General features: G+C 30.5%; 12 protein-coding genes and 1 non-coding gene across 22 annotated transcripts; 6 read left to right on the forward strand and 7 right to left on the reverse strand.

Annotated features, from left to right (window-relative positions):
* Positions 1 to 450: 450 nt before the first annotated feature.
* Positions 451 to 5,655, reverse strand: LOC137816481 (uncharacterized). Its single transcript, XM_068619630.2, has 7 exons — positions 5,069 to 5,655; positions 4,792 to 4,880; positions 4,544 to 4,703; positions 2,289 to 2,384; positions 2,031 to 2,153; positions 1,555 to 1,817; positions 451 to 1,063 (listed from the first exon to the last, which is right to left on the reverse strand). The coding sequence occupies exons 1-7, from the start codon at positions 5,472 to 5,474 to the stop codon at positions 953 to 955; spliced, it is 1,248 nt and encodes a 415-aa protein (XP_068475731.1). The 5' UTR covers positions 5,475 to 5,655; the 3' UTR covers positions 451 to 952.
* A 4,342-nt stretch (positions 5,656 to 9,997) lies between these two features.
* Positions 9,998 to 14,122, forward strand: ORC2 (origin recognition complex second largest subunit 2). Of its 2 annotated transcripts, XM_068619640.2 has the most exons (7): positions 10,000 to 10,262; positions 10,351 to 10,457; positions 10,555 to 10,687; positions 11,380 to 11,674; positions 12,574 to 12,798; positions 12,876 to 13,096; positions 13,518 to 14,122. In XM_068619640.2, exons 1-6 carry the CDS (start codon positions 10,122 to 10,124, stop codon positions 13,070 to 13,072), a joined length of 1,098 nt encoding a protein of 365 aa, XP_068475741.1. In that variant the 5' UTR covers positions 10,000 to 10,121; the 3' UTR covers positions 13,073 to 13,096; positions 13,518 to 14,122. The 2 variants fall into 2 exon arrangements, with proteins under 2 accessions (XP_068475740.1, XP_068475741.1); XM_068619639.2 differs by lacking the exon at positions 13,518 to 14,122 and having other exon boundaries at positions 9,998 to 10,262; positions 12,876 to 13,378.
* Positions 14,123 to 18,783: 4,661 nt separating this feature from the next.
* Positions 18,784 to 23,667, forward strand: LOC137816488 (Protein phosphatase 2C family protein). Its single transcript, XM_068619641.1, has 10 exons — positions 18,784 to 18,993; positions 19,367 to 19,711; positions 20,231 to 20,402; positions 21,068 to 21,221; positions 21,312 to 21,375; positions 21,810 to 21,917; positions 22,228 to 22,353; positions 22,552 to 22,784; positions 22,871 to 23,070; positions 23,157 to 23,667. Exons 2-10 carry the CDS (start codon positions 19,514 to 19,516, stop codon positions 23,183 to 23,185), a joined length of 1,284 nt encoding a protein of 427 aa, XP_068475742.1. The 5' UTR covers positions 18,784 to 18,993; positions 19,367 to 19,513; the 3' UTR covers positions 23,186 to 23,667.
* A 6,285-nt stretch (positions 23,668 to 29,952) lies between these two features.
* LOC137816490 (BRI1 kinase inhibitor 1) lies at positions 29,953 to 31,378 on the forward strand. The gene has a single exon (XM_068619642.2). The coding sequence runs from the start codon at positions 30,202 to 30,204 to the stop codon at positions 31,108 to 31,110; it is 909 nt and encodes a 302-aa protein (XP_068475743.1). The 5' UTR covers positions 29,953 to 30,201; the 3' UTR covers positions 31,111 to 31,378.
* A 5,642-nt stretch (positions 31,379 to 37,020) lies between these two features.
* Positions 37,021 to 42,957, forward strand: LOC137816491 (phosphatidate phosphatase PAH2). 6 transcript variants are annotated; one of them, XR_016518299.1, is made up of 12 exons: positions 37,417 to 37,519; positions 37,613 to 38,441; positions 38,979 to 39,275; positions 39,412 to 39,485; positions 40,547 to 40,631; positions 40,755 to 40,841; positions 40,950 to 41,022; positions 41,417 to 41,460; positions 41,552 to 41,680; positions 41,760 to 41,861; positions 42,011 to 42,146; positions 42,483 to 42,871. XR_016518299.1 is itself a non-coding variant. In XM_090297954.1 (10 exons), exons 1-10 carry the CDS (start codon positions 37,638 to 37,640, stop codon positions 42,065 to 42,067), a joined length of 1,752 nt encoding a protein of 583 aa, XP_090154080.1. In that variant the 5' UTR covers positions 37,046 to 37,637; the 3' UTR covers positions 42,068 to 42,200. The 6 variants fall into 6 exon arrangements, 1 of the variants encoding a protein (XP_090154080.1); XR_016518298.1 differs by having other exon boundaries at positions 37,021 to 38,441; positions 42,483 to 42,957; XR_016518301.1 differs by lacking the exon at positions 39,412 to 39,485 and having other exon boundaries at positions 37,046 to 38,441; positions 42,483 to 42,861.
* A 5,033-nt stretch (positions 42,958 to 47,990) lies between these two features.
* Positions 47,991 to 48,807, reverse strand: LOC150029456 (uncharacterized). Its single transcript, XM_090297957.1, has one exon. The coding sequence runs from the start codon at positions 48,744 to 48,746 to the stop codon at positions 48,339 to 48,341; it is 408 nt and encodes a 135-aa protein (XP_090154083.1). The 5' UTR covers positions 48,747 to 48,807; the 3' UTR covers positions 47,991 to 48,338.
* Positions 48,808 to 57,316: 8,509 nt separating this feature from the next.
* Positions 57,317 to 58,013, reverse strand: LOC150029457 (uncharacterized). Its single transcript, XM_090297088.1, has one exon. The coding sequence runs from the start codon at positions 57,942 to 57,944 to the stop codon at positions 57,654 to 57,656; it is 291 nt and encodes a 96-aa protein (XP_090153214.1). The 5' UTR covers positions 57,945 to 58,013; the 3' UTR covers positions 57,317 to 57,653.
* An 11,252-nt stretch (positions 58,014 to 69,265) lies between these two features.
* Positions 69,266 to 69,957, reverse strand: LOC137815340 (uncharacterized). The gene has a single exon (XM_068618485.2). The coding sequence runs from the start codon at positions 69,889 to 69,891 to the stop codon at positions 69,595 to 69,597; it is 297 nt and encodes a 98-aa protein (XP_068474586.2). The 5' UTR covers positions 69,892 to 69,957; the 3' UTR covers positions 69,266 to 69,594.
* Positions 69,958 to 101,852: 31,895 nt separating this feature from the next.
* On the forward strand, positions 101,853 to 106,483 carry LOC137816492 (UDP-glucuronate:xylan alpha-glucuronosyltransferase 2). Of its 2 annotated transcripts, none has more exons than XM_068619648.2 (5): positions 101,853 to 102,336; positions 102,597 to 102,988; positions 103,112 to 103,353; positions 104,537 to 105,059; positions 105,834 to 106,483. In XM_068619648.2, exons 1-5 carry the CDS (start codon positions 102,145 to 102,147, stop codon positions 106,267 to 106,269), a joined length of 1,785 nt encoding a protein of 594 aa, XP_068475749.1. In that variant the 5' UTR covers positions 101,853 to 102,144; the 3' UTR covers positions 106,270 to 106,483. The 2 variants fall into 2 exon arrangements, with proteins under 2 accessions (XP_068475749.1, XP_068475750.1); XM_068619649.2 differs by having other exon boundaries at positions 102,026 to 102,341.
* Positions 103,556 to 103,628, reverse strand: TRNAR-CCU (transfer RNA arginine (anticodon CCU)). Its single transcript has one exon. It is a non-coding gene; the product is annotated as a tRNA-Arg (tRNA).
* A 3,838-nt stretch (positions 106,484 to 110,321) lies between the features above and the next one.
* LOC137816493 (protein WEAK CHLOROPLAST MOVEMENT UNDER BLUE LIGHT 1) lies at positions 110,322 to 115,582 on the forward strand. 3 transcript variants are annotated; one of them, XM_068619651.2, is made up of 3 exons: positions 110,322 to 110,410; positions 111,380 to 112,674; positions 113,372 to 115,582. In XM_068619651.2, the coding sequence occupies exons 2-3, from the start codon at positions 111,412 to 111,414 to the stop codon at positions 115,241 to 115,243; spliced, it is 3,135 nt and encodes a 1,044-aa protein (XP_068475752.1). In that variant the 5' UTR covers positions 110,322 to 110,410; positions 111,380 to 111,411; the 3' UTR covers positions 115,244 to 115,582. The 3 variants fall into 3 exon arrangements, with proteins under 3 accessions (XP_068475752.1, XP_068475751.1, XP_068475753.1); XM_068619650.2 differs by having other exon boundaries at positions 110,385 to 110,569; XM_068619652.2 differs by having other exon boundaries at positions 110,388 to 110,994.
* A 2,271-nt stretch (positions 115,583 to 117,853) lies between these two features.
* Positions 117,854 to 119,928, reverse strand: SCP2 (sterol carrier protein 2). The gene is made up of 4 exons (XM_068619653.1): positions 119,619 to 119,928; positions 119,467 to 119,527; positions 118,359 to 118,461; positions 117,854 to 118,254 (listed from the first exon to the last, which is right to left on the reverse strand). Exons 1-4 carry the CDS (start codon positions 119,745 to 119,747, stop codon positions 118,173 to 118,175), a joined length of 375 nt encoding a protein of 124 aa, XP_068475754.1. The 5' UTR covers positions 119,748 to 119,928; the 3' UTR covers positions 117,854 to 118,172.
* Positions 119,929 to 122,634: 2,706 nt separating this feature from the next.
* On the reverse strand, positions 122,635 to 127,228 carry LOC137816495 (abscisic acid 8'-hydroxylase CYP707A1). Its single transcript, XM_068619654.2, has 9 exons — positions 126,910 to 127,228; positions 126,398 to 126,719; positions 126,005 to 126,154; positions 125,545 to 125,793; positions 125,338 to 125,424; positions 124,899 to 124,977; positions 124,602 to 124,708; positions 124,328 to 124,446; positions 122,635 to 122,938 (listed from the first exon to the last, which is right to left on the reverse strand). Exons 1-9 carry the CDS (start codon positions 127,110 to 127,112, stop codon positions 122,839 to 122,841), a joined length of 1,416 nt encoding a protein of 471 aa, XP_068475755.1. The 5' UTR covers positions 127,113 to 127,228; the 3' UTR covers positions 122,635 to 122,838.
* Between the last annotated feature and the right edge of the window lie 16,951 nt (positions 127,229 to 144,179).

The following is a 144,179-nucleotide window of genomic DNA, read 5'->3' on the forward strand; positions in this document are numbered from 1 at the left end:
TGAGAGTGTTAAATTAATTTCTTTATCGTTTTTAATAAATGTACAAATAGTTTGAGAATCTAATTAAAGATAACTAATTAAAAATAATTAAGATTATTTTAAACTATAATGGTCATACATATAAATAATTTTTTTCTAAAATTAAATAATAAAAAATAATTTATCAATCGTTTAGAAACATGTTCAAGAATTACGCTTGGTTTGAATAAATTTATCAATAAACCCCCTTTTTCAATGTTCTATTTTATTACTTTCTTTCTTCATAGAGCAAATATATGTGTGTAAACTATTTAAAGAGTAAAAGACAAATGAATATAATTGATACCAAAAAAAAGTAATTAACATGACTTGAAATTGGAACTGACAAATTAAAAAATAATCAGACAATGTTCTATTTATATATTCACATGCATGCACTATGATTATAATGGATCAAATGGAAGACAGAGAAGAGACAAAGGATTTTGATGATCACCATGAACATGAACATGAACAACATTATAAATCCCAGATACAAGTGAATTATGATTTCAGCTACCTCACAACAAAACAATTTCCTAATCAGTTAGTGCATGTTAGCTTCACCTTTTGGTGAAGACTTAACACGAAAACAACACTTCCCATAGCACTTTCAAAGGAACCAAATACTTGACCAATAATCTACAACTCATCATCCAACACTTTCCAACACACCCTTTTGTGGTTACAGATCTCATTACATAATCTAAGACTCTAATAATTGAAACAAACAAATCAAATTCACCCCACCTCAGTCTTAGACCGGTCTTGAGGGAAAAAATTTTGATCCCCATTTCAACCATTGATGATAAAGGCATAAACATGAAGAACAAACAGTACAATCCACAAAGCATGTCAAATCCAGCTTTGCTTGTCTGCAATCTACAAGGTAGGTCTGCACTCTATTTGATCATGTTATCTTTAATTGTTCATCTCATGTGCTGACAATTCCAGAGGCCCACGGGACGACCAATGGTGCGGAGGGGCGCAAATTTCGATACCATTCAGGATACTTATCCTTAAAGTTTAGTTTGGGTTTCTCTGCCTGTGTTCAAAATACCAAGTATGTAAACCAGAAGGGGTGAAAGGAAAAAAAAATATACACAACTAGATTAATCAATCAGAAGTCATCCTTAGAAAACTTTTAAGATAATTATCATAAAAGTTAACATACTTATCATATGAGAAAATTTACTGTGAAAAACTATTACAATATGAGTGCATTTTACTTAAATTATTTTTATTTGAAGACTAAATTGTCCAAGCACAGGTAGTAGAAAGCATTTTGTATACCCTCATTTAATCACAAATGCAATGTAAGGTGACTTTGTTGCCTTATACATCAACTACTTTAAAAGTTAAATTTATCATGGTTAACGACATAAAAGTTTACTCTGAGAGTGCATAGAAGTTAAACTTCTATTTGAAATTCAAGAGCATTTTGTAAGATCCCACTGAAAATAAAGTACCAAAGGCTATTAAGCATTATGTAAAGAGGAGAAAAGTAGTGAATCACATTCATATGTTGCAACTTACATATTTCAGCCAGCATTCCTGATATTTGTGCTGATAGATATCTGGTGAATGACACCCAAATTGTGATGGGCAATAAACCCAAATATTGCATTTCTTTTCGTCTTTTTTGGCATGTTTAGCATGGTCCAAGCAAGCCTGACAGCAATCAGCTGCACTATCTTTGTGATGAGTAAGACCCCATCTCACCGCAACGCCACCATAATCCGTATGAAGTTCGGCATTGCATTGAGGTGGAAGGGGCCTGCCAGGAAGAACTTCCTCCTCTGAAGAGAGTGTAGACTTAGTACATATAGAAATTAACTTTCTGCATGGAAAAATATGTACACATTTCCAGATTCTAACAAAGTGCACGCATGATAAGTTGTTAACAGAATCTAGTTAAACCACTTTAAGTGATGAATTATAACTGTATAAGGATTACGGCGAAACTGAAAAATTAGAAAAGATGGGGGGAAATTTTTTGACCAAACTATTACCTATCTCTGACTCGCCCTCAGGTTTGTCATTATGTTCTTCATTACCAACCTCAAATGGTATCCAAAGGCCAATTTCTTCAGAAACCACAGTCCAATCAGTCCCCAAAGCTCTTAGTAGCATTCCTGCGAAATTGAAAAAAAAATCGATACAAAGATATAAAAAGCATTCATTGGTAATGTGCAAAAAGACAAACTTCACCTAAATGTGTCAGCAACCCATTTAACTGGCAAAGCAGAGCATAATGTTTTTGTTCATACCTGCCTCTTCATGTGGAATGATTGAGTTGGAAGTCCCTTTGACAATAGCCAACTTGACTTCTTCCAATTTTTGTTTGCGCCAACTTTCAACTGCTTCTGTATAAGTTAATGTTAAAAATATATCAGCAATAAAATATCTTCCATTTTGGACAAAATTATCATTTACACAACAATTTGATTTGAAATGAACTTCAAATACAAAAGATGAACCCCATTCTAAGGCAGAATTTGACCATATGACAGTAAAAGAAATGATTAGTTATGCAATAAAATAATCAAAATACAAACATACACATATTTGGAAAAAATTATATAAAACATCTCAATACAACAAAATGAAAGATTTCCTTTTCTTATTTTTTTATTCTGGTCCAACACCAAACACTGTTGTCTATGGGTGGATACAGTAGGAAACCAAAAGGGGGGGTTTCACCTTCAACACCATGAACACAATAATTTATGAATGGATTCATCCGTACAAAATAGTATGGGAAAAGAAACAGTTATACAGGCCTCCTGCAATAAGCTATAAAATGTTTTATATCCTCCACTTCCCAAACCCCAAAAGAAATGATAGATCCAAATAGCCCAACAGTTCCAGATAAAAGCTTTGACTAAACATCCTAAAGCCAAAAACATTCACTATGTTAAGACTTAAGCACAAGAGGAAAGCTCAATCCAAAAACTAATCCATTAGGTGGAGAGTAGGCTAAAATACTACATCAAGTAGTTCATCTTACTCGATGTAAGACTAGACTACTAACATTGTCACCCCCTTTCAAAGGCTCCACTCTATCAACATTGACCTAGTGGTAACTCCCTTTTCTCTTTGACGAATTTACTCATCTACCAGTATTTAGTTTGCACCTTAATGCAGCCAACAAGTTACTCTTTCTATGACCAAACTCAACAAAAGTACAAATTATTAGGACTTAAGCACAAGAGGAGAGTCCAACCCAAAAGACTAGTCTTATTAGATGAGAGGGTCTCACGGCTTAAGTATCACATCAGGTAACTTATCCTACTCAATGTGAGTCTCCTAACATATTACCAACCTAAAAAATTTCACACCCTCCTTCACATTCTAACTACTTAGCTAATACACTTGTTCATCTCTCAACCTTTACCCGTGCATGGTGATCTTTAACTTTTGTTTCAACATTATTTCGTGGAAAGATTAAATTTAATTGAATAGCATGATCTAATCTGGTCCCAAAAAATCCCTGTTATTTACACACAACACAAGAAAACAAATTTTGAATAATTCAGTTCATCAATCATCATCATTTCTCTAAATAAAACATGAAACTACTGAATAATTTCGTTCTTTCAAAAATCAAATGCATAATGAAGTTTTTGGACATTCATTAGTGTTAAAGATGTCCCATACCAAATTATGTCCTTACCCCTTCAGCTAGATTTTAAGTTTGATATTGCATACTATCCAAATGAATAAATTCATTTTCTTAACAACTATTTTTAAAATTTTGCGTTGAGATTATCTAAACAGGTTTTCAAAGGGAGTAGAAGAGTAATTGCCAACTTCATACATTATGTTATCCTTACGTATTTGAAAAACTTTGAAAGCTATTGTCCCTTCAGGTCATAAGATGGGTCGAGCATGCAACAAATTGCCATGGCAATGTCATTTGTAACATAAGGTTAATAATTGCTTAATCATGAAACCCAATAAAATATCTAATAGTGTAGAACAACTAAATTCTCTCCCGTCCTACACAACCAATATTTGGATTAGGACCAAAATTAATAGAATCCAAATGGTCTCTTTCTAAGTTAAAGATTGAAAAAAGTAGGGGAAAAACGGATGGCGAATAATAAAATCAAAGCAATTTCCTAAGCAACGTTAAAACAGAACAAAAAATTGACAAGCATGTCTTCTAATTGTGACTTGAACCATGATTTAAAGAAAGAAATTTGTACAGTCCATCTTATATTTCAAACATCAAAATTCTAGTTTCCTCATTGAACAACAAAATACATACTATATGACTGACCAGCAAGAAACAAACATTTAAATAAAAGTAAACATCTATTAACGCATCATATCTAAGAAAATTCAAGTTTAGTCCAGAACTTTTAACATTGCAGCAGTTATACATGCAAGGGGCGATAAAAAAAACTCTATGTTTTAAGGACAGCAAAAGGACAAAACTAGTGTTTATGATCCTATTCCTCTTGCCTCACATAGCAACAACATTGATTCTAACAAGAATTTCTTATCAGCAAACGCTCACCTCGCTCCTTAGCCATGACCTGGGGGTGGGAGACATTTATGCTGCTTCCCTTCAAGCTACCTAGTTTCTGCATAACCTCATCAATTATTTTCTGTTTCAAATGCCGTGGCAACTTAACCACCACATCTTCTCTTGAAAACTCACCTTCAAATTCCTTCACCTATTTGCACAAGTTTCACAACATCAACTAGAGGTTAACTTCAGCAAAAAATGTTTGCTCAAGGCAAGGATAACAAAACGGTTCATACCAGTTTCATTAACTCAGCCGGTTTGTAATCCTTCCTGATTCGATTAGACTCTTCCATCTTTTGAATCTGATCTGGCTTATACACCACAACTGAAAACACAAACGAAATTAAGAACAAAAAGTGTTGAAAAAAGAAATTGAACATTTTCCTGTCTCGAACAAAAGACCCTTTTAGGGTGGTTCAAAATTTTCCATAAAGGATAAACTTTTTGCCACCCTTTTTTGTGTTATCAGGGAAACAGAAAGAAAAACATCCTGAAAAGATTGACATGACTTACTGTTTCGTGCAACGCTACCAGAGTAGATATAAAGAGAAGCATAGAGACAGCGAAGAGAGTAGAGAGCAACAACAATGTTGAAAAAGCAAACTAGAAGAGTTATTTTCTTGTAGGAACAATTCCAGTTCCCTCTGTTCAGAAGTTGAAGCCTCCACTCCCCTCTCGCCATTTCCCTCCCTTTCTCTTCTTTTCCCCCTCTATCCTCATCCCACCATTGCCCACTTTCTCTTTCCGAATCAAAACCAGAAAAAGGTTGCCCCTTTGGCAAGATTTCGCGACCCCAGAATCGAATTAGATCGTGAGTGCCTAGTTTTGTTGTGGGGGTTGAAGCATTGAGACAGAACCGGTCGGGTGCTAACTTACGCTTTGTGGTCAGGGAATGGTGGGAATTGGTCGGATCAGTCATTCATTTCGGTGGTTCCCCTCATCATTCATGGTGGACCTGCTGCTCCTGCTAAGGTGCACACCGATTCAAAGCACTGTGTAGTTCCTGTGCATGGCAGCTAACGTGCGCCTCTCTGTAAACATTGATGTAGTTCTGTTTCTTTCATGCTTTTCCATTTATTTTGAGCAAATCAGTTTTAATTATTATTAGATATAAAAAAAATTGTATTTGTGTTTATAGAACTGTTGTTATTGAATATAAACATCAATAAATAAAACAATTGACATCAATAGTTTATCAAAATTAATATATCCAGAAAAGTAAATAATATATTGGCTTAACTACTTGTTCTAGTTTAAATTTTTATGTGGTAATTTTTTATTTTTTAATAAATATTGTAAGCTACTTCATTTGTTTGCTTGGATGATTAATTACACATGCAGCCTAACTAAACATTAAGTAAATAATTTAAACAAAATATTAAGTGTATGTTTAATTGCCCCATCCATTTCATGGCTAATGTAATTTTCATTAACTCAAACGTTAAATTATAAAGATATACATGATTTCGGATTACTTTACAAATAATTAGTTTGAATATGTTTTTATCTGTATATGATTTCTCTGGTTTTAGTTCTTAAAATAGTTATTAGTTTTAAATATTTAACCTTTTGTAATTGTTTTCTTTTAGTCTTCATTACTAAGCTAACAAACAATAAATTAAATTTGGATATTTGGATATTTTATATGCACAATTTAATTAAGTAATATATTTATTATTTAACAAAAAATAATTAATTATATACATACATATATTAATTTTACTTTTTAAAATAATTTTTTTTTACAATTTTGTTTTATTAAAATAAACTCTTTCTTAACGAGTGTGCAATGGGCATTAAAACATGAAGAATTTAGTTACTTTCTATGTTCATCTTCATTTGATCTTGGTATTATGGTGGTAAGAAGTGACTCATTATAACTTTAAATTATATATATATATATATATATATATATTATATTTTAATTAAATATTTTATGTAATTATTGTTTTTAAGTTATACTTATATATTGGAGGATTTTTCAATATAACGGTTTTTTTTTGTTATAAACAAATTTGTTCTTATTTTATCCTTATATCAATATTTTATTTTAGTTATTTTGTTATTTTATAATTACTTAAATTTAAAAATAATAATAATAAATTTGAAAGAAACTGTTTGTTGTTCTACATTTATTTGAAAAGAATGAGTCAATTAAAATTTTGAATTGAAACGGAGTTTGATGGGTAGTTACTTTAACTCCAGGGAGGCACACTGCAAAAGAAATAAAATTTTGAGAGAAGTGTGAGAAAAAGAGATTCAAACAATCAACAAAATACATCAAAAAATGAATGTAAACCACAAAAAGGTATTTTTTATTGAACCAATGTCATTATGGTTTATTTTGTTCTCATCAATCAATACAGGTTGCATAAAGTCTTATGGTTTAATTGTTAATACTCTTCATTTTTATTTCTTGTACTCTTGTTTTTCATTCATTTTCATACAATAAGTGAAGACGAAAGAAAAAGAAGATAGAGAAGCATAATATCCCAAACTGTTACTTGAATACAAAGCATTCAGATTTTTGCACAAGTACAAAGTTATCTTGACGTCATTGTTGATGTGAGCATCAACGGGGATAATGGATGTGTTTCCAATACGATATTGTTGTAGAGAAGAAAGAAGAGATTAGAAAATACATATATTTCTTAGGATTTGTTAGTGTAGTTTCCCAAACTTATACTTTTTTTTTTCTTCATTATTATATTCATTTTTTTTAAGTTTTATATTAGTTACAATTCAAGATTAGTGATTTTTAACAACGAAGCAAATGATGTAATTGATTTAATATAATTATGTTCATTGTGTTATAAATTTAAATTTGTTTAATATATTTTTTACTTAAATTTGTATCTTATATATTTACATTATTTCATTAAGCAGGTAGCAGGTAGCAGGTAGCAGGTAGCAGGTAGCAGGTAGCAGGTAGCAGGTAGCAGGTAGCAGGTAGCAGGTAGCAGGTAGCAGGTAGCAGGTAGCAGGTAGCAGGTAGCAGGTAGCAGGTAGCAGGTAGCAGGTAGCAGGTAGCAGGTAGCAGGTAGCAGGTAGCAGGTAGCAGGTAGCAGGTAGCAGGTAGCAGGTAGCAGGTAGCAGGTAGCAGGTAGCAGGTAGCAGGTAGCAGGTAGCAGGTAGCAGGTAGCAGGTAGCAGGTAGCAGGTAGCAGGTAGCAGGTAGCAGGTAGCAGGTAGCAGGTAGCAGGTAGCAGGTAGCAGGTAGCAGGTAGCAGGTAGCAGGTAGCAGGTAGCAGGTAGCAGGTAGCAGGTAGCAGGTAGCAGGTAGCAGGTAGCAGGTAGCAGGTAGCAGGTAGCAGGTAGCAGGTAGCAGGTAGCAGGTAGCAGGTAGCAGGTAGCAGGTAGCAGGTAGCAGGTAGCAGGTAGCAGGTATGGCCAATAAAAGTGCAATATCAATTAGTATTTGCAAATAAGTGGTGGATGCTGAGGTAGAGTTGTTGCATTCACCTATGTGTGTTTATAACCAATTAGGAGATTCGTGTTTTGTCTAAACAAATTAATTGGACGATTATGTCACGGTACCTGAATTGCATACATATATTTTATTCATTAAATAAGAAAATCATATTTAAGTTCCTTGCATTCAATTGAAGATAATTTGACTATGATTCTTATTTGATGTTTCCCATATCTCTAATAATAATTTTTTTTCTCTTTACTACAATTCATTTTAATCTATACTTTTACATTCCATTTCATCCATTTTTAATTCATTTCAATTTGAGTTTACCTCAATTGTAATTTCAATTTTAACTACGCTCTATTTTTTATTATAAGTTCTTATAGCTTCAATGGTTATATTTAGATATACTTTCTCTTTACAATTTTATTGATTTTTACTTAAAAGAATTCTATTGTTCCCTTTTACAATTTTTGTCATTTATATTTTTTTGCAGTTTTACATTTATTTTATTTATAATTTCAACACTTTTACATTTTTGTCATTTATAATTTGATTAGACCCTAAATTTTTTATTGTCAAAACTACTAGATAGTCTAATAGATGATTGTCGGTTAGACAATCTGATAGTTACACTTGATTTTATAATTATTAAATTCATTTGTTTTAGTCACTGCTTTAAATTTTTAATTTGCTTTTACATTCATATTGTTGTTTAGGGTTTAAATTATAGTTTAAATTATGTTTTTACATTCATTGCTTTGTAATTTTTATTGTTTACAATTTCTGCATTTTTACTGTCATTTACTATTTATTAAATGTTAAAATTTTTATTATCAAAACTAGACAATCCATTTTTATATAATGTTATTTTTTTTATAAAACTTTTTAGATATCATTTAACTTGACATCTTCCAATAACAAAAATCTTAATCATATAAAAAAAAATATTATTAAAAAAAACTAAAATTTTGATTATCAAAACTACTAAAAAAATCCAATAAACAATTATCATTTAGAAAATATGTTAATTACATCTAATTTTTATAATTCTTCAACACATATATCAATAAATTTATATAATATTTAAATTTATTATAAAAAATTAAGCTCAATACACATCAATCAACTATTGTCACCAACCCAACAAATGAATAAATTTTTATGTGTAATTAATATGAGCTCGTAAGTTAACCAAACAAGTTAAAATACCTCAAATATTTTTTTTACTCTGTAGAAAAATGTTTTTTTTTGGATGTTTAAATTTTTTGTCGGTTTTACATTTGAAGTATTTTATAAAATACCTCAAATTTATTGTTGAATTATGAAAAAACATTTGTCAGTTATATCTAACTTTAATGGTTAAAATATGAAAAACAACATAAAAATACATATATGTGTTTTTCTATATAAAATATATCTGTTATTTTGTGGAAAAACTGCTTATTTGATGATGGTTGTTTTATACTATTTTTAATTTTGAAAAAGTGGGTATCTTATTAAAATTAAGAAAATATAACATAAAAGCAATAAAATCCGTTTGGATAAAAGGGACTTATATTAAACTAAAAAAGATTATGATAAGAGAATGAGAATAAAAACTTATAGATTTAAATACTGCATCGTAATATTATTAAAGCATTGTAAAATACGAAATAATCTCACAAATTAAATAGAGTGAGTAATTTATGCATTTACAAGTTGGTTGAGTTTTATAAAAATTATTTTAAAATGCATACTTGTGATTAATGTTTATTCTTACATAAATTTAGTCTAGTAAAAAAATACTTGTGATTAATGTTTATTCCAATTTTTAGTTATTATTCTTACAAAAACAAACATAAATATTTTAATAGTGTCGATGTAAAAGTATGAATTAAAATTACAGTTAATATATTTATTATAAAAATAATAAATTTATCATCAGTTAATTTTGATTAAAAAACCATGGATCGCTATTTTTTAAAATTAAAAAGTTTTGTCAAAACGCTAATCGGGTTATAGGAACCGTCAATGATTTAGGGAAACCCGACCCGGTGGGATCAGATGAAATATGGCGGGAAAATCGTCTAGGGCACAAGAGCATAGAGAAGAAAGAAACTGCATCATAAATTTTCGTCAACACTGTTCCCTTTACTTTGTTGATTGAAGAATGGATACCAATGACAATTGGGACGAGGACGAGGAGGAAGAGTTCGAGTTCTCAAGAAACTATTTTCTGGCGAAGGAACTTGCTTCCTCGGCCAAGAAATCGAAGCATAAGCTAACCGACATCGACGTCGTTGATGAACAGGTATTACTCCTAATTGTAATTCTTAAAGTGATGTTCCATTCCCCTGTATTTTATTCTCTCCAATCACTGCGATTTCGCAATTTACCAGGAGTTGAGGGAAGCCGCATCGCGAATTCAACCCAAGCATGAAGACGAGATCGCTCTCTTATTGGATTCCTATAAAACCATATACCCTGAATGGCTTTTGGCGCTAAGGTTCGTTTGGATGTGGTTTTATTTTATTTTTTCCAAAAGTGCATTTATTGCGCGAAGTTTGTTTTCTTATTTTCCGGTTGTTACATGGATGATTCAGGTGTGGTTTTGGGCTTCTAATGTATGGATTTGGATCTAAGAAAGCTCTGATTGAAGATTTCGCTTCGACGGCACTGACTGAGTATTCTGTAGTTGTCATTAATGGATATCTTCAATCCATTAACTTAAAACAGGTTTGGTTTTTTCTTTCCTAACTTTTTCCATTTCTATGATATGTATGATTAGAACTCTTTCTACTATGGCAAAAAAAAGGAGAAAAGTAAAAGACCGAACTTAGGCATTGTTTGTTTACTATAAAGCAGTTTTATGTGTTGTAAAAATTTTCTGTCTCTAGAGCATATTTGCAAGCGTTTTTCTCCTTAGCCGTTTTTGTTTATTTATTTCTAAATGTCTATCTCCTGAGCACTTGAGTAGAACATGTGAAGAAAACTGAAGAAGAGGATGAGGAAATATCTTCCAGTTCTGTTTTTGTTTTTTAAAATGATTTTCAAAACTTAATACATTTTGGATGGGAGATTGATTGTTAAGTAGTGTGAAATTGCTTTATATAACATTTTTTTTAAAGTGAGAATAGAATCAAACATGCCCTTAGATTTTGTTCCTCAAGCATATTCGGAACTGTTCTTCAATTATAATTTCAGTTTCACTTTGCACAATTAAAGTTTGCATTAAAAAATAAAATAGGTTACTAAGGTAAAACTCTAAATCAAATAGGAGAACAACACCAAAATCACACAAGGAACTGCATCCAAGTTTTGTCCAATAGTAAATGTTTTGTATGAAGATGATGATTGTGATGTGCTCTAAGCATGTTCTTCTCATCGTACATCACTAATCCAGTATATATTTTCTTAAAATATATTAGGCTGTGATAGCTTTAGCTGAACTTCTGTGGGACCAAATGAAAACCAAACGAAGGGTTTTATATCGGGAATCACCGAAGAGCCAGCAGCCACTGAATTCTCAATCGATGGAAGAACTTCTTACATTATTGGATCAAGCAGAAATAGATGATGTTGATTTTTTTGTTTGTGTTGTTATTCACAATATTGATGGACCTGGATTGAGGGACTCTGAAACCCAACAGTATCTTGCTCGACTAGCTGCCTGCGCACGTATTCGGATTGTTGCCACTATTGACCACATCAATGCACCACTGTGTAAGTATAATCTGCACTGTTTCTCTGTCTTTGCAGAATGTTTTATCTCTTGTAAATTGTATTTGTGATTGTTATCTTTGGATATGCCTTAAACAAATGTATAGTTATATTGTTATTTGAAGGTTTATTTTGTTCTGCTATATAATCTATTTGTGATTCATTTTGAGTGCTTGAATAGAACTTGAAGATGCAATATGAATTTGCAATTAAAGGTATAAATGGCTTTGTAAATGAAACACTATAACCTTTTTTTATCTATGCTGCACATTCTTAGAGGTCGTCTGAGTTTCTGATCATATGTATGTTTAACTGACAATAGGACTAAGTAATATCACCCTTTCATAAAGTTGAAGAATCCAAACACTTCTTGGTCATGGAACATAAAATTGAAACTACTAATAACATGCACTTCTTTGAAGTTGTTTGTAGGAAAAAGAAAACAAACAATAAATATACAACAGCATAATTACTTACAGAACAAGCATGGTCTTGTTGTGATGCTAGTGCTGATAAAAAAATAATCAGGTAAATCAAAGTAGGAGTTCACCGTATGAGGAAAAGACGGTGAAATAACTTATGGGTTTGGTCATGTGTGAAGAGACCTGCATAAATGCTAGTAAAAAGAGTTTTTTTTTTTATTGGCACTAGTAAGAAGAGTTGATCAAGTGGAGAGTAGTCCAAAATTTAGAATCAGAGGTAGTGAAGACCAAGCAAAACTCGGTAGAAACATTGAAAAGAACTTCTTAGATCTAAATGGCCTCTTTGAAGACCTGATTCTGACATAATACAAGGCTGTTGAAAGTTCTTTTTTGTTGCTTTAGCAATAGAAATGACGGATATGTGACTGAAAGGTTTTTTTGTAGTCTATGTCTATTAACAATTTCCTCTTCTGTTGGCAGTTTGGGACAAAAAGATGGCCCACACGCAGTTCAATTGGTCCTGGTATCACGTTCCTACTTTTGCCCCTTACAAGGTTGAAGGCATGTTTTATCCTCTGATTCTTGCTCATGGCAGTGCCAGCCAAACTGTCAAAACAGCCACAATAGTTTTGCTAAGTTTGACACGTAATGCTCAGAGTGTATTTAAAGTTCTTGCTGAACATCAACTCTCTCACCCAGACGAAGGCAAGTTTCTATCATCTACTTGGATTTGTTGTTCTTTTCAAATCTAAGTTGTGTTAAATATTTCATTTATTTTACAGGAATGCCAATAAGTGATCTCTACTCAGTCTGTCGAGAACGTTTCCTTGTTAGCAGTCAAGTTACGCTGAACTCTAATCTAACTGAATTTAAAGACCATGAGCTGGTCAAGATTAAAAAGCATTCTGATGGTCAAGATTGCTTGCACATCCCACTGACAGCAGAAGCACTTCAGAAAGTTGTGTTTGAGATCAATTAGTAAATTCAAAATGAAATTGGACGGGTAAGCAAACTACTTAAATGGAAAATTTCCACAATTGGATGATAAGGAAACTCTGTTTATGAATCAATGACAACCATGGAAATTTAGGTCAAATATGTCTGTGTTCTCAAATTGAGGGTTGTAGGATTCTTGACTATGACAAGTTTTAGGTGGAGAACAAAGGTGATACTCAGGATTTGTTCTTAACTACAAAGTGGGAAAATGTATAAAAGACAATGGGTTAAATAAGTTTTTTGTTATCTCCAAATCTGGTTATATTGAATGAAATTGGTACTTCCAAAAGTTTTAGTGTTTTTTATATTCATTGTTTAATAAATTGTTATTTTTAAATTAACAATATTGACATGTTAATTTTGATAATATCTCGTATATAAATAATACAGAATTTAGAGGCTAATTTAAATCCATATTAATTTTGTAGATATCATTGAAAAACAATAACAGACAATTACAGTGAAGCTATAGCCACGTTCTCTGATGTGGTGATAAGACGTGGAATTTCAAACATAACAAGAAAAAAGGAAGGGAAAAACAAGAAACGCGTCCCATTTGTCAACCATGTTGGATGGGGCAACATGTCAAGAGAATAGAGACCATGTGTTTTCCAATCCAAATCACACATAACGTGGGAGGATGTATTCATTAATGAATTATTAATTCATGTTTTTGACACGGTCCAACCAATACCCTGCATGCCAACATAATCACTGGATTTTCATGGAAGACATGGATTACCAAACTATAGTTTGCATATTAATAAGCACAAAAAACATCATTCAAGTCCTTGGTTTTGGCTTATGATGTCTCAAGGTAGCAAAAGCAATGAATGAGGTGTAGTGAGCTGTACCCAATACGCGTATTTGAAGTTTGATAGATATATTTGATGGCAACACTTGCTTGAGAAGGTGGAAGTTTACAGCTTCCAAAAAGCACGTTCAAGTCCAAGCCTTTCTGGCTTGACTAGTTGGTGGAGCATCTTATACGCCTAAAAGTAATAAAAAAGAAGAAGAATATCATAACTTTGTGCATGTATTGGGTCTACTCTCTTCTTCTCATCCTCACTATAATGCGTTACAGAAGGATGGAATCACAAAAAATAATGTTAGGAGACAATTTTATTGCATGGTAAGCAAAAAAACACTAACATTTTCTTGGTTAATAATACCTTTTCATGGATCCTATCCTAAGTTATCTGAGATGTCATTTGTATTGACAGTCTAACTGAAATGTCGATATATAAATTATGAGTATCGTCAGTTTATCTGAGATGGTTGCATTGACAGTCTAACTGAGATGTCGATATGTGAATTCTGATATGTTGGTTGATTTCATAGTGTAATATAAAATTTTATTAGAAAAATGTGAATTTTATCGGTATAAACAATAAATAATAAAAAATACTTCTTTTTATTAGAATGAAAAAAATTATAATTATTAAAATAATTTTTTATTAAATTTTATAAAAGAATGTTCAATTTCTATTAAACAATGGAAAATACTTCTTTTTATTAGGATGAAAAAAAATTATAATTATTAAAATGATTTTTTTATTGAATTTTATAAAAGAAATTAATTTTATTTACAATCAATTTAAAAACCCTACTTTTTGGGGGCACTGTCCCTCCTCTCTAAAAAGCATAGCCATGACTGTGTGAGATGAGCCATGAGAAGTTAGTTGGTAGGTATAAAATTCAGCATCAGCACCATAAACCACGACTCCCCAAAATTAGCACTATCAAAAGCATAAAGAAACTGTAATAAAAATTTAATTGGCATAAAGAATAATATTTACAAAGTTTTTTTTTAAATTATTTTGTTAAAACATGTTGTTCAGATAGAAAATTCTAAAAGTAAAATTTATAAAGTAATTTGATTATTTAAAACTAAATAAGTTTTAAAATTTTATTTGAAATTTGAAATCCTTAGTACTCCCCCTTACTTGTATTTGATAAGAGACTTAAACCATTTTAAAAATTTAAAATTGGTAACACTTAAATAACTTAGAATTGGTCTCTCTTTCTTTTTCAAATGTTTTATTCAGATAAAATAATTAAAATATCTTATTTTGATTTTTTTTTATTTAGATAAAGCAATTGAATTTTTTTAATATAAATTTAATATTAAAAATTTCTAAACAAATAAATATTAGTCTATTTAAAATACTCCAATAATATTTAGTAATTGATTTTTTAATATTAGAATATATTTAATAATTTGAAAATACAAATATTAATATTTGTTTACATTAATATTGATCATTTACAAAAGAACCACTTAGTTATACAAATCCCAATTATAAGAGGTAACATAAAAGCGAAAATAGTGGACTATAATTTAGTCCATAATTAAAATATAAATATGTTAATCAACCTTGTGGTAGATCTTTTATTCGTTTTTTATTCAATAAGTGTGTTTCATTTAATAAATTTTTAAACATCTTACTTTAATTATATATAACATGCAAGTGATACATGCACCAAAAACATATTATAATACCCATCCACTACAATAAAATCTCAATACAATTCAAAAAAATGGAATACATGCAAGTGATACATGTATTAATTTCCTCATTGATTTTTTTTGTCTTGTTTCTTTTCCCTTTCGTGTTTTCTTAACTTATTCCTAACAAAATTCACATATAACACATTAATAAATTTAATATCTATAACTACTAACTTGATTAATCTAATGCATAACTATAGATTACATGAGACTTTTATCCAAACAAGCTCATAATGACTACTAAAAGTCAACATTTCAATAGAAAAATACAAAGGGGTAACAAAACCAAATATATAAAACTATGCTTTCAGGAACAAATTACATAAAAAAACAAACAAAATAATTAACAAGTTCAACACCTTGTTAATAAATTATTTATTTTATTAAATTTATTTAAATAGTAAAATTTAGTTAAATTACGTAAATTATCTTAGTAGTTCAGTTTAAAATTTATTTGAATAATATATTTCCATTAATAATCAATAAATTAATTTTATAAAGTAAATTAATAATAATATAAAAACATATATTTTGATTTTTAAGAATAATAAATTTTAAAACATACTCAATTTCAAGAAAATTATATATATATATATATATATAAATATATATATATATATATTTAATAGAGCAGGTTTATCAATCTTTAATTTATCAAGTTAACATGTTAGGTGAAATATATTGCTGCGTTAAAACACCTAACCCAATCTTAAATGAGTTTGTCCTCTTACTTTCTTTCTTTTTTTTTACATTTATGTCACGTTTTTTTTTTATATTTTCTTAAACTTAATTTTAATCTTGACATTGTTAACTCTACTAAAATTAAGACGTCAGTTAATTGTTTTTTTTATTGATATAAATTAGAGTTTTTTTTAGATTGAGTTTGAACAATTTTTTTTTTCTTTAATCAACACATAATCTCAACTAATATCAACTAAAGTATATAACTTATGTTTTCAAATTATTAAATATTATTTAACATTAAAATATTTTTTAGCTGATGATAACTAAGATATTATATGAAAAAAATCAACAAATTTAAGCTGTCTTATTCAAATAAAATATTTCAAAGAAAAAAAATCAAATTTATTACATTCTAATTTCTTTCTAAAATTACTCACCCAAATACACTCTTACTTAATTTTTGTTAGACGTGACAGTGATTTTTCACAATAAATTATGATACTCAAGTTAAGTAATATTATCACAGGTAATAAAAGTAATGTAATTATATATTAAATATATGTTTACTTACAAGAAATCCTCTTTAAAATACAATCTAAAAGTCCAACCCGCAAATTCTGAGTTTAAACCACAACGATTAAGCTAGAACAATGCATCACTTAATTCATATTAAATTAATTTGATAAAAAATATGAAAGATGTATAAAAAAATATATAGAAACTGAAACTAATTATTTTTTATCTTATATAGTTATGCAGTCATGTTTTGCGATTTTCTACGAATAATTACTTGGTCCAAATAGTGTGACATATAACAGAAACACAAAAGCACTTGAGTCAACGCAACAACCGTGATTATTTGTGAAGAAACTTTTTTGTAATCCGGCCAAATAAACTTTTGATGTATCCATTAATACATACTTTTGGAAGAAGGTTGTGTCTTGCATGACACCCTATGCCAAATGGATTTCTGCCAAATAAGTCCTTAACTGGCGCCAATTCGGATAGAAAACCAACAAAACACAAAGCAATCAAAAGCACGTTTTCAACCCAATTTTTTTCATTTCACTTGATTATGACCAATCACGTCAGAACCGAATGTAGGACCAATTCACCGTTCAACTGTCCAAGAACTCAGTATTACAACTTACAACAATCTAAATATTTTTTTTCCTTCACTTTAATATACACATATATAAATATGTTATGTTTAGAATTAATTAAACCAAATAAGAGAGATAACAATATTTGTAAACTTAAGGACTGAATCAAAATTATGAATTTTGTAAGAATGTATATTTTTTAAAATATAAGAAAAACTAATATCACATTTATTTTCTACTGGTCGAGTCCATACAACAGTTGGAAGTTCAATACCCAGTCAGGACCGACTGACACAACTGAACTCATTATGCCTATACAAAAGATTAACAAGACTAACCAGTGGTCAAACATTAGGTAATATCCTCTTAATCATGGCCTAAAGCCTTAATTCGTTATAATAACAAATGGTTCATAATAATCATATAAATAAGCACATGTTTCGAGAATAATGTACGTTGTCATTCAGTACTAATAGTACCGAGTGTGTCGAATACCGATATCTTAATTGAGCTTTGAAATGCCTTCTGCAGGTGTCATCCAAGTTTGGAGTTTACGGGAACGAGAAGCAAAGGAGTGAAAAGAGAGTAAAGAGTCTGTTCCAAAAAAGGAGGGAGTAGTAGAAGACCAACTGAGAAAGGAGTTAATCCTTTGTTCCAACCCCGAGAACATATTTTTTTAAGAAAATGGTTAAAGACGATGTCAACTAAGGTCAATCACAAGACATGAACATAAGAAGTTTTTACTTTTTTTATTTTATTTCTACGTTACTATGTTCCACATTATAGGTATTGTCCACTTTAGAGGTCGGTGCTCCATCACGATTTTGTTATTAAAAGATGTCTCGTTGGATTGCAGGAGGAAGAAATATATATATTGTCATTGACTTAAATCTCGTTGGATTGCAGTGATGTAGGACTATATTGGTACAAAAAACAAGCATCGTCCAAGGGGAGGATTCTCCCTAATTGAGGGGCTAAGGAACCTTTTTGGCCCCACAGTGGACATCATTGTTCTGATCTCAAGGAGATAGCATCGTAAGGGTCAATCACTGCATCCGAAGTATTGTCCGTTTTAGAGGTCAGTGTTCTGTCCCGATTTTATCCTTAAAAAGCGTCTCCATGGGTTGGAGGAGAAATGAATATATAAAATGTCCTTAGTCTTAATTTTTCTGAGTAATGTAAGACTATATTAATATCGGAAACCCAAAATATATATATTAAAATTAAAATAATAAATAAAATAAATTGTTTTGAAGAATTAAAAATGATATTTGGCAAGTGCGGGGTGTGAAGGGTGGAGGAGAAAATGAATACTCCCTTATAGGCTAGCTGGCTGACAGAGCCGAGCCAAGTGAAAACGAAGCGTTTTTGCCACGTCATAGCATTATGCTTTCTGTAATTTTGATTTTCTTTAGAAATGAAATGGTTCATTTTTACGCTTTTATTTTCCCTTCTCTTCCTTTCTTTGTCTGTATCAACGAAAACCAACAATGGAATATTTGCAGGACGTTGGGATCCGTGTTTCTCGATCATACACAACAATCCAATTCAGCCTGCCTCCACATTTTCGCGCCTGAACCTCATCGCCATTTTTCCTTCTCCACTGTAAATTCTCGATTCCGATTCGCTATTCACCGATATCCTCCTTTTGCCAATTTATTTCTCCCTCATTGCCGTATTTCTATCGGCTTAATTGAATCTCTTGTTGCGTTTCTCTCTATTTGCTCCAACAACGACCAACGTTCGAAGTTATTTATTATTTATTTATGTTTTTTCATTCTTGGCGAGTGGTGTTGATATAATTGTTTTGTTACTCTCTTCGTTCTGTATGCATTGCGATCTTGATTGTAGCCACATAGGTTTTTCTGTTAATTTGCATGAAAATGTTGGATTAATTGTGATAATATGGAAATTTCCGTTAAGGTTTTGATTTAGTTGCTTATTAATTAACGCGCGTTTGTTTTGTTTCCATATTTAGGATTGCATTTAATTTCACAGAATGGAGGTTTAAAGTTGCAGGGAACGTGTTGTTGTTGTTGTTGCTGCTGCTCTTCTTCTTACAATTGTTGGTGTTGTGGTGCGGTAGAGGTATTTGGAATTTAAGGATTGAGCGGGAGCGAGAGAAATGGCTGCCAGGAGTGAACACCAAACGGTTCCTCTTTCGGTGCTCCTTAAGCGTGAATTGGCTCATGAGAAAATTGAGAATCCTGAGATTGTTCATGGTCAAGCTTGCCAAAGCAAGAAAGGGGAGGATTTAACACTGGTTAAAACAGAATGCCAAAGGATGGTGGGGGATGGGGTCTCTACATATTCAGTTTTTGGGGTATGTTTCTGACGGCTTTCCTTTCCAGATTGAATGAAATGTTTATTATATAGGATTTGAGGGTTGAAACTTGTCAGTAGATTTTAATGTGATATGTATTTTACGTTATCATTCTATGGACGGGGCATTATGAACGAGAGAGTCGTAAAAATTTCAGGCTTATGGACTGTGATTTCTTTTCGTAAATTTACTTAGAATCCAATCTGTTGTTTTTATTCTTATATTTGATCTACTTGAGTTCATGGCTAAATCAGACTGCGGAAAGACTTTAGCAAGTTACATATTATTGATTTTATTGCTATGTTGATGTGAATAGACTAATACATTTTCTAGGTGTTTTTGCCTCAGTTTTCTTTTTATTTTCAAGATTTGTTTTTGTGCAGTGATTTTAGTTTGATGACAGAAGGACTATAGCTACCCTCTGAACGCTTATAATTCTTTGAACTATCATTTATTTATTGTTATTGTTCTATTTTTTAGTTTTCCGTGGTTTCATTTTCTGATTTAGAGGTTTTACAGATGTTTGATGGACACAATGGATCTGCCGCTGCTATTTATACTAAGGAGAATCTTCTAAATAACGTTTTAAGCGCAATTCCTCCGGATCTTAACAGAGACGAGTGGATAGCAGCATTGCCCAGGGCTTTAGTTGCTGGCTTTGTAAAAACTGATAAAGATTTTCAAGAGAAAGGTATAAATTGTTAAATTCCTTTTAGTGTTTGTTTGGTCCTTTGTTAACTATTTGTTTAGGAGGGAATTCATGTACATCAACTTGAATATCAATTGTACTATCACTAAAAATATTTATACATATTTCTAACTTTTCTTTTTATCCTACATTTAAAGTTAAAATGTTAAACAATGATAAAGAAAAGCTTTGCAGATATGTACCGTGAACATGCTGACCTTATTTTGAAACCTTAGTATAAATTTCGTATTTCTAACCTTTATAAGAAGGTTTGCTATTGCTACTGGCTCTGTTTGAAACAAAGTTATCATAATCTAGCCCATGATAGGTGCAATTTGTGCAGTTTCATACTTTCTTGATTAAAGTTAGTTAAGTGTGTAGTTACCTTTCTAAAAAATATTTACATAATTCCCCATTTTGGAATTTATTTTAATGATTTTTGCTTAGTTTCAGCTTGAGATTCTAGAATTTAACATACTGGATTCATTTACTGCTTTTGTAACATATTTCCTAAGGGTTTTTTCACCTAGCTCTTGTTGGGGTGGGGGGTTTAATATTAGATTCTTGATAAAGAATATCAATTACTAATAAAAGTTATTAATATGATGAGGTCCTGAGCTTGACTGATGATAGTATTTATTTGTTTTTGCTATTTTTTGTTTTTTCAGGACAAAAATCTGGAACAACTGTCACCTTTGTGATTATAGAAGGTTGGGTTGTAACAGTGGCATCAGTTGGCGATTCCCGTTGTGTACTTGAATCTTCTGATGGTGAGATTTATTACTTGTCTGCAGATCACAGGCTAGACACGAATGAAGAGGAGTACGTTGTTAATTGAATGTCTTTTCCTTTTCAACAACGATTTGGAATTTCTGTTATAACACAGACTTACCCTTCTTTTACTTACATCAGAAGGGTGCGAATCACCTCTAGCGGTGGTGAAGTTGGTCGGCTAAATACAGGGGGAGGTGCAGAGGTACATTCCCTTTTAATCATGAGCCCTTTTAACTTAAGTGGTATTTACTTCGTAACAAGCTTCAACTACACTTCCTATGGCCACAAAATAAGATAGAGAACGGCGTGTTTTTTATGTGATTCCTTATAATACTTTTATTTTTGGTACCTATACTTTGCCCAATTACACTACATACACAGAGATTAAGAAGTAAACTAGACGAATCACATCATGGAGAACTGAGAGGCGAGGGTACTTTTGTTGATAACATTAGGTGATAAGACCATATCAACATAAAAGCATAGTGCACTTTGCATTTCATTAGAACTTTTACAATTAAAGGACACTGTTGTTTAGATTTTGTACTATACAGACCATATTTGTTGTCTACCAATATTCTTTGTAAAAAATGTTTGTCATACCAATATGCCTGACTAGATTAACTTATATTTTAGGTTGGTCCTTTGAGATGTTGGCCCGGTGGCTTGTGTCTCTCGCGATCTATTGGAGATATGGATGTTGGTGAATTTATTGTCCCTGTACCGCATGTAAAGCAAGTGAAGGTTAGTCACCACTCTACGTCACTTAAAGCCGTTTCTTTTGTTGATTAGTAACTTTTCTCTTGCACACTTTTTGCTTTACATAGTTCCTTTATCTTCCTCTGTTTGATTCTACACGGATTTTCACATCTCTTCTAAGCAAGTATTTCTGCCATCTGCATGATGGTTCAGGATATTGTGTGGATCAAATTATTAGATTCATTTGTTGTGAATTTATCTTTTGTGTCCATGTAATCCATTAGTCTCTCTTTTTTTAAATGAAGAATTTAATTTCTTCCTTTTTCTCTCCCATTTTTTTTTAATCTTTATTTAGTTGCCCACTGCTGGAGGCCGGCTTGTTATCTGCAGTGATGGTGTTTGGGATTCTCTACCTGCAGAAGTAGCCCTTGATTGTTGTCGTGGCATGTCACCTGATGCCGCAGCACCGCATATTGTTAAAGTGAGATTAATGTACAAATTTTGAATCATTTTGTTTCCTGGGGCTGTTTTCATGTTTGGTGTAATAGTAATCATCTGGACTCAAACATCATAAGATACATTGTTTGCAGATTTAGATTTTCTTAGCTTCTCTTGATAACTGTTATATGGTGCCAGTAGTTATGTTTTTGTGCCGTTTGTACCCTCTCTCTATCTTTAGGAAGCTGTACAAGCAAAGGGACTTAGAGATGATACAACCTGCATCGTTGTTGATATATTACATCTGGAGAAGCCATCTGTTTCTGCACAAACAAGGAGGCCGGTAAAAGGAATGCTCAAGTCCATGTTTCGTAAAAAGTCTTCTGAATCATCTTCTTGTCACGACAAAGAGTACGCTGAGCCAGATGTTGTGGAGGAATTGTATGAAGAAGGATCTGCCATGCTTTCTGAGAGGTCTACTTTTGTAACAACTCGTCTAAGTTTAACCACTTGCTCTCTAGTTTTTTCTCCTGACAGTAAAATGTTCGTCTAAATCGCAGGTTCGATACTAAATATCCAGTCTGCAACATGTTTAAGTTGTTTATGTGTGCAGTATGCCAAGTAGAGATAAAACCTGGAGAGGGCATTTCAATACATGAGGGTGCATCCAATTCTACAAAATTTCGTCCCTGGGACGGACCTTTCCTGTGCTCAAGTTGCCAAGAGAAGAAAGAAGCCATGGAAGGGAAAAGATCATTAGGTGTTTTGATAACCCTTCGTTGTTGGCCATCTTCCTTTGATAGATGTGTCCATAATATAACCCGATATTTTTTATTCTGATTTCAGGTAGACTTAGCAGTGGAAGTGACGACTGAACTCTCATGTATATTTGCATTTTGAGAGTGATAAAAATTGTGAATATGATGGCAAGGTCAAACATCCAAGCAACAAAGATTCCCTTCTATTAGCACAGGGGCTTTATGGATATAATTTGGAATTCCAAATGAAAATGCATATGAAAACCAATTGCATCCCCTTAGAAGATTCTTGACTTGGAAGTATGAAATAGCAACAACCAAGTGTTGTGAAGGGTTGTGTTAAATGTGGCAGTCACACCAAGCTGTCCGAGGTAATGCATTCTTTTTTATATCGTTTTTTTGGGATCCTTTCATTTGTATACGGGTCTATTGGAATCACTATTGACCTTTAATGAAAGTAGCCTTTGTTATTGTAATGTAATATAGGAAGTTTAATTAGAATTCATGGAATCAATTTACTGTAGGCTAGATGTGTGTTTAAGCCTATTGAATGATTTGTTCCTTCATCATTCTATTGACATTTCCTTTTGCCATACCAACATTAGGTCTTTTGTAACAGATTGTTAGCTAGAAGTATCCCTTACCTTCTTCAATCCCCCTACCCCTCTCCTAAAGTCTCCCAAAAAAAAGAGGGAACAAAAACACATTAGTACATTACACATTTACACCCCACCCAACTTTTTTTTTCTTTTTCTATTAGATGTATGAGCATCATTGCACGCATTTGAACACCCTATCCTTGAAAAATGTTTAACCGTTTCCCCAAAATAGATGCTATCATGTTTTTACTACTATTGTGTCTTTTACGACAATTCTTTTTTGGAGCATTAGACCCAAAAATAAGAGCAATTTGTTTACTATTATGCTCTAGTTTGTTTAAAATCTTACACATTTTCTTAGTTTTAAAAATATACTATCACATTTTTTTTACATTGCGTTGTCCATTTACTCATTTTAAGTTTTAAAACTACTACACTTATACACATAAGAGAAAGACAATTGTAAATGTAAAAAAGAAAGAAAGATGTAAGCATAATTTGAAATTTATTTAAGAAATACCATTGTAATTTACCCAATTATTAAGCAAAAGCTATGATCCAACAAGTAACTATACATACCTATATTAATTTTAAAGGTCTACATGATAAAGACTCACGAGTTTGAACATGATCATTCAGAAAGGCAACTAAAACACACCATCTATGAAGAATAGTGACTCCTAGCTATTGAGTTTTGCTATCTGTCAAAAAGACAATTATTTAGAAAAGCAATTGAGAATTTGATATTGATCTAAGAATCAATTTAACCTGTTAATTGTTATTGATTTGCAATAAGTCCAATGAATGAAGAAATGATAATTTCTTGATGATTTCTGACAATCAATCTTTCCACTGATTAGTCCCTGTAATTTTATCAATTTTTTTTAATTTAGTCCTTATAGTTTGAAACGTTTTAACAAAGATTTCAACTTTATCAATTATATCATTCAAAATTAACACAAGTGAGTATTAAGATATTTTTAAAAGTGAGTATTAAGATATTTTTTTTTCATGATTTAATGTTTATATTGATTTTTTATTTTATTTAAATATATTATATTTTTTCACTCACAAATTGAAAATATTTAAGGTTGCTAGTCCAAAAAAATCCCTAAATTATATTTGTTTTTGTTTGGATGAAATCTTAAAGTTAAATTTTCGTTCAAAACAATACTACAATAAAAAATTCTAAAATCTAAGACTAAACAATACAAAATAGTATTAAGAAAAGTGTGAATATAAAACCAAGAAAACCAAATAATAATTTAAAAAATGTGAAGAAAATCACCATTGAATTAATATAAGCAAATGAAGGAATGGTTTTCCATTTTAAAGTATTTAGGTTGAAGACATGAGGGTAAAGGACTATTATATTTGTCTTATGTTTCCATTTTTCTCACTCTTTAAATTTTTTAAATGACATAATATTTTGGCAAGAAGCAAATAATGGCCCCATGATTAAGATGCTCACCTAAAACCATTCATAATTTTTTTTTATATGTTTGCTTCAAGTGTGTCTAAGTCCACAATGCACACCTAAGTCGTCTTCTTCTTCTTCTTTCCTTTTCTTTTCTGCATTTTCATTTTTCATTATCTTTCTGTGTCCTTCCCAGTCAATGTAGGGCCATAGACACACGAGCACACACAAATTTCACCCTCATTCACATGCCCACTTTTTCATAAACTACACCCTTCATTAACAAAAAGCAAAACTACTAACAAAATTCAATATAATAATAATAAATTAAAGTTTTTAATATTAGTGTTGATGAACTAAGTAATCTTTATCCTATAAAAAAAAGTTACATTGTTCTAAAATTATCAGTTATTCTCCAAATATCTAAGAAGTCTAAAATTTTGACTATGGATAAAAATCAATTTCATATGAAAATACATAAAAGGAACAACTATGGTTCAAGAAAGTGTTTAGCGGGTTTGAAGAGAGTAGTTTTTTCGGATTTAGTTTGGTAATATTAGGAACAACTTTGTTTTGCTATTTGTTTCAATAAGATGTTATTTTGTTTTCTAGAAGACTCGCGTATTGAAATTAACATTTAGAGACTTGCACTTGTCATACTAGTCACTGTGAAATCCATACAACCATATGCATAATCATCTCAATATCTCATAATCTCATATGACAGGTAAATCCATTTGATCTGCTCTGATAAGTTCTTTCAACCTTCAAACTCAGCTAAATGAACCTACTTCAACTCTCATTAATTGAATAATTTCATCTATGTGATCCCATTATATCAGTAAAGTCATAATTGTCTTATTCACAAGATAGTTAAAACATCCCTTTAGTGCTCTTTGTTTATTATTTTTATTTTTTACCAAAAAAACATAAAAAATATATTTAACCTTTTAAATATCAATTCAATCATTTGTCTAAATAAATAATAATTTAGACTATTAACACCACTTTAAATCTAACTAGTAAAATTAATCTATAGTTTAAAACATTATTCCATTGGGATAAATATGTATGGCTAGTAATTGATAAACTGAATTTCAAAGTTTTTAGGTGGCATTGAGGATATAAAAAAAAGTGTGAAACTCAATGTGTTCACGTGGTGATGATCTCATTCTCGTTAGCAACAAATTACTTTCACTCTTCATATGATTGTACTACACTAATTATGGGGTCAACGTGTGTCTCTGCTTTTTACATTTCCAAGAACATCAATAGTAATCCACTATTGGGATATTATTTGCTCATTCTATGTAACTACACTGAAAAAAATGTAAGTAACAAGAGGTTATTTTAAGTGGTATAGTGCAAAAGTGAGAGATGAAAATGAAAGAAAATGAAAGGAATAGAATATTGAATAGCAAAGGAATAGGGTGATTCACTAGTTGACATAAAATGAAGATTAGAATTTGGAGAGTTGTATATGTTTGGTTACTCCTTTTTTGACTCTTTGTTAGGCTCTTGCTTTCTAAACACCAAACACCTTTGAGTGCACGTGGGGAACTCAATCACAAGGACCAAACTATACCACACACATAACCAATAAATATATATTTATTAAAATTATTTTTTTTATAAAAAATTTCATATTAAACATCATTATAAACCTACAAGAAAAAAATAAATATAAATCAATTTTAAAGACAAAAATAATTAGTTACTATAATAACTAAATTATAGATATTTTAAAAATAAAAAAATTGGTTTCTATATTAATTTCTATTATTATTAAATGGTTTCTAAATTAGTATTTAATTAGCGACCAATGTTTTTTTATCAAATTTAGAATTTAAATAATAGAAACTAATTTAGAAACTAAAATTATTTTTAGTCTTTAAAATGTGTCTAATTTAGTTACTATAGCAACTAATTATTTTAGTTTCTAAAATTAATTTTTATTTTATGATTTTTTTTAGTGAAAACTTAACATCTAAACTAGACTAACATCTCAAATAATAACAATTATTTGTTATTATATAAAAAATTATTATTAAAAAAAATACTAAAAAAAATGGAGAATTAAATCAAAACTCATATTTAACAAAAACGATATGTATATGATTTATACCTATTAATAAAGGAATAAAGAACCCTTAGAGAAAATTATATGAAAATCTATTATATCATTAAAAATATTTTAATAAAGTCTATTAGAATAAAGTGAAAGTTTTTAATCCAAAATAAATTAATAATCCCAAGCTTAAAAAAAAATATTCAAATGGATTCATGAAGATGAAGATAATGGAGTGATTTAGATCCTTAATCACTTATAATGTTTTTTTTATCCATTATAATTATTTTTGGTCCTATCTCTATCTCTCCACAAGAGTCCAAAAATAAATTTGCTATTTTCAAAGATTCCTTTTGAAGTAGTCGGTGCTATTTTCAAACTCTTGGTGTAAACGGACATCAAACTTTCTTTTTCAGGAGACTCAAACAATTATCTACAATACTTTAAAACCTTATGTGTTCATCCATACCAATGACTATAATAGGATCTTATTAGTTCTTTTTTATTTAGCTTTTTTACAACTAAAAACATACATTGTTAATTACAATATCTTATAAAACCATTAATTAGTAGTAGTGTCAAATGAGTTTACTTGATAGAGTTGGGTTTGAAACAAATCTTTTCACGTGGTTTGTTTTAGTGGGTTAGAAAATTTTCGAACTGATAAAGATAAAAAATAATTAGTTTTATATTTATTAAGTTAGATAATATTTTATAAATTAAATAACTATTGATATTATAAGTAATTTTTAAATTGGGATCTAAGTGACGCGTTATTATTCTAATATTGTCTGCTTTGAAGTTTTTGAGTTTCATTACAGTTTTGTCTTTATTAAGCATCTGGATGGATTAAGAGAGTAAAATGTATTAAAACTGTCTTTGACCTCAATTCTTAAGTGACGTGAGACTATATTTACCTTTAACCTCGACTGTTAAGTGGTGTGAGACTATATTAGTCGTATCAAAATACAACTTATTATAAATTGAATCGATCAACCTATTTATTATAAATAAATAGTTAAAAAATGTTATTGAGTCAATAAAGGAGGTTCTAAATTTATTTATACAGAAGTAGGTTACTTTACTGATCAGTCCACATTCAATTTAGCTCAAATTTATTTAACTTGTTAGTTAGTTAAGTAAGTTAAATTCATTTTAATCTGTATTAAGTATTTTTTTCCAGCTTAAAATGACGTACAAGTGTGAACTTATTTTAACACCTATAAAATATTATTGTAACATAGATATAGCATTTTTATTAAAAAGGATTAGGGAAGAGTAAGTTGAAATACTATATATTATTTTAATTTTTTTTTTATCTTATTAATTACAAAAGTTGATTAAACTTAAGAAACATTATTTTCAAAAAATTTATCATTAAAGTAAGTGATGTGCTGCTGCTATTGTAGAGTAAATCGAGTCAATTAAAAGTCACTCAAAATTAAATTAAATATTCATTTTAATAATTTTAATATTTGAGTGAATTTTTATACAGAATGAATAAATCTGTGATGTTGTAAGACCATACAATTAAATTAAATGCATGTGGATAAATAATGAAAAGAAATATTAAACATTTATTAATTATAGTTAATTGTTTACCCTATTTTTCTTCTTTGTGTTTGTTTTATAATATGTGATGATGGAGTGTTAAGCACAGAATGTTACAGGTGTGGAACTTATAATAAGCCAAAAAAGTTTCTCCTTTTCTTTCTTTTGATGGTTTATTTTTTATTTATTTTTTAAATATTACAATTTGACAACTAGACATCAAGTAAGAGTTTAATGGGAAGAAAATTTTAATAAATAAATTGTGATAGAAATTTGATAAAGTGGAAAATGTGTGATGTGAAATGAAGGTGGCCAATCCCACCCCATCATGTTCTGCTGCTAAATTTGGCTGTTTGTGACCTTATTTCCCAAACCCTTTCTATGCACACCACTCATCACTCATTCCATTCTTCCCACACCACACTCCAACACACAACAATATAATCACAATTCTAACTAATACCAAATTTTGTAGCACAAAACAAAATAATGACACTGATCCATCAACTCAACTAGGATTTTCAAGCCAAACTAAGATTTAAATCACTATTAAGAAAGATATTTGTATTTGATGTTGAGTGTAATTGTAAAAACTTTTCACAGGAGAGTGTCTTCAAGATCTATCCTTATTTTTCCTTTCTTGATTTTTTTTCTCCGTACATTCTTTCTCTCGATCATTTGTGTTTCTAAAAATATCTCTAAGTCTCTCTATAAAGTGTTGTATTTGTAAGAATCCTTCCAAACTTAAATCAGTATTTTGTAAAAAAACTAAACTACAGAACTAACTACTTTATCTATTTATACTACTCATTAATGGATCTATTCAACCTGTCACTTCATATTAAAACTTATATTTATCCTTTATTATTGATTTTTTATTTTATAATTTTGTCCCTAACTCATATATGTTTTTTTTTTTACGTAAGATTTCTACTAATATCTTTTGGTACTTTTTTTCTTTCAACTTCTCAACCTCTCAACTTTTTGACACGACTTTTCGACATGATCAGGATCAACAAAACCTTTAAAAAATACGTTGTATCTTGGAAGTATATGATCAATGTTGATAAGTTTTCTTATCTTTTGTATATGGGTTGGGACACTTCTAAGAGTGTAACTTTTTATTCATTAGATTCTTTACTGATTAAAAGAAGAAAAAAAAAGGTGTGGAGAAAAAATTACTCAAAAGACGTATGGTATGTAAGAACTCTGAGAATCAGTTTTACAAAACACAGGTAAATATCTGCTGTAAGAACTGTGAGAATTAGGATAGCATAGATGGTTAGTTTTTGTCAAAAGAAAGTTACTCAAAAGACCAAATGCAGTTTGACGAAGAGTCCCTCTCTTTCTTTTCCTCCTTTTTGATTCCTTTATACCCTTCTAAAGGTTTATTTGACACTCACACAAAAAGAAGATTACAAAGCATTTTTCAATTCTCTTGCCACCAAAAAGAAAAGACTAAACACCAAGAATTTTAGATATTGCATCAAATCTTGCTATGGAGACTCATCGGCACCAAAAGAACACAGAAAACTATGTGCCAAAGCAACAAATTGAAGCAGCACCACCACCCCAATTATCATGGCAACAAGAAAACAGAGAAGACCAAACTTCATCATCACCTCAATCTTCAACACCCTCTTCCCCTTCTCAAGAGTTCTCCTTCACAATCTCCCTCCACCACCACACATTCCCTGAAGATAACTCCAAAGCTCAACCATCTTCTATTGCACTTGATTTATCTCCTGCTGATGACATTTTCTTCCATGGTCACTTGCTCCCTCTACACCTCCCTTCATCACCCCGCTCTTCAACCAATTCCATGGACAGCTTCACCCTCCCCATCAGAGACTTATTACAAGATGAAAACCACCCCATTAAGGATAGTGGCAGCAACAGCACCACCTCAGACAGCAACAGCAGCAGCAAAAGAGACCAACACAACAACAGCAACAACATAGGAAAAAAGGTACAAGGTAAGTCCAAATTTAACTTTTCATTGTTTGGATTAGCCAAGGGGCAAAAAGGGTGCCAAGATAGTAAGGAGGATAAAGTGAAGCACAAGAAGAAGGCAAGGTTTGATGTGATCCATGCAATGAAAAAGTACTTGAAAATGGTTCATCCTAAGATGCTTTTCAAAGGACAAAGAGAGAAGATTAGAAGTGGACAGTGTTATTCTTATTCAGGAAATGTCACTCCGAGAAATTACAAACAGGGTTGGAGAGGACAATATTCAGCACCAGCATCAATGAGGACTTCTCCAACAAATAGTGGCCTCTTGATTGCAACCACACCTCTTCCTTCTTCTGCTAGGGACAGTACCATGGAAGAGTTGCAAGCAGCCATTCAAGCTGCAATTGCTCACTGCAAAAATTCAATTGCAAAAGAAGAGAAACTCAAATGCTGATTTTTGTGGTGTCTTGTTCAAACACAATCTGTTCCAGACATGTCAGACACAGAAACTTCTCTCAACATGAACTCGTAATCTATGTAATACAGACACTGAGATGAAAATTGATACTGATACGAGTTGAATAGAGAATTTTTGTTTCCTTAAGAGTGTTATTTCCTAAATTTTGATGTGATATTTGAATAATGATGCATATAAAATAATGTACCATAAAAAAACCTGAAATTATTCGATTAAGTTCTAGAATCTTGATCAACTTGTATTATATTATAGTATGTAGTGTATATATGTATGGATTTTTGGAAGCTTCAGGCATTGTCAGGTTCTGTTCCCAGTTAGATGAATGATAGAATAATTGATATGTATCCAGAAAACAAGGGTTGATAAGAGAGAGATATCCACACGAAACTATTTGTTATTTTGTTAAGAAAATGGTACTGATTCTCTCTGTGTGTGGCTATTTTGACATGAATGTGCACCACCCTAGAAGGCTGAGAAATGTAAGATTTTATCTTATTAAGGGCCAATATTTTCTCTTAGATTGTCCTTCTGTTCTTTTTCTTTCATTTTCCTTTGCGTTGGTATTTTGTTTTCTTTCAAAATCATATCCTATTGAGACGTGTTTGGACCAGATATACCTGATTGATTCAATTTCCTTGCCAAATAATCTGTTCTACCCTGTCACAATCATGTCAAGAAAAGTTATATGAATTTTTTCTGATATATATGCTGAAAGGGTGTGAACCAACTGGTTCCTGATATACCTAACAGTGACCAAAGCTAAGTCCACACACCAACCAATTTTTTTGCCTATAAACATAAGGAATATCATGATTGTGTGATTATAGTTTCAAACACAAACTAATTACAACACCTAATAATATTGGTTGGCACTCATAGTATGATATATCTTATTATTAGGACACAAGGAAGGAGAGAGAAACAACACATGTGAAAAGAGAAAGGGGTGTTCCATGGTGTTTGGATTCTTTGTTAAGAACTTGAAAGAGAGTTTCCTACTTCTTGATCCAAAGAGTCAAAACTAAACCTAACTCGTTGAATCTAAACAACCTTTTAACTCATTCAATTCATAGGATTGTGATTTAAGACAAGTTGGATTATTATTTTAGTGGGAGAATGCTAATTGTAGTAAATTTTTAGTAATTTTTTTAATGAAGATAACACTATTAAAAGAAAATAATCAAATGGTCAAAATAATTATTTTTTATTAATAATAGAAACTATTTTATATATTAATAATTTTTTAGTTAATATAGTGATTAATTATTTTTTTATCTCTAAATTTGATTAATATTTAATAAATTTCTTGTAGTGTAAATTATAATTATGTATTCTAGGTTCCTAGCATAATAAATTGATACAAAAAGAGTGGTGAATTTCTGAAAGAACCCGAAAATATAACAATTAATTGTTTTGTAAATAAGTAATTCAAAATTAATATAATTGTTTTTAGAGATTTTGTTTTATTCCAAAATAGCATTTGTAATGTTTTCTAGCGTTAACATTTTCAAAAGTGTAACATTAAACATGGGTATTTTAGTGAACAAATATACCAATTACTATTTGATATGAAATATTCAAGTTTATCTAAAAGAGGTTCATCAATATATTTAAATATTTTTATAACATTTTCCTTTATGTAGATAAAGAATGTTGAACTTTTTGATTGTTTTTCATGATGCACCTTGTTGTGTATTATATATATTTTTTGTCTTGTTTGTGATTGATTTTCTCCAACATTGAACCAAATCTTAACTTTGGTTGAGTTGATTCAACTATCAATAAAATTAAAAAAAGGTTCAATAATCTTAGTTATAGACCCCACCCATAATGGTATTGAAAAAGAACTAGAAAGTGGGGGATATATTTTAATCAAAATAATTATTAGTGAAATTAAAGGAAAGACATGATTGAAGAGGGATGGGATAGGTGAAGAACAATTAAGGGAAGTTAATAGAGAACCAAGCAATGATGATACCATATATATATATATATATATAAATGTTGACATTTGAAATGTGTGTAACTTTCATGATAGAGAAATGGTGGTGAAAGTCACAAAGATCATACTAATCATAAAGAATGAACATAATGATGAAGTCTATATATAGATGTGAGTAGGGATAATCACAAAGTCATTTCCTTTTTAAACAGGGTGAACTTAACAAAAAGCCCAATTGAAATAAAAGCCCATTTAAAGCAGGTGCATGTGTCATCTTGGTCAAGAGAAAGGTCACCAAGACAACAACCAAACCCTTCAATGGTTCATCACCAAAACATTTTATCAACACTTCTTGCATTATTAATATGTGAATTCTTTATTTACACGTTTCTATAAATATTTTTATATTTTTAAAAAATATGATAATTAATTAAAATAAAATTATTACATTAATTTTTTGTAGTCTCTAACATTTGGAGTGAAAACTCCATTCTTAGTCTCTTCAATTAAAAAATATTTTAATCTCTCAATTTTTTTTAAAAAAATTAAGCAAATATTTTAGATATTCTCAATGCATCGTAATATTCACTTGGAATGGTGGTGACTTCCAATTCTTAATTGTTCTCTCAAACTGTTAATCCTTTCCACAGTTTGTTTCGTTTGGTCAGCACCTTTAACTAATGTCAATGACTACTATTCTACCAATATATATATATATATATATATATATATATATATATATATATATAAAATGAAAATGACTTGTGTAGATAAAACCTTTGCTTTGTCCTTTTTCTTATATTCTTATAAGGACTTTAATTCCCTTAATAATGTAAATATTGTATAAGCTAATCATCATGCTTTTGAAATCACAACCCTCCATATTAACGGCACACAATTATAAAAAAGTATATTTATCAAGATTATTATTAATAATATGTTGTTAGAGAAAATCGAACACAAATTTTATGAGTAGATAAATTAACCATTATACTAAATAATCTCAATGATTATATTATAATTTTGTTTATTATTGTTATTATTATTATTAATATTATTAAAATAATTATGATAAGTAATATTATTATTAGGATTATGATTATTATTGTTAAGTAGTAGTTTGAGATTGGAAGATTGAGATTAAAACATTCTGGATGTTAATCTGGATGCGTTTGAGAGTCCAAATTGTCCTTTTTGAGAGTTGTAGTCTATTGGATAATTTTGTTATCCGTAAGGATTTGTTTTTGAGATAGTATTAAAGGTGGACATTTGAGCTTTCTTTTTCTTCATGTAGCCTTTGTGCACAAAAGGTACATATCACTAATGCCTTCTTTGTCAATGGTCTTCTTCCCTCTTCGATGTCCATTCATGGTGGTTGTTATCATTTTTCTCTGACCTTTTACACCTCTTCGACCTCAATTTGGGATGAGGCTTTATTACAAATTTCGATCATAGACTCAAACTTATTTTGATGGAGTGATTTACAAATTGTGACTCCTCATTTGGTTCATGAATCCGCATTGAGATATCATAAAAGTGATTCAAGTAGTTCTTCAACAACTCGTTTTCCTTAAAAAATGTCAGAAATAATGGGGAAACTTTAGTTTGCTAGCCGCAAACAGTTCCACAAACATTTGAGAGAAATTTTTGAAAGAGGTAATTGCCATCGAGAATCCCATTGAACAATTGCAAGACAATTCTTGTGAAGGTACCCACGAACATTTTGTATTGAACTACGTCTAAGCCCCTAAGATCAACATCTGAGCTAGGAAAGTTTTGAGGTAGCTCACAGGGTCTCCCGATCTAGAGAATGGTATGATCTAGGATACCAAGTAGTATGGTGGTACTAACTCATTCATGATTGCCTGGGAGAAAGGATGTGAGTTTGCTTGAGCTTGGATCAAATATGGGTCGACTTGTCCCTAATGAGTCATTTGTCTGCACATGACTTGTTGCAATTTCTCATTAGTTTTATGTAGCCCTTCATGTGCTCTCAAAGCCTCCTCCATTAAATGGCATGCAACTCTACTTCTTTGTGTTATCAGTTTTGTTTTGTTTGAGCCTCCTCTACTCTTCTTCTAGTCTTGTGTCTTATCCTGTTGCAACTCCCACATGGTATCTAGGATTTGTTGTAGGGTTGGAGCATGACGATCTTCTTTGATTGAATAATTCCTCTTTGATTTCTCATGATTTTGTATAGTGTTGTCCCGTGAAGGTAGGAAATTTTGTACCTAACCCCATGATGGGTTTGAGCCCTACGGTAGACGCCAATTTGTGTTGGTTGAAAGTAGTGACTTTAAGTTAATAAGTTCAAGTGTCTTTCTCAACCTGAAACATGTCATATTTATAGGATTTTTTTCTTCTTAGTGTTTGTTAGATAAATTTAAGTACAGTAAAAATGATTCAAAAGATAAGGGATGTAGAATACCAAAATTTGAGTTCAAAAAATACAAGAAATTTTTTCAAGCTTCTAAAATTCAGACAACAAAATCGTTATTCTCACTAATCTCTTTAGAATTGCCAAAAATAACATCTCATAACCAACACACTAATCATCTAAAGAACTATCATTATTGACAAACTTATTACGGAAAGGACTATCATTATCCACAAATTGTGTGACTTATTTTAAATATAATTGAAGTAGGTTGCTGGTTTGGTAAACATATATGAATATAATACTATTGAAGTTTTCCATTTAAGGTTCACTTCAAGATAGTGATTATTTGTGTATATTGTTCATTACATTGAATACTTGTTTACTCAACTTATGAAACATGGTGAATTATAAAATGGACAATGGTTGAATTAGAAGGCATCGGAAAAGTAGTATGTAACCCTTCTCTTATAATTGTACTTTTTTTATAAACCTATATAATTTTTTTATTAAGCTATATTATAATTGTACTTTTTATGTTTTAGTAATTATTTCTCATTGTAATAATAATTATATCAAATTTTTTAATTATATTAATTATTTTTACTATCATAAAAGTTGTACCACTTGATATCGGACAAACTATGTCACTCGACCTCGATGATCGACCGACCGCATTAATATACATTAAAGACACTCAATAAATGACAACAATGACAATTATGAAAATTCCCTATGAATCATGATCATCTTCCACATACCGGTGACATTCCCGAGAAATCAGCTAACACTAATTTAGTGAAAAATATTATTTATTAAAGATATTCTTCAAATATATCAATATACCACCCTATAAATATATACCAATATACCATCCTATAAATATATACCAATATATCACCATATAAATCAAGGATCATGCTAGAAATCAGTTAACACTGAAGTCTGATAGATTCAATCCATCACACCAAATGCCTGTGACTAAACATATAAATAAACCCTCTGCAGAGATGTAAGATATACTTTAATCAGTTTTCATTATACACCCTTTACACAGAGTACTCACTTGATTGTCGGAATACCTTTTTCATGTCAATTTGACCGCACACCAACAATTAAAGAAGAAAACTTGAAGAGAAAAATGGTAAAATAACCAACCCATTAACAATTTTACAACCAGTTTCAAATATTATATATATTTATTTTGTTCATACAAGTACAAAAATGTTCACTTATACACATCACAACACCTGAATTTCAAATTAGTTTATAAAAAAGTGAATAAGAGTTTTAATCAAAGAAAGGAATATAAAAAGGAATATAAAGATCATAAAATAAAACCTACAATGAAATTAATTTTAATTTTAAATATAACAATTTGATATAAATAAATATCAGCAATAATATTTGTATATATACATATAAAAAATGTGGAATGTAAACCTATTTAAACCACATACTAAACGAACAAAATAAAAAAAAATAATTCATCCAATTTTTTGATATGATAAAAAAAAATTTAGAATTTAATTTGATAAACGTTTGCTTTTGAATGATTACACTAATTATGATTAATGTATTGTTCATTTAGTATTGAGTGTTTGGAATGAGCGAAAGGTGGTGGTAGCAACACACATTCCCTGCAAATTCTGAATTTCCTTTGCGTTGCTATCACCTCCATTTTCAGAACTTTCAGCTTTCAATTCAAACACTCAATCAATTACTGCTATTTTTTTCATTGATTTAATGCGATTGGATTAGGATTATTAGATCTCCAGAATATTCTCAAAATCTCGGTACATTCCCCACTTTCCAACCGAATATTCTTCCGTTTGCATTTGGCGGTACCTTTTTATTTAAGTTTTCTAAGTCGGTGTCCTACACAACACAACATCATGTGTATTGTTTGTTTGACGTACGAGGTTAACCAGATCTCTAATTAACATTTATCTCCTTCTGCAAATATTGCTACACTTTTTGTCTGAATTTACAAAACAATACATACTTATATGGGTTGGGGAGAGAATCACCAAAAGATTGTGTAACAATTGGATCAACTTTTGTATGTGAGTTTTGCCATCTTAAATTTTCATACTCAGCAAAAGCAAGATCAGTGTTCTTATTGGGTTTCAGCAAGATTGTTTTTTTTTGAAGGATAGTGGTGGTTTCATATAAAATATTAGCATGCAAGCAGTGGGAAGGCTTGGCGGCTACATCAGCCGTGGCGTGTTCACTGTTTCAGGGCCGTTTCTTCCTTTTGGTGGGGCAGTGGACATTGTTGTGGTTCAGCAGAAAGATGGGAGCTTCAAATCCTCTCCTTGGTATGTTAGGTTTGGGAAATTCCACATGGGTTTGAAGGAAAAGGTGAAGGTTCATGTCAGTGTCAATGGTGTGGAGCCTGATTTCCATTTGTGTTTGAACCTTAAGGGGGAAGTTGTTTTCCGCCATGGAGACACACAAGACGAACAAGAAGGGGAATCAATAGTTGAGGGTGAAAGTGAAAGTGACAGTGATGGTATCATACCACAGGGTGGTTGTAGGCATTTCAAGTCCAGAAGTTGGAACTTTGATTCAGTGGACAAGTCAAATGAAGAGGCTAAGGTTGTTGGTAGAACTAGGTCTCGCCGCTCCCGAATTCTTGGGCTTGTGTCGAGGTCTTTGAGAGGGGAGGGTGAAGATGGTGATGTGAATTTCGTGGAGCGTGCTGAGATTGCAGCCAACTTGTTGGAGCTGAAGTGGTCCACCAATCTCAGTTTTGATCATCAACTACCTCGTACAGACAGGAAAAAGACAGAGGGTGAGGCCTTGTGCAATGGTTTACCTTTACCACCGTGTAAAATGAAGGAGGAGTCTTGTTCTTGCAGTGATCAAGAAGGTACCAGACCAAAGCATGTGTCCAATAAGATGTGCCCTGCAAGTGCAGGGTGTGGAGAAGTTCGTGTCATTGCTGAGGAGGTCTTGCAAGCTGCAACTCTAGTTCCACCTGAGGTAAATCATGTTCTTCTAGGTGAACTTGTTAGAGCTTTATTTTAGAACTCAATTTGAATTTTGAACCTAATAGTACTATAATATGTCAATCATAGTAGCTGTTGTCAAAAGTATCCATCACTGCAAATTTCATCTTCGAGATTTTTTGTCTTCAACATGGCAAGATAAGAGATTTCTTTCCCATTGATTAGTGATATGACCTACATAGTAGTATATAAGTGGAGTTAGCTTTTAGAGTTGAGTTTGACTCAAACCAAATTCTAGATTTATATATCAACATCAATCAAAGCTTCTTTGGATAAGCTTCTCATAAAAGACAATAAAGCGAACCAATTTTCTTTCATAAATTACATCAACTTATACACCTCATTTTTTTAAAAGCCTCCTCATTGGCTTCTTCATATGCACTTGTCTGGTTTCATAGTTGAAAATCTCTTATAACTTAGCGGCTAATTTTAAGTTTAAGTAAAACAGGCAGAAGGAGTGAAGAGTGCATTTCGTTTTGGTCGACACTGATATGCTTTAGTTCTTGTTTAGGTTAAACAAAGTGTGGAAGTTACTAAGGATTTTGACATTGAGAGAACACAAATGGAGGCCTCTGTGTTACAATCTCAGCAAATAGAATGTTCCCATAATTGTATGTGTGCTGTCAGGGATGTTGGAGACACACCAAAGTTTCGAAAATCTCATACTGTTAATATTGGTCGAAGAGATTGTTCGATTAAGAATGTTAGAGAAAATACTCCAACGTCTGAACAACTTGAGTCCTTGAATCTGAAGGAAGGAAGGAACACAATAACCTTCAGTTTCTCTACAGCTATGGGGAAGCAGGAGGTTAGTAATCAATAACATAGAAGAATTTTATTTCAAGTACAAGAGGCTTACTTCACCTTTTACTTTGTTTCTTCTATTGAAATCTCTCTTTTATTGTTATTTATTTTCTATTTTAAAATACTTTTTTGACTATCAGGTTGATGCTCAAATATATTTGTGGAAATGGAATACTCGTATAGTGATATCAGATGTAGACGGGACAATTACAAAGTGAGGATATATCTTATTGAAAAGGAAACAGTTTCCCAAATACATATTGTACTGTGACAGAATTATGGTTAACATTTATTCTTATAATAGTTTATTGCCTTTTCATTGCCATTTTCATATAGCAAATAAATCATATTTGGTATCTACCAAAAAATGCTCTTCTGCAATTTTGCTAAATCAATGACTCAACTTTAATCAACTGTGTCTTTCCTATACCAACAACAATAAGTCAGAACTATAATCTATTTCGAAAGAGCTTCCTGACATGTTTTCTTAAATCAATGAGAAAACACAGCACCAAACTCTTTCTTCTTATGAGTCAGCAAAGTAAACTTCTATCAAATTTTTGGTGCTGAACAAGATGCTCTGAGGATCCTGTTTCTTTTGAACAAAGCACGAAACATTTATGTGTCCTGTTATCACTTGAGCACTAGACTCAGGGTCTCTGTTTCACTGAAATGCATGTTTAGTTTATAGTACCAATGGGATACCAAGATCAAGGAAATGTGTTTGTTCAGTTGTTTGCTGCTGTGTTCAAGGGTCTTAAAAATATTATTCCACTTTTTTTCTTATTTGGTTGCCATTTTGTATCACGTTCTCTCCTCTATGACATTGTAAGGATTGGTATGTTCATATACAAGCATGAATACATTAAATTCGGTCATGTTATACTATCATGATGCTTTTTGAGAATTAGATTTGGTTGTAAACATAATTTACCAATCTGGTAAACATAATTTACCAAATACTTTAATGTTAGTATTAGTATTTATGACGTGTTATTATGGAAATTTCGTGGTTGCAGTAACAGCTTGGTTAAATTTTAGCTGAGTTGATATTATATGACATGTTGTTTTGCACGTTTAAGTGAGATTGATTTTGTTAGAATTCAAATTGCATAATGACAGTAAGTAAGAAAGCAAGGCAAGCATTTTTAACATCCAAATATATGCATCTGCCTTTTAGTGTCTTGTCTTTCTTGTCTCTTGTTTTTGTCTCGATTTTAATTATTTTCCATGGTGTGACAATGTTAAATTCCTTCTTTTATTTTACACTGACAGGTCAGATGTTCTAGGACAATTCATGCCATTAGTAGGAATCGACTGGTCACAAACAGGCGTTGCTCATTTATTCTCAGATATCAAGGTTTGTCTGTCTTGTCTGTGTTTAGGTGTTTTGAGATTACTACAACATGAAAATCCATCGATCCTATATATCAATGTCACTGTTGGGTGTTGAATCTTCTCTAGTCTAATACAAGTTCTACAGGAAAATGGCTACCAACTACTTTTTCTCAGTGCTCGTGCAATATCTCAGGCCTATCACACCAGACAATTTCTATACAACCTTAAGCAGGTGATGCACAAAGTTTCAAATCAATCTTGAATGTCAAGGATGGATAAAACAAGACCATGAAATAAAGAAAGCAGTTTACATCCTCATATTCCTTTTGTTATGATGCAGGATGGGAAAGTTTTACCAGATGGCCCTGTTGTCATATCCCCTGATGGACTTTTTCCTTCTCTATATCGAGAAGGTAACTAGTCTGCACATCTTTCTTTTCTTTTCTGTTTCTTCTTAGTGTTCCTCTTCTCACTTGTAGGAGTATGACCTTTTTCTCTTTTTAGTCCCTTAGGTTTTGAAAATCCTCTTTTATCCATTTTAATCCCTTTTTACTTTATTGTTTAATCTCGTTTTATTTAGGGACTGACCAACAAATTTAGTAAAATCTCGGGCATGATAATGTCAACTCGAACATCTTGTGAACTAATAAGAGGTTTAAACACACTTGTTTTGTTGGGAGTTATCTTAGGTGATTTATTAGCTTTTGTTTTAATATGTTGTCAAGGCTTTGAGTGTAGAATAGAACACCTCGATCATGATGCCTTTATAATATTGGGTCTATGACACATTTCTTCTCTTTTTTCCAGTTATCCGGAGGGCTCCTCATGAGTTTAAAATTGCATGTTTAGAGGTTAGGTTCCCACTATACTAAAATTGGCAAAAAAAATGTTTTTTCTGTATAGTCATGTTATTTAAGATAAGTGAAAATTGAATGCATGCAGGACATTAAGGCACTTTTTCCTCCAGATTGCAATCCATTCTATGCTGGTTTTGGCAATAGGGATACTGATGCAGTCAGCTACCTTAAGGTTGGAATCCCAAAAGGAAAAGTATTCATCATTAATCCAAGGGTACGCATTGTATTATACTAAAACTTCCTGAGTTGTTCATACTTTGCAAAACTTCCATTCTCATGTCTTAAGTTTTCAGGGAGAGATTGTTGTAAATAGTCGTTGCTTTGACACACAATCATACACCTCTCTGCATGCTCTTGTGAATGGAATGTTCCCCCCTACAAACTCATCTGAACAGGTTTAACTCTGAAGGGATTTTCTTTATTTTTTTTCCCTACAAACTCCTTTTGGGTCTTTCCAAAATTTAGTAGCAAGTTTGATGATATAAGGATTTGTTCTTGATGTACATTATTTGTTGGCCTTGTTCTTGCTGAATATTGGTTGCAGGAGGATTTTAATTCATGGAATTACTGGAAATTACCTGAGACTCCTTCTGCTATGTGAAAGGGTCTTTTGGCATTTATCTTGTTCTGCTGCAGATGGATGCAGGACTGCTTGATGTGCTGCTCCAAGAATTATATAGGTAAAAATTTAAGCATGTTTGGACTTAAGTAGAATTTTTAATTTGAGCATCTTTCCCATAGTTATTATCTTGAGTTCTTCCTTTTATTAATCAGATTTCTGAAGTTGTTTAGGGAGATTTCTTTAAGCTTATCTACACTAATTTGCTTGATATTTCTGTTTGGATTGCTTTGTGACTATTGTTAAATATGAATGCACAAATTTAGAACTTAGGCCTTAAGATGATTCAAGTCTCAGTATCAGTATGCACTATGCTTTAATTTGATATTAATATTGCTAGTATAAGTGATGTGTATTAGCTAAGCCTGATGAGATAAGCATCATTCTGTGGAATTAGATGGACAGAGGATTTATGACAGCACAGAATACAATTTTCTGCTTCAGAATTACAACTTCGGCTCAAAGCTGGAACATCAGCAGATATCATTGTTTTCTTCGCTGTACGGTGGTTTTTTGTAGTGGTTATTTATTTATCTGATTCAATTGTCATGGACATGGCAGCAATAATCCTATAATGAAAATCACATCAATTTAACATTGTCATCTTCTCATCATCAATGAGCAGCTTCACCTTGTATGTATGTAATCTTAAAGGGTTCTGTCTTCAGATTCATTTTCTCAACTTCTGAACAAATGAACACATGCTCATGCAAAAGTTCAGAAAAGGAACCAAGTTGTATGCTATTAAGCATTAATGAGAATATCTTTTTGTTCTGAAAATCAAACAATAATTTTATCATTGATGGTAAAGTATATAAGAATCAACTAAGTTGTATGCTATTATGCATTAATGACAGTATCCTTTTGTTCTGAAAATCAAACAATAATTTGAGTATTGATGGGTAAGTAAGTATATAAGAATCAACTAATCATACAAATTGATCTGAGATTCGAGATGGTGGCCCCAAGACCAAGATCCATTTATGCCTCTTATTTTATCAGCAGCACCACAAAGTCCATGAAACTAGAGAACTACAATAGCTAAAACAACTATAGACTTCTATATATATATATATATGATATGATATGATATGATATGATATGAATAATGTTATACATCATGATTTATTACCCATCTTCAACCTTATCTGTGTAGGCATCAGGGTATATTATATAAAAGCACAAACACAAACTATAGTATATGATTAACACATATTGATTATTTGATGAAATAATGATGGATCATTATTTTCCAAAGCCACAAGAATAAAGATACTCAAGGAGAGTGTCGATTTCGTGGCCGCTAATCTGACCGTCGTTGTTGGCATCAGCTTTTGCAAAAGCTCGAAAGGATCTCCAACCAGGGAAGAAGGCACCCAAGTCTTTGAGGGCTTGCTTCAGTTCATCCTTGTTGAAACTGTCATTTTTGTCTCTGTCTGCATTTTTCAATGCTACCATTATTTTCTGCAAAGTGAAACTCTCAGAAATGGTCTTCTCTTGTATACCTGACACCACTATTGTCTTCCCTGGTGTACTTGGGATTATTCTCACAGGCCTTCTGCTTTCATACACAAACTGTGACATTCTTTTTCTTCTTCTCAAAAGAGTGGTAGGGAAGGGATGAATAGCTATGGTCTCTCTCAAACATATATATATATATATATATGTATATATATATATGTATGTATGCATAACTTTCAAATATTAAAATGCATTGGCTAGTTTGTGAGAAGTTCTATACCCACACGCTATGTGTATATTAGTATTTTTCATATAGTAAGAAAAATTCTATGAATTTTCAAAAAGTTCTATGATTTTTTTATAAAAAATTGGAGGAAATGATTTAGTGTGTGTGAATTTTATGAAATTTCATCAAATATTTCTAGAAAATACAAAATGAAGAATTCTAATAGTGATATATTTACTCTCAACAATATTAATATTATATATATATATATATACACAATAAATTTTAATAAATTGAAAAATGATTTATTTATTCCTTTTCTTTTATTTAGAAGCCCAAGCATATTTTTTTAAAATGTTGTTAAAAATTAAATAACACTCATACAAAAATTTAAATGAGGTAGAGAAACTTTTTTAAAAATATTTTCCTTCTCTCATTAATTGCCTCCTCTCTTTTTTATTTATTTTTTCCTATCTTCTATTCACCCCTATCTCCTTTTCACTTGTTTTCTTTCTTTCATGTTCTACACTCTCTTGAATTATTTCTTTTAAATTAAAATAAAATTAATTAATGAAAGTATTTATATACTTTAATTTAAAAAATCATTTTATATTTTAATTTTAAATTGACAAGTAAAAAATTAAATCAAGACAAATATAGCATAATAAATATGTTTGTTTAGCTTCGAAATGTATTGAAATTCCCTATATAATATAAAATAAAGAAAAAATATTAGTAATACATACTCTTTCTAACAATTTTTTTTTATTATTAATTGAGAATTATTAAAATAAGTAAATTTTATAGATCTCACTTTTTATTTAATAATTTTAATATGATTTTGTAATTTTTTTTATAATTAACCAGTAATAAAAAAATTATAAAATATATATTAACTACCAACCTTACCTAACAAAATAAAATATAGGTTAAAATAGCTAAGTATTCTATTATTTATATATTTTTTTATTAAAAAATAAAAATTTTAAAATGGAATTGTAGGTGTAAACTTTTCAAGTTATCTAATTATTTAATATTTTTATTCTTCCAAATTGCCTTAATTACTCTCATCACCTTGTCCAAATAGGATGCTTGTGAAATGGCATATGATTCTTTAATGGGATGGGACACTCACCCCATTAATTGCATTAATATATTTGATTTTGTTCATAAATATTCAAAGTAACTTTGCCAAAAGCATTGAAGATAAGCAAGAATCTCTATAATATGGTATATCACACTGTAATCTCTATATATGCTTTTTGTCGGAAAAAAATGTTGAAATGTTTAATAATGATAATAATAATAATAATGTTACTTATCTACACAAAATATTGATAATAATGTTTACAAATAAATTTTAATAAGGTAATCATTGAAAACACATTCATGGAGATAATATACTAATCTTGAATAAAATTGTTTAATTCGAAAAACAGAAAAATTGAATAAACTATTATATTTTATAGAGATAAGAAATAAGTGGATTGAAGTCTTCTATTGTAACTACCTATATATTCGACACAAGGAAAATTCCAGAAAGCCTTTATAATAGTCATAAAGTGAGTAAAATTAATGATAAAGAAAAAAGAGTGGTTAGGTTCTAAATAAAATTATTCCTATATATGTGATTTGGAAAAAATAGGAAGTTTGAGTAATATATAGAAACTTCATTATTAAGACATTGAAATATATATATATATATATATATATATATATTTTTTTTTTTAATAGTAAAGTTTTATGATTCATAATAAATATGTAATTCCATAAATTAAGTTTTACAAATATAGAAAATGATACCTTTAAAACTAAAAAGATGAAGTTGAGGTTAACAATATACTCCAAATCCAATAATTTGAAATTGAATAAACCAATATATTACTATTTAAATTTTATAAAATGATTAAATTGCATAATCAACTCAAATTAAAACTACTATGTTCTAACACGTCAAGACATGATGTAACGCATATTTTGTCACAAATACTTACCTAAATTCCTTTTCATTTGGTCTAATTTTCAAGCACAAAAACATTTTGATTATTGCAAAGTAAAGTGGAAAGGGAATCATGCTCTACATTATAAAACGTTAAGTATTTCAAGGCTGTGGTGAGACGAGAGGCACGAAAACAAGTTGTAGTTTGACTTAAAGAAGGAATATATAATTAAAAAAATAATTATATAACTATTTAAATTATCTAATTATATAATACGTTTATTCTTCTAAAGTTGCCTCAATCACGTGAGAAATATGGTTATTTAATGAAAGTAACTTTGACAACGAGTGGTTAGATATTTTGCCGGTTGTCCTTCCTTTGTTTTTACTATATTTTTTGCAGTTCAGGTTGTGTAATATTCTTGAGTCGATCAACTTATGGCTGAGGAGTATTTGGATTGCGATGGTTAGTGAGAATTAGAGTCATAGGAACACTATTTTATTCAAAGGTGGAGTGTTGGACTACTCTGAGATATTTTTTCTTTGGCTCAATTGAAGGTTTAGTCTTGGATTACTTCTAAATTTCTCTGTGCTTGTTTTTCTTATTCTGATTGGTGTCTTGTTCCTCTGATTTGTCTTGTTTCACTTTAGCTTGTTTGCGGTTGTGATTTTTGGCAGGGTTAGTTTTGAGTAGTCAGCTAGAAGGTGTTGTGGTGTAAGGTCGTGTCAGGTTTTTTGTATATGAGTTGAATCACCCTAAAGTGATTCTTATGTATATATTGTTTCTTGTTGATAAAAAAAACTTTACCATAAAACATGGAAGATAAGGAAGAATCTCTATCATATGGTATACATGAAATTTTAGTATGTGAAAATAAATAATAATTACATTGAATATTGCCACAATAAGGAATTTACTTATTAAATACGAAAAAAATATTATGGCAAAATTTTTCATCCTCTTCCTCTTAAAATTCTTCATCCTTACCCTAAGAATTTCTTTCACCAGGTTGGGTTGAAATTAATACTGATAGTGTTGCTAGGGGTTCTCCTAGTCTTGCTGCTTGAGGTGATATTTTTCATGGGAGTATGAGAGAGTTTATTGGTGGTTTCTCTGCTTTCTTTGATATTCAAACTGCTTTGGTTATTGAGTTTTATGGAGTTATACATGTCATTAAAGAAGCTAAAAAGTTGGGTCTTACTAGTTTATGACTTGAATGTGATTTTGTCTTGATTTGTGCTATATTTACTGTTAGGACTAACATTCATTGGATTCTTCGTAATAGGTGAAACACTTGCCTTGATTACTGTGGAAAAATTAGGTTAAGAATTTCTCACATTTTTCGTAAAGGTAATGTATGTGCCGACATACTTGCTAATTTAAGGTTTCTTCATAGAAAACAATTTCATTGGTATAATAAACTTCCATCTAGTATTTTCTTTTAAAATTCTTTGTTAATAGGTATATATTACCTAAGTACCGCTTTTCTTAGTTTTTTTATATATGAATTTTAGTCTAGTTCTTCCATATTTGTTTGTATTTCCTTTTTTTTTCTTTTTTTTATTAATTTTTTCATCTGGTGACAGATAATTGTTGACACTTGAGGTGTTAGTATAACTGAGATGTCAAGTTGAGGTGTTAATTTAGTTGAGATGTCAAATTCCATTATAATACAAATACTCTAAAATATTTAAAATAAAAAAAAAGTTACGTTTGTGAAAAATTCATAATAATTCACAATTTTTTTTTAATGTTTATCTAATTTCATAATAATTCACAATTTTTTTTAATGTTTATCTAAAAGGTTTAGACAGAATTAACAATTTTAATAATATACCCAAATCTATTTCTTCTTTAACAATTTTAATAATATATCAAAATCTATTTCTTCTTAACTAAAAGAGATTCCTATATCACACACTAATAAAGTAAAGAGTATTAAAACAAGCATAGAAAATTGTATAGTCACAATCAGTTTTTTAGTGTCAAAATCAATAATAATAACAAAAAGACGTGATATATATAACCTTGTAAGACATTTAAGTCAATTCACCTCTTGTTTTTTTAAATGGCATTTCTCTCTCTCTCTCGTCAGTCATCAACAGCATAAGCCCCACTAAATTTCTCAAGAACAAAAACTAAAATGTTAAGTTATAGTAGAAGGTGGTGTTAGGGTTTATAAAAACACTGTTACGTTTTCTTCAAAGTTATTATCTGAATGAAAAGCCAAAATGTTTAACGAGCAAACAGTATTAAAATCACAATATAGAAGTGTAGATAAAGAGAGAAGAAAAGAAACTCTGATACACATATATTACAATTCTTCATACCAACAAACTGAGATCCATTCACACAAGTTTCGGAAGAAAACTCTGATTCAGATACTTGAAAAACAAAGTTATCCATAAATAATGAACCCATCTTCAACCTTAATACCATATTTTGTAATCCATCTTCAACCTTGTGTAGCCATGGATGATATTTTGCTGATAAAAAGAAAAAAAAGACATGGATGATATTTGAAAACACCAACACAAACTATCTTATGTATAACACATAATCTTAACAACACATATAGGGCTATATAGAGTATATATATATATATAGAGAGAGAGAGGATTATGACTCATTCTCCAAAGCCACAAGAAGTAAGATACTCAAGGAGAGTGTCGATTTCCTCGCCGCTAATTTCCCCGTCGTTGTTGGCATCAACTTTTCCAAAAGCACGGTGGGCTCTCCAGCCAGGCAAGATGGCATCTAAGTCTTTGAGGGCTTTGTTGAGATCACTCTTGTCGAAGCAACCATCTTTGTTTCTGGCTGCTTCTTTCAACTTTTCCATTATTTTCTGCAGATTCTTATGTTTGTTTTTTTTATGCATACCCGACGTTGCGGGTAATGCCTTTTGTGGTTTGTTACGAAGGAGGATCTCAGGCTTTTCGGTCTTCTCTGCTATACCTGACACCACTGTTGTCTTCTCTGCTGTAGTTGGGATTATTCTCACAGGCCTTCTGCTTTCATACACAAAATCTGACATTCTTTTCTTCTTCCACAAAGACTGGTAGGGAAGGGATCAATGGCTATGGTCTCACCAAATGTCTCAAACACACAAAATATATATATATATATATATATATATATATATATATATATATATATTTTGATAGAAAAACGTATGCGGAAGAAGCAACACACAATCACGAATTAAGTGTAGAAAAATAAATAACACAAGATTTAACGTGATTCGGTCGCCAACTGCAACCTACTGACAATTATTAGATTTTTATTAATGTTCTGTTGCACTCAATTACAATGATTTTTTCAAATAGAGATAATAAAGGAACAAAATGATTAAGCCTACTCACTAAAATATGATGGAACCTAATTGGTCATGACTTCATATACCATATATATGTGTATAACTTTGAAAAATTAAGATGCATTTGATAGTTTGAGAGAAGTTTTAGATCCACATGTGTATATTAGTATTTTTTCATATAGTAAGAAAAATTCTATGAATTTTCTAAAAGTACTATGAATTTTTTATAAAAGATTGGAGGAAATGATTTTGTGTGTGAATTTTATGAAATTTCGTCAAATATTTATACACAATACATTTTAATAAATTGAAAAATGATTTATTTATTCCTTTTCTTTTCTATAAAAGCCCTGGCATATTTTTTAAAATGTTGTTAAAAATTAAATAACACTCGTAAAAAAATTTAAATGAGGTAAAGAAACTTTTTTAAAAATATTTTTCCTTCTCACATTAATTGCTTCCTTTCTTTTTATTTATTTTTTTCCTATCTTCTATTCACCCCCTACGTCCTTTTCACTTGTTTTCTTTCTTTAATCTTCCACACTCTCTTGAATTATTTCTTTTAAATTAAAATAAAATTAATTAATGAAAGTATTTATATACTTTAATTTAAAAAATCATTTATATTTGAATTTTAAATTGACAAGTAAAAAATTAATTAGAGACAAATATATCATAATAAACATGTTTATTTACACTATAAGAAAATCATGAAATAGAAACCAATTTTTAGATACCAAAATAATTAGTTACAATAGTAACTAAAATAGAAACCATTTTAGAAACTAAAAAAAAATTGGTTTCTAAATTAGTTTCTATTATTGTTAAATAGTTTCTAAAATTGGTATCTAATTAGCAACTAAGGTTTTAACTACCAATTATTTAGTTTCTAAATTTGGTAGCCAAAACTTTTGTTGCTAATTAGATACCAATTTAGAAACTATTTAACAATAATAGAAAATAATAAAAACTAATTTAAAAATTAAATTTTTTTTTAGTTTCTAAAATGGTCTCTAATTTAGTTACTATTGCAACTAATTATTTTGGTTTCTACAAATTGGTTTCTATTTCATGATTTTCTTGTAGTATTAGCTTCGAAATGTATTGAAATTCCCTATATAATATAAAATAAAGAAAAAAATCTTAGTAATACATACTCTTTCTAACAATTTTTTTTATTAATTGAGAATTATTAAAATAATAAAATTTTATAGATCTCACTTTTTATTTAATAATTGTAATATGATTTTGTAATTTTTTTTAAATTAATGTATATTCAAATTTTTCTTATTCTGATTGGATTGGTGTATTAATGTTTATGAATGTTTAAAATCACTATATTGATGATTAATGTCTTTCCTCTACTTTTGGCTGGACTATCGGTTTGCATGAGTTGAATCTCTTGGGGTATAATTACAGTCATAATGGACAATGGATGCTTGGAAATTGCACTGGATAACAAGAAGACAAAGTCCTTCTTTTGAGCTGATATGCTTATATTCTGGATTAGGACTAAGGGCTGGATTCCTTGATAGATAATCTGATGTATGTATAGACATCCTAATGTGTTTAAAAAAGTGTAAGATCATCAGAATTATATCTGTAGAATATGGCTATGTTTAGGTACTTTATCTGTAAACCTCTTTTTCTAGCATAGGAAATTTCTGTACATTAGTATCGCAAGTACTTCTACTTATTAAATTTTTAAATTTTTATTGTTGATTAAAAAAAACCACTAATAAAAAATTATAAAATATATATTACTACCATCCTCACTAACAAAATAAAATATAGGTTAAAATAGTTAAGTATTCTATTATTTATATATTTTTTGTTGATTAAAAAAAATAAAAAATTTAAAAGGGAAATGTAGGTGTAAACTTTTCAAGTTATCTATTATTTAATATTTTTATTCTTCCAAAGTTGCCTTAATTACTCTCATCACCTGGATGTTTGTGAAATGGCATACGATTCTTTAATGGGATGGGACACTCACCCCATTAATTGCATTAATATATTTGATTTTGTTCATAAATATTCAAAGTAACTTTGCCAAAAGCATTGAAGATAAGGAAGAATCTCTATAATATGGTATATCACATTGTAATCTCTATATATGCTTTTTGTCGGAAAAAAATGTTGAAGTGTTTAATAATAATAATAATAATAATAGTGTTACTTATTTACATAGAATATTGATAATAATGTTTATAAGGAAATTTTAATATAGGTAATAATTGAAAACACATTCATGCAGATAATATACTAATCTTGAATAAAATTGTTTAATTCGAAAAACTGAAAAATTGAATAAACTATTATATTTTATAGAGATAAGAAATAAGTTGATTGAAGTCTTCTATTGTAACTGCCCATATATTGGACACAAGGAAAATTCTAGAAAGCATTTATAATAGTCATAAAGTGAGTAAAATTAATGATAAAGAAAAAATTGTTCTAAATAAAATTATTCCTATATATGTGATTTGGAAAGCATAAGAAGTTTGAGTAATATATAGAAGCTTCTTATTAAGACATTGAAACATATATATATTTTGAATAGTAAAGTTTTATGATTCATAATAAATATATAATTCCATAAATTAAGTTTTAAAAATATAGAATATGATACCTTTAAAACAAAAAAGATGAAGTTGAGGTTAAAAATAAACTCCAAATCCAATCATTTGAAAATGACTAAACCAAATATACTACTATTCAAATTTTATAAAAGGATTAAATTACATAATAATCAACTTAAATTAAGTATAGCACAAATGCAAAGTACTATGTTGTAACACGTCAAGACATGATGTGAGGCATATTTTGTCACAAATACTTACCTAAATTCTTTTCCACTTGGTCCAATTTTCAAGCACAAAAACATTAAATTATTGCAAAGTGGAAAGGGAATCATACTTTACATTATAAAAGGTTAAGTAGATGAGAGACACAAAAACACGTTGTAGTTTGATTTAAGAGGGAATAATTACAAAAACACATGTAACACCATTCATATTTGGTATGATAAAATTTGTGTTTTAATTTAACTATTGATTCAATTTCAATATCTCTCCCTAGTGGTAAACAAATATGTGTAACTCATACGTTCTCCTTATTTAACTCTCACTAATGTTTAGGATATTCCAACCTTTTCTATCAATCTTATTTTTATTTTAAAGATAACAACTAATTTAGGTTCTCTTCTTATTTTTAATAGTTCTAATTATATTATGATGCAAATAAAACTTTACAACTAATAAAATTAATGATCTTTACATTTTAAATTATACAAGTAGATTAGGTTCTCATTATCACCTTGTTTTTAACAGTTCTAATTGTATTCTTATGCAAGATTTCAGAAGATGATTCGTATACAACCACTACAAGAAAATCATAAAATAGAAATCAATTTTTAGAGATCAAAATAATTGGTTACAATAGTAATTAAATTAGACCATTTTAATAAATAAAAAATTGGTTTCTAAATTAGTTTCTATTATTGTTAAATAGTTTCTAAATTGGTATCTAATTAGCAACCAAGGTTTTAACTACCAATTATTTAGTTTCTAAATTTGGTCTCTAAAACATTGGTTGCTAATTAAATATCAATTTAGAAACTATTTAGTTTCTAAAATGGTCTCTAATTTAGTTACTATTACAACTAATTATTTTAGTTTCTAAAAATTGGTTTCTATTTCATGATTGTCTTGTAGTGAACTAATAAATCAATTATCTTTATATTTTAAATTATACAAGTAACTTGAGTCCTCATTCTTATCTTGTTCTATATTTTCCTACCTAAATTTTCTTTCTTACTTATAATATTCAAAAGACAAAACCTATTGGTTTTTGCCTCTTTATATTGGAACACTTGTCTCAAGACAAGCCTTTCTTATTGTCAAAACAATATTCTTATATTTCACATACTCATGTTTGACATCTTTGGAAAAAAAGAAAATTGCCCTATCCTATTAGCAATACTAAAAAACCAAATTTCTTTGAGAAATTACATGCTAACATATGAACCTTTGAATATTTACGATCATGATGCACATATACTCATTTAAATTTATATCAAGTGAACAAAATTATTTACTCACAATTAAATGACATGACAATAATTTTATTATAGATTTAAAAATTCTTAAAATATAAAACGAGAATAAATTTTCTTGTTTAATATCAAATTCATTATTATAAAAGTTTAACGTGTATGTTTGTTTTGACTGTAATAACTCAAATATTATTCATGAAAATAAACAATTTAAGTATTATAACATTAGATAACGTTTATTCTATCTCATCTTATTAAAATATTTCCATCAATCCTAACACGTGAGAATATAGAATTTCTTGTTATTAAAAATTATATATGTTATTCAGATTCTTTAATTTATTTGAGATGTCTTTCTTTGGCACGAAATATCTTGTTATAAAGAAAGGAATATATGTGGTATGGATGGATGATATGATTTGTTCCATAGGCCAAACCAAACACATTCATGTGAGTCTTTAAATTGACCAAGAATATGTGTGGGACACAACTAGTGAATTCACTTGAAAGTTAGCATTTGATTCATTCATGTTGGTTAGCCAAAAAAAAAGTATATTAAAAAGTTATTCAAAAGTAATATTCTTGATTAATAATAATTTTTTAATAAATAATAGTTTAACTATCATCTATCATTGTTTTTTATTAGTAAAAAGAATATATTAATATGGAACTACTTGGGGTCCTCTAAACAACACATTATGTATGTGGTTCCATGTGTACCTCATTAGTGTCATCCACGTAACCTTCCATGTTATCATTATTTTTCAACTCTCACATGTAAAGGTGATAGAAATTTTCATAGTTTTGTTATGAGCAACCAATGTTAATCCTGTCCATTTATTGCATAAGTATCATGTTAAGGTTGTCTTACATTCAAAATAAATTTTAAACCACTACAAGAAAAATCATCAAATAGAAACCAATTTTTAAAGATCAAAATAATTAGTTGCAATAGTAACTAAATTAAAGACCATTTTAGAAACTAAACAAAAAATTGGTTTCTAAATTAGTTTCTATTATTGTTAAATAATTTTTAAATTGGTATCTAATTAGCAACCAAGGTTTTAACTACCAATTATTTAGTTTCTAAATTTGGTCTCTAAAATCTTGGTTGCTAATTAGATACCAATTTAGAAACTATTTAACAATAATAAAAACTAATTTAGAAACCAAAATTTTATTTAGTTTCTAAAATGGTCTCTAATTTAGTTACTATTGAAGTGATTATTTTGGTATCTAAAAATTGGTTTCTATTTCATAATTTTCTTGTAGTGAACTGATTTTTCATTTTCTTTCCGTAACACACATAACTTACAAGATATATGTACACCTTTATGTTCAGATATTATCCTTAGTTGTCACACTATTCAAGCTCACTCTCTATACAAAGTGTTTTACCTTTGGAATTGAATTTATCATTCATATAAAGTGAAATAGGTCCTTATCTTTTGTACAAACATTGTTGTGCAAAAGTTTGTATGTTAATTTGACAGTAGACCTTACTCCTTATTCCATGTACTCATTTCCAATATTGTGGCTTGTTTGGAATTGGAATTGTTATATGTTTTAGGAAATTTTTTCAGTAAGTGATGTGTCACTATTCCACTTATTATTCCAAAATTCAATTTTTGTTTCCTTTCCTTCCATGTGATGTTATTGTCAAACTATCATTGATAAGATTCTAATTCACTTACTTTCTTCAAGTTCTTCCACCACATTGATTCATATTTGGTTTGATTCACTTGGTTTAGTAATCTCCAATCTCCGTATTTGAATTTTAGTATATTCATTCATAACCTTTTATTTCAATTGCATATCTTCACTTTCATTTTGCTAAAAGTGATTCATTAAACCATTGTACATTCTTTAGTCTAATGTCTTTTTTTTTGTGTACATATGATTTTCCATTCCACCCATGCTATTTTCTTTACCTTAGATTTCTATCCCCACAAACGTTGTCTTTGTATTTTCTAATTCCTTTAACACTAATTTTGGGACTTTGTATAAAGATAAAAACAAAAGTGGGATGGTAGTGATAACAAATCTAATAAGAGAAATTCTACTAGAAAATAACAAATGTGTACCTTTACGTCGTCTCAATCTCTTCCTCATTTTGTGTATCATGGTATCTCACATGCTTATCTTTCTTAGATTTTGTCCTAATAAGTATTCCTAAATATGTGCTTGTCAGTCTTGTAGAGATCAAGATGGCATCAAAAGGATCAAGGTGATTATCTTAAACCCTAATCCCTCCTAATTTACTCTTATAGAAATTAAATTTGAATCCTAAGACTAATTCAAAGCATCATAAGATATATTTCAAAGTCAAAACATTATTTGAATTTTATTCATACATATGAATAGAGTATCATTTGTAAATTGTAACATATTTATTTCAATCTCTCTTCTCCCAATTTAGACTCCTTCTAGTACATTTTTAATTTTCTTACTATTCCTACAACTCTCTCAGCCATAATGAAGAGGAGAAAGATGCAAGGAGAGTCACCTTATATAATTCCGTTCGATGATCTAAATTCATCAGTGAGGCTCCCATTAAGAAAGATGAATATTGTTGTTGATTTCAAGCAACCTCTAAAATAATTTATTTCTCACCAAATCCTAATCTTTAAAACTTATATGAAATCTTACCTCAATGAATATAAGCTTTTTCTCAATGAATCATAAGCTTTTTCATATAGTCACCTTCATAATCAAACATCTTTTCTTCTAAGTCTGATCTCATCCACCACTTCATTACTTTTGTTTATTATTACTTTTGTTCAGTAAGAACTTATTTTTTATGATTTGTAAAGGCAACCAACCAAAGATATTTGTTGATATTCCTTCAGCTCTTGTGGTTTCTCCACTTTTGGGATATTATGCCTCAATTCATTTGCAAGGACAATGTCATATCCCCTGTTCTTTTTCTTTAATATAAATTAATTAAATTGAATAATACATGGCCTTCGCGGGTTAATTCCTGAAAGTACTGTATTTATTTAAAGTTTAATTTTATAAGTTGTTCATAAGTAAAATTAATTGAGCAATATAGTCTAATAAAATATGTTTCTTCTGTTTCAAAACGTGTTCGAAATCCCATACGATATAATATAAAGAGAAATATTAATAATGTTTAATTAATTTCATTTTTTTTATATAATGAGTTAAGTACACTCGTGATTTTTTTTATTTTTTTTAAATTAACCAACAATAACAAAAATCGTTAAAATGTATTACTACCATCTTCAAATATAAAGTGATTTTCCTTCCCATTATGCAATAAATTTACGAATATCAGTGTTTTATAAAATACCAATTAATTTTTTTATAATTAATAATTATTCATTTTTCACTTTGACAGTGAGCTATAAGGATATTAACTTAACTTCAAGAGTTATAGGTTTAAATCTCCCTCTATATGCAGCCTTGTTTATTGAGTCACCTTAATTAAACTAACAAAATCAAAATTAAAAGGGAGTTAATAAATTATATATTATTCATGTAAAATCTTCAAGTTAATTATCTAATTATATAATACGTTTATTCTTCTAAAGTTGCCTCAATTATTCTTGTCACCCTGTCCAATTATTTTTGTGAGAAATATGGCTATTTAATGAAAATAACTTTGCCAAAAAGCATGGAGGATAAGGAAGAATCTCTATCATATGGTATATATGAAATTTTACTCTCTGAAAATAAAAAAAATAACTACACTGAATATTGCCACAATAAGGAATTTGCTTGTTAAATACCAAAAGAATATCATAAATTATCGATGGTTAAATCTTACCAAAATACGATAGTACTAATATAGACTTTTACAAATAGATACTTCTCATGCAATATTTTAAAAGTTGTACAACTAATATTTTGTTGGTGCATGGTGTTATTGATGATATGCTCCATTTTTGTAAGATGCAAAAAAATCCTAACCTAATAAAATTTTTGAAACTAAGAAATCCTAATTTATATTGATGCAAAAATAATCTTGTAAGACATTTAAGTAAATTCAACTCTTTTTTTTTTAAATGGCATTTTTTCTCGCATAAGCACCACTAAATTTCTCAAGAACAAAAACTATCCAAAAACTAAAATGTTAAGTTATAGTAGATGGTGGTGTTAGGGTTTATAAAAACATTGTTACGTTTCTTCGAAGTTATCTGAAAGACTTGTGAAAAGCAAAAATAGCAAACAGTTTTAAAATCACAATACAAAAAGTGTAGATAAAGAGAGAAGAAAAGAAACTTCGATACATATATATTAGTTTCTTCATATATTGGTTTCTTCATACCAATAAACTGAGATACATTCACACAAGTTTCGGAAGGAAACTCTGATTCAGATACTTGAAAAACAAAGTTATCTATAAATCATGAACCCATCTTATAATCCATCTTCAACCTTATTACTGTGTAGACATGGATGATATTTTGCTGATAGAAAAAAAAGCATGGATGATATTTGAAAACACCAACACAAACTATATTATGTATAACGCATAATCTTAACAACACATATAGGGCTATATAGAGTATATATATATATATATATATATAGAGGATTATGACTCATTTTCCAAAGCCACAAGAACCAAGATACTCAAGGAGAGAATCGATTTCCTCGCCGCTAATTAGACCGTCGTTGTTGACATCAATTTTTCCGAAAGCACGGTCAGCTCTCCAGCCAGGGAAGTAGGCACCTAAGTCTTTGAGGGCATGCTTGAGTTCACTCTTGTTGAAGGAACCATTGTTGTCTCTGTCTGCTTCTCTCAACTTTTTCATTATTTTCTGCAGATGCACAGGTAAGTTTTTGTCACGCGACGGGGGTATCTTTCTGGGATGAGGGAGCATCACAGTCATTTTGGTTTTGCTGCGTCTTCTTTTGATCTTTGTGAGAAGAGTGAGAGGGATGAATGGCTATGAAATGTTATAGAGTGTTTTATAGAGGCCATTGTGGGTCACCTCAAGAATCTTGTCCTATAATCACACTCTCTTTCTACCTCTTTCACTGTGTTCAAAAACAAAGTTACTTAAAATGGCATCTTTTTAAAGAGCTTTGTTCATGTTGGTTCACATACAAGGTGATGTGTTTTTAGTAAAAAACAGAGAAATAAAGTCATCACCAATGAAATTTGTAAAGTATCTCATAAAAAAAAAACTAAATATACCAATTAGTTATCATATTACCTAAATTATATATTATTCTAGAGATTAAAATAATTATTGGTATCTAAATTAGTTTTTATTAGTGATAAATTGTAACCTACTTTCTGAAATTTTGTTCTGTGTTCGTATTGCGCTGAAAAAATTCACACAAGTACTTTCATATGTTGTTTGCACCCAAGTAAGGAGACACATCCATAAACAAATCACTAAAAGAAGATACGGGGGAGAAAAGCCAGGATGTTTTGTTTTCGGAAAACCAGTTTTGTTCACTCGGTCTGGGACTTACTACGCCTTATTCCTTGGGTATTTTGGTCTGAAATTTTTACCAGACGTTCGTTACTGTGTCTACTGAGTTCTGGCTGAGATTTGAGCCCCAGATTCGTCCCACAAGATTGTTAACAAATTTTTTATTCATCACTGCCGGGAATGAAAGGATGGTTCGTTTGTGTGTGAAACTATTTGATTTTTTTCGTGGGTGAATACTTATCCGTTTGACCTGAAATTTGTCGCGTTTTGTCCCAAATTCAGTGGAGATTCTTACGTGAAATTTCAGGAAAAAACTATTTCGGGAGAATTTTTCAGAAATTTTGTGCAAAACAAGGCTATCCACTACCAAAACTTGTGAAATTTCGTCCTACTTTTTGAAATTTTCTACCGGGTCCGTATTGCGCTTAAAAAATTCACACAAGTAATTTTATATGTTGTTTGCACTCAGGTAAGGAGGCACGTCCATAAAAAAATCACAAAAAGAAGATACAGGAAAGAAAATTCAGGACATTTTATTTTCGGAAAACCAACTTGTGTTCACTCTCGGTCTGAGACTTACTATGCCTTACTCCTTGTGTATTTTGGTCTAAAATTTTTACCAGACGTTCGTCATTGTGTGTACTGAGTTTTGGCTTAGATTTGAGCCCCAGATTCGTCCCACAAGATTGGCAATAAATTTTTTATTCATCACTGCCAGGGCTGAAAGGAAGGTTCGTTTGTGTGTGAAACTGTTTGATTTTTTTCGTGGGTGAATACTCATCCGTTTGACCTAAAATTTGTCGCGTTTTGTCCCAAATTCAGTGGATATTCTTACGTGGAATTTCAGCAAAAAACTATTTCGGAAGATTTTTTCAGAAATATTGTCCTCTACCAAGGCTATCCTCTACCAAAACTTGTGAAATTTCGTCATACTTTTTGAAATTTTCTACTGGGTCCGTATTGCACTTAAAAAATTCACATAAGTAATTTCATAAGTTGTTTGCACACAGGTAACGAGGCACGTCCATAAACAAATCACAAAAAGAATATACGGGGAAGAAAATCTAGGATGTTTTATTTTCGAAAAACCAGTTTTGTTCACTCTCGGTCTAGGACTTACTACGCCTTACTCCTTGGGTATTTTGGTCTGAAATTTTTACCATATATTCCTCAATGTGTCTATTGAGTTTTGGCTGAGACTTGAGCCCCAAATTCGTCCCACAAGATTGAAAATAATTTTTTTATTCATCACTGCCAGGGCTGAAAGGAAGGTTCGTTTGTGTGTGAAACTGTTTGATTTTTTTCGTGGGTGAATACTCATTCGTTTGACCTAAAATTTGTTGCGTTTAGTCCCAAATTCAGTGGAGATTCTTATGTGGAATTTCAGGAAAAAATTATTTAGGGAAAATTTTTCAGAAATTTTGTTTTCTACCAAGGCATACTCTACCAAAACTTGTGAAATTTCGTCCTATTTCTGAAATTTTATTCTGGGTCCGTATTGCGCTGAAAAAATTCACACAAGTACTTTCATATGTTGTTTGCACCAGGTAAGGAGGCACGTCCATAAACAAATCACAAAAAGAAGATACGGAGAGAAAAATCCAGGACGTTTTATTTTCGGAAAACCAATTTTGTTCACTCTCGGTCTGGGACTTACTACGCCTTACTCCTTAGGTATTTTGGTCTGAAATTTTTACCAGACGTTCGTCACTGTGTCTACTTACTTTTGCTGAGATTTGAGTCCCAGATTTGTCCCACAAGATTGCCAATAAATTTTTTATTCTTCACTGCCAGGGCTGAAATGAAGGTTCGTTTGTGTGTGAAATTGTTTGATTTTTTTCGTGGGTGAATACTCATCCGTTTGACCTGATATTTGTTTAGTTTTGTCCCAAATTCAATGGAGATTCATATGTGGAATTTCAAGAAAAAATTATTTCGGGATAATTTTTCAGAAATTTAATCTTCTACCAAGGCTATCTTATACCAAAACTTGTGAAATTTCGCCCTACTTTCTGAAATTTTATTCTGGGTCCGTATTGCGCCTAAAAAATTCACACAAGTACTTTCATATGTTATTTGCACCCATGTAAGGAGACACCTCCATAAACAAATCACAAAAAAAAGATATGGGAGAGGAAAGCCAGAATGTTTTGTTTTCGAAAAACCAGTTTTGTTCACTCTCGGTCTGGGACTTACTACGCCTTACTCCTTGGGTATTTTGGTCTGAAATTTTTATCAGACGTTTGTCACTATGTCTACTGAGTTTTGGCTGAGATTTGAGCCCCAGATTCGTCCCACAAGATTGGAAATAGTTTTTTTATTCATCACTGCCAGGGCTGAAAGGAGGGTTCGTTTGTGTGTGAAACTGTTTGATTTTTTTCGTGGGTGAATACTTATTCGTTTGACCTGAAATTTGTCGCGTTTTGTCCCAAATTCAGTGGAGATTCTTACATGGAATTTCAGGAAAAAACTATTTCAGGAGAATTTTTCAGAAATTTTGTGCAAACCAAGGCTATCCTCTACCAAAATTTGTGAAATACGGCCCTAATTTCTGCAATTTTATTCTGGGTCCGTATTGCGCTGAAAAAATTCACACAAGTACTTTCATATGTTGTTTGCACCCAGGTAAGGAGACACGTCCATAAACAAATCACAAAAAGAAGATACGGAGGAGAAAAGCCAGGACGTTTAATTTTCAGAAAACCAATTTTGTTTACTCTCGGTCTGGGACTTAATACGCCTTACTCCTTGGGTATTTTGGTCTGAAATTTTTACCAGACGTTCTTCACTGTGTCTACTGACTTTTGGCTGAGATTTGAGCCCTAGATTCTTCCCACAAGATTGTCAATAAATTTTTTATTCATCACTGCCAGGGCTGAAAGGAAGGTTCGTTTGTGTGTGGAATTGTTTGATTTTTTTCGTGGGTGAATATTAATCCGTTTGACCTGAAATTTGTCGCGTTTTGTTTCAAATTCAATGGAGATTCATACGTGGAATTTCAGGAAAAAACTATTTCGGGAGAATTTTTCAGAAATTTTGTCCTCTACCAAGGTTATCATCCTCTACCAAAACTTGTGAAATTTCGCCCTACTTTATGAAATTTTATTCTGGGTCCGTATTGCGCTGAAAAAATTCACACAAGTACTTTCATATGTTGTTTGCACTTAGGTAAGGAGGCACGTCTATAAACAAATCATTAAAAGAAGATACGGAGGAGAAAATCCAGGATATTTTATTTTCGGAAAACCAGTTTTGTTCACTCTCGGTCTGGGACTTACTACGCCTTACTCCTTGACTATTTTGTTCTGAAATTTTTACCAGACGTTCGTCACTGTGTCTGCTGACTTTTGGCTGAGATTTGAGCCTTAGATTCTTCCCACAAGATTGGCAATAAATTTTTTATTCTTTACTGCCAGGGCTGAAAGGAAGGTTCGTTTGTGTGTGAAACTGTTTGATTTTTTTTCGTGGGTGAATACTCATTCGTTTGACCTGAAATTTGTTGCGTTTTGTCCCAAATTCAGTGGAGATTCATACGTGGAATTTCAGGAAAAAACTATTTCGGTAGAATTTTTCAGAAATTTTGTCCTCTACCAAGGTTATCCTCTACCAAAACTTGTGAAATTTCGCCTTACTTTCTGAAATTTTATTCTGGGTCCGTATTGCGTTTAAAAAATTCACACAAGTACTTTCATATGTTGTTTGCACCCAGGTAAGGAGGCACATACGTAAACAAATCACAAAAAGAAGATACGGGGAAGAAAAGCCAAGACGTTTTGTTTTCGGAAAACCAGTTTTGTTCACTCTCGGCCTGGGACTTACTACGTCTTACTCTTTTGGTAATTTGGACTGAAATTTTTACTAGACGTTCGTCACTTTGTCTACTGATTTTTGGTTGAGATTTGAGCCCCAGATTCGTCCCACAAGATTGCCAATAAATTTATTATTCACCACTGCCAGGGCTGAAAGGAAGGTTCGTTTGTGTGTGAAATTGTTTGATTTTTTTCATGGGTGAATACTCATCCATTTGACCTGCAATTTGTCGCGTTTTGTCTCAAATTCAATGGAGATTCTTACGTAAAATCTCAGGAGAAAACTATTTCGGGAGAATTTTTCAGAAATTTTGTCCTCTACCAAAAACTTTGTTAGTTTGATTAAATATGAATTTATAAATTACTTTATAAATTTTTATTAATAAGAGAAACTACTTTAGATGCAACCAATAATTTTTTTAGTTTATAAAATGATTTTTAATCTAGGTAAATAGTAATTAAATATTTTGATTTCTAAAATTAATTTTTATTTAATAATTTTTTTAGTGTGAGTTGTTATGTCAGAAAAGAGTAATTTAGAAAAAGTTCAAGAATTTGTTTAGTAACATGAAATTTCTCATGTATTAATCCTTTGGGAATGATAACTAGCTGTTTAAAAAAGGTGATTATTAGAAAAATAATTTTTTGCAAAGTATAAGATGTATATTTGTTTTAGACAGAGATTTCAAAAATTATTCATGGATATAAATAATTTACTATAATAATAGATAACCATTATTTTATATTATTATATTTTTTTATTGGCAAGATATAAATGAATTAAGAGGAGTAAACGGATGTTTGAACCCATATAAAAAAAATATGTACAAAAATGAATCTTATCTTAATTGATGTGGCAGTTTTGCTATTTTTATTTTTTTAAAAACTAATTCCAAACTTCTTAACATCTAATCATTGGGGATCTAATATACCTTACAAAACATCAATCAAAATGATATAGACATAACAAAATTAATATAGTATTATCACATCATAATACAATTACATCATTCATCTAAAGAAGACATGTTCTCACAAAATAAAACAAAATAAATATGATTATACACCATTCTCCAACAACTGAATAGGATCTTTGTCAGCAAACAAAACGGAAGCTAAAAACTAGAACTAAATCACACAAAAACTTCCAAACCTGATCAAAACGTTAAACATAAATCACTTAACATCAATTTCTCAAATACATCATACAACATAAAGGTTCCAAACATCAATATGAGTGAGAGAAATCAGTTAATCTTTACTTTACTGTAATCCAAGATCAAGTCTTCTTTTATACCACAGTAAAAATAATCTAAAGTAGATCAACTCGTCTATTCTTAAAAACAACTTTATTCCTATGATTCCAAATATCACCCAAACATAATATCTTTCAAACCTAAAAATTTATATGTATGCAAAATGAGGTATGCATGAATATCTCAGCAAAACATATGTGAGATAATAAGCTGTAAAGAAAAGGAATCTTTGTCGTATGAATGGCTGATATCATATGTTCGAATTTGGCAACAATACGGCTGGACCAGTGAATTCAGTTTAAACCTTTTATTTGGTTCACCAAAACAACACAAAATTGAAACATAGATAACTGATATTGTGGGTGAATTTGCAAAAAATAAAAATAAAAAATAGTATAATTAATGATATCACTCACGTATTATTAATTAATAAATTAAATAAAAATAGAACACTCACGCATTATTATGAATATCATAACTTTTACATGATCAACAGATAATATATATGTTTAATGATTTAATTGCACTCATGATCAATATGCATTTTTTTAAAAATTAACCGATAATAAATAAAGTTAAAAAGGGCATATTACCACCATCCTTCAATTTTGCTTTTCTCACCACCATCCTTCAATATAAAATCATGTTCTTTCACATATATCAAATACATTTTAACCTTAATCAAACTATTAAACTCAAAATTAAATGGAGTTGACCAATCATGTATATTATACATGCAAGATCTTCTTACGGTCTTGGTTGAATGAGAATATTAGTCTGGGGTTTAAGTAATTGTGTTTGGTATTAATGATAAAAGATTCTTCTTATTTTTTATTCTATAATTTTTTTTGTTATTGTAAAAGTTTTTATTAGAATTCTCTGATTTTGTTACTAGACTTCTATAGTAATTTTTGTATAAAATTAAAATATTCCTAAAATATATATATATTTTTTTATTATGATTAAAAAAATACATGCAAGGTATTAATTAAAGTTTTGTAATTATGTCTAATACTTTATTTATTATTATTGTCACGTTGCCGAAATACGTTGGTCATAGTCAAACGTGGCATAGGATTCTTCGATAGGATGGGAGGAACCCAATTATTTGCTTAAAATTTATTGTTCATAAATAGTGAAAGTAAGTTTGGGAAAGCATACATGGAGGATAAGGAAGAATCTCATGACTAGCACTGCCAAAAGGGTGGGCATCACCAATTTTAATTTCATCAATTTGTTTTTTTAACTTCATACCTTCACTCTTTGCATCTTTATATATATTTTTTTAAATTTCAATAATATCATTTTAAGTATAATAGAGAATATGGTGTTTTCTTAGTGGTGATTGTTTGTAATGATTAGTGATGACTGTGCTGAATATTGATAATTGAAGTTTTGTGGTATTTTTATTTTTGATGGCTGTGTCATTTATTTGTTTGGAAAGAAATGAGTTTTTACAAAATAAAAATAAAAATTAATAAATTAAAAATGTTTAGTTTAAATATTTATAAAATTGTAGTGAATTTATATATTAATAAATTGAAATAGAAGAAAATTTAAAAACTAAAATAAGTAATAGTAAAAATTAAATAAGATTTTTTGGATATTTTATAAAAAAAAATTAATGAAATGTTTAAAAAATTATAAATAAAAATTAAGTTATTCATTGATGATATGTATGTAATAATAAAAAAAATAAGTGAATAAATTTATTATTAGGTTTAATAAAAAATATAAATGTATAAATTGTAATTTTAAAATAAAAATTAAGAAAAAAAATTATATTTAAATTGAAAGATTGTGTAAATAATGAGTTATATATAAATATATGTTATAAATTATAATAACAAATATGATTATATAATATTTCTTATATTTTCTTAGGGCTTAGGGTTTAGAGTTTATGGGTTAGGGTTTAGAGTTTAGTATTGAGGTTTTAGAGTTAGGATTTATGGTTTATGGTTTAAGATGTAGGGTTTACATTTATTTTACCCATAATAAATGAGAGGGTAGTGATAACAGATGTAATCAAAGAAGCTATACTAGCAAATAACAAATGTTTACATTTACATCGTGTTAATTTTTAGGATTTTGTCCTATAAATATTCCTAAATATGTGATTGTTGATGAAGATGGATGCTGCCCCTTTCAAGACAAGTGTTTGATGAAGGCAAATGTGTAATTTTTCCTTAGTGTTTGTATTTGCTTTAAGGATGTCTTAGGTCTAGATTAGAGGTTGTTTAAAGTGGGCTTTTTGCTGGGTAACCCACCTCTTAGCCATTGACCATGTGATAAGAGCAAACACAAGTTTTATGAAAATGTTTTTCACATGTTTTGCAAAAATATCATTTACTGCATAGAAAATGAATCTGTTCTTTTCTAAATAAATAGATTCTTTTCTTAAACTGATGCCTTGATTAAGTGTTTTTGAAAATAATGTTTTATGCATCAAGTATCTTAACTAAGTTTTCATTCCTTCAAAACGATTGTGTTTCACTTGTTAAAGAGTTCTTGTTATCGTTTTGAAAATGAATCTGTTCTTCTGTAAATGAATAGATTCTTTTTAGTCTGGTGCCATGTTTCTCTTAATCGATTTTTCACTGTTTTATCCTTGCACCAGGGTGTTTGACTAAGTCTCCTACATATAACAAATTCTCTCACTGCCTTTGAAAATAAGTCTGTTCATTTTATTTTCAATCTGTTCTTTTTTTGTAACAGCTTTAACTGTTTTTCGAAAGTTTGTTATAAAATATTTTCCTATAAAAAGAGAGTTTGTTTTGGCTTTAAAATGTTGTTCATATCTTTGAGAAAACTGGTTTTACAACAGAGAAATAAGAGATTTCAGAGGATTAGAACGAGTTCTTGAAAGATTTTTTCAAATCACAAGGTGTGCTTGTTCTTGGTTGGTTCTAAGGCTTGGCTAGAGGTGCTGTCACTGTGTGAGCAATTGTTCTACTGGTCTAAGGCAGATTTCTGCATTCTCTATCAGGTGTATTCGTTTCATACTTCAATGTAAAGTGTGGTTGTAAACTCTTCTTGATAGGGTTTCTTGAAGAGTTATGTATGTTGGAATAGTGTTTTTCAGCAAGGTGTGTCATGTTCTTGTAAGGTTCAAGAACAGTGATTTTTGTAATTGTTTTGAATTGTGGTTTAGTGAATTTCATCTTGGATTAGGTGAAGACTGGATGTAGCTCATTTGAGTGAACCAGTATAATTGTTTTGTGTTCATTCTCTCTTAATCTTTGCACCCAATAATTGTTGATCAAACTAATCTGTCAAGAAATAAATCTATTCAATTGTGATTGAATCTGTTCTTTCTAAGCACGTGTATTCTGTTCTTGATTTTCTGGAAAACTTTCTGAAGAACTTCTGCGTAAATCTATATGTGTTGTGAAACATCATTGAAATTCATGTTTTGTGAAGGTTATTTCAATTTGTTAAGTGTTTTAAAAACAAGCATTGATTTTGTATTCAAAGGTTGTGATTAGCTGTTGTAGCTCTCTGTTTTTATTCTGTGAAAATCAATTTGATCTTTGCCTGCAGATCATCAAACTCAATCTTAAAATAAAAAATCATTCAACCAAGATAAACGTCTTAAAGTACATAAACAGTATAAAAATAAATCTGTTCATTGCTAAATAAATCGATTTATTTTCGGTGTACTATGATAAAAATCTGAATTTGTGCGAAAGTTTTAAAAGCTTTGAACTCAACAATTGTCATTCTTGTATAGTTAAAGATAACAACAAAATGATCAATGTGATTATCTTAAACCCTAATTCCTTCAATTTACTCGTATAGAAATTACATTTGAATCCTAAGGCAAATTCAAAGCATCATAAGTTACATTTCAAAGTCAAAACATTTTAAATTTTATTCATACATATGAATAGAGTATCATCGGCAAATTGCAACATATTTATTTCAATCTCTCTTCTCCCTCCTTTTAATACATGTAAATTTTTAATTTGTCTTACTATTCCTGCAACTCTCTCACCCATAATGAGGAAGAGAAAAAGGTGAAGGGGGTCACCTTATCTAATTCCGTTCGATGGTTTAAATTCATCTGTGAGGCTCCCATTAAGGATGAATGTTGTTGTTGATTCCAAATAACTTCTAAGGTGATTAATTTCTCACAAAATCCCCATTTTTGCAACATATAAAATATGAAATCTTACCTCACTTAATGATAAGCTTTTTCATATAATAACCTTCTTAATCAAACATATTTTTTTCTAAGTCTGATTGAGTTTTGTTTATTACTTTTGGGAGGGAGAGATTTCTTCAGTCTCTTTGCTAACAACTTATGTATGATTTTTATAAAGGCAAGGAACCAAAGATATTTGTTGATATTCTTTCAACTCTTATGGTTTCTCCACCTTTGGGATAAGCATAATGAATGTAGCATTACATCCTTTGGGTCAGTTTCCTTGTCTATGAAATTCATTTATTTGCTCTCACTATTTCTTCTTTGAATATTTCCCAATGGCATCATGGTGTGATTTTTTTTAAAGGAAGTTCTTATATTACTCTATTTATAATTTTTTTTTACTAATATAACATCTCAAATTACGGAGGAATTCATTTTTTCTATCTCAGAAGAACAACACTTTTCTTTTTTCAAAAAGAAAAAAATTATTTAAAAAATTCATTTAAAGATTAATTTTAAAAGTTGTTGATAAGTAAAAATAATTGAGCAATATAGTCTAAGACGTGTTCGAATTCCCATACGATATAATATAAAGAGAAATATTAATAATATTTGAAACACAATCTTTATCATCGATTGAAATTTATTAAATATTATAAAAATAAAAAAATTATAAAATTTAGTTTCTGATAAAAAAATTTATAAAATTTGATTAATTTCATTTTTATATAATGAGTTAAGTACACTCATGATTTTTTTTTTTAAATTAGCCATCACTAATCTTTACAATATAAAATGATTTTCCTTCACATATCTATACAATAAATTTAAGAATATCAGTGTTTTATAAAATACCAATTAATTTTTTATAATTAATTTTTTTTATCTAACAAATAATAAAATTAAATAAAAAGGGATATTCCTAACTCATGTACAACTCCTATAGACTTTGGACAAGACAAACCAGTCCTAAAACCCAACAAAATCCTCTACTTCAACAACTACATGATCAAAATCCTCTAATTATTAATTTTTTTATAATTAATAATTACTCATTTTTCACTTGGACGGTAAGCTATAAGGCTATGAACTTAACTTCAAGAGTTATAGGTTTAAATCTTCCTCTATATGCAGCCTTGTTTATTGAGTCACTTAATCAAACTAATAAAATCAAAATTAAAAGGGAGTTGATAAATTATATATTATTCATGTAAAATCTTCAAGTTATCTAATTATATAATACGTTTATTCTTCTAAAGTTGCCTCAATTATTCGTCACCTTGTCCAATTATATGGTTATTTAATGAAGTCAAATCAACTCTTTTTTTTTTGAAATGGAATTTTTCTCTGCACCACTAAATTTCTCATCAGCAAAACCTATCTTCATCGTCTCCAAGTTCCAAAAACTAAAATGTTAAGTTATAGTAGATGGTGGTGTTAGGGTTTATAAAAACATTGTTATGTTTTCTTCAAAGTTATTATCTGAATGAAAAGCCAAAATGTTTAACGAGCAAACAGTTTTAAAATCACAGTATAAAAGTGTAGATAAAGAGAGAAGAAAAGAAACTCCGATACATATATATTACAATTCTTCATACCAATAAACTGAGATCCATTCACACAAGTTTCGGAAGGAAACTCTGATTCAGATACTTGAAAAACAAAGTTATCTATAAATCACGAACCCTTCAACCTTAATACCATATTTTATAATCCATCTTCAACCTTATTACTGTGTAGACATGGATGATATTTTGCTGATAGAAAAAAAACATGGATGATATCTGAAAACACCAACACAAACTATATTATGTATAACACATAATCTTAACAACAGATATAGGGCTATATAGAGTATATATATAGAGAGAGAGGATTATGACTCATTTTCCAAAGCCACAAGAAGTAAGATACTCAAGGAGAGTGTCGATTTCCTCGCCGCTAATTAGACCGTCGTTGTTGTCATCAGCTTTTCCAAAAGCACGGTGGGCTCTCCAGCCAGGGAAGTAGGCACCTAGCTCTTTGAGGGCATTCTTGAGTTCACTCTTGTTGTAGAAACCATCTCTGTTTCTCAACGTTTCCATTATTTTCTGCAGTTTCTCAGGTATGTTTTTCTTATGCATAGCCGACGACGCGGGTAATGCCTTTCGTGGTTGGTTACGAGGGAGCATGACAGGCATTTTGGTTTTGCTGCGTCTTCTTTTGATCTTTGTGAGAAGAGTGAGAGGGATGAATGGCTATGAAATGTTATAGAGTGTTTTTATAGAGGCCATTGTGGGTCAGCTCAAGATTCTTGTCCTTCTGGTTCATCACACTCTCTTTCTAACTCTTGCACTGTGTTCAAAGACAAAGTTACTTAAAATGGCATCTTTTTAAAGAGCTTTGTTCATGTTGGTTCACATACAAGGTGATGAGTTTTTAGTAAAAAAGAGAGAAATAAAGTCATCACCAATTAAATTTGTAAAAACTAGAATATATGAAATTTGTAAAAACTAGAATATCTGATGAAATAAATAAATAAATGAAATTAATAAAAATTAAATATAACAATTAAATAAGATATTTTTTTAATATGATAAAAAAAATTATTGGTATTTAAATTAGTTTTTATTATTGATAAATCGTTAGAATTAATTAAATTACAGAATCTAGAAGTTAAAAATGAAAGTTGAGTTTAATTATGATGTTTTAGTTGTTTGAGTAAGTGGTATTTTGGGGTTTTTTAGTAGTTTTTAGTTTTTTTTAGTGAGTTTTGAGGTATTCCTTTTGTTTGGAATTATACGTATAAGGGTTGAATTACCTAAAGTGATTCTTATTTATTTATTTATTTATTTATTGCTTCTTACTAATAAAAAAAAGAATGAAGAAAAATTAGAGAAGAAACCGTGCACATGGAGAACTTTGATTGTGTAATTATTGTATCTTTTACATTTTAAAAATTTGAATATATATTTAAACTTTCCTTAGGTATGATTATTCACTACAAGAAAATTATCAAATAAAAACAAATTTTTAGAGATCAAAATAATTAAATTAGAGACCATTTTAGAAACTAAAAAAAATTGGTTTATAAATTAGTTTCTATTATTGTTAAATAGTTTCTAAATTGATATCTAATTAGCAACAAATATTTTAACTACCAATTATTTAGATTCTAAATTTGGTATCAAAAACCTTAGTTGCTAATTAGATACCAATTTAGAAATCATTTAACAATAATAGAAACTAATTTAGAAACCAAAAAGTTATTTAGTCCCTAAAATGGTTTCTAATTTAGTCACTAAAATTAGTTTATATTTCATGATTTTCTTGTAGTGTTACTTATCAGGACATCTTTTTAAAGAGTTTTGTTGATGTTGGTTCACATCCAAGGTGATGAGTTTTTAGTAAAAGGAAAATGGTTTTTTACACTCATGCTCCACCCTACACCGCAATAGATATTAATATTTTAATTATTTTTTACTTTTTATTTTAAAAATTATTTTGACATTTTGCATATTGTTTATATTTTCATTAAAGAGATTTTCTATTCTTTTTAATTTTTTTTATTACAAATATTAATATTTTGTTGTGGGTGTAAGGTGGAGTAAGGTGTCAAAATATCATCACCCAAAAAATTATTGGTATTTAAATTAGTTTTTATTATTGATCAATCGTTTCTAAATTAGTATCTAATTAACTACCAACTATTTAGATTCTAAAGTTGCTAACTAAAATATTATTCTTTAATATTATGAAGAATTAATTAAATTATACAAAAGTTAAAATCATAATGTTGATGAAAGTTGAGTTTAATTATGATGTTTTAGTTTTACTTATTTATACTTATATAGTATATATGGAATCATATCCAAAGTACACCTCTAATAAATACAAATGTTACTCCAACTAGTAATTTTTTTGTCAACCACAGTAGTTTTAAAGCTCACAATAAAAGAGAAGATAATGTTAATTATTGTGTAATTAGAAGGAAGAAAAATTAGAGAAGAAACAGTGCACATGGAGAATTTTGATTGTGTAATTATTGTATCTTTTACATTTAAAAAATTTGAATATATATTTAAACTTCCCTTAGGTATGATTATTGTATCTAAATGAAGTTTGGATTTTTTTTTTTTAAATGTTGGTGTAAACACCTCTCTGAAAAAGAATTTTTATTACATTAACACGACCCTTTGTATAAATAGATAGACAAAGAAAAGGTATATAATAATAAAAACAAAAATACTATAATATGGTTTAATTTATATTATATATATACAGATTACTTTTTGTCCATATAAAATAAAAACAGATTATATATTTTGAAGAACTTATTAAAATAAAACGAAAAATAACTTCTACAATTATCACAAAAAGACTTGCACAAACACTCATCTTAGAACATAATTTCAAACATAACTTTCTCCAACTTCTAAACACACCCTTATTCAACTTGACCTAATCCTAATATGGGTTTATAACTTTAACCCCTACAACAACCAAAAACATTCTCCCATCCTAATCCTAGTGTTCATTATAGAAAGTTGAACTTATCAAGCTCATGTTCTACCATTATTTATACATATACATACACATATATATGCGCCTCATTAAATGTCTTTGGATGATTGTTGCATTTATGGGCGTGATGATCCATGATCTTATGATTATTTACTTGGTAAACTTGTACCTAGTAAGAGCATAATCAACAATGATGTCAAGCTGTTCCATGTTGAGTTGTTCTTCGTTGCTGTTGTCAACTTTCTTCAGAAAACGACCTGCTCTCCATCCTGCTAGCTTGAAACCAAATTCCTTGAAAGCTTTCTTCAGTTCATCCTTGCTTAGATAACCATCTCCATTAAGATCTGCTTTTTTCAAAATATCCCTTATCTGATTTTCAGCCATGATTATCTGTGGAGATAGGGTCTTGTGTGGAGTCTTAGTAGGGATGAACACAGGCATTTTCAGATCTTCTTTTTCTTCTGTCTCAAGCTTGATCACTAGCTACTGCTTAAGTGTACTTGTGAGATGAGTTAGAATATGGTTTTTGAAAGGCCAAGATGAAAGGATTATATAGCCAAGTCTCATGCTTCTTATCACCAATAGTAGATGTGACTTTTTATACTTTTCATTATGTATTTATCACTGTCCAAATCTTAATAATGGTACTTTAGGGTGAAAGAAAAAAATTATATTTTATATGCCTTCAAGATTTTTAACATTATTATTTGTCATGATTTTTTATTTATTTATTTTTATCCGAAAATTATGAAAATAAATATAAAAAACTACTTCAGGGTTGATTTAACCCTTATAAAAAAATATGAGCCGTCACCTGTAAAACACCTTTGAACCAACTAAAAAACAGAGCAGTTCCTGACAAAATCATATAAAATTTGACATAAATCACTAAAACAAATACATACAAATCAAAGGAACAAGACATTGATCGAAAAATTTGTACAAATACTATAATTAAATAATAAGAGATGATGTTTATTTTTTTTATTATTTTGATTATAAGGAGATAGATAATTGAGATTCTTAAACATGTTTTCGCATATTAAAATTTTGACCAATTATTTTAAAAAATACTATATTGAAACTTAGGAGAGAAAAACTAATAATTTCCACAACTAAAAAAAAAGTTAGTCATTAAATATCGTTAAAGAAATATTATGGATGGAAAAAATAATCAAATAATTGCATGAAGAAGGTTAATCATTTACTATAATGACACTTGTAGCTAGATATGATTCTAAAGTTTTTCTCTTTTTTAACATTATCATTGTAATTAATTTTGTTATTCTAAAGATGCAATAATTATTGTTCTGGCTCAGACCAGATTAGATTCTTGGGACAAGTGTCTTATATATGCTTATCTTTTATTCGTTAAATCTTGAAAGGGAAGATAAATAATAACTAAGAATATATATATATATATATATATATATATATTAAATTGTTTATATGTAAATCAAAATATATTATACAATATTACCACTACAAGAAAATCATGAAATAGAAACCAATTTGTAGAAAACAAAATAATTAGTTATAATAATAACTAAATTAGAGACCATTTTAGAAACTAAAAAAAATTAGTTTCTAAATTAGTTTATATTATTTTCTATTATTGTTAAATAGTTTCTAAATTGATATCTAATTAGCAACCAAGGTTTTTGCTACCAAATTTAGAAACTAAATAATTTGTAGTTAAAATCTTAGTTGCTAATTAGATACCAATTTAGAAACTATTTAACAATAATAGAAAATAATAGAAACTAATTTAAAAATCAATTTTTTTTTAGTTTTTAAAATGGTCTCTATTTTAGTTCCTATTGTAACTAATTATATTGGTCTCTAAAAATTTGTTTCTATTAGACGATTTTCTTGTAGTGTAGTTTAATCAATAATGTCTTTTTTCAAATGATACCTCTTCACATTATGTACCATGCAAACATATTTAACACCTCTCACTCACGCATCATGCATCACGTAAACATATTTAACAATTTAGTTATAATAAAAATTAAAAAAATATGAAATAATTGATGGTGTGTGAATACAAATAAAAAAAATTAATAGTATAAAAAAATATATTAGAATTTTTATATAAAGAACATATTTTACTCAAATAATACTATATCGTATCCCTTATATACCATTTCAATTTTAATTATACGAAATTAGTGTGTATTAAATGTGATTTCGGTTCCTATTAACTGTGATTCTGATAAAAATATTTTATGTTTGAATTTTTATTATTCTCATACAAATTGTTTTTGTCTCTCAAATCTCGGTTTGAATGAAATTTATAAAAGTATTTTTCATTTTGATTAAACTTGTTTTTAAGGTAAAATTCCTAGCATAACTCATTTTACTTTAAAATATATTTTAATGAAAAATAATTTTACAAAATCAATTCTATTCAAAATCAAATTTGCTACACACTAATTAGTTTTATTCGTAAAAAAGAAGTCAGCAAAACAAGAATGAATAAGTGAATAAGTTAAAAAAAAAAAAATCAGTTTGGAATACTGTTTTTACACAACTTTAACACTAAAGTCTGTAAATTGTTTTTAAAAATCGTAAAACAGATTTTTTTAAGTTCTAAATTAACAACTTTAGTTATTGAAATGTCACATTGGAGAAAAGAAAATTAGAACCACTTTTTAAGTGGAAAAAGAACATAAAAAACGAACACATGTAGAAGCTCTTTCTTGTTTTCTTTTCAAGGATTAGAAGTTTGAAAATCAAGTTATTTCAATATAGAACAATCCTGCAACTTTGTACTTATATATAATGATAAAAGGGTTGGATCATTCCAAATCCTCATATTTTAATATAATTTTTTTCTGATAAAAAAATTATATATTATAATCTAAAAATAAACAGAATCAGTAGCATATGTTGACCACAAATATTAAAAAGATATATTCTTGTAACTATGAATTGGTATTTTAGTACTACAAAAAAATTATTAAATAAAAATTAATTTTAAATATTAAAATAATTAGTTAGTATTTAAGTAAATTAGAGACTATTTTATAAACTAAAAAAATTTATTAGTATTTAAATTAATTTATATTATTAATAAAAAATTATAAAATAAATTTTGGTATCTAATCTTTTAGATACTAAGATTTTAGCTACTTACTACTTTATATTCTAAATTAGTCTCTATTAATCTTTTAGATACCAATTTAAAATCTAAAATATTAGTAACTAAAATCTAGGTAGTTAATTTAAATATCATTTTAAAAATTATTTTAATTTTTTTTATTAATAATACAAATAATTTTAAATACCAATAAATTTTTAGTCTCTAAATTAATATTTAATTTAATTAATATAATAACTAATTATTTTGATATTTGTTTTTTCTCATAGTGTTTATTATTCTATCGATAAGGAAAAAATTAATAAATAAAAATATTTAAAAAATACTTCTACTCTAACAAATACACATTTCTACATCTAAGTTATCATGCATTGTATCTACATATCTTTCTTTTCGTAATAATGCTTTGAAGCATATATAGATGTTTCTTTTCGTAATGATGCTTTGAAGCATAATAGATGGAATAACAAAAGTAAAAGGACAATACGAATAAAAGTGAAAGGACAACACCAATTATTTGCTTTGAACGGGAACATTTAATTACTATATTGTATAGAAAATAAATAAATTATTGTCTGATAGAAAAGAAAAAGAAAACACCGAGAAATAAGATAGATATACTAGAGAAATAAAAAAATAAAATGTTAAATTTTAAAAAATAAAGAAATATATATATATATATATAATTTTTTTTTTCTAAAACCCTTATGTTAGTTATGTAAATTTGCATAATTCAAAATTAATTGCTTACAAGACTTTGATGATTGATTGTTTGTGAAAATATAAGTCTTCGTCTAAACAAACACTTAACAAATAATTTTTTATTTTATTCATTTAAAATTTTAAATAATATAACTATTATCTTCTTAATCGTAATTGAGTTTTATTTTTAAATTTAATATAAACAAATATATTGATTATATTTCTTAATATGTGTGTTGTTTTCTAAAATAAAAAAGAAACGAAAATCATGTTTCATAGAGAATAAAAACATTGGTCAAAGAGTGAAAGTGTGTTGAAACTTATCTAAAACTGATAAATTCGTTATTCTTGACAAGATCTTTATAACCCTAATTTAACCATTAATTAAGTAAGACATTATTCTTATTCTCTTCATTTTATTTTAGTAGTAAACAATTACTAAACTAAGTGAGTGTAAGTAGTGATATCTTATATATAGAATTACTAAACCTCTGATAGTTTATATTTTTTTAATATAATAAGAAAAATTATAATTTTATTAGTGAAATATTATGTAACACTTAGTTAATAAAGATCATTTCATGTTTGTTTATCTTAATTACTAATGAAGTTTAAAAAAAATTAATCAAATTAACATTTGTGTTAAATTTTTAATTTTGTTATAATCAAAATAAAATATAATCAAATATTTATTGTACTTAATTAATCGATCATTCACCCTCTAAGATGAGATGTAAGTGATTATCAGTATTTAGTGTTACTTATATTTTATATTTATCTATATATTTTATTATAATGTAAATTAAAATATTCTATTTAAAAGATATTATTGTAATATAAACTAAATTATTTTATTTAATATTTCATTATATATAAAAACATTGTTAGCAATTATTCAACGCGCATATAAAAAAATATCATGAAAAAAGGAATTTCTAAAACATTTATAATTTTAAAAATATGTATTTAAAACATAAATAAATATGAATATAAAATAGTTATTACGAAGGAAATATTTAGGGGGAAAACTCCACTTTTGATTATAATGATATCATTTTAAGTTCAAGTAAAAAAAAATATAAATTAGTTTTAACTTCAACTTAAAACTAATAAAATATCTTACATAAAATATTAAATAATTAATATAACATGTCATGATTATCTAATATATTTATATATATATATATATAATCACTACAAGAAAATAATCAAATAGAAACCAATTTTTAGAAACCAAAATAATTAGTTGCAATAGTAACTAGAGACCATTTTAAAAACTAAAACAAAAATTGGTTTCTAAATTAGTTTCTATTATTGTTAAATAGTTTCTAAATTGGTATCTAATTAGCAACAAAGGTTTTAACTACCAATTATTTAATTTCTAAATTTGGTCTCCAAAACTTTGGTTGCTAATTAGATACCAATTTAGAAACTATTTAACAATAGTAAAAACTAATTTAGAAGCCAATTTTTGTTTTAGTTTTTAAAATGGTCTCTAATTTAGTTACTTTTGCAACTAATTATTTTGATTTCTAAAAATTGGTTTCTATTTCATGTTTTCTTGTAGTGAATATTCTAAAATTTCAATTTTCAAAAATTACATAAAGTAAATCTAAGTGCAAATAAATATATACTCGTAGTTTTGTTTATCAGGTAAGATTATCTATTTCAATTAGGAAGTGAATTTTATCAATGTTACAAAATCAGTTTATAAAATAAGATTTGTATTCAATTATATACTATAAAATGTCATTATCTTTAATTGATGTGAGATGTTCAATACACCTTCTCACACTAAGACTTGTCAACTTGTGCGTTGAAATATATATTCATGGATGATCCGATAACGGGTGACATGATAAACCTAACAACTCTTACTAGGATATCAAATAATCTGAAAGCATTCCCAATGAATTTAGGAATGGTAGAAAGTGTGTTCTTCGTGATTCAGGTATATCTTTTGAACCTTCAAGCTAATTTCATTCCATTTAGTCCAAAAATTGATGATCTTTTGCATCTCAGCAGCTGTCACATTGCTCAATAGCTGACACTTAAAGAGAACAAAACTATATATATGACAAAATTACGGTAAAATATAAAATAGTTTATTGAATCAAATCTATTATTCACACAAAAATGAAGCTATATATAATAATTAATATATTAATAATTACGAAGCAGCAGAGATGTCTAATTACAATTTAGCATTTGAAACTATAGGGGATTGCCAGAAGTGAAAGTTAAGGTACCCTGGTTTTTATGCAGTTTCCGACAAGAAAAATTGATGTTGTTTGTTGTAACAGGTAAGTCCATAAATGGTAAGATGTCATGAGCTCTGCTTTATAGTTGTTGTGTATTCCTTTTCCTTGTCTAATGACAAAAATGATTTCTGTGCAGACAGTGTTTTAAGATTCTCAATGGATACAATGATGCAGGATTAGATGTAGGAAAGAGGACTTAACCCCTAACACAAAAGAGATTGATGATTCAGTCACATTATGGAGTGTACTCAAATGTGGGTGTGTGCTTTATTTACAATATATTTCAATGTTTTTGTTGGATTTGGAGTAAATTTGAAACTTTTTTTCATTTATATACCTTCGGGATAGAACGATTCTGTGTTTGTAGGAGTGTCGATCAAATGACACAAGTTTAGGTATATTTCCTAAAGTATGTATTAACGATAATTAAATTTTAAGAAAATTAGGTAATGTGAGTGTTATTGGTGATATCCACCTTAATCAAGATTCAACAATGAAATAACTCATTATAAATATGTACTACAACCATGTTAAATATATATTATTATTATAACATTTATTGCACTCGAATCTTGAACACTTACTTAAATATTGAAGAACTTTTTGTAGGTGTCCTCATGATAGAGAGTTGAAACTCTAACGATCGAAGACTGAAGAACGAGAAAGACTAAAGGAGGAGATTCAATTGTTTAACCGGTGAATACTGGTGTCTTAGTCCTCTTACAAGAACAATAATTTATAATCTAGAACTTTATTTATGGAAGTTGTAAGGATGTGTTATAATAAATTAAATATAGTTGAATGTTAAAATTTTGTTACTCTTGCTAAGTTTATCATATTGAAATAAAAATATTTATATAAATGTTTGATTTTGTTAATTATCACCAATTATGCACGACGATTCTTAGAAATTTAAATATGATCATTAAAAGTTATATATACACGAGAAAGTTGAGTAATTGATAAAAAAAAAAACAGGCACAAATACATAATCTTAAGGTTTTTAATTAAATATATTCTCATAATCTTTTATAATGTTAAGATTTTAAATTAAATATAATCTCATAATTTTTTATATAATTATATAGGTTGTTTATGTTGACATAGTACAACTAAAGATTTTTGGTTATAAATAGTGTTTAAAATAAAGATTACAAAATTTTTCTTATTTATATTGGTGTTTGGATCTTGTATGGGTATGTTATCAATAAGAAAATAAAGATAAAGGTGGAGTAGATGGTTAGATTTGGGTAGGAGATAGAATTAAAAAAAGCAAAACATGTAGTAAAAGGTAATGTAAAATCTGTTATTATAATTGTTTATGGTTGGCTTTGGAAGGTATATGTGTGGCAAAGAAGAATTAACATTGAAACAAGAAGAAGAAGGACAGTGTATTAAAATAAGTATATATTTTTTATTAAAATTTTATTTTATTATTAATATTATTATTTTATTTTATTAAAATATATGTGTTAGTTAAATTGATTTAATAAGTATAAATTCAAAAATAACCTAACCTGATTTTCTTTTGTTTTTCTTCATTTTAGGGGAGAGGATATTTATTATTCACACTTTATCCTCTCCTCTTATTCCCCACAAAATCTTTGATCCAAATAATTTATATCCTCTCATATATATTTGCTTGTGAACAATACATATAAAGAATCTAACATATCCTAAATATTTTTGGCATTGTTAATATTAATAAATATTCCTTTTTATATAATATTTATCATTGAAATTTTTATAAAAAAATTAACTAACTTTGAATGATAATTTACAAGTGTAAAGAGATTTTGCCTTATGTTATTTTATGTTATTTTGGACATCTATACTTACATATCTATATTTTTATTATATTAAGATAATATAATTTTAAGTTGATTCAAGTGGAAAGATTATACAATTAATTATTTTATTAAATAATGTACTGGTCGGGTCCGTACGATCGAGCGGAGGTCTAATATCTGGTCAAGGTCGACTGAAACCATCAAACCCAAAGAGGATTAACGAGACTAATCAATGATCAAGCAGTAGGTAATACATAATTAATTACAATCCATATCCTTAATCCGATCCAATAACAAAAGGTCCATGATAATCATAAATAGGTAGAGATTCACAGAATCAGGTACCTCATCATTTAGTACTAATAGCACCAAGCGTTTTGTCCAAAATTCATTCGAGATTCTTACGTGAAATTTTAATAAAAAACTATTCCGGGAGAATTTTTCAGAAATTTTGTGCAAACGAAACTCTACCAAAACTTGTGAATATTCGCCCTACTTTCTACAATTTTATTCTGGGTCCGTATTGCGTTGAAAAATTCCGAAAAAATTCACACAAGTACTTTCATATGTTGTTTGCACCCAGGTAAGGAGACACGTCCATAAACAAATCACAAAAATGAGATACAGGGAAGAAAAGACAGAATGTTTTGTTTTCCGAACACTAGTTTTGTTCACTCTTGGTCTGTGATTTACTACGCCTTATTCCTTGAGTTTTTTGGTCTGAAATTTTTACCAGACATTCGTCATTGTGTGTGTTGAGTTTTGGCTTGGGTTTGAGCCCAAAATTCGTCTCACAAGATTCACAATAAATTTTTTATTCAAAATTGTCAAGGCTGAAAGGAAGGTTTGTTTGTGTGTGAAACTGTTTGATTTTTTTCTTAGGTGAATACTCATCCGTTTGACCTGAAATTTATCGCGTTTTGTTCCAAATTCAATCGAGATTCTTACGTGGAATTTCAAGAAAAAATTATTTCGGGAGAATTTTTATGAAATTTTGTGCAAACCAAGTCTATCTTCTACCAAACCTTGTGAAATTTTACCATACTTTCTACAATTTTATTCTGGGGTCCATATCGTGTTGAAAAATTCCAAAAAAATTCACAGAAGTACTTTCATATGTTTTTTGCACCTAGGTAACGAGGCATGTCCATAAAAAAATCACAAAAATGAGATATTGGGAAGAAAAGAAAGAACATTTTGTTTTCCGAAAAACAGTTTTGTTCAATCTCGGTCTGGCACTTACTACGCCTTATTCTTGGGTCTTTTGGTCTGAAATTTTTACCAGACATTCGTCATTGTGTGTGTTGAGTTTTGGCTTGGGTTTGAGCCCAAAATTCGTCCCACAAGATTTGCAATAAAATTTTTATTCATCATTGCTAGGGCTCAAAGGAAGGTTCGTGTGTGTGTGAAACTGTTTGATATTTTTCTAGGTGAGTACTCATCTGTTTGACCTGAAATTTGTCGTTCAAAATTCAATCAAGATTCTTACGTCGAATTTCCAAAAAAATTATTTCAGGAGAATTTTTCATAAATTTTGTGCAAACCAAGGCTAACCTTTACCAAAACTTTTGAAATTTCGCCATATTTTCTGCAATTTTCTTCTGGGGTCGTATTGCGTTGAATAATTATGAAAAAATTCACACAAGTATTTTCATATGTTGTTTACACCTACATAAGGAGGCACATCCATAAACAAATCACAAATAGGAGATATTGGGAAGAAAAGCTAGGACGTTTTGTTTTCCGAAAACAAGTTTTGTTCACTCTCGGTTTGGGACTTACTACACCTTATTTCTTGGGTCTTTTGGTCTGAAATTTTTACCAGACATTCGTCATTGTGTGTATTGAGTTTTGTCTTGGTTTTGAACCCAAAATTCGCCCCACAAGATTCACAATAAATTTTTTATTCATCACTGGTACGAAATTTTTACCAGACGTTCGTCACTGTGTTTGTTGAGTTTTGGCTGAGATTTGAGCCCCAGATTCGTCCCACAAGATTGGCAATAAATTTTTTATTCATCACTGTCAGGGCTGAAAGGAGGGTTCTTTTGTGGGCGAAACTATTTGATTTTTCTCGTGGGTGAATACTCATCCTTTTGACCTGAAATTTGTCGCGTTTTGTCCCAAATTCAGTGGAGATTCTTACGTGGATTTTAAGGAAAAACTATTTCGGGAGAATTTTTCAGAAATTTTGTGCAAACCAAGACTATCCTCTACCAAAACTTGTGAAATTTGGCCCGTATGGCGCTGAAAAAATTCACACGAGTACTTTCCTATGTTGTTTGCACCCAGCTAAGGAGGCACGTCCATAAACAAATCACACAAAGAAGATACGGGGTAGAAAAGCCATGCCGTTTTGTTTTTGGAAAACCAGTTTTGTGTGCTCTCGGTCTGGGAATTTCTACGCCTTACTCCTTGGATATTTTGGTCTGAAATTTTTACCAGACGTTCGTCACTGTGTCTAATAAGTTTTGACTGAGATTTGAGACCCAGATTCGTCTCACAAGATTGGCAATAAATTTTTTATTCATCACTGCCAGGGCTGAAAGGAGGGTTCGTTTGTGTGCGAAACTGTTTGATTTTTTTCGTTGGTGAATACTCATCCGTTTGACCTGAAATTTGTCGCGTTTTGTCCCAAATTCAGTGGAGATTCTTACGTGGAATTTTAGGAAAAAACTATTTCGGTAGAATTTTTCAGAAATTTTGTGCGAACCAAGGCCATCATCTACCAAAACTTGTGAAATTTGGCCATACTTTCTGCAATTTTAATTTGGGCCGTATTCCGCTGAAAAAATTCATACGAGTACTTTCCTATGTTCTTTGCACCCAGGTAAGGAGGCACGTCCATAAAAAAATCACAAAAAGAAGATACGGGGAAGAAAAGCCATGAGGGTTTGTTTTCGGAAAACCAGTTTTGTTCGCTCTCGGTCTGGGACTTACTACGCCTTACTCCTTGGATATTTTGGTCTGAAATTTTTACCAGACGTTCGTCACGGTGTCTGATAAGTTTTGGTTGAGATTTGAGACCAATATTCGTCTCACAAGATTGGCAATAAATTTTTTATTCATCACTGCCAGGGCTGAAAGGAGGGTTCGTTTGTGTGGGAAACTGTTTGATTTTTTTTGTGGGTAAATACTCATCCGTTTGACCTGAAATTTGTTGCGTTTTGTCCTAAATTCAGTGGAGATTTTTACGTGGAATTTCAGGCAAAATCTATTTTGGGAGAATTTTTCAGAAATTTTGTGCAAACCAAGGCTAACCTCTACCAAAACTTGTGAAATTTGGCCCTACTTTCTGCAATTTTATTCTGGGCCGTATTGTGCTGAAAAAATTCACACGACTACTTTCCTATGGTGTTTGCACCCAGGTAAGGAGTCACGTCCATAAAAAAATCACAAAAAGAAGATACGGGGAAGAAAAGCCATGACGTTTTGTTTTCGGAAAACCAGTTTTTCTCGCTCTCGGTCTGGGACTTACTACGCCTTACTCCTTGGATAATTTGGTCTGAAATTATCACAAGATTGGTCTGAAATTTCTACGCCTTACTCCTTGGATATTTTGGTCTGAAATTTGGTCTGGAACCAGATTCGTCTCACAAGATTGGCAATAAATTTTTTATTCGTCACTGTCAGGGCTGAAAGGAGGGTTCGTTTGTGAGCGAAACTGTTTGATTTTTTTCGTTGTTGAATACTCATCCGTTTGACCTGAAATTTAGTAAGGCGTAGTAAGTCGTAGTAAGTCGTAGTAAGGAGTAAGGCGTAGTAAGTCCCAGACCGAGAGCGAGAAAAACTGGTTTTCCGAAAACAAAACGTCATGGCTTTTCTTCCCCGTATCTTCTTTTTGTGATTTTTTTATGGACGTGACTCCTTACCTGGGTGCAAACACCATAGGAAAGTAGTCGTGTGAATTTTTTCAGCACAATACGGCCCAGAATAAAATTGCAGAAAGTAGGGCCAAATTTCACAAGTTTTGGTAGAGGTTAGCCTTGGTTTGCACAAAATTTCTGAAAAATTCTCCCAAAATAGATTTTGCCTGAAATTCCACGTAAAAATCTCCACTGAATTTAGGACAAAACGCAACAAATTTCAGGTCAAACGGATGAGTATTTACCCACAAAAAAAATCAAACAGTTTCCCACACAAACGAACCCTCCTTTCAGCCCTGGCAGTGATGAATAAAAAATTTATTGCCAATCTTGTGAGACGAATATTGGTCTCAAATCTCAACCAAAACTTATCAGACACCGTGACGAACGTCTGGTAAAAATTTCAGACCAAAATATCCAAGGAGTAAGGCGTAGTAAGTCCCAGACCGAGAGCGAACAAAACTGGTTTTCCGAAAACAAACCCTCATGGCTTTTCTTCCCCGTATCTTCTTTTTGTGATTTTTTTATGGACGTGCCTCCTTACCTGGGTGCAAAGAACATAGGAAAGTACTCGTATGAATTTTTTCAGCGGAATACGGCCCAAATTAAAATTGCAGAAAGTAGGGCCAAATTTCACAAGTTTTGGTAGATGATGGCCTTGGTTCGCACAAAATTTCTGAAAAATTCTACCGAAATAGTTTTTTCCTGAAATTCCACGTAAGAATCTCCACTGAATTTGGGACAAAACGCGACAAATTTCAGGTCAAACGGATGAGTATTCAACAACGAAAAAAATCAAACAGTTTCGCTCACAAACGAACCCTCCTTTCAGCCCTGACAGTGACGAATAAAAAATTTATTGCCAATCTTGTGAGACGAATCTGGTTCTCAAATCTCAGTCAAAACTTATCAGACACAATGACGAACGTCTGGAAAAAATTTCAGACCAAATTATCCAAGGAGTAAGGCGTAGTAAGTCCCAGACCGAGAGCGAGAAAAACTGGTTTTCCGAAAACAAAACGTCATGGCTTTTCTTCCCCGTATCTTCTTTTTGTGATTTTTTTATGGACGTGACTCCTTACCTGGGTGCAAACACCATAGGAAAGTAGTCGTGTGAATTTTTTCAGCACAATACGGCCCAGAATAAAATTGCAGAAAGTAGGGCCAAATTTCACAAGTTTTGGTAGAGGTTAGCCTTGGTTTGCACAAAATTTCTGAAAAATTCTCCCAAAATAGATTTTGCCTGAAATTCCACGTAAAAATCTCCACTGAATTTAGGACAAAACGCAACAAATTTCAGGTCAAACGGATGAGTATTTACCCACAAAAAAAATCAAACAGTTTCCCACACAAACGAACCCTCCTTTCAGCCCTGGCAGTGATGAATAAAAAATTTATTGCCAATCTTGTGAGACGAATATTGGTCTCAAATCTCAACCAAAACTTATCAGACACCGTGACGAACGTCTGGTAAAAATTTCAGACCAAAATATCCAAGGAGTAAGGCGTAGTAAGTCCCAGACCGAGAGCGAACAAAACTGGTTTTCCGAAAACAAACCCTCATGGCTTTTCTTCCCCGTATCTTCTTTTTGTGATTTTTTTATGGACGTGCCTCCTTACCTGGGTGCAAAGAACATAGGAAAGTACTCGTATGAATTTTTTCAGCGGAATACGGCCCAAATTAAAATTGCAGAAAGTAGGGCCAAATTTCACAAGTTTTGGTAGATGATGGCCTTGGTTCGCACAAAATTTCTGAAAAATTCTACCGAAATAGTTTTTTCCTGAAATTCCACGTAAGAATCTCCACTGAATTTGGGACAAAACGCGACAAATTTCAGGTCAAACGGATGAGTATTCAACAACGAAAAAAATCAAACAGTTTCGCTCACAAACGAACCCTCCTTTCAGCCCTGACAGTGACGAATAAAAAATTTATTGCCAATCTTGTGAGACGAATCTGGTTCTCAAATCTCAGTCAAAACTTATCAGACACAATGACGAACGTCTGGAAAAAATTTCAGACCAAATTATCCAAGGAGTAAGGCGTAGTAAGTCCCAGACCGAGAGCGAGAAAAACTGGTTTTCCGAAAACAAAACGTCATGGCTTTTCTTCCCCGTATCTTCTTTTTGTGATTTTTTTATGGACGTGACTCCTTACCTGGGTGCAAACACCATAGGAAAGTAGTCGTGTGAATTTTTTCAGCACAATACGGCCCAGAATAAAATTGCAGAAAGTAGGGCCAAATTTCACAAGTTTTGGTAGAGGTTAGCCTTGGTTTGCACAAAATTTCTGAAAAATTCTCCCAAAATAGATTTTGCCTGAAATTCCACGTAAAAATCTCCACTGAATTTAGGACAAAACGCAACAAATTTCAGGTCAAACGGATGAGTATTTACCCACAAAAAAAATCAAACAGTTTCCCACACAAACGAACCCTCCTTTCAGCCCTGGCAGTGATGAATAAAAAATTTATTGCCAATCTTGTGAGACGAATATTGGTCTCAAATCTCAACCAAAACTTATCAGACACCGTGACGAACGTCTGGTAAAAATTTCAGACCAAAATATCCAAGGAGTAAGGCGTAGTAAGTCCCAGACCGAGAGCGAACAAAACTGGTTTTCCGAAAACAAACCCTCATGGCTTTTCTTCCCCGTATCTTCTTTTTGTGATTTTTTTATGGACGTGCCTCCTTACCTGGGTGCAAAGAACATAGGAAAGTACTCGTATGAATTTTTTCAGCGGAATACGGCCCAAATTAAAATTGCAGAAAGTAGGGCCAAATTTCACAAGTTTTGGTAGATGATGGCCTTGGTTCGCACAAAATTTCTGAAAAATTCTACCGAAATAGTTTTTTCCTGAAATTCCACGTAAGAATCTCCACTGAATTTGGGACAAAACGCGACAAATTTCAGGTCAAACGGATGAGTATTCAACAACGAAAAAAATCAAACAGTTTCGCTCACAAACGAACCCTCCTTTCAGCCCTGACAGTGACGAATAAAAAATTTATTGCCAATCTTGTGAGACGAATCTGGTTCTCAAATCTCAGTCAAAACTTATCAGACACAATGACGAACGTCTGGAAAAAATTTCAGACCAAATTATCCAAGGAGTAAGGCGTAGTAAGTCCCAGACCGAGAGCGAGAAAAACTGGTTTTCCGAAAACAAAACGTCATGGCTTTTCTTCCCCGTATCTTCTTTTTGTGATTTTTTTATGGACGTGACTCCTTACCTGGGTGCAAACACCATAGGAAAGTAGTCGTGTGAATTTTTTCAGCACAATACGGCCCAGAATAAAATTGCAGAAAGTAGGGCCAAATTTCACAAGTTTTGGTAGAGGTTAGCCTTGGTTTGCACAAAATTTCTGAAAAATTCTCCCAAAATAGATTTTGCCTGAAATTCCACGTAAAAATCTCCACTGAATTTAGGACAAAACGCAACAAATTTCAGGTCAAACGGATGAGTATTTACCCACAAAAAAAATCAAACAGTTTCCCACACAAACGAACCCTCCTTTCAGCCCTGGCAGTGATGAATAAAAAATTTATTGCCAATCTTGTGAGACGAATATTGGTCTCAAATCTCAACCAAAACTTATCAGACACCGTGACGAACGTCTGGTAAAAATTTCAGACCAAAATATCCAAGGAGTAAGGCGTAGTAAGTCCCAGACCGAGAGCGAACAAAACTGGTTTTCCGAAAACAAACCCTCATGGCTTTTCTTCCCCGTATCTTCTTTTTGTGATTTTTTTATGGACGTGCCTCCTTACCTGGGTGCAAAGAACATAGGAAAGTACTCGTATGAATTTTTTCAGCGGAATACGGCCCAAATTAAAATTGCAGAAAGTAGGGCCAAATTTCACAAGTTTTGGTAGATGATGGCCTTGGTTCGCACAAAATTTCTGAAAAATTCTACCGAAATAGTTTTTTCCTGAAATTCCACGTAAGAATCTCCACTGAATTTGGGACAAAACGTGACAAATTTCAGGTCAAACGGATGAGTATTCAACAACGAAAAAAATCAAACAGTTTCGCTCACAAACGAACCCTCCTTTCAGCCCTGACAGTGACGAATAAAAAATTTATTGCCAATCTTGTGAGACGAATCTGGTTCTCAAATCTCAGTCAAAACTTATCAGACACAATGACGAACGTCTGGAAAAAATTTCAGACCAAATTATCCAAGGAGTAAGGCGTAGTAAGTCCCAGACCGAGAGCGAGAAAAACTGGTTTTCCGAAAACAAAACGTCATGGCTTTTCTTCCCCGTATCTTCTTTTTGTGATTTTTTTATGGACGTGACTCCTTACCTGGGTGCAAACACCATAGGAAAGTAGTCGTGTGAATTTTTTCAGCACAATACGGCCCAGAATAAAATTGCAGAAAGTAGGGCCAAATTTCACAAGTTTTGGTAGAGGTTAGCCTTGGTTTGCACAAAATTTCTGAAAAATTCTCCCAAAATAGATTTTGCCTGAAATTCCACGTAAAAATCTCCACTGAATTTAGGACAAAACGCAACAAATTTCAGGTCAAACGGATGAGTATTTACCCACAAAAAAAATCAAACAGTTTCCCACACAAACGAACCCTCCTTTCAGCCCTGGCAGTGATGAATAAAAAATTTATTGCCAATCTTGTGAGACGAATATTGGTCTCAAATCTCAACCAAAACTTATCAGACACCGTGACGAACGTCTGGTAAAAATTTCAGACCAAAATATCCAAGGAGTAAGGCGTAGTAAGTCCCAGACCGAGAGCGAACAAAACTGGTTTTCCGAAAACAAACCCTCATGGCTTTTCTTCCCCGTATCTTCTTTTTGTGATTTTTTTATGGACGTGCCTCCTTACCTGGGTGCAAAGAACATAGGAAAGTACTCGTATGAATTTTTTCAGCGGAATACGGCCCAAATTAAAATTGCAGAAAGTAGGGCCAAATTTCACAAGTTTTGGTAGATGATGGCCTTGGTTCGCACAAAATTTCTGAAAAATTCTACCGAAATAGTTTTTTCCTGAAATTCCACGTAAGAATCTCCACTGAATTTGGGACAAAACGCGACAAATTTCAGGTCAAACGGATGAGTATTCAACAACGAAAAAAATCAAACAGTTTCGCTCACAAACGAACCCTCCTTTCAGCCCTGACAGTGACGAATAAAAAATTTATTGCCAATCTTGTGAGACGAATCTGGTTCTCAAATCTCAGTCAAAACTTATCAGACACAATGACGAACGTCTGGAAAAAATTTCAGACCAAATTATCCAAGGAGTAAGGCGTAGTAAGTCCCAGACCGAGAGCGAGAAAAACTGGTTTTCCGAAAACAAAACGTCATGGCTTTTCTTCCCCGTATCTTCTTTTTGTGATTTTTTTATGGACGTGACTCCTTACCTGGGTGCAAACACCATAGGAAAGTAGTCGTGTGAATTTTTTCAGCACAATACGGCCCAGAATAAAATTGCAGAAAGTAGGGCCAAATTTCACAAGTTTTGGTAGAGGTTAGCCTTGGTTTGCACAAAATTTCTGAAAAATTCTCCCAAAATAGATTTTGCCTGAAATTCCACGTAAAAATCTCCACTGAATTTAGGACAAAACGCAACAAATTTCAGGTCAAACGGATGAGTATTTACCCACAAAAAAAATCAAACAGTTTCCCACACAAACGAACCCTCCTTTCAGCCCTGGCAGTGATGAATAAAAAATTTATTGCCAATCTTGTGAGACGAATATTGGTCTCAAATCTCAACCAAAACTTATCAGACACCGTGACGAACGTCTGGTAAAAATTTCAGACCAAAATATCCAAGGAGTAAGGCGTAGTAAGTCCCAGACCGAGAGCGAACAAAACTGGTTTTCCGAAAACAAACCCTCATGGCTTTTCTTCCCCGTATCTTCTTTTTGTGATTTTTTTATGGACGTGCCTCCTTACCTGGGTGCAAAGAACATAGGAAAGTACTCGTATGAATTTTTTCAGCGGAATACGGCCCAAATTAAAATTGCAGAAAGTAGGGCCAAATTTCACAAGTTTTGGTAGATGATGGCCTTGGTTCGCACAAAATTTCTGAAAAATTCTACCGAAATAGTTTTTTCCTGAAATTCCACGTAAGAATCTCCACTGAATTTGGGACAAAACGCGACAAATTTCAGGTCAAACGGATGAGTATTCAACAACGAAAAAAATCAAACAGTTTCGCTCACAAACGAACCCTCCTTTCAGCCCTGACAGTGACGAATAAAAAATTTATTGCCAATCTTGTGAGACGAATCTGGTTCTCAAATCTCAGTCAAAACTTATCAGACACAATGACGAACGTCTGGAAAAAATTTCAGACCAAATTATCCAAGGAGTAAGGCGTAGTAAGTCCCAGACCGAGAGCGAGAAAAACTGGTTTTCCGAAAACAAAACGTCATGGCTTTTCTTCCCCGTATCTTCTTTTTGTGATTTTTTTATGGACGTGACTCCTTACCTGGGTGCAAACACCATAGGAAAGTAGTCGTGTGAATTTTTTCAGCACAATACGGCCCAGAATAAAATTGCAGAAAGTAGGGCCAAATTTCACAAGTTTTGGTAGAGGTTAGCCTTGGTTTGCACAAAATTTCTGAAAAATTCTCCCAAAATAGATTTTGCCTGAAATTCCACGTAAAAATCTCCACTGAATTTAGGACAAAACGCAACAAATTTCAGGTCAAACGGATGAGTATTTACCCACAAAAAAAATCAAACAGTTTCCCACACAAACGAACCCTCCTTTCAGCCCTGGCAGTGATGAATAAAAAATTTATTGCCAATCTTGTGAGACGAATATTGGTCTCAAATCTCAACCAAAACTTATCAGACACCGTGACGAACGTCTGGTAAAAATTTCAGACCAAAATATCCAAGGAGTAAGGCGTAGTAAGTCCCAGACCGAGAGCGAACAAAACTGGTTTTCCGAAAACAAACCCTCATGGCTTTTCTTCCCCGTATCTTCTTTTTGTGATTTTTTTATGGACGTGCCTCCTTACCTGGGTGCAAAGAACATAGGAAAGTACTCGTATGAATTTTTTCAGCGGAATACGGCCCAAATTAAAATTGCAGAAAGTAGGGCCAAATTTCACAAGTTTTGGTAGATGATGGCCTTGGTTCGCACAAAATTTCTGAAAAATTCTACCGAAATAGTTTTTTCCTGAAATTCCACGTAAGAATCTCCACTGAATTTGGGACAAAACGCGACAAATTTCAGGTCAAACGGATGAGTATTCAACAACGAAAAAAATCAAACAGTTTCGCTCACAAACGAACCCTCCTTTCAGCCCTGACAGTGACGAATAAAAAATTTATTGCCAATCTTGTGAGACGAATCTGGTTCTCAAATCTCAGTCAAAACTTATCAGACACAATGACGAACGTCTGGAAAAAATTTCAGACCAAATTATCCAAGGAGTAAGGCGTAGTAAGTCCCAGACCGAGAGCGAGAAAAACTGGTTTTCCGAAAACAAAACGTCATGGCTTTTCTTCCCCGTATCTTCTTTTTGTGATTTTTTTATGGACGTGACTCCTTACCTGGGTGCAAACACCATAGGAAAGTAGTCGTGTGAATTTTTTCAGCACAATACGGCACAGAATAAAATTGCAGAAAGTAGGGCCAAATTTCACAAGTTTTGGTAGAGGTTAGCCTTGGTTTGCACAAAATTTCTGAAAAATTCTCCCAAAATAGATTTTGCCTGAAATTCCACGTAAAAATCTCCACTGAATTTAGGACAAAACGCAACAAATTTCAGGTCAAACGGATGAGTATTTACCCACAAAAAAAATCAAACAGTTTCCCACACAAACGAACCCTCCTTTCAGCCCTGGCAGTGATGAATAAAAAATTTATTGCCAATCTTGTGAGACGAATATTGGTCACAAATCTCAACCAAAACTTATCAGACACCGTGACGAACGTCTGGTAAAAATTTCAGACCAAAATATCCAAGGAGTAAGGCGTAGTAAGTCCCAGACCGAGAGCGAACAAAACTGGTTTTCCGAAAACAAACCCTCATGGCTTTTCTTCCCCGTATCTTCTTTTTGTGATTTTTTTATGGACGTGCCTCCTTACCTGGGTGCAAAGAACATAGGAAAGAACTCGTATGAATTTTTTCAGCGGAATACGGCCCAAATTAAAATTGCAGAAAGTATGGCCAAATTTCACAAGTTTTGGTAGATGATGGGCCTTGGTTCGCACAAAATTTCTGAAAAATTCTACCGAAATAGTTTTTTCCTGAAATTCCACGTAAGAATCTCCACTGAATTTGGGACAAAACGCGACAAATTTCAGGTCAAACGGATGAGTATTCACCAACGAAAAAAATCAAACAGTTTCGCACACAAACGAACCCTCCTTTCAGCCCTGACAGTGACGAATAAAAAATTTATTGCCAATCTTGTGAGACGAATCTGGTTCTCAAATCTCAGTCAAAACTTATCAGACACAATGACGAACGTCTGGAAAAAATTTCAGACCAAATTATCCAAGGAGTAAGGCGTAGTAAGTCCCAGACCGAGAGCGAGAAAAACTGGTTTTCCGAAAACAAAACGTCATGGCTTTTCTTCCCCGTATCTTCTTTTTGTGATTTTTTTATGGACGTGACTCCTTACCTGGGTGCAAACACCATAGGAAAGTAGTCGTGTGAATTTTTTCAGCACAATACGGCCCAGAATAAAATTGCAGAAAGTAGGGCCAAATTTCACAAGTTTTGGTAGAGGTTAGCCTTGGTTTGCACAAAATTTCTGAAAAATTCTCCCAAAATAGATTTTGCCTGAAATTCCACGTAAAAATCTCCACTGAATTTAGGACAAAACGCAACAAATTTCAGGTCAAACGGATGAGTATTTACCCACAAAAAAAATCAAACAGTTTCCCACACAAACGAACCCTCCTTTCAGCCCTGGCAGTGATGAATAAAAAATTTATTGCCAATATTGTGGGACGAATCTGGGGCTCAAATGTCATCCAAAACTCTACAGACAGAGTGACGAACGTCTGGTAAAAATTTCAGACCAAATTACCCAAGGAGTAAGGCGTAGTAAGTCCCAGACCGAGAGCGAACAAAACTGGTTTTCCGAAAACAAAACGTCCTAGCTTTTCTTCCCCGTCTCTTCTTTCCGTGATTTGTTTATGGACGTGCGACCTTACCTGGGTGCAAACACCATAGGAAAGTAGTCGTGTGAATTTTTTCAGCGCAATACGGACCCAGAATAAAATTGCAGAAAGTGTGGCAAAATTTCACAAGTTCTGGTATTTGGTTTGCACAAAATTTAAGAAAAATTGTCCCGAAATAGTTTTGTCCTGAAATTCCACGTAAGAATCTCCACTGAATTTGGGACAAAACGCGACAAATTTCAGGTCAAACGGATGAGTATTCACCCACGAAAAAAAATCAAACAGTTTCGCTCACAAACGAATCCTCCTTTTAGCCCTGGAAGTGATGAATAAAAAATTTATTGCCAATATTGTGGTACGAATCTGGGGTTCAAATCTCATCCAAAACTCAACAGACACAGTGACGAACGTCTGGTAAAAATTTCATACCAAAATACCCAAGGAGTAAGGCGTAGTAAGTCCCAGACCGAGAGCGAACAAAACTGGTTTTCGGAAAACAAAACATCCTGGCTTTTCTTCCCCGTATCTTCTTTCTGTGATTTGTTTATGGACGTGCCTCCATACTTGGGTGCAAACAACATAGGAAAGTACTCGTGTGAATTTTTTTCAGCGCAATACGGCCTCAGAATAAAATTGCAGAAAGTAGGGCCAAATTTCACAAGTTTTGGTAGAGGATAGCCTTGGTTTGCACAAAATTTCTGAAAAATTCTCCCGAAATAGTTTTTTCCTAAAATTCCACGTAAGAATCTTCAGAGTTTTGGACAAAACGCGACAAATTTCAAGTCAAACGGATGAGTATTCACCCACGAATAAAATCAACCAATTTCACACACAAACGAACCCTTTTTTCAGCCCTAGCAGTGATGAGTAAGAAATTTATTGCCAATCTTGTGAGACGAATCTGGGGCTCAAATCTCAGCCAAAACTCAATAGACACAGTGACGAACGTCTGGTAAAAATTTCAGACTGAAATACCTAAGGAGTAAGGCGTAGTAAGTCCCACACCGAGAGCGAACAAAACTGGTTTTCCGAAAACAAAACATCCTGACTTTTCTTCAACATTTCTTCTTTCCGTGATTTGTTTATGGACGTGCCTCCTTACCTAGGTGCAAAAAACATAGGAAAGTACTCGTGTGAATTTTTTCAGCGCAATACAGGCCCATAATAAAAATGTAGAAAGTAGAGCCAAATTTCACAAGTTTTGGTAGAGGATAGCCTTGGTTTGCACAAAATTTCTGAAAAATTCTCCCGAAATAGTTTTTTCCTGAAATTCCACATAAGAATCTTCACTGAATTTTGGACAAAATACGACAAATTTCAGGTCAAATGGATGACTATTCACCCACGAAAAAAATCAAACAGTTTCGCATACAAACGAACCCTTTTTTCAGCCCTAGCAGTGATGAATAAAAAATTTATTGCCCATCTTGTGCGATGAATCTGGGGCTCAAATCTTAGCCAAAACTCAACAGACAAAGTGACGAACGTTTGGTAAAAATTTCAGACCAAAATATCCAAGGAGTAAGGTGTAGTAAGTCCCACACCGAGAGCGAACAAAACTGGTTTTCTGAAAACAAAACGTCCTGGCTTTTCTTCCCCGTATCTTCTTTCCGTGATTTGTTTATGGACTTGCCTCCTTACCTGGGTGCAAACAACATAGGAAAGTACTCGTGTGAATTTTTTCAGCGCAATACGGGCCCAGAATAAAATTGCAAAAAGTAGGGCCAAATTTCACAAGTTTTTGTAAAGGATAGCCTTGGTTTGCACAAAATTTCTGAAAAATTATCCCTAAATAGTTTTTTCCTGAAATTCCACGTAAGAATCTTCACTGAATTTTGGACAAAACGCGACAAATTTCAGGTCAAATGGATGAATATTCACCCACGAAAAAAATCAAACAGTTTCGCATACAAACGAACCCTTTTTTCAGCTCTGGCAGTGATGAATAAAAAATTTATTGCCCATCTTGTGCGATGAATCTGGGGCTCAAATCTTAGCCAAAACTCAACAGACAAAGTGACGAACGTTTGGTAAAAATTTCAGACCAAAATATCAAAGGAGTAAGGTGTAGGATGTCCCACACCGAGAGCGAACAAAACTGGTTTTCCGAAAACAAAACGTCCTGGCTTTTCTTCCCCGTATCTTCTTTCCGTGATTTGTTTATGGACGTGCCTCCTTACCTGGGTGCAAACAACATAGGAAAGTACTCGTGTGAATTTTTTCAGCGCAATACAGGCCCATAATAAAAATATAGAAAGTATAGCCAAATTTCACAAGTTTTGGTAGAGGATAGCCTTGGTTTGCACAAAATTTCTGAAAAATTCTCCCGAAATAGTTTTTTCCTGAAATTCCACATAAGAATCTTCATTGAATTTTGGACAAAACGCGACAAATTTCAGGTCAAACGGATAAGTATTCACCCACGAAAAAAATCAAACAGTTTCGCATACAAACGAACCCTTTATTCAGCCCTGGCAGTGATGAATAAAAAATTTATTACCCATCTTGTGGGATGAATCTGGGTCTCAAATCTCAGCCAAAACTCAACAGACACAGTGACGAACGTTTGGTAAAAATTTCAGACCAAAATATCCAAGGAGTAAGGTGTAGTAAGTCCCACACCGAGAGCGAACAAAACTAGTTTTCCGAAAACAACACGTCCTGGCTTTTCTTCCCCGTATCTTCTTTCCATGATTTGTTTATGGACGTGCCTCCTTACCTGGGTGCAAACAACATAGGAAGGTACTCGTGTGAATTTTTTCAGCGCAATACGGGCCCAGAATAAAATTGTAGAAAGTAGGGCCAAATTTCACAAGTTTTTGTAGAGGATAGCCTTGGTTTGCACAAAATTTCTGAAAAATTCTCCCTAAATATTTTTTTCCTGAAATTCCACGTAAGAATCTCCACTGAATTTGGGACAAAACGCGACAAATTTCAGGTCAAACGGATGAGTATTCACCCTCGAAAAAAATCAAACAGTTTCGCACACAAACGAACCCTCATTTCAGCCTGTAGTGATGAGAAAAAAATATATTGGCAATCTTGTGAGACGAATATTGGTCTCAAATCTCAACCAAAACTTATCAGACACCGTGACAAACATCTGGTAAAAATTTCAGACCAAAATATCAAAGGAGTAAGGTGTAGGAAGTCCCACACCGAGAGCGAACAAAACTGGTTTTCCAAAAACAAAACGTCCTGGCTTTTCTTCCCCGTATCTTCTTTCCGTGATTTGTTTATGGACGTGCCTCCTTACCTGGGTGCAAACAACATAGGAAGGTACTCGTGTGAATTTTTTCAGCGCAATACGGGCCCAGAATAAAATTGCAGAAAGTAGGGCCAAATTTCACAAGTTTTTGTAGAGGATAGCCTTGGTTTGCACAAAATTTCTGAAAAATTCTCCGGAAATAGTTTTTTCCTGAAATTCCACGTAAGAATCTCCACTGAATTTGGGACAAAACGCGACAAATTTCATGTCAAACGGATGAGTATTCACCCACACAAAAAATCAAACAGTTTCGCACACAAACGAATCCTCCTTTCAGCCCTGGCAATGATGAATAAAAAATTTATTTCCAATCTTGTGGGACGAATCTGGGGCTCAAATCTTAGCCAAAACTCAACAGACACAGTGACGAACGTCTGGTAAAAATTTCAGACCAAAATACCCAAGGAGTAAGGCGTTGTAAGTCCCACACCGAGAGCGAATAAAACTGGTTTTCCTAAAATCAAACGTCCTGGCTTTTCTTTCCCGTATCTTCTTTCTGTGATTTGTTTATGGACGTGCCTCCTTACCTGGGTGCAAACAACATAGGAAAGTACTCGTGTGAATTTTTTATTCATCACTGTTAGGGCTAAAATGAAGGTTTGTATTGTGTGTGAAACTATTTGATTTATTTCCTAGGTGAATACTCATCCGTTTGACCTGAAATTTGTCTCGTTTTGTTCCAAATTCAATAGAGTTTCTTACGAGGAATTTCAAGAAAAAATTATTTTTGAAGAATTTTTTAGAAATTTTGTACAAACCAAGACTATCCTCTACCAAAACTTGTGAAATTTCGCCATACTTTCTGCAATTTTATTCAGAGTTCGTATTACGTTGAAAAATTCCAAAAAAACTCAGACAAGTACTTTCATATATTGTTTGTACCCAGGTAATGAGGCACGTCCATAAACAAATCACAAAAAGTAGATATAGGGTGGAAAAGTCAGGACGTTTGTTTTTCCGAAATTCTGTTTTCTTAACTCTCGGTCTATGACTTACTACACCTTATTACTAGGTTATTTTGGTTTGAAATATTTGCCATACATTCATCATTGTGTGAATTGAGTTTTGGTTGGGTTTGAGCCCAAAATTTGTCCCACAAGATTCGCAATAAATTTTTTATTCATCACTCCCAAGGCTCAAAGCAAGGTTCGTCTGTTTGTGAAACTGTTTGATTTTTTTCTAAGTGAATAGTCATCCGTTTGACCTGAAATTTTTTCGCATTTTGTTCAAAATTCAATCATGATTCTTGCATCGAATTTCCAAAAAAAAATATTATTTCAGGAGACTTTTTCATAAATTTTGTGCAAACCAAGACTATCCTCTACCAAAACTTGTGAAATTTTGCCATACTTTCCGCAATTTTATTTTGGGGCCGTATTGCGTTGAATAATTCTGAAAAAATTAATAAAAGTACTTTCATATGTTTTTTGCACCCATGTAACGAAGCACGTCCATAAACAAATCACAAAAAGGAGATATAGGGAAGAAAAGCCAGGACGCTTTGTTTTCCGAAAACCAGTTTTGTTAACTCTCGGTTTGTGACTTACTACACCATATTACTTTAGTATATTGGTTTGAAATTTTTACCAGACATTCATCATTGTGTGAATTGAGTTTTGGCTTGGGTTTGAGCCAAAAATTCGTCCCACAAGATTCTCAATAAATTTTTTATTCATCACTGTCAGGGCTGAAAGGAAGGTTCGTTTGTGCGTGAAATTGTTTGATTTTTTTCCTAGGTTAATACTCGTCCGTTTGACCTGAAATTTGTAGCGTTTTGTTCCAAATTCAATGGAGATTCTTACATGGAATTTCAAGAAAAAATTATTTTTGAAGAATTTTTCAGAAATTTTGTACAAACCAAGGCTATCCTCTACCCAACCTTGTGAAATTTCGCCCTACTTTCTACAATTTTATTCTGGGTCCGTATTTCGTTGTAAAATTCAGAAAAAATTTACACAATTACTTTCATATGTTGTTTGCACCGAGGTAACGAGACACGTCCATAAACAAATCACAAAAAGGAAATATAGGGAAGAAAAGTCAGGACGTTTTGTTTCCCGAAAACCAGATTTGTTGACTCTCGGTCTATGACTTACTACGCCTTATTCCTTGGGTCATTTGGTCATAAATTTTTACTAGACATTCGTCATTGTGTGTGTTAAGTTTTGGCTTGGGTTTGAGCCCGAAATTCGTCCCACAAGATTCTCAATAAATTTTTTATTCATCACTCCCAGGGCTCAAAGGAAGGTTTCTATTGTGTGTGAAATTATTTGATTTTTTTCCTAGGTGAATACTCATTCGTTTGACCTGAAATTTGTCGCGTTTTGTTCCAAATTCAATAGATTTTCTTATGTGGAATTTCAAGAAAAAATTATTTTTGAAGAATTTTTCAGAAATTTTGTGCAAACCAAGACTATCCTCTACCAAAACTTGTGAAATTTCGCCTTACTTTGTACAATTTTATTCAGGATCCGTATTGCGTTGAAAAATTGAAAAAAAAATCACACAAGTACTTTCATATATTGTTTGTACCCAGGTAATGAGGCACGTCCATAAACAAATCACAAAAAGTAGATATAGGGAAGAAAAGCCATGAAGTTTGTTTTTCCGAAATCTTGTTTTCTTAACTCTCGGTCTGTGACTTACTACACCTTATTACTAGGTTATTTTGGTCTGAAATTTTTACCAGACATTCATCATTGTGTGAATTGAGTTTTGGTTGGGTTTGAGCCCAAAATTCATCCCACAAAATTCGCAATAATTTTTTTATTCATCACTGTCAGGGCTCAAAGGAAGGTTCGTTTGTGTGTGAAACTGTTTGATTTTTTTCTAAGTGAATAGTCATCCGTTTGACCTGAAATTTGTCGGATTTTGTTCAAAATTCAATCATGATTCTTGCGTCGAATTTCCAAAAAAAAAATTATTTCAGGAGATTTTTTTCATAAATTTTGTGCAAACCAATGCTATCCTCTACCAAAACTTGTGAAATTTTGCCATACTTTCTGCAATTTTATTCTGGGGTTGTATTGCGTTGAAAAAATTAATACAAGTACTTTCATATGTTTTTTGCACCCAGGTAACGAGGCACGTCAATAAACAAATCACAAAAAGATAGGGAAGAAATGTCAGGACGTTTTGTTTTCCTAACACCAGTTTTGTTAACTCTCGGTCTATGACTTACTACACCTTATTCCTTGGGTCTTTTGGTCTGAAATTTTTACCAGACATTTGTCATTGTGTGAATTGAGTTTTGGCTTGGGTTTGAGCCCAAAATTCGTCCCACAAGATTCACAATAAATTTTTTATTCATCACTGTCAGGACTAAAAGGAAAGTTCGTTTGTGTGTGAAACTATTTGATTTTTTTCTAGGTGAATACTCATCCGTTTGACCTGAAATTTGTCACGTTTTGTCGCAAATTCAATCGAGATTTAGATAAGGGATAGAAAGATCAACACAAAAAGTTTTTTAATGGTTCACTATTTACCAAGAGCTACATCTAATCCTCATAAACTTCTGAGAATTCCACTATGTAATCAAACACCTTGATTACACAACACACACCAAAGTGATGATCTTGAACCCATTAAGAACACACACCACCTTTGACTAACAACACCATAGATTACAGAACAACCTCTGGATCTACCCAACATTAATTCTTACAGAAATACAATAGTCAAGAGAGAAAAGGAATGATAACACCTGGTGCATTCACAAATTGAGAATGAAAAGTACAAAGCAATCCTATTCCACTTTTAGAAAGAATCCAAAGTTTGAAACAATCTTTGAAAAACTTATTTGAAAGAGATAATTTGAATCTATTGAATTCTTACTTGAGCAATGGAGTGTCTTTTCCAGGTATCATCTGAGTCCGGAGTTCATGAAGACGAGGAGTAGAGAAGGGAGAAGAGTGCAAGGAATTCATTTGAGAGGAGAGAAGGAAGAGTAGACTGACCGATCAAGAAGGAAGAAAATTGTTTTCTTGATTTCAATCTCGTTCGAGAACAAATATTAATTTTTTTTAATTAAAAATACTCTAAAATAAGTAAAAATAGTGTATAGATTGGAACGGATTGGTTCATTCAATAAAAAAAATCTGTGGAGTGAAAATGTAAAAAATCAAAAGGATATTTAGAAGCCATATACAAACCGGTCAAACTTGTAGAAAATGGGTCAAAAAATCTAGAATACCGGTTTAAAACAGTCTTTTTAAATTTTTCAAAAATTTTAAATTTATTATAACTTATTGTAAAACCAAATAAAATAGATTATTTAATAAGGATTATAAATAGATATAAATTATTTAAATAAGTGTTATTAATCTTTTCTTATAAGACATGAATCTACTCAAACCTTCCACCCTTAATTTTCCCGTTATACAGTTGTTTACGTGAAGCATTAACACGTTCTCCAGTTACAAAATTACTTACTTCATAATACAAGCTACATGTTTAATAATGGAAATATTCTTTAAGATTTTTTTTTTAATTACTATTGTTGCCGGTGAGAATTGTTTACACTGTTACATACACTAATAATAATTTAGGGTGATAGTAAACAATAAAAGCATACTCTTCACACTTTCATAAATTAATATTTTATTGATTTTTATTTTACTTTTAATTTAAAATATTATTATATTATTATAAGTAATGTTAAATATATGTTTTTTACACTGCTAAGCTAAGAAGAACTTCCACTTTAATCACTTTTAACCTGAACAAGTTTTCACTCCTTGACAATTTTATGTATTGGAATAGAGAAAAATAAAAGTTATGTGGGTATTTTTTTTATCAACAAATAATAAATAAAATATTTTTAGAGTGTCTTAATTTTTATAGATAAAATGATTATGTTTAACCTGTTTAACACCTTATCTATATAAATCCAATGAATTCTACATATCAATAAACTAATCTTCAAGAATTTATAAAATAGATCACATCAAAATAATTTAACAATCCTCAAATTATTTTTCGAAGTCCTTATAACCAAACTTCTATAAAAAAAAAAAAAAACAAAACACAATACACACAAAACATCATTAAAACAATAGAAAACATAGGTAAATCCTAAAGTAATGTATAATAGTCCTAAAAATAAAAAAAAGTCATAGTTGACCTAATGTGTTGTATTTGTTGTTGAGATTGGGAAGGATCATTGGTTGGCTAGTATCTACCCAGTTAGTCCAATCGTATAAAATCATTAGGTCGAAACAAAAAGGTGATGGTTCACCATTCTCATTGTTCTACTCGTGCAAAATATTTTTTTTTATACAATTTTGGACAGTTATGATGTAAAGACGTTGCAACCTATAAACTTAAATTTTATGCATCAACATAATAACCAAAAGGACTTCATAATCATAGAGTGGAGCTAGTTTCACAGCATAGTTTGAGAACAAAAGACACTTTGAACTTTGGAACCAAAATTGACAGGGCAACCGAATTAGGTGTTGGTGAGTCTGCTCAACTGCCCTCAAAATCTTTTCTTCCATTTTTATAATTCCATTCTCCAATGAATTATTGAGACATTTTTGTCAAAAACCTGAAATTTAAGCAAACAAACTTTACTTACACTCTCTAATCTTGCACAAAAGGAAATTAACCTTCAAGGAAGTACAAATGGAGCTTCAAAAAGGGCCTTTCTTGCTTTGAGATTTACTCATGTATATAATCCTCTAACAACTCCTTACAAATTAATCATCATATACTTTAACCACAACTACTTCATCTATATTTGCTCTAGAGGGAAATCATTTACATATATATAGTGCAAAGGTCCCCTCCATTTAAGCCACTGTTGTTGCTGCTAGAGATATGGAAGTTTCAAGTCTTCAAAAGTTGGTGAAGACAGCACCATCTAAAGCATTGGTCATCAGAATCAATCTGTTCTGTCTTGCCATCTTTCTGGTTGTTTATGCAGCCCTTCTTCTCCAACCATCTTCTTCTGTCTACTTTGAAAATGCAGCCTCCCTTGTTAGGTGCTCCTTGAGGGAGTGCCATCACAAGGTAAGGTGAGCCTACTCTAATGGCATAGTCCTTTCTTTTTCTTCTTCTTCCTCTTCCCCTCTTGCTTCTTTTATAGACCAAAACCAATGTTTTTTCATATTGAACAAAGTCTTCTTAAAGAAAAAGGTTTTTTTCACATTAAATGAAGTCAATTTTATGGTTCAAGCAGCTTCAATCATGTCACTTTCTTTCAGTGTTTATAAATATGCAAGTGTTTGTGTGTGTATTTCATAACTTGTATGAGATATTGAAACTCATAGGAAGAAAAAGGCTTAAAGATGAAAGGGGTGTTGGAGGAACCAGAGGTGAAGCAGAGGATGCCAAAGCAGAATGCGAGTAAGATAGAGGTGCCTAGCTTCTTTGGTGAAATGGGGAAAGGAGTGAAGATGGGAATGGTGAACATGCATGAAGATGATGTGAGTGAATGGAGCAGCCTTGGAGAAACAACACAGGTTTATTTCGAAAGGGTATCAGAGTTTTTCAATTGGACAGATTTGTTTCCGGAATGGATAGATGAAGAGGAAGAGAGTGATGTTCCATCATGCCCCGAGATACCAATGCCAGATTTTGCAGCATATGAAACCATGGATGTGATCATAGCCAAGTTGCCTTGCAAGTACCCTCAAGAAGGCTGGGGAAGAGATGTTTTCAGGTTTGACCAATACAATTTCAAAATTGTTTCATTTTTTCAGTAGTAGAATGTTATCTGATAAATGGTTGTGAATATATGATCACTATTTTTTAAGTGTTTAGATTCATTATTTATGTTTTTCAGGTTACAAGTTCATATGATTGTGGCGAATTTGGTGGTGAAGAAAGGGAAGAAGGATTGGAATTGGAAGACAAAGGTGGTTTTGTGGAGCAAGTGTAGGCCAATGATGGAGCTGTTTAGGTGCAAGGATTTGGTTAAGCAGGAAAATGAATGGTGGTATTATGAGGTTGATGTAAAGTGGTTGGAGCAGAAGGTATCTTTGCCTGTTGGGTCATGTAATTTGGCTCTGCCTCTGTGGGAACAAGGTATGCTTAGTTGCTTACATTTTCATCAAAAACTCATATGGTTGTTTATGTTACTTTTCCTCAAGTGGGTGGGAATTAATTAATAAGCTAAAAAATTATAATTTGAAAATTAATGAGTATTAATTAAGCTACTAGCAACTTTTTTAAACATAAGGAAATATTCAAAAAAATAAAAATAAAAAATAACAAAATTTAAAAAGTTCGCGCCAGGTAGGGGTCGAACCTACGACTTTCTGCTTAGGAAACAGACGCTCTATCCACTGAGCTACAGGCGCTTGCTTGGTATATGGTGACAAAATAAAAAGTATATTTTATCATTTGTTTTCTTAACTTTGCAGGTGAAGGTTTTTGAGTTAGGTGATATCTCACATCAAGCATAGCTAACAGCTTAAAATTGTTTTTCAAGACATGAATATCAACAAAGACCATCAACTACACCTTTTCCAAATTATTTTTATTTATCCCCTTGAAGCAAGGTTGTGTTATAGTAGCATTTCTGTTAAAATGAAGATACATTTTATAGTATTATAAACAATTTTATTCCATTTCTTTTATTTATTACATGTATTGTTTTATTTTACTTTTTTCTTCATATATCTTTCTCCTTTCCACCTCAATTTATCCCAAACTGGGGTCAAAATTATAGAGACTTTTTTTCTCGTACAAATTCATGGGAGTAGGAAAATTATATATATATATATATATGAAGTTTTCTGAAAGCAAATAAATAAAGTTTGATACGTTTGAGGAGTTTGCATGGAAATTGAAAACGTGTTAATATTTTATTGGTGAGTTTGCTAATAATTATATCTTAAAGATGAAGCTATCTCTCTGTTAATCTTAAAGAATCATTAGCAATGTGAAATATACAGTCCAACCGTTAATCATATTCTGTGCAGCTTCTTCTGGAAAATTGTTCTTTTTCTGTGTAAACCATATTTTATTAGACATCACTAACAACTTCGATGGCTACCTCAGTTTTAATTTCTTCCAAAAACTCATGCTATATATTATATATGAAAGCTAAAGCGTAACTAATTAACTTTGATTTGAAGGGAAAGGGTTTCTTGAAACACAATTTTTTTTCGTAAGAATGCAAATTGAAGAAGATATTATAATTAACAAAGATTTTTTTAAAACATTTTTTTAATTTGAGCTTGTGAATTTTGGTTGCAATTTTCAGGAATCGACAAGGTGTACGACACGTCGAACCTGGAACAGAGCGTTCAGAGCGAAGCTCGAGCGAAACGCGAGGCCTACGCAACGGTTCTTCACTCGTCGGAAGGCTACGTTTGCGGCGCAATAATGCTGGCGCAGACGCTCCTCCGTACCGGAACCAAACGCGACCTGGTGCTCCTCCTCGACAGCTCCATCTCCGCCGTCAAGCGCCGCGCCCTCGAGCTCTCCGGCTGGAAGATCCGAGTCATCACCCGGATCCGGAACCCGCGGGCCGAGAACGGCACCTACAACGAGTACAACTACAGCAAGTTCCGGTTGTGGCAGCTGACGGAGTACGAGAGGGTGATCTTCATCGACGCCGACATCATCGTCCTCCGCAGCCTCGACATCCTCTTCCATTTCCCCCAGTTGTCTGCCACCGGTAACGACCAGTCCATTTTCAACTCCGGCATCATGGTTCTCGAACCTTCCAACTGCACCTTCGATGTTCTCATGTCGCGCCGCCACGATGTCGTCTCCTACAACGGGTACGAAGTTTCTGGCGTTGTTTTCCCGCGTAAATCTTAAACTAACACATTTTTTATGATTTTGTTTACTGTTATAATCAGTAACTACGTAACAAGAAGATTTTGAGTATAATAGTTAAAATGTAAAAACTATATCAATATCAAGATCAGATAATTTATTTCATTTTTAATTTTAACATTTATTTTCAAAATTATTTGAATTTTTTTAATCAGGTCTTTAAATTGAAAAGAATTACTAGGAGCATTTTTCAATAAAGATATTTCTTTAACGATAAAAAAACACCTTTTTAAAGTTAATTTTGTTATATATTTAATTACTCATTTTAAAAGAAACATTACACATTCAGCAGCACTTACAATTTATTTTTCAATCCCTATACTTCAAAATATTCTACTGTATTTCATTTTGATATGTTTTATTCATTACATAAACTAATTTTAATTTTTTTAATCTCTGCCACGTTAGCCTTTAAAAATAAAAAGGAGATTTAAAATAATATATAAATACCAAAATAAATTATTTTTTACTATATAAACCAGAAAGATGGGTTTATATTTAAGTATAGAGACAAGAAGATTAATTAATCATCATAAGATAAATGAGTAGCCATAAAATAATATAAAACAGATATTTGGCTTTGTAAAACAGTAGTTATAGTTTATAAACAATTTGTAACATGTATGTAATGATATATTTATATTAATATTTTTTATATCATTTAATTATAAATTTATTTTTAAACCTATTACATGAGTTTAATCTGTTGACTGCAGGGGAGACCAGGGTTTCCTGAACGAGATATTCGTGTGGTGGCACAGGCTTCCCCGGCGCGTGAACTTTCTGAAGAACTTCTGGGCGAACACGACGCTGGAGGCGAGTGTGAAGAACGCGATGTTCGGCGCGGAGCCTCCGAAGCTCTACGCGATCCACTACCTGGGCCTGAAGCCCTGGCACTGTTACAGGGACTACGACTGCAACTGGGACGTGGAAGATCAGAGGGTCTACGCCAGCGACGTCGCACACCGACGGTGGTGGAAGGTTCACGACTCCATGGATGAGCGGCTGCAGAGGCTCTGCCGGTTGACCCGAAAGAGAAGGACGGAGCTCAACTGGGAGAGGCGAAAGGCAGGGAAGCTAGGGTTAGCAGACATGCACTGGAAGATCAACGTGACAGATCCAAGAAGACAAGGCTCGCTTTTGATGGATTAGGGTTATACGTATAAATTAGGTTATAATTGTACAATTATACCTCCTTTTGTATTTTTCATTCTTTCGTTTTTTGTTTTTTGTTTTTGTTTTCTTCATTATCATCTTCCCTACAGAGACTTGTGCAGAGTCTTTGTGTTTTTCAGCAGTTTATTTATTAGTCACTCAATAATGGAAACATACATTATAACAAAATAACATTGCATTGCACACTCCACATATTTTATAAAACGTGGACTCATTGAAATTTGTCATTTATTTCTTGTTTGGTTCTTATAGAGCAAAATGTTAAATAGAGAATTTGTTTATTTTTATATAGGTGAGTAGAGGAAGAAAGTCTAGATAGATTATTTATTTTTCTTGTATAAAGGTTAAAGTAACCTTAAAATACTTATTATTAATATATTTTATTTATTTTTTCCGAGAAAAAAAAAATAAACTCCCACATCACAATCAACAACAATATTTTTATTTTATCTTAAGACTTTGTTTATATTTATTTTTATTAGTTAAATATGATATAAATTTATTAGAAGGAGTTGTTAAGGGTAAGTAAAAGAAAAATGTGGACGTTAAAGAATTATTAAGTAAAATGTAAAGCCAAAAAAAATATCTTTTTTGGGTGGGAAATTTTGTTTCACAACCCTTTCAACAACTCTAAACAATAAAAAATATTAAACTGAGTTATTTAATTTAAATATAAATAAATTATTGAATAAAATATCAATAAAACTGAATGTAGGATTGTGATATAAATGTATGTAGTTGGTAACATATTATCACTCTTTTACGTTACTTTTTTTCTTAGTCAAAGAAGGGTGGTTATACTTTTACGGTCAATAAAAAGAAACTCACTTAATATTTAAAAATATTAACATTAATATATGAGATCTAATGTTTAATTAGAGAAAAGTAAAGCTCTAAAAACTTAGACCAAAATAAAAAATAATAACCGTATGGAAATTTTAAAAAATTATTAAATTGTAGATTTTCTAGAATCGGAGAAAAGTTACGAGCAAGATATTAAAACTGTAAATAAAATATTAATAAGAAGATAAACTAAAAGAAAAGACTCCATGGGTTGACGCATTTATGAAGTATTATGCACCCACATGTTACAGAAACTATAATTTTAGTTATGTAGAAAGAATAAGTTCGCTCATTTTAAAATACAAAATAAAATTCAAAAGATAGTATATTAATTATTATTTTTAATTTATGTAAAAAAACTTTAATCATAAATAATAGTTATAAGATTAAAAAAAAAAGAGTTTTAATTGCGTTTTACTGTACCTAACAGTCTTAATCGCTTGACTAACATAAAATTGCGTAATTGAAGGTTTAGAGATCATCGGACGGTGGTGACCCGATCCAACGGATGACATTTTGTCTTATATGATTTGAACCCTTTCAAACCATTGGGCCAATGGCCCAATTGGAAAATCTCATTCATGCTACGTGCGCCACACGAAACCATGCCATGCCACGCTACCATTGGTTTTTCTATGATTTCTTATCTTCTGGTTAGGTATTATTAGATTTTTTTTATCCAAATAGTTTAATTTTATAGGATAATTATTCAAATAGATCAAATTTTAAAAATTATTAAAATAAATAAGTTGTAACACGACTTTATAAGATGATATGAATTTAGTCTATTTAAGCTAGTAGAAATTTAATGTAATTAAATTTTAAGTTTTAAGTAAAACCATTAACATAATTTTATTAGTTAAAATTTAATTATACTTATTTAAATTTTTCAAAATAATGTAATTTATAGTATTATTTAAATAAATAAAATTTTAAAAAATTATTAAAATAAATAAGTTGTGTAAAGTTGATACGAATTTTATAAGATGATATGATTTTAGTATATTTAAACGAGTATAAATTTGACGTAATTAAATTTCAAGTGAAATTATTAACATGATTTTAATATTATTTAAAATTTGAATAATATGATTTATCTATTTTAATAGTTTTTTAAAAATTTACTTATTTTAATAATTAACTTATAAAATTTCTTTAATTTGATAAAAGAAAATTGAAATATTAAAGTGAGTTTTAAATTTTAATCAATTCTTTATATTAGGGAACAATTCTCTATCAATTATTTAAAATTTTAATTATTTATCAATTGGATTGGATTTTGTAGGTACTCTTACTTCATTCAACTTCTTTATTTTAATTTTAATTTGTTGAATAAAACAATGCTACGTAAAAAATTAAAACTAAAATAAGTATTTTTTTTAAAACCTCCATTGAATTAAAAGATAGCAAATTGAATTCTGGGAGCAGAACAGAACATTATAGTATTTCTTGGTGATGTGTTGATTATGACGTTTGATTCCTCAGTTAATTTTGTGTCTGCTAATACATTTAATAGTGTCACACGTTCACACCTAATAATTAATGTGCATTCATTTTCTTTTACTTTCTCAACATTTTAACATGCAATATTACAAATGAAACGATGAGATAAAAAACACACACACACGTGATTTTCTTGCATAAATAAATACAATATTTTTAAAATTTCGGAATTATGTTGATTCAATTATAAACAGAGATGAAAGTAAAACTAAAGTTCATAAAGTATATTTTACAGATTTAGTATCAAATTGATTAAAACAAAAATATGCAACATCTTCATTCAAATAAGATAGTTGATTCAATTATTTACTATAATAATGTAAAATCTAAAATATTAATTTAAAAGAAATTGCGATTAATTATAGTTTTTGGTATAATAATAAAAATTTGATGTAACATATTTTTCTTGCTATATGCATATATAATACATATATAAAATGTTATGCATATACATATACTAATTTTGAAGTCTTGATAATTAGAATGAGTTTCGTAAATAATACATTTGAAAATTTAGATATTTTAATTAATTTATTGTATTTAAAATATTTGTTAGAGTAAAAAGATAATTATTATTCATTAAAATTTTAAAGTGAATATCTTACATTTATTATATTGCTAATATTCTTATCTGTTATACATTTTTTAATTTATTTCTGAAAAAAAAAATTTATTCATTGAAATACAACAACTGCATTAAATATATATATTTTAAATACTATGACATATCTCACAGATTTGTGTTTTAATTTTTTATATTTACGATTAATTAGATAAATAAAATATGTTCAATTTTAAATATTTGAATTATTAAAATATACGTTAGATAAAAAATTATACAATTCAAAAAATTATTTATTAAACTAATATTTTACACTAAATTTTTAAATTTTATTTTTTTATCAAAATATATTATTTTTTTATCGTGATAATATTATTTATTTATTTGAACATACTAAATACATCCCTACAAGACAATCATGAAATAGAAACCAATTTATAGAAACCAAAATAATTAGTTGCAATAGTAACTAAATTAGAGACCATTTTAGAAACTAAAACAAAAATTAGTTTCTATTATTTTCTATTATTATTAAATAGTTTCTAAATTGGTATCTAATTAGCAACCAAAGTTTTTGCTACCAAATAATTGGTAGCAAAAACTTTGGTTGCTAATTAGATACCAATTTAGAAACTATTTAATAATAATAAAAAATAATAGAAACTAATTTAGAAACCAATTTTTCTTTCAGTTTCTAAAATGGTCCCTATTTTAGTTTAACTAATTATTTTGGTTTCTAAAAATTGGTTTCTATTTCATGATTTTCTTGTAGTGATTACATCAATTTTACCTATACTTTGCACAATGTTCCAACAACCTTCTTTTAGAATATATATATATATATATATATATATATATATATATATATATATATATATATATATAAAGACATGTGTTAGAGTAGAAATAATATAATTCAAATAATTACTCATATATAAGTATTAAGATATTAATATTTATTACTGCTTTTATGTAATATTATTTATTTGACCACTTCAAATCCTATTCTAAATGGGGGAAATAGATACTTCTAAACTTGTTTTTTTTTACATGTATTTAGATGGCTTATGTAAGCAACTAAATTATTTGTTTAAAGTTGTGAAACAGGTGTCAGATTTTTTTGGTAGATGACAAGTGTGATGTTTGAAATTTAGAAAAAGAAGAAAGAGAGTACAGAGTGGACCTTGAATGTTTAGTTTGTGTGACAAGGTAGGCTTCATTCTTCTTGACCCTTTCCTCTTCTTTTCATCACTTCTTCTAAATTTAGCTCCAACTTTTTCTCATTCTAATTTTGATTCCTCATACTTTTTCATTGATCATTAATATGTCTCAATTCTCAATCATCAGTTTTGTTTCTGCTTAATCCGGGTATTTTCCCTCTCCTTCTCTTTTCTCTTCTTTCTCTTTTGCTTTCTCTTCTTCCTTCTTTTTCAAACCACCATCTTATTTGCTTAATCTGTTTTCATACCCTTCTTGGCCCCTCAATTCATCTATCCACTCTTTGCATGAACACTGTTTCAAAAATTCATCTTTTTTATAAACACATGCAGTCATGTCATATCATAATAACTTTTTTTGGTTTGCAAAGTTTGGATTAATGTTTTTCTGTATCTGGGGTTGGATATAATCAAGAGAGGAAACTACAAAGCTTAGGGATATATGATATATTGATATCTATTGTCTTTTCCTTAAGCTTTTGTTTCTGTTTCTCTCCATTGGCATGTACATATACCAGAAGAGTTTTCAAATTTCATCAACCCAGTTAAAAATTGGCGAACTTGTGTGGATGCATGGTAATTACTACTTGAAATGTTAGTTTTTGTGCACCTGGGTGTTCTTTCTTTTATAGCTTTGTTCACGTGATTGTAATTTTTTATTTCAATGTCAACGTGTATGAAAAAGGAGGATCTTTTAGCTTTTCATGCATCATGAGATTCTGTATTTTTTTTATCATTGGTTGATGATGTTCAAGCACAATTGAAAAAGTGTATTAAATGGTACATATGGAAATCAATTATCATTTTATTACTTCTCTAGATGCTGTCATCCCCCTTAAATTTGAAAGCTCTACATGGTCATGTTTTATTCTGATTCTAATTGAGTTTACTGAAAAAGGTTATACATGCAGCAACAATTTCCATTTTTTTACTGATTGAATCTTTATTATTTGCCTTTTAGATGCCTTTAACTCTTCCAGATGCTTCTAACTAATGGAGGAAGTTGAAGACAAGCCACCCTCAGAACCATCTATAATAAGGGCTGAGCAGAAGCCACAGGCAGAAACCCCTGAAGAGAACACTGAGGCGATGAATCCACCCAATAATCAGCCTTCCATTGAAGTTTTGGATAGCCAACATAGTAATAATAACAGTAGAATGGAGTCTGGCCCTCGTTTTCCCATGGAGTTCTCTGACTCAGAAGTGTCCCTGAATGCTTCTAGCCATCAAACTATAGCACAAGTTGTACATCTTCCCACAGGTGATTCAGCTTCTACTCCTGAAGCTACAGTTCATGGAACAGAAGAAAGCCACCAAGGGGCCAAGGCTGCAGATTCTGAACCAGGAGCTTTAGAAGAAGGTATCTTCAACAGGCAGGAGGAAGGCGTTTCTGCTGTCACTGCTAGCAGTGATGTTGATAATCTGATGAATCCCTCAACATCATATTCTGAAAGAAAAGAGTTGCAGACTGGCCCCATAGAACTAATTACAGACTCACCTCAAACCATGGTTGCTGATGTTGCCATAGATAATTCAGCTTCAACCTCAAAAGTTGTAAAGGAACAAAGCAACCAAGGAGCCATGCCTGCAAATTCGGAAGCCGGAGCATTAGAAGATATGTCAAATAGGCAACAGGATGGTGGTTCTAGTGTCTGTGCTGGCAGTGATGCTGAAAATCAGAAAGAGTTGCAGAATGACCACAAAGAACTAAAGATTAATTCACCTCAAACAATGGATACTGATGTTCTTGTGGGAGCTGTTGATGACTCTTCAGAAAAAATAGAGTCGCAAAATGATCACAAAGAGCTAAAGATTGAACTGCCTCAAACCAAGATAGCTGATGTGTCTGTGGAAGCTGTTGACTCACCTGCTGCCAGTGATCAAAAGGCTTCCTCTTCTGAAGAAATAGAGTTGCAGAACGACCAGAAAGAACAAAACACAGATCCGTCTCAAACCAATACTTTGAGAGCTGATGATCAACTATCTGCCAGTGATGATAGTCTGATAAAACTCTTGGATCCCTCTTCTGAAAAAATAGAGTTGCAGAATGACCAGACAAATCAGAAGACAGATCCATCTCAAACCAATGTTACTGATACTTCTGTGGGAGCCGTTGACTCACCCACTTATGCCAAGAAGATGGCTGCAAGAAGAAGCCATATTGATACAGCTGCTCCATTTGAATCTGTCAAGGAAGCTGTTTCAAAGTTTGGAGGCATTGTGGATTGGAAGGCTCATAGAATCCAGACAGTGGAGGTATATATGTCTTCCATTTACTTAAATTTTGCAACTCTATTACTTCTTCCTGAGGAAAGAGTTCTATTGAAGGTTTCCCTTGCTTTTTAAAGATAACAAACAACTAGAAAAATGACAAGATATGAGTAAATGGGATGAGAATAACGACCTCCCTACTGTTTTGGTTGTCAACTGCTGTTATAAATGTTAAAAAGCAATTACCAATGCTGAAATGTTGCTTTGGTGACTTTTTTCTTGTCTATGTTAACGATAACAACAAGAAACTATTATCTGCTGAATCAAGCCACAACTTCATATAGCAGATTTTATTCATCAATTGTCAATGACCAGAGTGTATTCTATATCTCCTTTTTGTGAAAAATATCATGATATAAAGTTCACATTTTGAAGTATATTTTGATATAAAGTTGCTTGTCTTCCATGCTTGCTTCTTCTTGCCAACAATGAAAGATAAATTATTGATTCATCACCATTATACTTTGTCAAAAACCAAATAACTTTCTTCAAAGCTGGAAGACAATTTATTTATACTAATGAGTAATGACTGTGGTAGTTTTTTTTTTATATAAAAACTTTCAATTATATAACTTGACATCTCAACTAGACTGACACCTCAAGTAACAACAATCACAGTGACTATGGTAGCTTCATCAGCTGGAAAATGGCTTCTAACTTCAATTTTTTTTCTGATATTCAGAGACGCAAACATGTAGAACATGAACATGAAAAGGCACAGCAGCTGATCCCGGACTTCAGAAAAAAAGCCGAGGCTGCAGAGAAAGCAAAAATGCAAGTACTGCAGGAGCTGGATACCACTAAGAGACTAATAGAAGAGCTCAAACTTAACCTAGAGAGGGCTCAAACAGAAGAGCGTCAAGCAAGACAGGACTCAGAACTTGCAAAGCTGAGAGTGGAAGAGATGGAGCAAGGTATTGCAGATGACTCTAGTGTTGCAGCCAAGGCACAGCTTGAGGTAGCTAGAGCTAGGTATGCATCAGCTATCACAGAGTTAACATCAATAAAAGAAGAGTTGGATGCATTGCGTGGAGAATATGCATCCTTAGTTGATGAAAAAGAGGAAGCTGTCAAGAAATCTGAAGAGGCTGTTGCTTCATCAAAGCAAGTGGAGAAGACAGTGGAAGACTTGACTATTGAGCTGATTGCAACAAAGGAGGCACTGGAAACTGCACATGCTGCACACATGGAAGCAGAGGAACAGAGAATAGGGACAGTCATGGCAAGAGATCAGGATTGTCTCAGTTGGGAGAAGGAACTGAAACAGGCAGAAGAAGAACTCCAGAGTCTCAACCAGAAAATTTTGTCTGCTAAGGACCTCAAATCTAAACTGAACATTGCCTCAGCTTTGCTGCTTGATTTGAAAGCTGAGTTAAATCTTTATATGGAATCAAAGGCTGACCCAGAAGGTGAAGGAGAAGGAGAAGGAGTCTCCAAAAAGAAGACACACAGTGAAATACAGGAAGCAGTTGCATCTGCCAAAAAGGAACTTGAGGAAGTGAAGCTCAACATAGAGAAAGCTACCACTGAGATAAATTACTTAAGGGTGGCTGCAGCTTCCTTAAAATCAGAACTTGAAAATGAGAAATCATGTTTTGCCTCCATCAGGCAGAGAGAGGGAATGGCCTCCATCACAGCTGCATCTCTTGAAGCTGAACTGCAGAACACTATATCAGAAACGGTTTTGGTACAGATGAAGGAAAAGGAAGGCAGAGAGAAAATTGCTGTGCTGCCAAAGAAACTACAGCAAGAAGTTGAAGAGAATAATCAGGCCAAGTTGCTTGCTCAAGCAGCTCGTGAAGAGTTGCAGAGAGTAAAGGAGGAGGCTGAACAAGTAAAGGCAAGTGCAAGCACCATGCAAAGCAAATTACTAGCAGCTCAAAAGGAGATAGAAGCTGCAAGAGCTTCTGAAAGGTTGGCAATAGCAGCAACCAAAGCATTGCAAGAGAGTGAGGCATCACCTATGAACAACAGTGAAGTGGATTCATCCACTTGGGTGACCCTTTCGGTGGAGGAGTACTATAATCTCAGCAAACAAGCACATGATGCAGAAAAAGAATCCAACATGAGGGTTGCAACAGCAAATTCTGAAATTGAGACAGCCAAGAAGTCTGAATTGAAAACCTTGGAGAGGTTGAATAGTGTGAGTAGAGAAATGGCTGCTAGAAGGGAATCTCTTAAGATCGCCATGGAGAAAGCTGAAAAGGCAAGGGAGGGAAAATTAGGTGTAGAACAAGAACTAAGAAAGTGGAGGTCTGATCATGAACAACGAAGAAAGGCTGGTGCATTAGGCCAAGAATCGGCTAAGCATCAAAGTAGTAAAAGTGCAGGAGCTAGTTTTGAAAGACACAAGGAACCAAACAGTTTAGAAAAACCTCATCGTGTACCTATTCCTCTTCGTTACTTCTCCAGTTCAAAGTCTTATGTCCATTCAAACAGTGGAGCTGTGCCATCAACAGATGCAAAAACCGGAAAGAAGAAAAAGAAATCATTTTTCCCATGGGTTTTGATGTTCTTTGGGAAGAAAAAGTCGCACACAACACATTCAGGGTAAAATCCATTTTGGAAAATGCATGCATTGTGATGCTCCAGTTATCTGAACATGTGACCCTTTTGGAGATTATTCAAAACTGAATCATACTTTGTACATGTTAGTTATTGCTGTATGTATGGTTGATTCATCTCTCTTTGAGGATTGTGAATGGTCTCCAACTCACCGATTTATGACAACATAAATATAAGCTCTTCATCACAGGTGAGAAAACAAAAATAAGATCATTCTTTACTGTGTATAGGCTTCTGTTCTGATATATTGAACTCAGCTTTTGTAAAGTTATGTATCAAAATTTTTGAGTTTGAGATTTGAATATGAATGGGTGAACATGTCATTCAATTTAGCTGCTAAAACTAAGAGAGATTCTAAGGCTGCGTTTGAAAAGATGTTTTACAGAATTGGTGTTACTTTGAACTTATCAATCGTTTTGATTTATTTATCACTAAATCTGTGGGGTATATATACCATCTAAAGATGCATCGGTTAGTTTTAATGACAAATATGAATTAATTCCCTATATCTGAAATTTCTAAATTTTTTTTTTTAATTTTATTGATTTTTTTATTCTATAAAAACTCTCATAGATATTATTAACTATAAATTTAGCATGTACGATAAACAAGTTAGTAAAAGATGTTAATTTCCATATAAACAGTACTGAATAAAGTTTAGATGCAAAATACAGAAGTTACTATGTTATAAAGCATAATGTAATTTTTATTTCATAACGAGATATTTATTTTGTCCCTTTCTTTAAACGAACTAAATGATATATTTGTTGGATTTGGAAGTAAAACAAGATAATTAATTGCGTGGATATTATTAATGTAACTAAAATATTAATGAAAAAGTAGATTTATTATATTTTTTAATATTTCTAGACATGATCTACAATATCTCATACATGTAAGGGAGAGATTTGAAAAAATAAATACTTGTACGTTAGCTTTGATAAAAATATATTAATTACTTTGAAAAATAATATTAATTATTATTTAAATAACACAAATAAATTACGTTAAACTACTACTTGTACCTTTACTTTTGATAGGAAAATAAATACGTCTGCACCCTTTACTTTATATTTATGAGGATGAAAAATTAAAATATTTTGTGAATAATATATTTTAAAATTTATTTATTTTATTATATTTATTATTGAATGTACGTTAAAGTGAAAATTACATAATTCAAAAAAAAATATCTGTTAAATTTTTAAAGAAAATATCTAGTATTTATCGAATCGTTAGCATTTTAATACAACTTTTATATATAAAAAAAAGAACATTAGTTTAATATCAAAATAATATTTATTAATTATTTAAACACAATAAATATATTACATTGAAATATGACTTCCATCTTGTTTGAAAAAAAAAATGTTACAATTTAACATAATCAATCTATTCTATGTACGGAATTTTAGATCAATCAACACGGATAGGTTTATATTGTTTTAAGAAATAACATGCTAATAGTTTTATTTTATGAAAAGTAATTCTTACCAATTTAACGTTGAGTTATTATTAATAATTATTTTAATTCTTTTCATGAAATTTGTAAAAAATGATGGTAAAATTATAATTAAATAAGTTTGTTTTTATGATTTTCAAAAGCGTACATAACAATCATGCTTTTCTACGCCAAAAATTAGTTCATAGTTGAAGATTAATCCTTTCAAAGTGACAAATATTTTTTTCCTCGTTCAACAAATATTTTTTAAAGTTAATATTGACTATGAAACACTAAATAATTTCACAAACGTGGTATATATGAGAGAAAATTTTAATTTAGTGGTGAATTTGTAATAATGTTCTATATATGAAACACTTTTGTTGAAGACTACCAATTGATTCATGTTGTCAGTGAGTTTTAATGTAAATGAACATGTTTATATAAATTTTCTCGATATGGTTATCTCATTTATTTGTTTAATTGTTGAGAGAGCTTTGGATTTTGAATAGTTTTTGTTAGAATGAAGTTAATTTTTATAAAGAAAGCGTTTTAAAAAAATACACTCTACTGTTTATAAGTATAAAATAAGAAATAAGTTAAAAGTGTAGCCATAAACTGGAAGATAAATGGTTCCACATTTTGACTTGTTTCTCTTAACACGCTATAAATTGCCTAATTTCACATAGTTTAAACCAAAGAAGGGAAAAGATATACATAGGGGCAAATAGAGATGAAATTTGGCTTAACTAAAAAGACAATGGTGGACATCAATGCTCACATAATCATCCCGGTAATGCCAATCAACCGTTTTAACAACTGTTAACTAACTGAAACTCAATTTCGTAAAAAGTGAGAGTTGAATTACTATTGCAAATTCAGTTTGTAAATTTATTTTTGTACCTAATTTAAATTTGCAAACAATATTTTGTGGTCGTTTTCACTACAATTTGAACGTAATCATATTAGTTATTAGAAGCTTTAATGGAAGATGTATTAACGAAAAATAGTGATTTGATACTCAATAGTCTCACTTCAAACTAATTTATCTACTACAGGTTTTAATTTATTTATTTATTACAGGCTTTAATGGCTTTGTATATTTGTTACATAAAAAATAATGATCATAAATCGATATCAAGGTGTAGACACAGGATGTAAAATAGCAACAATCATTGAGCCGATAACTTATGGCAAAAAGAAAAGTGGTTGCAAATAATGCATGATGAACTATTTTCGAACATAAAACATTCAATCAGAATGCAATAAAGACATGACCGATTTGCAGAACAGTGTAAATATAGTTGTATTCAGAACTACATTTTAAAATCATGAACCACCTACAACCTTAGTAATGATGATCCTTGTATTACCTGAAGATATATAATTATATTCCTCAAACGTTGATGCTATCTATTTTGGTTGACTGCATCAAACGATAATTCTCGCAATCTTAAGTAGTTGAAAGCATCTCAGCTCACAGCTTGGAAGGCTTTGGGAAGATATCCGGAGTAAATTTCTGAGCAGCACTCAAACTCCCCTTAATCTTCATCGCACCCCTACATTCATTCGCCACCACATGAAGCACATGGATGTATTAACAAAGAAGAAAAAAACAACGAAATTTTTTTTTGGAAGGAAAATATCCATTGAAAAGTTGAACCTCATGAAAGCAATCTGCGGATTCATCTTTCCCAAGGCAACCTTAACAAAGTCCTCATCCTTGAATGAAAAAGATGCATCAGGTTTTCCTCCTTCGTATGGCCCTAAATACACACAACCCAATAAATACTCATACAGGATAGTATTGTCAGAGAACGCAATAAAATTTAGCCAAATTAAGTAGAATTGTAGAAATACAACTCTAAAAAACATCTGATCTCTAGCAAAGTTGTAGAAACTATTGATTAATCTCTGGCTGCCAAGAAAATTTAGCGTGCATTGAAGAGGCCAGGGTAGAAAAGCTGTTTAGTTAGCTTTAGACAATTTAAATGTAGTATTTTAGATATTTTCAGTTCTATTCCTTAATTAAAATTAAAGTATTATTGCCATAATTCGCACAATAAATTCATTTCAAAAAAATTCACAATGACAATTTAGCAATTCACATATAAAAAATTTCACAATGACAATTTAGCAATTCACAATGACAATTTTACACGGGAATAGACTATTTACACAAATAAAATTTTAACGCTCTAACAAGTTCAGATAATGTACTAAGTTCTGTCTACTCTAGCTACTAAGCGCAAGATTTTGGCAGCAAGCCTTGATACTGATCACAAAAGATGAGAGGAAAATTCTAAAATCCTGATCTACCTCTGTAACACACAGGGCCCTAGCGTAAAGGTGAAACAGTGCGTTTGAACGAGTTTCTCAAAGAATTTCCAAGAGAGAAAAATAAAAAGAAAAATTGAAATTACACAGGTTAATCTGTAGAAGTTTTCTCTTCTTTAATTTGTGTAAAAGTTAATTCGTTAGCTTCTGGAGAATCTCTTTTAATTTTTTTTTCGTATTTTTCTCTACCAGAAGTTTTATAGTTTGTTAAGCTTCTAGTTTCACCATACTCAGTACGGTGAATACTGTATATTGCTCATCATTGAGATTACAATACATTACATGCATAGCAGCAACATTCAGAGAGTGAATTCAAAGGTTCATCATCACGATTCCCGAGACACGTGACGTCTTCGATTGCAATTCACATCGAAAACCTAAGTATGAACAAAAAAAATTGAAAAGTGAAAAAGAAGAGAAGGAAGCTTGCTAACCTTTGGTGACCTCTCCTTTCTTGAGGTTAACGGTGTAGACGACCTCATCGAATCCAAGTTTCTACATATCGAAGCCATTCAATAAGACCGATAATGTAATTCAAAACAATTAGGTTAAACGAAGAGTGAGAAGAAGGAAGAAAGAAGGTTACCTTCGGAGCAATGTGAAACTGATAAACGAGTCCAATTTTTTCCGTGAGCTGTTTGCCTGCGTCAGTGGCGAAGTGCTGCTTCATCTGCTCCATAATCGCGTCGGATTTGAGGTTCGAAGAATCCGCCATGGCTTCGCGTCGCAACAATCAAACGAAACCTACCAGTTCTGGTTTGTTGAGTTCGCGTGTGTAGGTTGGAGGAGTGGGACCGGCACCATCTGATTTCAACTTTCCAGTAACTTCCACATTTATAATCCTCTATCTGTTTCGTTACGTTACGTTACGGTGTTGTGCATTTAAAGAATTAGATAGAACAGTTGTTGGACTCTGTTGTAAGAATAGGATGAGAATGGGTTCGCGATGAGGCCCATTTATCTCACGCGTTTCACCCATTTTCTTTCTGCACCTCCATATTTTCTTATACACTTCCAAATTTTGGTGAAAAGTCTAATTTATTCTTAGAAATTATATTTCGAATTATAAAATTCAAAAGATATTTTCTGAATTCTCAAATACCTTCTAAACTCTACATTTCAAAATGTAAAATTATAGAGTTCAAAATATAGTTTAAGACGTAAAAATTAATTTTTAAGATTCTAAAATTTAAAATATAATTTATATTTAAACTATAGAGTTCAAAAGATATTTTATGAATTATTAAATACCTTCTAAATTAGAATATAAAATTACATTTTGTAAAACTTGAAAGATATTTTTTAAATTCTCAAATACATTCAAAAATCTATAATTCAAAATATAAAATTATATTTCAAATTTTACAATTTAAAAAAAATTGAAATTAAAAAAATTATGAAGGTGCAAGGAGACACTACGAAGGTGCTTGAAGACTGTATGGAGGTGTTGGAAGAGAGTAGGGAGGTGTTGGAAGAGAGTAGGGAGGTGCAGGAAGTAAACGCCGTGTTTCAATATATGGATAAGATAGATCCATACTCTGCTCTTATTACATAAGGCTTCTCTTCGTTTTTTTTTATACATTTTAATATTTTTGGTTTAAATTAAATTATTACTATAAAAATGCTTTATATTAATATATATTATCCACTCTTAATACTGTAAATTGAACCTCAAAATTTGAAGAGTGAGATTTGTATCATCTTCACTCAATTAATTAACGATTATCTTTTTTTTTTTACTAAGAGATGTATTTCACACATGGTTTTAGAAATAATAAAAGGTATACATTTCAAACTATCAACTTTTAACCATTTATTTTCTCAATTAAAAATAATATTATATCAAAATAATGCGAAAACAAATACTTGGAAAAATTTCCTGGAGAAATAAATAAAATAAAAATTGAATACTTGACCAGAAACAGTTGTTGTGAAGAATTTTAAATCATATAAAGAGGGTTGAATATATTTTTAAATATTTTTCAAACTTTTTTGCAAGAGAGAGATGGTGTCATATGAAGTTTAGTATTGAGAAAGAGATTAATGAGATTTAAGGTTTGTTATGTTTAAAGGCAACTTTGACTTACCACATGATATTATTTTACTAACTTTTTTAATTAATCACACAAGTATTTTTTGGAAAGTTTTTTTGGATTTGAAAAACAAATTTTAAGTATAAAAAGAATATGTTTTGATGATGATATTTTAAAGTTGTTGATGTTAGAAGAAGTATTTTCTATATTATACCTTTCATTGCATTTGTATAAGAATCTTACAATCAAAGTACTCACAAGAGTTTCAATTTAGCACACATTGAATCCTAAAATTAACAACAACAAAAATTGTTTTTGAAAAAATTGTTTCTTTTAATCTATTAAGGTTTTATGATGTTCATTTAAATATCAATGCAATATACATCATTGATTCTCTTTTATCAAAATTTAAATATAACAAATGAGGTGTAGCTTTGAAAAACTAGAACTCTTGAAAGATAATACAAGATGTTCAAAATGAAGGACAATGAAAGTGTAGGCAAAATGTTTGTCAGATTTTAAAGTAGGTTCAAAATGAAGGACAATAAAAGTGTAGGTGAAATAATTGTTAGATTTCAAACTCATAAATAGGCATCAGAAAAGCATGGGGTGTAATACCCCAAAGTTCAACACAATAACTTGCTAAAAATGTATAAATCAGTGTCAGTGCAGAGGACAAGATGACGATGCTGCAAATGTCACTGTGTCAATGTAAATAAAATTAAAGAATGTAAACTTTTTATTTTTGCAATGGTTTCAAAAATATAAAACTGACTCTCATTAGCAATATTATGGGAAAAAAACACAAAGGTAAATGAAGATAAACATAAGTATATTATTTAGGAGCTTAAAAGAGAATGAACAAAGATAGATAAATAATTTAGAAGTGTTATTTGGGAGAGTGGTCCTCATAAGTCTCAGAACATTGTTAGAACACTGGTCCCCATTAACAAAATTTTCAAAACATTGCCAGAAGAGACAGTACAAGGAGAAGGCTTCATAAGGCTGCCAACAACCTCATGTACCTAAGTCTGTCAAGGTCCTTCAGCAACAACTGCAATAACTATGTGTTGCACATGACTAAAATCAAATCACAAAGTTAGGTGAAAACAAAATATCAACATACATACCCTTGTGTTATACTGTAAGTATTTCTATATTACCCTTCATTGAGTTATCATGTAAAAATAACAAACCACACCACATTATCTTGTGAAAATGGAAATGCCATGGGAGAGTGTTCATTTACTGTGTTAGGTTCCCTGTTATTAAGTGAGAAATGACCCTTATTAAGTGAGAATTCTTTGCAGCATTTAACTGCTACATTAAAGATGAACATGACAGAAGGTTGATTATATAAGGCCAAAGCCAGATTATGTTACACGTTGGTTACTTGTCATGTGATGAAAACACAGGTCTTATAAGGAATGAGTGGTGAATGTGAATGTTCTAGTTGTTGGATACTTAATTTGCTGCATTATTGGTTCCAAATTTGATTCTGAATACACGCACATAAGTATATATATATGTAACAGAAACGTAGAGGTAAAAAGTGTTTTGACTCAAAGATAATTGAAAGTGATGCTTGAAGAGAGAAATAAAGGTCCACCCTCTTTTTCTTCTTTGTTTGAGGGGTGGAAAATGATTAAGGATAGAGGGGTAAGTATTGAGATGCCCCACCATGGAGAAATAAAAATCAAAGAGTCAAACTAGAAAAGAAAAAGATGAAAGGTTTGAAAAGTGGGTTGCTTCTTCTTCCCATGCTACTTTTTTCTAGCTGGTAGATTCTCTCCAACACCTAGCTGGGAGTCCATTCAGTGGCAAGGGGAATGGACCATACTGAATTCCACACTTGGATCCTACCACTTCCCACCTGTGCACAAACACAAACCCTTTCATCAGTCACATACCATGCTCACAATCCTTTCTATATAAGATCTACCTTTTCTTACTTTCCCTAACTTATACATGCTTTTATGCACTTCTGCTTCTCTCATTTTCTTTTCTTTTCAATCTTCCTACAATTCATTTTCAACTATTCATCCCCATAAGGGTACATGTCCAAGTTAACACTTATGGTTCACAACTTGATCCATTTCCAAAACCAGAAACTACAAATTATTCAACCTTTTTGTTTAGTTCTTCTATATTGCAATATAATTACAGCAGTATAATTTATTTTTTATTAGGAGTCATTCAACTTTAATTTAAATTTATGTAATCAATCATTAGATTAATTTATATTTATATTCTACAATCAACAGGAACCCACCAGTTTTAGAAAATTCAGCATTACTCTTTTTTGACAGACACACTTTACACCCAATGATGCCCAGTTCTGTCATGTGAGGAAACATTATTACCATGATCTGTGTAATTCCTCAATCAGGTTTCATGTAACTCAACCCTACCAGAGCAACGTGTTAGTTTCTGAGCTCTTCCCAGTAGGGTCTTAGCACCATGTTTGCTTTCAAGAAAAAGGTGTATTTCTACTTCTGCACACCCAGATTCTCTCATCATTCTTATTCTTTATTTTTTTAATCTAACAATATTTGGTAAAAAGTATATACTTTATAATATTAATAAAAGCAAAAACTGAATGCATATTATGCAAAAACTTTATATTTTCCTATTCACATTTTTAAATTTCAAAAATACTAATGATAGTAAACTTATCTACAGATAATGGATAAATAAAAATTATTAATATAACCCTAAACTTTTAAATATTGAAGTAGGTTCAAAAGTTGCATATTATAAGAAAATTTATTAGGGCTCTAATTAGTGTTTCCTTTATTTTTTAAATGACTATCTTAACTCTTTAATGTAATGTTTATGTATAAATATAAATGTGTTCATAACTTGAAACTCAGTATAAAAAATCAATCTGCAATAAGAGTATTTTCCCACAAATGTATATATCAGTATTGGTCTCCAACATAAAACTTTTGAATCTGTCATAAAGAAAACATCATTTTATTTGCAGAAGTTTGTAAATCAAGAGTTTGAAATAACAGTTTAACCAATTATAAAGATTAGTAATAATATAATTTTCCAAACACAGTGAAGTATGTGATGGTTTGTGATATTGAAATTGATTTTAGATGGGCCCTTTAAGTCATTATTTTGCATCAGTCAGTATGTACTGCTATAGCTTTTAAGCTGTCTCTCCTTGGTGTTAATAATAATCCATATTCATTATTCCTCTCTTTTTTTCTCTTTGTTTTTAGCATATTCTTTTCTACTAATTAAACAACAGTACCTAAATTTGGTGACCAAATGATGGATCATAATCAGTGTCTCCAGCTTAGCAAGCTCATTGCCAGGGCAGGCATGTACTCCACTACCAAATGGCATGAAAGTATTGGGCTTTGGTGCCACCTATTTAACAAACAACAAAGATAAATAATTGTTCTTGCTGTTTGAAAATGATGAAATATCTTTTGCAGTACACAATATGATAAAATTCATTAATCATCCTTATCCATGCATATATCATTATTACTTTTTTTTCATCTTTTCTCATTTCAGCATACCTCAAACCTTGAAGGGTTGAACTTCTGAGGCTCTGGAAAATATTCAGGATTGTGGTGAATATTTCTGAACAGAGGCATCGCTTTCCACCCTTTTGGTATTAAGAATCCTGTGGTCAAAATCCATGTGAGTCATTGATTTATAAGACCATAAGTTTTCAAAGGAATGTGTGTTTTCACTTTAGGCCTTTGCAGAATGTGGTTTTAAGAGCTCATAACACTAGTCACTTTGCATGGTGCATTTTTGGACCCCCAAGAAAAAGTTTGAAATCTTGCTTATAGGTTAAATATTCTTCTTACCCTTGTACTCCACATCAGCTATTGCTTCTCTGAAAGGGAATGAAATAATGCTTGCCATTCTCAAACTCTCTAACACAACCTGACCAAGGTCACAGTTTCCCGTTATTAGTCACTTGCAACAAACTAACTCAACATTTGCTTAAACAACTGCAATCAGCAGGGTCTTCTAACACGTTTACTTTTATTTTTGTTGGACCAATTGTGGATAAATAAGATGAAAGAACTTCTATAAAAGTGAAATATATAGTTGCTTTTAAGTTATGATAACAAAAACTGTTTTAGTTTATTTGAATAAAGACAAACGATTATTTTAGTTCATGTAAATCAATGATATGATTCTGATTTTAATCTTGGAATATAGGTAAAAGAATATGACATTTATTATATAACTTAATTGAATGATCAAAATATTATGCAGAAGCTTAATTATTGAGCCTACCTTGTGAGTAATTCTCATGTTTCTGGTCTGATCCCAACTCAGTGGTATATTACCTTCATTAGACTTGTGAATTGCCTTCTGCTCTGCCTGCAAAAGCCAACATTACCACAAACTATAGTCATTATTACTAACATAAACATCACAATACTACACACCTTTTTTCTCACAAAGAAGATAAGCTCAAGTTAAAGTTTCGTTTCTTTATACCTTTACTGACTCCAGAAGTTTCGGTTCATCATGCAGGTACTTTACAACCCATGTCATGGCACTAGCTGTGGTATCCTGAGCAGCAAAAAGCACCCCAATAATGTTATCTGCAATTTGGTCATCAGATAACACTTCTCCTCCTTCGCCTTTCCAATTCAATAGACAACTCAACAGATCCCTTTCGACCAACTTCTTCTCCTTCCTCTCACAAATTATATCACTTATAATCTTCCCAAGTCTCTTTCTAGCCTACAAACAATATAAGCACCTTTTCATACTTCCATTCAACCCAATTACAATTCTTGATGCTGAAAGAAATTTTGAACAAATGCAACTAATGTGATCCTTATAGAAAAACCTTGAAGTTGTAGTCAAAATCACGTCTCAACCTGTGGTTTAAAACCTTCTAAACACAATACATCAAGACATGAATTTGTTGAAGAGAGTTAGTATTACTTACCAACAGTGCTTTTTTGTACTGGGTTCCTGGAATGCAAGTTGGGAAGGAATTGTAACCAGCATCTACAATACGGTAATTCTTCTTTAGCTCCTCCCTCGAACGTGGCTCTAGATGGCCAAAAGTTGTGAGGATTCCAACTTCAAAAGAAATCTGCAAGCAAGCATTCAAAGGTGGACCACTTAACTCATTGACCATCATTACACCATGACACACTTAACAGTAAAAAATACATAAAAATATGCAGAAAATGCGAGACTCACAACAAGTCCTTGAACATGAATAATACTATAATAATCGATCCAATCATTCGTCAATGTCAATGAACTAATTTAATATAAAAACAGAACATAACAGCACTACACGTGTGTAATGTCGCAGGAAAATTGAACCTACCCTTTTCATTTCCTTAAACATGTTAATGACTTGGCCATCACCCCAAGAGTTCATGCCAGATAACACTAAGGCTTCTACATGGGGCACCAAGTTGCGAAGTGCTTCAAAAGAAAGTGACCTCTGAACAAGCTTCCTGAGGCGAGTGTGGTAGTCTCCCTGGTGGAAAAACAAAGCAAAAGGACCAATCAAACGCTCTTTGCTTTTGGGGTATGTTGGTTTGAACAAGTGAGCTTGAGTCACCAGCACAAAGCGTGCAGCCTCAGGGCTGATCAGCATCACACAGGGACAACCCAGGATGTTGGTCTTAAATATTTCACCAAACCTAAAATCAAACATGATGTTTTTCATTCACAACTTCTAGCATATGTGCATTCAGAATAAGCATGTTAAAATGTGAACAAATATAGCTACTAATAACTTCTTAAAGTTATGTTCAAAACATTAAAAATCACATCTGAGTATAATGTAATGTAATATAGTATATTATTATATGCATGTGTGAAATTTGAAACCTTTTGTGTTTGGTGGAAAAGTAGACATTTGGGTCTTGGGAGTAGAGTTGGAGGGTTTCTCCTATGTAAGGCCACCCCATTGAGCCTGGAGGGAGCTTTGCGGTTGTTTGGTTCTGAGGTTTTCTTCTGTTCAGTTTTGGTAAGAACATGAATGAAAATAAGGTAAGCAAAATGACAATGATGTAAGCGAAAATTCCATCCATTGGTGGTGTTACTAGACTCTCTTCTTTGGAAAGTCAAAATGTTAGCCTTTTCTTATAAAAAAAAGGAAAAAGAAATAAGAATTGCAGAATAATTTGAGCTCTGCTAATTTGAAGTCATCAAGGGGGGGAGAAGCAACCTTATATAGAACAATAACAGCACATTCTCGTCCTTTGAGTTCATGTGGGACCGACCAAGTAAGAGTTAACTTTATCAGGTTAGAAGTGAGACAAATGTGTATGAAACCTCTAATGTTAACATAAATCATTTGTTCGGATGGGTGATGAAAAGTGAGGGAGTGATAAAAAAATAGTTTAGAAAGTGAAATTGTTTATACTAAGATCAAAAGAGTATAAATGAATGATTTTTTTTAAATGACTGTGATTGATTTGAAAGAATAAAAAGGGGTAATAGTATGATTATTTGTTTAATTACCATATGAAAAAGTAAATAAGATTAAGCAGTGTAGAACTTCAATGGTGGCAATTTGTTCCTTTCATCTTCTTGCAGAGAAGATCATGAGAATACAATGAAATGGTAATTTCGTTAAGAATAGGAGAGAAGCTATCGCTTGAGGCTATTATTACACATTCCTGAAGCGTGGGGAACAATGATTTTGAAATTTAATTGCCCTCTTGGAGTGAGGTTTGAGGTGTGAAAAAGCATAAAAACTACTTTGATGTTGAAGATATACACATTCTGATTCGTTATTCTCAATATAATTTCATATCGTTTAAAAGTGGAGGTCAATTGTAGTTTATATACTATTTCCTTCTTCAATTTATCGAAACATTTTTTCAAGACAAAATCGTGACGGAACACCGAATTTCAAAGCAAATAATATCTGAATGATGTAGTTTATATACTCTTTCCTTCTCCAATCGAAACATTTTCAAGACAAAATCGTGACGGAATACCGAATTTTAAAGCAAACAATTTCTGAATGATGTAATTTATATACTTTTTCCTTCTCCAATTCATCGAAACACTTTTTCAAGACAAAATCGTGACGGAATACCGAATTCCAAAGCAAACAATATCTGAAAGATGTAATTTATATACTCTTTCCTTCTTCAATTTATGGAAAGATTTTTTCAAGACAAAATCGTGACGGAATACCGAATTTCAAAGCAAACAATATCTGAATGATGTAGTGGATGAAAAATAAAGATAGAAAGTTAGATTAATTTGAAAGATGAAAGGAAAAATTGAAGAACAGATAGAAGATGAAAAAGAGGGAGTGGAGTCTTGGTTGGTGGTGAGCAGGCAGTGGCATCCAGCTAAGGAACCAGATATGGAATTCTTAAGATCTCCGAGGCTCCACTTCAGTGCCTTCTATTTCCATCACCCTCATGCCCCCACCTATGATCCTTCTCGGACCCACTTACTTGTTGACTCAAATCACACTCATCATAAATAAAAGAAGAAAATTCATATCAAGCTCGGACATTTATCTTGAATGGCGTGTCGATGTCCGATACACCGACACTCGTATGACACATGTAGGTATACGTATTCGTGAAGTATCCAATTCAAAAAGTATTTGTTAGATTTCTGACAATTCTAATACAGTTCTAACACAATTTTAAAAAGGCAAAATACATTAATTTTTTAAAAATACAAATTTTATTGTATAAATTGTTATTATGATTATAAAAATAAGAAACAAATTCTTGTGAATCAGTCATAAAAAAACATTCTTTTCTCCAAAAAATAATTTGAAACATACTTGTGCACATAAATCTTTATTGTCAATTTATATAATTCATAATTATATAATATATAGATATGTGTCCCCGCATCTTACATTTTAGAGATTTTACGTATATCCGTGTCCGATGTATGTGGTACGTTTGCAACAATCAATCCTTCAATTTTTCATTAGTTATTGGATCAACTTTAACGTTTAACAAAAGCTACAACTACTGATACTTCGATTCAATCCCTTTTAAGATAATAGTTCAAATATCAAGATTCTATTCAATTGTGATTTAATTTAGGTTCTATTTCAAAAATAATTAATTTCATTAAGAAAAATTCTCTTTCAAATTAAAATATTTTAATATTGAAACAAAAATATCATATCATTTAAATGAATTATTTATCGTTAAAAAATAATAATAAATAATGATTGGTATTTCAGGGTACATAAAGCTAATATTTTTCTTTTAACATAATTTATTTTATATTAGAAGTAATTTTTTTATCAAGATTCAACTCTATATTATTTAACTAGGGGACACAATTTGTTGCCACTTGTGTTTGGTGGTAAAAAAACTTTGCTTTAGTCTTTATTTTAACTAAAATATTGTCAATAAATATTATAGAAGAGATATAAACATGTAGTAGGATATTTTAAGATATAAATGTAAAATTGAAATAAAATATTACCTAATCAATTTTAATTATTAATTATATAAGCAACATTTTAGCAAGTATTTTTTAATTATGATGTTGATATAGAGTAGCCACGTTAATGGAGTTAGACGGATGTGAAGTTGACTATATTCATTCCAAAATAAAAATAAAAATGTTAACATTTTTTTATTTTCATATTCATGTAAAGGTTTTCCCAACATGGGTTTATTTAAAAAAATTATTGAAAATACATTTGAACAAAGTATAAAAATTATATGTGATTTGGTTTGGTTCGATTCAGGTTTAATATAAAAAAGATAAAATTAAACTAAATCAGTTTAGCTTAGTTTTGTAATTTTATTGTATTATTTTTTATTAGTCCATGTATTCAATTCTATCTGTTTTATATGATGATTTAATGTTATATCACTATGAAAATTATTCGTAATGAATCAACACAACGAGTCATGAGTCAATTCATAAGGAGATTCAAAATAATGGGTCATGAGTCAATCCATATAAGATATTATGACACATTTAATCTAAAATCTGAAGATGATGAATTTGTGGGTCTCCTTCCTTATATGTTGCTCAACTTTCTCATTTCTATTCAACGTGGGACTCAAAGCTTACTTAGATTCCTAACACAAATGAAACATGATATCTTAGAAAGCGAGTTTATGTCTAACCCAACCTCACAAAATCATCTTAAGCGAGGTTTACACCTTATATATATATATATATTTAATCATACATCTAGTCGATGTGAGATTTTCAACACATTCCCTCCTGTTAAGGAATAAACATGATGTTAGATATTTGTGAGTGATCCAACAAAAGTCTAATAGTATGTAGGTAGCACAATAGTCCCAATGAATCTCACTAGGATAAAATAATTTATATTGATCTAATACCATCCTAAAAAATGAGTTTACGTCTAACTCAATGTTACAAAACTTACTTTAAAGATAATGTTTGCACCCCACTTATATAATATGATTTGACCATATTTAATCGATGAAAGATTTTCAACATAATATTATTAACGACACACTTTTTTTTCTTCAAACTCAAATGTTACATCAATATTAAAATGGAGTATCAAATGATAATTGTATAAGTATAAAGGAAATATGAAAAGAATAAACAATTTCACATAACTAAAATTTTATAACATCTGCAACATTTTTTTTTAAATATTAAGAGAAAAAATATCTTAGGATCCAAGTGAATTTAGTGGATATCAAATCCAATTATTGAAAGATAGAATAATAGTTTAAACAAAACCTCACAAAAAAAAATGTGATTGAAGATGGGATGAGAAAAAATTATTTTGGGGATCTAATAAACATTGTGGATCTTGAATAAACCCAATAATTAAGAGAGAATAAAAATTATCTAACAGAAAAATATTTTTCAAATAAAATAAAATCAAACACACAAAAAATAGTAAAATAATTTTTTTATATCTAATAAACTAGAACTTTTGTGATAATTTAAAATAAAGATGAACAGAGTCAAGAATGAGACAAAACAAATATATATACATACTCATTTTATGTTTATTTCAAAAATAAAAAGTATCCCTATATATATAATAAAATAAATGGAGATATCTTCTACTAAACCTACGAATATAAATAATACTTACAAATATAAATCTATATCTATCTTTTCTCTTTAATATAGAGTATCGCGAAATTTTTTGATGATTAATTTCGTTTCAAAAACTTAAGTGATAATTTTTGTTAAACTTTTTACTTATAAGAGTCGACGTGTGAATTTAAATATTTAAAATATTAATTTAAATTTCAAAAAGTAAAATATAAATTTTGTGATTAAAAATTTATTATACTGAAATTTTTTTTGTGAAACTAGATGGATCTAAGGGGAGAATGAATTCACTATCATATATCATTAGGGGTGACAAAGTGGGACTGGCCCGCAGCTCACTGAAAAATATGTAGGGCGGGTTGTTTATTTCAACCTGTTAGCATGTTTAGGCTTGTCCCGCATAACCCGTAATCTGTGCGGGTCAAGTACAGGACGGGATGGTGCATAACTTTAAAATATATAAAAAAAAAATTTTACACTCTCATATTTTCTTCATGTAGCTTCATATTTTACATTCCAAAATTTTTATTAATAACATCTTATTAAGCATGTTTCATGAAAATAATATTATGAGATCATTTATCTAATGCATCTAAATAAAAAAAAATTCAAAAAATTTATTTAATAAATATTTCTTATACGATTGTTCTGTAGATCCGTGGGCCAATCCTTATTTGGAGCGAGCCTATGCAGGACAGAACAGCCCGTATTGCCACCCCGTATTGCCACCCTATATATCATGAGGTGTCATATTGTAAAGAGAAGTTATAATTATTTTTATAATGGAAATTATGAAATAATTAAATAGAATAGAGAAAGAAAAATTGGAAAATTTAGCATTACTGGTTTGTAACAGACAAAACTTTAGACCCAATGATACCGAATTGTGTGATGAGAGGAAACATTATTATAATGTTATGTGTACTTGATTAATGATGGTTGTTGGAAGTGAAGCCCACCACAGCAACGTGTTGATCTTTGTGCCCTTCTGGATAGGGTCCTTTATCACCATCTCTGCTTTCAACACAAATAAAGCATATTTCCACTACTGCACACTCAGATTCTCTGCTCAACCTCCCAAACTCAACATATCATCATACTATTTCTTAAAACTAAACATTTTTCATACTAAAAAATATCACCATCTATTTCTTACACATAATTCTTTACAAATATAAAATAAAAATTATGAAAAAAAACTAATTTTTAAAAATTAATAGTAACTAAATTAGAAATCATCTTAAAAATTAAAAAAAAAATATTTTTAAATTAGTTTTTATTATTGTTAAATAATTTATAAATTGGTATCTAATTAGAAAACTTAAAAAAAAAAAATTTAAATTAATTTTTATTATTGTTCAATAGTTTCTAAATTGGTATTTAATTAGAAACCAAGGTTTTAACTACCAATTATTTAGTTTCTAAATTTGGTAGAAAAAAACTTTGGTTGCTAATTAGATTCCAAATTAGAAACTATTTAACAATAATAAAAACTAATTTAGAAATCAATTTTTTTTTAATTTCTAAAATGGTCTCTAATTTAGTTACTATTGTAACTAATTATTTTGGTCTTTGCAAATTGATTTCTATTTTATGATTTTCTTGTAGTATATATAATAATATAAATGAAAAAAAAAAACAACCATATCAAAGTTCGTCTAAAAAAATAAGATTTAGGATTATTCATATTTTTCTTAAAGAAAATGCATATGCTAATAAGTTGGTTAGTTTAGGATATTTATTCCTAGAAAACCATTTTATTGGTATAATAGGCTTTCATATAGTTTGTTCTTTGCATTCTTGATGAATAAGTATAGTCTATCTATGTATCATTTTTGTTAGCATATGAATTTTAGTCTATTTCTCCCATATTTTTTGTATTTTTCTAATAATATTTTTTCATGTGATGACAGATGATTAATGCCTAACATAAAAAAAATTTATAAGAAAATCACCCATATCATAGGCTTAATTTTTTTACTATTCATATTAATTTTGTAAAGAAATTACCATAGGCTTAATTTTTTTACTATTAATATACAATTTTGTAAATAAATTTTTGTAAAGAAAATACTAGAATGAGTGAAATTCAAAAAAATTATGGAAATTGATAAGTTGTGCTTGATGTTGATGTGATTCAAATAGGACTTCAGTTTCAATATAAAATTAACAAAGAAGATGATTCAAATATGACTTCAGCTTAAATATAAAATTAATAAAGAAGCGTGTATACAGGAAATGAATTTAGTTGTAAAATTCTTATTCATAAAATTGTATTTATTGAAGACAACTTATTCTTTTAAAGAGAAAGTTATGATAATGATAATTTATGATGATTAATTAATTTATTATGATAATTAACTTTAGCATGAATTCATGTTTCAATATGATGAATTCAACCACCATGCATTCATGTTATCATATATATATATTTATAATTTCAATCAATGTAAAGATAAACTTATATCTTTAGCTTATTTTTGAAAGTAAAGATAACAAAATAATAGAAAACAAAACATTTATAGGTACATTTTTCTGATTTATAGAAATGTTTAAATTATGGTGCAGATTTTTTCTCGTATTGTGACATATTTACACTGTCATTCTTCAATATTTAAAAAAGTACCTTCTCTTCAAAACATTTTTCTTTCATTACTACAATTTTTTAAATATTATGAACAAATAAAATGTAGATTCTGATTGAAGTTTGAAAATGATAGTTTGAACGTTCAAACGAGAGAAGAATCTATTTGGTGGAGTTTTGGGGCAACTGCCCCCACAAACTTTATATATTTTTTAAAATATAATTTCTGTATAATTACAATATTTCCATAATTTGACACGCAATATAAAAAGTTAGTTTTTATTACGGTAGTTCTTCCACTATATATGGGTAGTGGTACCACATTTTTTTTATGTGCTTCAAAATATCATTTTATGAAGTCCAAAATCAATGATATAAACTTATCGATCATAATTAATAGAAAATAAAGTTTAGAAATATAAGTTAGATGTTTACTTGTATTTTTTTCTAATTTTGTTGTTTTTAAATTTTTTTCTATATTTTCTTTATTCAAATATAAGTTTTTAATTTTCTATGAGATTGAAGTTCTATAAATTTGGTGTAGTATAGATTGCACTAATTGAATCTTGGTTGTGGTAAGTAAAATCAATCCTATATCTAAGTTTGAAATTTTTTTCTTTTTCTCTTTGGATAAAAACAAGTTTAAATTTAGATAATAAGAGAACTAATATTATTTTTTTTAACATGATAGCCATTTTAAGGTATAAATCACACTACAAGAAAAACACGAATTACATACGGATCAAAATCCGTATGTAAAATCAACATTACATTCCTTCAGATAACTCAAAGAAAATTTAATTACTACACCAAGCAAATGCTTTAGTATGATTATGATTTTTATTATACTTATTATTATTATTAACAATATTAACAATATGAATATAATATTAATAATATGAATATAATATTAATAATATGAATATAATCTATACCTATATATAAAGGGATTCCCCTCTTAACTGCTCTTTTTTTTTCTTATTTTATCCTTATATTAATATTTAATTTTATTATTGTATTATGGTCATTGTCATTTCTTATTCTCCTCTTAACTGCTCTTAATTTTTTTTTTCATTTTATCTTTACTTAATAATTTATTGTATTAATTTATTTTGGTTATTTGGATATTTTATAATTTCAAAAATTAATAAAATAATTTTTTAATTTTAAAATTTATTTTATTTGTTATTATTTAACTGGAGAGTGGAGAGATTGATTAATTACTTTTCTGTTTTAAAGATCTTCTTCTCTATTAAATAAAAAATTAAAGATATTTGTAATATTTTGTGAGCCACTTTAGCAGGAGAGTGGAGATTTGGTACGTTACTTTTCTGATTTAAACTGATATTCTTTTTTTTATTAAAATTGTAGAATTTTAAAATTGATTTAAGAAACAGATTTTATGATTCTCCATTACACATAACCCACATATCCTACTTCCCACTTTCTCTCTCTTGTACCTACTTTCTACTTTCTCTCTCCACTACACATAACACATTCTTTGTAGTTTTAAATAAATTTTAAATTTAATTATTTTCTATCTGTTTTGAATTCAAATAGTAATTTTGAATTTTAAATTTTGAAAATTCATTCATTCTCTTTAAATTGTTTTTGAAGAATAAAAAAATACTAAAGAAAGAGAAATAAAAAATGCGGATACACCATACTCTTTAACTGTATACTCTTTAACTTCTTATTTTAATGTTATTAAGAGAAATTGTTTTTGAAAAATAAAAAAAATACTAAAAAAATAGAAATAAAAAATGCGGATAGGCACGTCAGTGCATGTGTTCCCGCTAGTATTAATAATATGAATATAATATTAATAATATGAATATAATATTAATAATATGAAGATAATATTAATAATATGAATATTAATACTAATATTATTAATAATATTAATAATAATACTAATAATATTAATAATAATACTAATAATATTCATAATAATACTAATAATATTCATAATAATATTAATAATATTCATAATAATTTTAATTATAATAATAATATTAATAATGTTAATAATAATATTAATAATATTAGTAATAATATTATTTGAGCGATGTATGATTGCTTAGAAAAGGCTCAAGCAATGTGCACTAATTTCACTATCTGCTTTACGTGACTCAATTGATAAGCTTGTGACTCAAGCGGGGTGTTGTATAGCTTAAGTAAAGGATTTAGGATTTAAAATTTAGGATTTATAGTTTAGGGTTTAAGTAAAGACTTGCAGCGTGAGTGAGACAAATGTTGAGATGATTCTCTCTTCCTTGAAAACATATAGCTCGAGTGTTGGACAAGATACTTAAGCAATATGGTTAGTGGTTCAAGTGTTGTTTTGAATGCTTAAATGTGATAAAGATTATGTATATGTGTCTTAAATGTGTGATAGTGTGTGACATATGTTTTTACGTGCTCAAGTGTTGGTTTGATGCTTAAGCATCCTATGATGATGGAGGAGTTTTCGAAACTTGTTAGATTTTCTCCAAGTGTTTGAATGTACATGTGTCTTGAATGTGTGTTTTGGGTGCTCAAGTGCTAGTTAGATGTTCAAGAGTCCTATGGTGGTGGATGAGTTTCTAGGACTTGTTGGATTTCTTCCAAATAGACGTTGCTCAAGTGACAAGGTGGTTGTTGGAATGAGGGGAGCGTTGGGTGGATGTTGTTCTTGGGTTACATTTCGCTTAATCCATAAGTGTGTCGCTCAAGTGAAATGTGTCAAGCGAGAAAAGTTTGCTCAAACTGCAATATGCTAGAATGATAATGATTATCTTATGTTGAGATGTAATATATACAAGACGAGATGAGTTATATATGATCTATCTACGTGGTGACATTAATCCTTGGGTGATAGTGGTGTCTCGACTTCATTATCTTCTAATCACGTAGAGAAGACTTTGGGTAATGAAAAGTTGAGGATGACTTGCATTTGACTTGATAGTAAGTGTACTTCTAACTTAGTAGCGGATGTTTTATGTCACCTTAACATCTGGAACATAGGCCATTTATGGTTTGGTGGGTTCAAAATATGTTAGGTGTTAGTTTTTATGAGACTTGTTTATCATGATTCTAGAGTCTTTCAGAAGATGCTTTGCATTTATTCATGACATGATATGTAGTTAAATACAAGTTCATTGGCATAACGTTAGTTGCTCCAATGTCTCTATTAGTTGCTCCAATGGTATGTGTTACAAAACCAAATTCTATAATAGGCGGTGATGGGAGCAAACAAACTTCCCATTAACTTTTGTAGTTTTACTTTCTATAATAATTTTAAGGATATATATTATTTTTTCAAGGACCTATTCTAGTATTTTGTATGCATGCCTATTTAGATATGATATCTTACGTAGTATATAAGGTTATAGTTTTATTCAACTAGTTTTACAACATTTTGTAAACAAAAACCATGAAATGGAATATATCTACGCGTAAACTTTTTTGTATTTCTTTCAATATTCATGATATATTATAACTGAACATACAATCTACCAATAATTTAGAATTTCTAAAACTAAGACATATTTAATCATTGTTTTTATGATTCATCATATCCCTTAATAATGTTATAGAAAAAAGAATGTATAGTATTATAAAATAGACTTTAAGTCTAATTCAACCTTATAAAATCAGCTCATGGAATAAAGTTTACATCCACTTATATATAATGAATTGTCTTTGGGATCTCCGACCTATAGTGTTTTTTTATTGTCTTTTTTATTTATGATTAAAAAATTCAATTGGTTTTTCTTAATTAATGATCCACAATTTTTCATTGATTCCTTTAGTATTTCTTTTAATAAGAGAATACATATATGGATATTGAGATTTAGAAGAGTTTGCTGAAGTTAAGATTATGAACGTGCAGAATGATGGTGATGGAGATGGTGTAGGTACGTATGATTCATAGGTGTCAGGTTTAGATTCCTCATCTTTTTTGTGTTGGTTTGAACGTGTTAAAGGGGAGAATGGGTGAAGGTGACAGGGTAATCTATGGAGATACTGAGGTATCAATTGCAAGGAACACTTGTCACCTTCTCAAATCTCTTCATCAACGCGTGGTCACCATCCACCCTGCACGTACCACTGCCATGCCACTATAATTTCATGGTGCATGCCCACTCCTCGTTTTGGTATGTTTCATTCTAAATCAAACGTTCAAAACAAGAAAAAAGTGTTCCTTCACTTGCATGGATATACCTCAACTAATGCAGAAATTTCGTACGTGGGACCTCTCACACTCATCTTGCACCACACCTATACCAACATTACTTCATCAATGTCTACGTATTATTATTATTATTATACAACTTTGTCATTGTTTTACATGTCATTTTTTAAAGATTTTTTTAAAGTTAGTGTGATTAATTAACCTCGTTAAGAGAATGGAAAGGACTTTTCATGAAGGGGGGAAAGTCAAAGGAAGGGTATATGGTGGGTGAAATGAGATAAAGTTTGTAAACCAAAATTAGAAGGAAGTTTAGGAATCAGGGATTTGATATTGTTTAAGGTCCTCCTTCAAAAATGACGATGGAGATGGGTACGAAAGTTGGGGAGCTATGGAAAGACATATTGAAATCAAATATGGAGGATGAAGAGCAATGAGTAAGAGGGAGTGTGGCTAAAAGAATCAAAGTAATGTAGGGTTTGAAGAAGAAATCCGATTCCTTATGGTGGAGAAACATTAAGAATTTAGTTTCACAGATTAAGAACCACAATACATTGCACACAGTTTCAAATAATAGATTTTGAAGAGAAAAGTTTAGGGCGCACGAGAACAAACCTTGTGCGGACAGTTTCAAATAATAGATTTTGAAGAGAAAAGTTTAGGGCGCACGAGAACAAACCTTGTGCGGAGGCGGCGATGACGGACAATCAAGGGCGCGAGAGTGAACGTTAGGAAGGCGACAATGAGGGAAGGGAAGAGTGAGTGTTTCATGAAGGTCATAGGAGAGTTTCGTGAAGGTCAGAGAAGGATTTCGTGAAGGTCGTGTTAGGGTTTCATCAGATGCAACGCGTTAGGGTTTCGTTAGCAGAGAGAGGGAAGAATGGATCATGTTTAGCGAGGACAGAGAGGGAAGAATGGATCATGTTTAGCGAGGACAGAGAGGGAAGATAGGTTTTGGTTTCCTAGAGTGAATTTGGTTTTCAAAAAAATAAGTTTCCAACAAGTTTTAAAAAAAAAAAATCAGTTTCCAAGTGAAAGCAAGTTTTCAAAAAATATTGAGAATAATGAGAAATGGTGCAGGGAAAGAAAGAAAACGCAAGATTTTTATTCTGGAAATTGTGACAGTTAAAAATGACATATTTTGAAAGATAATTGTGGCTCTTATTATGCGGGAACTTGTAGCAATTATTAATAACTGTCATATTAAAACCGTCACTTTATACATGATTTTTGGTAGTGAAAGGAAAATTGGTTCCCAGATAATATCACATGGAAGTTGGAAAATGGGAATGTTTTGGGAAGATTTTTTGTTAGGGCAAAGTATCCTGAAAGATAGGTTCTCAATACTTTATGTCAATTCGAACCAAAAGAGTTTGTACATAGGTCAAATAGGTGTTTGGGAGGAGAATCTCTGGTATTGGAGACTAGGATGGAGAAGATCTTAGTTTACATATGGGAAGAAGTCCTACTGAATGAAATGGTTAGTTTCATTAACGAAAAGCAGTTTGTTTTTAAATTTGCAATATCTTTCTATCAAAGGTTCAAATGGAGGAGGATTTGAGGTTTTTACCAAACTTTAGAAATCTAAAACATTACATATGGCTACTTTTTTTTGTTGGCGTGTTTTCCATAATAAAATTAATAATTCAAAACCTTCTTCATGCGAATATTCATCCTCAAAAGCTTATAATTGTGCCATGTGTAATAGGGAGTTGGAGGATTCAAATCATATTTTTTTTCATTTATTTGAAAGCCTAGAAAATTTGGAATATGGTTGCTAAATTGGCTAGGACTTGTATTCATACACCATATGGCATTGCAAAGGCACACTAAGTTCATGATGGTGCTCGATAAATTGCAAATTTTCATGATGGTGCAACCAAAGTCTTGGGTTTGGATTGCAACTAAGTTTTCTTTGGCCATGTTTTTTTTATTTTGAATGGTGTTTAAACCTCGTCATATGTATTTAAATGTTAAACTAAAACATCAGACTTTCGAATCTAGATAAAAGCTTTCTTTGTAGCTCCTTAGGGATCAACGCTTAATGCAGGCCACATGGGTTAAGACGACTACAAGAATCTTAAGAATGAAGTGTAATTCGAATTGGTAGACAAAACTACAACACAAAGGATCAAAGTATAAAGCTTGGGTGGTTAATGTAGAACAACAAATAACAGTTGTTGTTTGAATCCTTGTGTCCTATAATTGTATTTTGCAGATACCTGAGTTTGATATAAATTTTATATCTTCGTTTAGAACCTCCATTCTTTATGTTCAAAACCTTCAAATTCAAGAAGATCTAAGTGTTTTCCTGAATGGTTTAGTTTGAATTCTTTAAATCTCTTTTCGCATATATATATATATATATATATATAATCTATTTTATGTATATATATTTATATAACTACATATTTAACCATTCAAACTCAAGATCACTAGTTAAATTGAAAACAATTTGGCAAGCCTCCATTTTTGTTCATCCGACGTGATCTTTAAATTTATGGTGATCTTGTTAAACTAAAAAAAGACGTGATATGAGTTTAAGAAATTAATGAGTATGTTTAATCGAAAAGTTACAATGAGTCAAAAGTTATAATTAAAACAAATAAAAAGTTATATTGTTAATATTGTATGAATTATAGGAAAAGTGATAAAAAAAATGAGACGGTGATTTTTAGTAAAAATACGTAATGTTTAGGGTATTATAATAATTTCAGTTATTAACTATTTAAATTTATCTATTCATATATTTTAAAATATAGTTATTTTTAATCGATATGAAATTGGAAGTGCTTTTATTACTCTATTTTCCTTTTCTTTGTAACGAGGCAAAAAAGTTGCTACCTTCACCAAATCCACCCTTTTCCACATCAAAGATACTCTTCAGGTTACATATTCAACTTTATTATTTTATTATTTGTCTTATTTTATAAATATTATAACTTAGTCTCTCTGATTCGTTCAGCTGCAGCACCTATCCGTAAAAAGAAAAAAAAAATTCAAATAAACTTTAACCCTAAACCAACCTTATAAAACCAGCTCAAATATTATAACTTAGTCTAGTATGATTAATTTTATAATTTAGTCTTTACTCTAAGTTTACTTATATGTTAAATTTTATTAAGTTTAGTTCAGTTACAGGTTAATTTTATTAAGTTTAGCTACAAGTTATATTTAGTTAAGTTCAGTTTACTTAAATTTATTAATTAAAATAATAGTTTAGTTATATTATTTAGTAAAAGTTAATATTAACATTTTGTTTACACACTTCTTATGTTATCATTACTATTATTTATTATTATATATTTTTAAGTTATTAAAGGTGACATCAATATTTTATAAGAGAATCAAACCTAGGTTCACTTACAAGATCAAGAGAATTTAATAATCATGATATGACTTTTTTTTTTAACTTTTATTATTATTAATATTAATATTGAATATTATTTTTATTTAAATTATTATTACTATTAATATTATTAATATTGAATATTATTTTTATTAAAATTATTATTATTATTAATATTATTCATTAATAATAATATTATTATTATTATAATTATTATGATAACTATTTTTCATATTATTATTATTATCATTATTATTATTAATATTTTAATATTTTCATTTTCATATATATATATTAATACAAATAAAATTGTTAGTAGTCTTATTCTCATAAATTATTATTAATAAGAAAATGATATTATTGTTAAATAAATAATCATAATTATTTTTATTATAATAATAATTAGTATTATTATTATTACAAATTATTAAATTAATATTTTTATTTTAAAATATACTAATATATAATAAAAAAAATTAACATTACAATGATCATAAATTAATCATTAATATTACTATCATAACTATTTTTAATATAATTATTATTAATATATTTAATATTATTACATTAATTTATTAAATTATCTTTTTCATTTGTTATATATCCATATAAAAAAGATATCGGAAAAGAAGAATTGAGTAAATTAAATAAACTTAGTATTATTATCATCATAAAAATTATTATTTAAAACATTGTGAGTCTTTTTTTAAAACTAAAGAGAGTGTGATTATTATTTTATTAAAACTTAAGAAAGATATACAACTCCAAAAGATGTAAACAATGGTTAAAAAGTTTCTTTAGTGATGATTTTGGAATTTATCATGAGTGAGATCCCATAAAGAATATTAATTCTTACTAAATAATGTTGCAAATTATTATAAGTAATAAAAAAAAATGTGAGCATAACTCTTTTATTGATTAAAGGGCATTTGTTTCCAAAGTTCACTCATGGAATTGAAGAGTAATATTTGTTGGAGTCTTTAAACCAAATGATGATGGTGGTGGACTAGTGGTAAAAATAAAATAAAAATTCCTTCAACAATGTTGATTATGAGATTGTACGAAAGAGAAACCAAATTAAGCACCATGAACACACCTTGTGTCCCTCTTTGAGAGAATCATTATAAATTCTATTCAAAATATTAATCAACACTTATATGTAACCCAAATGTCTTCCAAAACAATTAAGAGAGAAGAGAATTTAGTTATATTAAAAAAAAAGTTGTTAAATTAGCCACATGTAAGAAGAAGAGGAGGAGGCATATCTATCATGAATAATTAGGTTGTTTAGATGCTTCAACTTTATTTACTCCATTTTTTTGGCTATAATGTTTTTTTTTAAAAGAAAATATGTATCAAACAATTTTTTCTTTTTCTTTTCTTTTGAAATATTGAAATGTGTTTTAGAAAGTAATTTTCAAACCAAAATGCAACACTAAAGGTTGGCAAAACATTTTCATAGTGTTGGCCAAAATGCAACATTAAATGTTAATGTTTATATAAAACAAAAAAAAAGTTATTTTTTTTAAAAAATAAAATGTAAAATTATTTTTAAATTTAATTTTATATTATAATATATATATATATATATATATATATATATATATATATATTCAATCGATGTTAACTACAAGAATAAAGTTGACTTAGCATTCATATAATTTTTATAGTTAATAAAAACATTTGTATTAATATTGAATTAACGATATTAATAAAGTTCACTTAGTATTTAACACTAATAGTTTTGGCTCAATCAACTTTAATGGTCACTAATTATTTTTAACATTTTTTTAATAAGTGCAAATACGCAAGTTAATGTCAATTAATGTGAGCTTAGTAGATATTAACTAATATAAATATTAAAATTAAATAAAGTTAGTATTAATTCCATTTATTTTTTATATTTATATTTATTTTTTTAAGTTAGTGTTAATTAGACCGACACTAATTTTATATATTTATTATTTATTTAAGTTGATGTCAATTAGGGTAATGCTAATTTATGTTATGAGTTTCTATACTAATATAAATAAATATAAATAGTAGATTACTTTTAATATAAAGACACATTTAAATATGATAAATATTTACACTTATATTTTTTTATAGATTATTTTTAATATAAAGACACATATTTAAATATGATAAATCTTTACACTCACATTTTTTTCTTTCAGTTTTTTTATAAATTCTTCACATTCATATCCTTCATTTACATTTATCTCCTTCATCCACCTATTTATTTTATTGTGTATAATTTTTTTATTACTTTTTGTATTTTATTTATTTGTTGAAGAAGAAAACTTTTCTTAAAATCAACTTTTATTAGTGTTGGAATGACACTTGGAATGAAACTAATAAGTGCCCTGGTTCTTGGGTTGTCGCATAGGTATTTGTATCTTAATTTTTTTTTATTAGATGAGCTTTTTTATATTGAAACACTTTTAATGTTTTTTAAGCAGGTAGTTTAATTTTAGTGTTTATTTTAATTTAAAACAAAATAAAATAATTTATATTCATAATAAAAACAATTACATAGAGAAACATGATGATATGGTGCCTGATAGCATTGAGTTGCATGTGAAAAATGAAGATATGTTATTGTTCTTTATCTTTGTCCTTATTGATTAATTTGATTCTAAAGCAGGAAAGTTATTAGCTACAGATTTGGCCTATATTTAGCATCTGAGAAATTAAAAAAAATAAAAAAAAATAATTTGAAAGTTGAAAAATTATTTGAGACTTAGACTTAGTGTGTTCATTTGATGGTGGCAAGATGTGTTGGCATGTTGTGTCCTTGAGAAATAGGTTGTGACTGGGAAGACCAGTGTCATCGTACAGTGTCCCTTTGTCTTAAAAGATTGTTGGTTAAAGTTAGTGTCCACAAGAATCCAGCTTCATTAATTTTGTCTGCATCAAACGTTTCATCTGGACACAAACACTAGATTCTTATGAACTTGTTGTACAAGGACTTCTCTTCAAAATTATTT

This window comes from Phaseolus vulgaris, chromosome 1, assembly GCF_051622355.1.
Source record: "Phaseolus vulgaris cultivar YP4 chromosome 1, ASM5162235v1, whole genome shotgun sequence".
NCBI classification, from domain to species: domain Eukaryota; kingdom Viridiplantae; phylum Streptophyta; class Magnoliopsida; order Fabales; family Fabaceae; genus Phaseolus; species Phaseolus vulgaris.

Coding starts and splice junctions, on each gene's coding strand:
- LOC150029457 (XM_090297088.1), bottom strand. CDS start 57,944: ATGACTGTGATGCTCCCTCATCCCAGAAAGATACCCCCGTCGCGTGAC.
- LOC137816481 (XM_068619630.2), bottom strand. CDS start 5,474: ATGACTGATCCGACCAATTCCCACCATTCCCTGACCACAAAGCGTAAG. Junction 4,881..5,068: donor TGGTAGCGTTGCACGAAACA/GTAAGTCATGTC, acceptor TTGTGTTTTCAG/TTGTGGTGTATAAGCCAGAT. Junction 1,818..2,030: donor TGAGGGCGAGTCAGAGATAG/GTAATAGTTTGG, acceptor CACTCTCTTCAG/AGGAGGAAGTTCTTCCTGGC.
- LOC137816492 (XM_068619648.2), top strand. CDS start 102,145: ATGGAAGTTTCAAGTCTTCAAAAGTTGGTGAAGACAGCACCATCTAAA. Junction 102,989..103,111: donor TGGGGAAGAGATGTTTTCAG/GTTTGACCAATA, acceptor TATGTTTTTCAG/GTTACAAGTTCATATGATTG. Junction 103,354..104,536: donor TCTGCCTCTGTGGGAACAAG/GTATGCTTAGTT, acceptor TGCAATTTTCAG/GAATCGACAAGGTGTACGAC.
- ORC2 (XM_068619639.2), top strand. CDS start 10,122: ATGGATACCAATGACAATTGGGACGAGGACGAGGAGGAAGAGTTCGAG. Junction 11,675..12,573: donor CCACATCAATGCACCACTGT/GTAAGTATAATC, acceptor TTCTGTTGGCAG/TTTGGGACAAAAAGATGGCC. Junction 12,799..12,875: donor ACTCTCTCACCCAGACGAAG/GCAAGTTTCTAT, acceptor TTTATTTTACAG/GAATGCCAATAAGTGATCTC.
- SCP2 (XM_068619653.1), bottom strand. CDS start 119,747: ATGGCGGATTCTTCGAACCTCAAATCCGACGCGATTATGGAGCAGATG. Junction 118,462..119,466: donor GAAAGGAGAGGTCACCAAAG/GTTAGCAAGCTT, acceptor GTGTGTATTTAG/GGCCATACGAAGGAGGAAAA. Junction 118,255..118,358: donor CCGCAGATTGCTTTCATGAG/GTTCAACTTTTC, acceptor GAATGAATGTAG/GGGTGCGATGAAGATTAAGG.
- LOC137816493 (XM_068619651.2), top strand. CDS start 111,412: ATGGAGGAAGTTGAAGACAAGCCACCCTCAGAACCATCTATAATAAGG. Junction 112,675..113,371: donor ATAGAATCCAGACAGTGGAG/GTATATATGTCT, acceptor TCTGATATTCAG/AGACGCAAACATGTAGAACA.
- LOC150029456 (XM_090297957.1), bottom strand. CDS start 48,746: ATGTCAGATTTTGTGTATGAAAGCAGAAGGCCTGTGAGAATAATCCCA.
- LOC137816490 (XM_068619642.2), top strand. CDS start 30,202: ATGGAGACTCATCGGCACCAAAAGAACACAGAAAACTATGTGCCAAAG.
- LOC137816488 (XM_068619641.1), top strand. CDS start 19,514: ATGGCTGCCAGGAGTGAACACCAAACGGTTCCTCTTTCGGTGCTCCTT. Junction 20,403..21,067: donor TAAAGATTTTCAAGAGAAAG/GTATAAATTGTT, acceptor TTGTTTTTTCAG/GACAAAAATCTGGAACAACT. Junction 21,376..21,809: donor ATACAGGGGGAGGTGCAGAG/GTACATTCCCTT, acceptor CTTATATTTTAG/GTTGGTCCTTTGAGATGTTG.
- LOC137815340 (XM_068618485.2), bottom strand. CDS start 69,891: ATGCCTGTCATGCTCCCTCGTAACCAACCACGAAAGGCATTACCCGCG.
- LOC137816495 (XM_068619654.2), bottom strand. CDS start 127,112: ATGGATGGAATTTTCGCTTACATCATTGTCATTTTGCTTACCTTATTT. Junction 124,978..125,337: donor ACATGAGAATTACTCACAAG/GTAGGCTCAATA, acceptor GACCTTGGTCAG/GTTGTGTTAGAGAGTTTGAG. Junction 124,447..124,601: donor TCAACCCTTCAAGGTTTGAG/GTATGCTGAAAT, acceptor TTTGTTAAATAG/GTGGCACCAAAGCCCAATAC.
- LOC137816491 (XM_090297954.1), top strand. CDS start 37,638: ATGCAAGCAGTGGGAAGGCTTGGCGGCTACATCAGCCGTGGCGTGTTC. Junction 39,276..39,411: donor CAGCTATGGGGAAGCAGGAG/GTTAGTAATCAA, acceptor TTTGACTATCAG/GTTGATGCTCAAATATATTT. Junction 39,486..40,546: donor GTAGACGGGACAATTACAAA/GTGAGGATATAT, acceptor TTACACTGACAG/GTCAGATGTTCTAGGACAAT.